Genomic DNA, 142,875 nt, shown 5'->3' with positions numbered 1-142,875 from the left:
TCTATGTTCCCTGTGACGTCTGTAACACATCATTAATGCGTTAATTTTTTTTCTATTGTCAATAGCTATCAACATGTTAAGTTCTTAAATTCTTCATAGGTTAAATATGAAAGTATGGTTTAATACAAACATAATGATTTTCAAGGTCACATTTCAAGTACTTCCTAAATATTATTGCTGCTGTCATTGACTGGACTCATGAATAATAAGCTATGTAACATACCTACTTATCATGTTATACTTATAAGAACGCCTCACAAAAAGCAAATACGCAAGCAAAGTAAGCTTTCCTGTACTGGGCTGTACATTCACGTGACACGTCATGAATGGTTTACCCAAAGTATACCTCCGCACTTTACATATTCCCCGGCATTATTCTGTGTCTCAAATTGATGCGTTCAATTGGTGGACAATTAGTGATTATTAAGTGTTACTCAAAAGTTTTTTTGTATATCAACACTTGTTTTCGTACAGTGTAGTTTTCTAAATGCAATAAAAATGGGAGAGGACTTGGTGTGATATTTTCTTGTTATAGAGACATGTGATTTGTTGATGACTTTCTCAACATTGACCCAAAAAGAGTACAATTATTTCGCTGAAACTGAACCTCTAAGTTTCTAGCTTTACTCTGTTGTTGATATGAGGATTAAAAGGTTTAAAAATGATGCCAATCTCCGCTATAGGAATGTAGACAAGTCGGTCGGTATGCATGGTAGGTGGACTAACAACGTTTTTGACATTAACAATTACATGATACATTATGCCTATTGTTGTAGTTATCTATGTGCCCTATGGCGTCTGTAATACATCATTAATGCCTTGCTTTTTGTTGTTGTTGTCAATGTTATTCGACTATTATAGTGCGAGAGGTTGTGGGTTCAAGCCCTGGCGGTGGTAAAGTACGCTCTCGTGGAAAGATTGAGTTAGCTTGAAATTCCCCTGGACAATGAAGTTACTGCTAATTGTCTCGTTGTAACCCGTATGAAACTCGGGGCGCTGATCCTGGTTGCGATTGATATTTGTGGAATGTCTAGGGTGTGCACTCTGGAAGTCCCTGTATTGTTCTTAAATGGTTTATGGAATGATGTGGGCCGATGGTGATGGTCCCAGGCTTGGTGTGATGTTTTCTTCTGATAGCTGTGATTTGTTGATGACCTTCTAAATATTGAACCAAAAGAGAATAATAATTGCTATTATTTCGCTGAAACTGTATCTGTAAGCTTCCTAAAGTTGCTTTTGTAGACTCTTGCTACGAAAGGTTTAAAAAAATGATGCCGATTACCGCGCTAAGAAAGTAGACAAGTAGTTCGGTAGGTGGACTAACAACATTTTTGACATTAACAATTACATGATACATATTGTTGTAGTTATCTATCTTCCCTGTGACGTCTGTAACACATCATTAATGCGTTAATTTTTTTTCTATTGTCAATAGCTATCAACATATTAAGTTCTTAAATTCTTCATAGGTTAAATATGAAAGTATGGTTTAATACAAACATAATGATTTTCAAGGTCACATTTCAAGTACTTCCTAAATATGATTGATGCTCATTGACTGGACTCATGAATAATAACATACCTACTTATCATGTTATACTTATAAGAACGTCTCACAAAAAGCAATCAAAGCAAGCAAAGTATGCTTTCCTGTACTGGGCTGCACATTCACGTGACACGTCATGAATGGTTTATCCAAAGTATATGCCTCCGTCCGCACTTTACATATTCTCCGGCATTATTCTGTGCCTCAAATTGATGCGTTCAATGGTGTACCTTTAGTGTTTATTAAGTGTTACTCAAAAGTGTTTTTTTTGTTTTTTGTATATCAACACTTGTTTTACAGTGCAGTTTTCTAAATGCAATAAATATGGGAGAGGACTTGGTGTGATATTTTCTTGTTATAGCTGTGATTTGTTGATGACTTTCTCAACATGGACCCAAAAAGAGTACAATTATTTCGCTGAAACTGAATCTGTAAGTTTTAGTTTTTATTCTGTTGTTGCTATGAAAAGGTTAAAAAATGATGCCAATCTCAGCTGGGAAGGTAGACAAGTAGGTCGGTAGGTGGACTAACAACATTTTCGACATTAACAATCACATGATACATATTGTTGTAATTATCTTTATTCCCTATTTGACGTCTGTAACACATCATTAAGAACTATTAAGAAATATTAGCACCTGTTTTTGAAGTGTAGTTTTTCTAAATGCAATAAAAATGTAAGAAAGGGCTTCGTCCCGGATTTTGGTGTGATGTTTTCTTGTGATACCGGTAGCTGTGATCTATTGATAACTTTCTCAACATAGACCCACAAGAAAAGGTGTACAATTGCTATATTTCGCTGAAAATCTGAATCTGTAATCCTCCTTAAGTTTCTTGCTTTTATAGGCTGTTGCTATAAAAAGGTTTAAAACAAATGATGCCGATGACCGCTGGGAAGGTAGACAAGTAGGTCGGCAGGTGGACTAATAACATTTTTGACATTAATCATTACATGATACATATTGTTGTAGTATCTATATATTCCCTATGACGTCTGTAAGGCATCATTAAAAAAAAATTTCTTATTGTCATTAACATGTTAATTTCTTAAATTCTGCATAGGTTCAACATGGAAGTATAGGACTTCCATGGTTTAATACAAACGTAATGATTTTTCAAGGTCACCTTTAAAGTACTTAATATTATTGCTGCTGTCATTGACGGGACTTAAACTCATGAATAGTAAGCTACGTAACATGATAACTACTTATCATGTCATGTTTAAAAGAACGCCTCACTCAAAGCAAATAAAGCAAGCAAAGTAAACTTTCCTGTACCGGGCTGGACGCATATAATTAACATGACCACACCATGAATGGAAGTATATTGCACTGTTAGGCCTTCGTTCTTGACATGTTTTTCACCGGTATTATTCTGAGTGTTAGAATTGGTGCGTTGGTGCATACATTTGATGTACAATTAGCGTTTATTAAGTGTTACTCAAACGTTTTTGTATGTTGTGAATACTCTCAATCATCTGGGAATCATACAATGAGAGAATGATTTCAATCTATTCAACCAGATTAATCCACATACCTTGGAGCAACCAAGGTATGCAACCAAGGTATGCTCTAAGGTATGTGGATTAATCTGGTTGAATAGATTGAAATCATTCTCTCATCGTTTTTGTTTGTTACCACTTGCTTTTGCAGTGTAATTAAAATTGCTATTAATTCTGGGATTTGAGACACGTAATTTGTTTCAATTCACATGCATCACGGATTACGGAGAACGTGGAGACCTATTTCTGGAAGATCGTCACCAATTAGCCTAGTCTGGGTTGTACATGATGCTTCTAGGGCGAAAATAATAATTATTATTTTTCAGAAAGTAATTTGAAAGCATCAGTGAGTTAATTCAAATGATTCTCTATTTTGATAAATACAATAATGTGACGTTTATTTTGTAGTGGGCACCCTTCGCTTTTTTATTATTCTTTGTTTGTTTGCTTGTTTGTTTGTTTGTTTGTTTGTTTGTTTATTTATTGGATGTGATTGTTATTTTTGTGACTAATATTAGGCCCCATGTCACATGGGGGGAAATGGTAAATCGCACATAATTAGCAGCATTTTCATGATTTTTGCTCATTTATCATCATTTTGTAGAATTCAGCACAGATTTGCTGTTTCTTGACACAGATTTTGTGGCGATTTCTGCCGATCTTAGTGATCGGTCGCAATTTAGCAAGATTTGCCGTGATCGGTTACAAATATTTAGCATAATTTTAGGCAATTTACAGCCTGAGCAATTTTTCACAATGTACCACAACTAGCAATCTGGTCGATTTTGTGCGATCTTCTATATCCATGTGACATGGGGCCTAATATTGGCACTGGCTGTAATGTTTCCTTCTGTGGGCATGGTGTTTTTCTCCTTGCAATCAATGTGGCGCTGATTTGATTGACAATGTCATGGAAAAATTGAGCTAATACCCCTGGACAAGGAACTTACTGCTAATTGTCTCGTTGTAACCCGTACGAAGCTCGGGGAGCTGATCCTGGTTGCGAAGGTTATTTGTGGAATGTATAGGGTGTGCGCTCTTGAAGCAGCAAAGTCCCTGATTTGTTGTTAAATGGTTTATGGAATGATATGGGGCCGTGGTGGTCAGTGACAACCTGTAAAGTGTGCTGAGGCTTGTGGATCAACGTCTTGGCGTTGTGCATGTGCGTAGCGCACTATAAATCACTGTTTTGTTTGGTTTTTGGTTTTTTTTTAAATGTTGGCGCCATCTTTACAAAATTGATATCCCCCCCTATTTACTGATCATCTAAACACTGCATAATTTCTTTCAAGGTAATTTTCTGGTCATAGTTTGCAATTATCAGGGCAATGCTGTCAATTATATAGCAGTCAGTGTTTATGATATAGGCCTACATGTTATTATGATGTCGTGATATTTAGGCCTAGTGATAAGTGACATGTGTAATCTATTTGATTGCGACGAGGAACAGATCCAAGCTTAGATTCATTCTATCAGCTTCCATCTACACCACACCGCTAGCTCCTGATAACAAGATATCCAAACAAATACTCTCTACGCACAATGTAAACTTTCCTGTATTTGCCTCCACTCGTATGATGCACTTGACCACTCGGAATGAATATCACAAAATCAAAGTAAAGTTGCTTGCTTACTTACTTGCTTATTTTGGGTGGTTTTCCCGAACCACGACAGCTTTCCATATCATCTTGTCCTGCATCGCCGTTCCCAGGTCAGATGCTTCTAGTCCAGCGTCCTGCTTGAGTACATCTACATAATGTAAGGGGTGGTCTACCAGGGTATCTTCATTCCATTTTGGGTGTCCAGGATATCATATTGGCGACAGGTTCGCACAAAATCAAAGTACCATGCTTAGTGAAACAGAGGCGTACCGGGACAAAATATTCAAATCGACACGCGACTAAAACGAATCCGGCCAAAGAAATATATGCACAGTAGGCCTATGCTATAACGTTTGGTCAATTATTTGGTCTCAGTATTTTGAGCCAGGGGAGCAAATTGCGCCTGCCCTCCGTCGGGTATCCTCCGGGGTATCCTCCGATAAAATAAAAAAGAAGAAGGAAATAAAAACTGGGACAAAAACAAGAAACCAAAAAATAACAACAAAAAAACCCCCATTATTGGGTAAGTTTATTAAATATTACCCAATAGAAAAGTGTTATTTCACCCAACAAAATGGTTTATCATAGCGCACCTAGTGTTAGGTAAAATTGTACTCAATCTTCTTAACAGTGTAGGCCTACAAAAAACAAACTCAGTCAATTGAACCGGCCCGTTTTAGTTTGATTTATCCATAACAGTCCCATTTTCTATTTCCTCATGGTTGATAGCCGTCATATCTGTCTTTTTAATTGAGTCTGTCATTAGTCCAGCATTCAGTTTTTAATGCCTGATATTTTTTCTTCTCCCAACGGTAACGTTTCTCGCACAATAACTAGGGCAATAATAAAGCGCACTCATTTTATTCAGTGCTGTAATACCTGTATAAATGTCACCTATGTGCAAAAAACAAGACAAAACAAACAAGTAAACAAGCAAACAAACAAAGATAACAATCAAGCAATGAGAATCCAAAAATGATTCATCAAAAAGTAAATGATTAAAGGGGTATTTCGTGATCCTAGCATCCTCTTTTTATGACATTTTTCAGTACATATCCACGAAAAAGCATATTTTTAAAATTTCAGTTGATTCCGATTTTGCGTTTGCGAGTTATGCATGATTATGTGTATTACACTGCTCCATAGACAATACGTTGTAATTTCGTTCTGGTGCACCAGAACGAAATTCAAATTTCGCGATATCTTTGCAAAACGAATTAATCTGCAAGAAATATTTTGTACATAAACATTATGTAGCCAGAGTATTCCAGTGATATAAAAATGTCAACTTTTTTTGAGAAAAGTGGGGGGATGAGGCTGTGGATTACGAAGTGCCCTTTAAGTTCAATTTATTTTAATGGAGAGATGTGTTTAAAAAAAAACTTAATCCCATTCTCTCCCCCATCCAGTGCCTGTCACCGCTGTTCTGTGTCAACTCAACTATACTGAATTGACAATCGCTTCCTGTCACTGAGTTGACAAACGCTTCCTGTTGTCCTTCTTCGATCAGCTTATATCAATATTTTATTCTTTACTCGTACCCATCCTTATCTTCTGCCTTTATTTTTCAAAATAGTGATTGCATCCGTTATCTGGTCAACGACATCTCACATCTGGACCTTTGACATTGTACATCATGCACAGTCTACATTTTGCTCAACAACTTTTTTTTATTGTGCAACTCACGATAGGCATTTCTTGAAGTTTCTTCAACGTATTTACATTTTTGACATTAAACAGTCCTCGAAGTATTATATAAATCTAATAATATGTACTTAAAGTGTATGTAGCTGGGAAGAAAAGCCGACCATCATATAAAAATTTTGACATTTCGTATTTTGAATACTTTTAAGTATTCAAAATACGAAAAACTTGTGCCAAGTCTTTGAATTTTGTGACTGCAACTGTTAGAAATCATGCAAAATTGCCACTCAAATTGCAAAACTATTACAATTTGACTTTTATTGCCAAGTACAACTAAAGGATCAAGATTAGCTATTACGTAGCGGCGATTTTTTTTTCCTTTTCGAAAGCGGTGAATTTTTTTCTTTCTAGTACATCAGTTCCGATCAAAAAATTTTCAACTAAATTATAGAGTCATCACGTTTCGGACCTACATGTCGTTCTGTTTTACTTTCTTTTAATAGCTCAGCATTAGGTTGAATGCTGAATGCGGACAATGCGCGTGTTAGGAAAGTCTTAGGGTATGTTTTGATCGTTCTTTTTTCTTCTTTTTTTTTGCTATCTAGGCCTACTGAAGATAGCATTTATCATCTCATCCCGATTCATCATCTTTTTCTACTGTAGAAGTCACGTTTTACCTTATTTCCTCTGTATTTTTATTTCATCATGCAACGGCGAGTTTGTTATTTCTAATACATTAGTCCCGGTCAGAAATTTTAAAACTATATTATATTAAATTTCACGATATCTTTGCTAAACGGATTAATCTGCAAACAATTTTCTGAACATAAACATTATGTAGCCAGAGGTTTCCAATGGCATAAAAATCTCAACTTTTTTATAGAAAAGTGGGGGATGATGTTGTGGATCACGAAATGCCCTTTTAAGGCATTTTGATTGTTTCATGTTTTTTGTTGTTGTTGTTTTTTGCTATCTACTAAATCTTTCTTAAAGCCATATTATAACATTTGCTGAGGAGGACGCCCTCACTGAATTTTTCAAATTCATTTTTTACACGATTAAATTGTACTTTATTAAACCAATATACCCTGCAAAAATCAAGACTCTAGGTGCTGTAGTTTTGTCAAAATCAGAGATTTTGAATAAAAGGCTGATTCAGCCATTTATTATTACGATGGAATCGTTAGTCGAACGCATACACGATGTTCATAACACACACATGTACGCGGCGTGGGCGATGGTGATATACACAACAAAGGGTCGTACCACAACATGACCGAAGGAGTGGTATGTATTGGCGACACGTGCGCTGGTAGTAAATTCTAATTTTCTTTGCTTTGCCGTAGTTGTTCGGCTCAAAAATAAAAGGGGATATATCTGACAGTAAAAGCTAACATTTTATGGCAAAGAATTGCTAATCTATTTTGTATGATAATGTTATAATATTGCTTTAATAGCTCATGCAGCATTAGGCCGAATGTCGTTTTTTAATGCGCGCATGAGCGTGTGTTTTGAAAGTCTTATGGTATAATTATTTTGATTGTTTCATCTATTTTTTGCTATCCTATAAGATAGCAATTAATTTTTAATTTAGCGATTTTTTTTTCTTTCTGCATGTCCACGTCCCGATCAGAAATATTTCAGCTAAATTAATAAACTCATCACGTTTCGGTTTCGGTCCTACATGTCTTTCTGTTTTAACTTTCTTACATGTTTATTAGCTTAGCATTGTCCAAATATAAATGCTGATTTTAATGCGGGCAGAGCGCGTGTCACAGTAGAAAGTCTCAGGGGATGTTTTGATTGTTTCATGGTTTGTTTTTCGCTTTCTACTGAAGATAGCATTTAACATCTCATCCCGGTTCATCATTTCTTTCTACTGTAGAAGTCATGTTTTCATTATTTTCTGAATATTTTCATTTCATCACGTGCGGCTAATTTTTTCTTTCTAATAGGCCCTATAGGCCCTATTAGGGGCAGTGCAATAATTATGAGCCCTGGGGGAAGGTAAAATGGGGGGGGGGGAAGCCATTTTGGGCAAGGGGGCAAGTGATTTTTGGCACACTTTCTTGGGGCGCCTTTTAAATAAAACGCTCTAAAAAGGCTTGGGAAAACCGTATGGAAACGCTTAAATATGCAAATTTTCCTGCTCGGTTTGCAAATTGGGATCCCAAAAATTGGACATGTGCAAGGGAGGGGGCAAAGTTTTTTGGCAGGCCGAGAGGGGAGGGGGTAAGCGATTTTTGGCGGGCCGTTTGAAAATTTTAACCCCCAGGGGTCTCATAATTATTGCACAGCCCCTTAGTGCCAATCAGAAATGTTAAAATTTTTCAGGTTGGGTTTTTTTTTCGCTATCTAGGGGCCTACTGAAGATAGCATTTAGCCATTTAGCATCTCATTCCGATTCAGACAATATTTTATATTTGGCAAAGAATAACCAAATTAGAATTTGACCGAAATCGTATAGAGATCTACCGGGGAGATCTAGCTATCTCAGTTCGCGGAAACTGCCTGCAAAACTGAAATCGAGAGAAATCTTGTTGGTCTCATTGGTTAGAAACATAAGGCATATTGCATGAGAGCCGAGTTGGTAAGGGCCGAGTTGTGTCGCGTCACGGCCCACTTTTTCAATAAATCGATCACGTAACTTTAATTTTATCGATTCATCAGACGTAAACAAAGATGGCCACCGCCTTGACGGCAAAAATTTAGTCCACAGAAAGTCTGAAGGAATTTCAAAGAAACAGGTAATAAAATCTTTAACTAAATGATTTGTTATTTTTATAACTTTACATAATATTTCATTGACATTTTTAGATGTTCATATGAGCTGCTTGGCCTGGTGGGAGTTTTGCTCTTCATCCTGGGGGGTCTCTCAGCCCTTTTTGTTGTTTTGTGTTTGTAGAGAGCCATACGGTTAGCCACTTTGAAAGTTGACTTTTTGTCACTGTTTGGCTTTCCCTGCCAGGGTTCTCTTGTTTTCCGTCCTGTTTTGTTAATTTGTTGCTCCGACCCACCCTCCGGGGTTGGTGCTATCTGCCCAACAGGCCATGTTGCTCAATTCCCATATGTGTACATCCATATCGGGCGGTGCGCTTGTCGGTTGCTGCATGTGTCTCGTTTCGCATGATAGCTGGGGGTGGGTGCGGGCTTGTCTCGGGTGGGGGTCGCTTCGAATCGTCCACGGGTCGCATGGTTTGGGAATACGTTTCTGTATTCCTGAATCAGGTGACTTCGGTATGGCTTAGGGCGGCTTAGGCTTGGGACAGGTCTGGTATTCGTCCCTGGCTTTTTATGTGGAATGGATAGTGTATGGCGGCCGACGGGTGCTTCGTTTTTGATGTGGATGTACACATATGTAGTGCTTATATACATGTAGTACTATTGGTGAATTTTGTTTTGGGGGTTCGGTAGTTTGCTCGCGTTTTGGGCGTCTCATCTTCCGGTCGGAGGACGTCATTGGTGATGCTGGGCTGGCGGCAGTCCTACTCTCGTTCCGGGGTGTGCGGACTTTGCGGTGGTTGGTCATATGCAGGATTTGGTGAGTGTGTCCCTTCATCACCGTTATTGGCGTTAGCATCCATTCGATGCTTTGGTTTTGATGTGACGCGTGATCTGTCATGGCGGACTTGTTTATGAGGGGACGTGACCACTAAGTCATGTGTGTGGCTGGCTGCTGTGGGGAGCTGTGCGCTCAGGAGATGGGGGTGGGGGTGTTGCTGGTTCGTCGTGTTGCTGAGGGGGTCCTCCGATCGGGGGGTGGGGCGTCTGGAGAGGGAGTGAATTGTTGTACTTGTGAAGCGGTTTACCATTGGTATGTCGTCTAACAGTCCTGATGAACTTATTCAAGGGCTCATATTTAATCGTTTTAAATATCTAATTGTTTTTGATGTAGTACTTATAAATGTGCAATATATGTATTTTATAATGTTTTTCTGGCGAATAAAATGAAATGAAATGAAAAAAAAAAAAAGCCATGCTCAATGCAGGTATCTTTGTATGTAGCAAGTTCATGCAGATGTTCGTGATAGATTTTTTGTGGCAACAAAAACTAAATTGCAGTCAAGAGAACATCATTCAATAATTTTCAATTATGCAGTACCAGTGGCAGTGCAGTGTTTGCATGTTTGTGCATTCAGGGGTGTGGTGCAATAATTATGCAATGTGTGTACCCACTACCCTGGGTGTTGATTCATAGGGGGGGTGAATTTTTGGCAGGCCAAAAGGGGCAAGCATTGTTTTGGCAGGTAGAAAGGGGGATAGATACAGACTTTAAGGTACATATTTCGAGGTGCATAACAGACACAAAATTTGTGTCATAACAAACACCAAATTGGTGTCGATGACCTGACATGCATGCATTCTTTTGTGATGGTCTTTCAATTTGTGCGAGTGTCCTTGGGAGACTTGACTATGCTTCAGTGGTCATGAAAGGATTCAATAGATAACCTCTGCCCCACTAATCCCCAGCTATTGTCTGAAATTGCACCTCGGAAGATATATTATAACAACTCAGTCCCTCAAATGATAGTCATATAACGACCAAAAGATAAATGACTGACTATCATTGAGGACTGAGTTCCGCAGTCTAAAAGGGGGACAAGTTATTCGAGAAGTCTAGCCATAAATTAAAATTTGATCACCGATGAGCTTGAACAGCACGTTCGAGGCTAGAGACCGTTCTATTCGAAAACGAGTCAGATTCGCGGAAGCATAATTAGGGGTTCATTCATATATTTTCATGACTAAACGGTTGTTTATGCCCGAGGGGCCGCTTGCCCGAGGGCATAAACAACCGCTTAGTCATGAAAATATATGAATGAACCCTGCTCATACATACCAGAACATTTTGTGATTCTTATTTCATCAAAATAATAACAAAAAATAACAATTAACATCATTAAAAACCACGAATTTCCTTCGTTTTTCCTACCCGTGATCGCACATCCGGGCCACCGGGCATAAACGTTGTTTATGCCCGGCTCTCGACCAATCACGCGCGCCGTTATATAGCGCGTATGTATGAACAATGTGTAACACAATGGAAGTTCTGATGTAAACACATCCGATCAGGACGGGTGATTGTATCAAAAGTGTTGCTAAAATTGCACTTCAACAAAACAGGCAATCTTTTAATATTTATTGAAAAGATACAAGTCATGCAAGTTGCTCATCAAAATTTAACTTTCACCCAATTGTCAACATTTAATAACATCCATTGCAAAAAATGTCACTGCTAACCGACCGAAACGATAGGAACATACTCTAGCATCGAATGCATATTAACTAATTGTCGGGCAAATTCGAAGTTAAGTTCTTGAGTAAGGGACATAGAAATTTGGATGAAAGTTATTTTGATGAGTCAACTGTATGATCGTTTGAGTAAAGATATTTTGAACCCGGGTTTTGAACAGTCCAAAATTTTGTTGAAGTTCAATTTTAGCAATATTTTTGATGCAACCGGCCAATCGCCTGTCGTGATCGGCTGTGTTTACTTCTGAACTTCTTGCTTTGCACAGTAACGAGGCCAACGGCACCTTTGACATAATGTCAAAGTTGTCGGTCCAGCCTTGTTTTGTGTTTGACGAAATGTGTATGACCTGAATGTTTAAAAGGGCATTTTGTGATCCACAGCCTCATCCCCCCACTTTTCTCAAAAAAGTTGAGATTTTTATTTCACTGAAACCTCTGGCTACATAATGTTTATGTACAAAATATTTCTTGCAGATTAATTCGTTTAGCAAAGATATCGTGAAATTTGAATTTCGTTCTGGTATACCAGAACGAAATTACAACGCATTGTCTATGGAGCAGTGTAATACACATAATCATGCATAACTCTAACGAGCATAAAATCGGAATCAACTGAAATTTTGGGCATAGGTTTTTTTCGTGGATATCTAATGAAAAATGACATAAATAGAGGATGCTAGGATCACGAAATACTCCTTTAACAATAATTATTATTTATTTATACCTATGATCTCAACACCAAATTAAGACATACATGTACCTTTTTGGTCACAACTTTGACCTTCATTAGCAGACTAGCATCCCCAGTTCAGGATCAATGACCTTTTGAACACTTGACCCCACTTGTTCGTACACTCAGCCCCTGTGATGGTTGGTTGACTCTGATGTACCGTAAGTTGATCTTTCAGACCCATTTACCCATTTCAAAGTATCTTAATACCGGTCAAGGATTTTGACTTTGTCCAATGGTGGTCGTATACTTTATGCTACTAATAGTATACAAAATTTCAAAGTAAAGTAAACTAGAGCAAACTGTGGAAGGGTATGTTGTTGATGTAATGAAGTACATGTATGTTGTACATCTGGATTAAGATTGCCTCTGTGTCTTCTGTCTTGTAGTGTCATCAGTTTACATTTCTTGATTCTGATATTGATCATTATGGTTGATTTCTTAACCCCATGAGAACTACCTGCCGATTGGCCAGAATGAATATTGTGTCCAATTTTGACCAATCAAGGAGGGTATTAATAAGATCATCTGCAATCTATGCCAGTTTGAAAAGCCTAGTCATAATTCGCAATTGAAATGAGCATTTCACGTTATCAACCAATCAGAAGTGCTGTTATATGACTAGGGGTTAAACTTGGTATAGAAGTTAAAAATCATGTGTTTTTTCCCCATTTTCATTCAGATGTATCAAACTTTGCCTACATTCAAAGATATTGATTTCACACTGTGGAGGAACTGTAAACAGATGCAATGGACGGAATAATGCGAAAGCAGTCAAATGGCAGAAGAATAACAAGAAGGGAGTCGCTGCGGCAACATGTCAAAGACCGTATCGACAGAGAAGTCAGACGTGCTGTGGCAGTAGGCAATGTGGATAGCGTACAGAAATATCTAGATCTGGGGATTTCCCCTAATGAAACAGACTGCAATGGGTGGACTCTGTTACATTTAGCATCTTCTAGAGGAAGAGAAAGAGTTCTTAGGATTCTTCTTCAACAAGGAGGTAAGGACTGTACACCATGTGCTAACAGGTTGTGCCAAAAAAACAAAGCCTATTACCCCTCACCCTCCGGGTGACAGGCCATAGCCAGTACACTGTGTTTGTAAAACTACAGCAATGTTGCACTTACACTTGCAGTCAGTGGAAGCTTTCTATGCAGTGTTCTCTTGTGTCAATTTACTGCTATGCACCATAATGGTGTTTCTGGTATAGAAAATTAGTCCGAAGGGTCATTAGTCCTAAAATGGTTTAAGTTAGGGGTTAGGTCATAGGTTAGGGTTAAGATCAGGGTTTACATGTAGTCATGTAGTGTTATGATAGGGATAGACAAGGGTTATGGTCAGATAATCAGATTTAGGTTTAGGGTTAGGATTAGGGCTTAGATTATATGTTATGGTGAAGTTTAGGTTTATGGTTTAAAGACTTACATGTATGGTTTACAATACTTTTATTGGATTTCAAACTAATGCCCTTCAGATTATCAACCTGTCTGAAAATGTGCTTACGATTTATGTTAACTAATTCATGTCCGATGTGTTTCAAACTCATTGTTTGAAAGTACAGATTCTGTAAGTTCAACAATCTGCAGCTTTTTTGTTTTTAAAGTATCTGTTGCTTTATATTTCATCCAAACAGGGAGACTAGATGTCAGAGATTACATAGGTGGTTTCACATGCCTTCATTACGCCGCAATGCACGGTAGAACACGCCTAGCCCGCCTACTTCTAGAGTACGACACCAAATGCGAACTTGTCAACATTCCCAGCAACGACGGATGGATGGCTATGCACGTTGCAGCCCACTACGGCCGAGAATCGTTCATCAGACTTCTACTGCAGTACCAAGGCAACATTGATCCATTAAGCACAAAGAATACGACCCCGCTACAACTTGCAATTATACGAGAAAAAGTCAGCTGCGTGAAGCTACTGTTAGACCATCAAGCTGATATTGATGTGCAAATGGGATTTCCCTTAAGATATGCAGTAATCAAAGGCAATAATCCTCTGTGCAAATTACTGCTAATTCGCGGGGCGAGTGCAAATCTCGGTCGTAAAGATGACGGACAGGCTCCATTGCATCTAGCGGCTTTGAAGAACGATTTGGAGAGTTGCAGATTACTATGTACATTTGGTGCTAATGTGTATGGGGTTAATGATGAAGGTAAAACAGCCTTAGAAACGTATCAAGAGCTTATACCGGAGAAAGGAGTATGTCAAGAATATCTTACAGAAATGTCAAGTAAGTTGAATACGTCCAATGAATCTGAAATCATTTTAGCTCTCTTGTGACATATGTGAAAATCACTCCACCTGCACCCAACCCAGTATGATAGGTGTTGCATAATCAACCTCTTCATTATCAATCAACACATTTGAAGGCCATATATAATTAATGTTTTGGTTTTCATGCAGAGGATTTTCATGAATTGATGAGGGAAGTTTTTTCCCCCATTGTAAACAGTGCTCAAGGAAAGGAGGAGGTATTTTTTTTAAACTTGAGATTCTGAGGGATAAACCCCCTAGAGTACCACAAAAAGTCTTGGAAGTGATCCATGTTCTCTAATAAACTTATTTATATGTATAAAGCTTTCCTAAAGTCTAAAAAAAAATTAAAATCTGACAAATCCCAGAAATTGAGAAGGGTATGGACGAGAAACAAAACATTAATTTTATATGGTCCAACAATTACCTATTACACGCATAGAATACAAACAAGCATGTGAGCTTGTTTTAAGGCCAATGGACATATACACTTTGTGCCTCCCTGAGTGACATGCAAACATGGAATTGTGTTGACTCTTCAAAGGCTTCACTTTGAACTCAATAGATTTTAGTTAAAATTTAAATTGATTTTGGTGATATTTTAGAAATATGTACACCTCATTTCTGTGGGAAATGAAAGTATGTGTGTGTTTTGTTGTTTAAAATGTTAAATTGTCAGATTTGGGACAAAATTGTACCTAACCATCTCAATTTTGATTATTTTTTTCTCAATACAGAGCATCCCCGATCTCTACAAGACACATGTAGACATGTTATCAGACAGGCAATGGGCAGAAGTAGACTACAACATATAGATAGACTTCCTTTTTCTACCGTCATGAAGAACTATATCAGTCACAAGTATAGCTAGCTTGAAAGGTTTACTAGTTATGTAATTTAATAATGGAAGATAGAAAGCGAAAAAGAGCGAGAGGGCAAGCAGCAACAGGCAGAGGTCAACTGCAGCGTATAAAAAGTTTCCTCTTCTACTGTCATGAAGAACTGAACTGAACCGAACTGAACTGAAGAACAGCATCAGTGACAATGGGCTATTCCAGTTGAAATCCATACACCCCCTATGGAAGATATGACCTTAAATCTTCCACACAGGGAGTGAGCATTCCAAATGGGGTTTACCTTAATGGGATACTCCGTTTGAAATCTTCACCCATCGTGTGGGAGATTTAGGTCATGTCTTCCATAGGGGGTATATGGATTTCAAATGGAATAGCCCAGTATCGCTGGTTGTACTGGTACTAGGTTTGTGACTCTGTAATTGATTGTAGACAAAAGAGAGAAAGAGGGAATTTCACTTGTGGTGCATATAGCAGGGCTGGACATTTACACAGGCCCGCAAGCCAACGCCAAGCTTGTACTTTGGCTGTTAGGCCTGTAATATATTTTTGTAAGTACTAGCCTGGCTGGCATGTGGTATTTTGACTTTCATAGTATTGTATAGCATAAATCAACTGCTCTGTGCCAGAAGTTGGTAAGTGCAATAGCTGCCATGTGTAGATGAATACAATATACTGTGTATAAATTGCCAAATGTTCATAGAGCAGCTATTGCACTTACCAACTTTTGGCACTGAGCAGTCGAAATGGCCCCCGAGCATGTAAAATGTCTTCGCTAGTGCCACAAGAAGTTATGGTCCAGACCTGGTGTAGGGTTTCATGCACTTTCATCAAAATCTATGGTGTAGCTTGGCTTCAGGACTAGTAAGTAACCAACACAGGGTCCGAGACTGTTAATCAAAACTAACAATTTACAGGAAATTACTGAGATTACAACATAATATGCCTGTAAATAAGTTCATCAGGGTTGTCAATAAATTATAATTTGTAAAGGTTCTTGTAAACAAATCCAAAGATTTGGTAAAATGATGTTTTTACATACCTCAATAACATTTTGTGCTACATCGTAGCACTTTCTGAAATTGAAATTCTGAAATTAACAATCAGTGTTAATGGCTGGGAAGACACAAGTATCAAAGACAGAACAAAACAAAAATGGGAGACGCATTAAAGAAGCAATTTGGATCCGGAGGCTAACACTCTACACAAGATGAATGAAATCACTATCTACAGGGTGTCCCAAAAAAAAGAGGCCCCTCATTGCGCCCTCTTTTTCTCCTATTTCTGAAAAGTTGATCAAATATATGTTGGTATGTTAAAAAACCTTGAGTCGTTAGCTTTAATAAACCAAAACAATTATATCAATCAGCTCACAACTTTTGAAGATATGCTCTTTTAAAGAAATGTACCCGTTTTCACTCTGTCCACGGAGAAGGTTTCGCTACTTCAAAGATTGAAAAGAGTACACATACCATGCATGAATATCAAACATTCCTCAATGATAACTTTATAAAATAACTTTATTTATGGAGTGGGCTATTTACCCATGGGTTTATGGGCAATGGATTTTGTTAATAATTTGTTGGTAAAATGGATGCCGAATGGGACTTCTTTTGCTTTACTTGCAATTACTTATTTTTTCTTGGTTATTTATGCCTTTTTGTTTTATTATGTTTCTTACTTTCTTACTTTGTTGTTTCTTGCTTTCTTTTTTCATTTCTCTTTTAAGGATAAAAGGTAGCTCTAAAAGGCTGTTTGGTTTGTCTTTAGTTCTTCTGAAGTGAGTTTACTGTGCTGCTCTGTCCTCTACCTGGTTGCCTCCTTGGCGAATACATGCTTCAGCCCTGGTCCTCATTGCATCAATTGCGTTGCGTACCATCCTTGTGCGCCGGATACTTGTGAATGCATTCAGTAATACGTTTGCGAAAATCTTGGATTTGCCACAAAGGAAAAAAATCAAGTGGTGTGAGGTCTGGTGATCGTGCAGGCCACTCCATAGCATGAGCCATCCCAACCACTCTGTTTGCTATCCGTGGACAGAGTGAAAAACGGGTACTTTTATTCAAAAGGGCATATCTTCAAAAATTTTGAGCCGATTGAAATAATTGTTTTGGTTTATTAAAGCTAACGATTAAAGGTTTCTTTACATACCAAAATATATTTAATCAACTTTTCAGAAATAGGAGAAAAAGAGGGCGCAATGAGGGGCCTCTTTTTTTTGGGACACCCTGTACCACATATTTATGACCAGCTTCTAAAGCCCAAAACAGTGCCATAAAATAGGATTGAAACCATGGCAGGTATGAGGTATGGCTGCTACCTGGCTTGAACCACATCAACATTTTTTAAGGACATGTGCAGTCTTGATGGTGTTTTAATTATCAAGCCCAGGTTATACTACACCCTGTTGTCAGTTCTCTAAGTCTACTGCTACTGCCCCAGACTTGGGGGAGGGTGGCAATAGGTTAAGCGCTTTGGTTCTGGGAACCCACCTTCTCCAGCTGCAGATACTGTCATGATATCAAAAGGATTGTTCTGCTTTTGTTACTTTTATTTTTAGAGAAAGTAAAAATTTAACCAAGTTCTCACAACTTACATTGTTGGAGGTTGGTGGCCTGCGACCAGCATCATCTGGTCTTCAATGCCGACTGATATTGGTTTTATTTTATTTTTTTGTTAGAGAATTGTTTCTACATGTATTTTGTAAAAGATACTTATGCTCTAATATCTCTGGCACTTTACTTTTAACACACAAAGTATTCGCATAGAAGTGATGATGTAACAGGATTAACTACCATAGCAATAGGTTAAAACAATTTTTGAATATATCACTGTGCACTACAAGCAGGTTGCACTCATCACCTGCGTGTTTCTGCAATCATAAATTAAATACAATACTGCTATTTTCAAAGATACTAATCTTACAGGTGCAAGTGATCAGCATGGTATGAATATTCTAAAGAATCAATTACGATCCAGGTCTTTTATCCCTGTTCATTGACTACTATGGTTCAATGCAGAGGTACCACGTGAACGTACTAGTGCAGTGCGATATATTCAACAACAAAAAATTCACCTATTGCTATGGTAGTTAATCCTGTTACATCATCACTCCTACAGCAAATAGATAATTTTTCTTATTTCAGTTTATTGTACAGAAATTGTTTTATTTTATTTTTACCTTGTTATGATTGTTTTGTTTGTACAAGTTAATTTCAGGCTTGTTATATGAGCATAAATTATCAGTATTTTGTTTACATTGGGCAAAAGTCATAATGTATTCCATCTGTTATCCATATAGCAATTCTATTAGGCCTTAAAAAAATTGTTTGATTGGCGTAACATAAAAAAAAATTAGGGTAGGTCGGTCAGCAATTAAAAAAAAAAATTTTACACACATTTTAAGCTGTAAATTGTGTAAATTGGAACTTAAAAAAAAAAAATTTTACATTTTTTGGCAAAAATATAAGAAAAAAAGTCTAGGGTCGGGCCTATTTTTAGGGTCGGTCGGGTTACGCCAATCAAACAATTTTTTAGGCCTTATGAGCATATCATGATATGATCATCATTCTGATTTGAAGTGAATTCAAATAAGTTTGTCATCAGGCATCTGATTACAGATGATTTTTTTTAAATTAATTTAATTATTTTTTATTTTTTTGTAAATCAATTTGTTTAAGTTATGAAATAATTATGCAGTTTGAAGACATTTTGTTAAATTAGTTGAGAAAGTGAAAATTTTCTTGGACCTTGATATGATTTCATCAGGGTGTATTCAAAGTATTTAATATATTATAAATTATAATAAAGAAAAGTAAATGTAGTTATAGTACTAATAACTTTTTAAATGCCCACCTCTTCCAAACGCACAGTTGGATCCACTTGAAATGGCCAGTCTTTTAAATACAAAGTATAGCATATAACATCTGGAGCTATCTGGTTATATCAAGTGGATCTACATGTAGTGCTTTTGGTAGAGACAGCTAATTCAAAAACATAGGAATACCAATGGAGAACAACAATAATCAAGGGATTGTGCCTCCAATAACTGGTTTAGAGCCCAGAAAATGTATGTACTTCACTTGTTTAGGGTATAAGATATGGTTACATGTTTAGGGTGTAGAAATAACACTTGCCATACTTGTTTTAGTGTTGGCAGAATAATTTGTGTGAAGTGTGCTCACTGTGCTGAGACCATTTACGTGTAGTGGCCTTTTAAAATCATCAACATTGAACATTAATTTTATTTCCTTTTATTAATGTTAATTCTAAAGTGCATTTTGCATGCAGTTAATAATGGGGTCTTGATTACTTATTATAAGGGACCGTTCACAAACACTTGTAAGGGGGGGGCCTGATGCAAAAAAACAACATTTTTGGCCCCCCCCCCCCTTTACAGACCTAAACAATTTCAGGGCCCCTTTTTGACATGAAAATTATGGGTCAACCCCATAGAAAAACATATAAACTCTTGGCAAATTTGTGGTCATTTTTTTCAGGGCCCCCCCTTAGGAGGGTGACGAGGGTCAAAAATTTTCAGGCCCCCCCCCTTTTTGCATCAGGCCTCCCTTACATGTGTTTGTGAACGGTCCCTAAGTATTTTTATTTGGACATTTGCCCACAAATGGCTCAAAAAAAATTCCATTTCAGACAGTTGTAGCCCAAATTGCTATTTGATGGGCCATTGCATACAAAGTGCACAAAGTTTTACAATTATACCCTAATTTGACCCAAAGCACTGTTTTGGGGGCTAAAAGGAAAGATAAACAGGGCAATTATTTGATTATATTTTCTTCTATTAGGAATTTTAGGAGACATCCACCCCCCTCCCACTGGCTTCCACTGCCTATGACATAGACTATGGGTTAAAAGTGAAACATGTTCTTAAGAAACACTCTGCTAAACTTTGTTTCGTTTATCATTAGCCAAAAAAATGAAACTCTGATTGCATGAACATAGTTGGGTACAGAACCTAGGCTAGTTTGCATTGCATATTGTGTGATTGTTGCGTATTTATGTGAATTTACGCAAACATATTAAGTTGGGACTTTATTGACTTGCGCATTAAAAAAAAAATTCCCCAATTATAAGCCAAACAAAGTATACTGGTATATGTATTTGTGTGAAATAACAAATTGGTGAAAAGTGTCATGAAAATATATGTGTATAGTTCTTATAGGAGAAGAAAAAGTGTGTTTGATTAAAAGGGATATTAAAATTGAAGGTTTTGAGATTAAAGTGGAATCTGATGGGCTTTTTCTTCAGGTTTATTTGCACCCATAAGGTAACTAAAGTGTGCAGGATCTTTGAGTAAAAACATTATAAAGTTTACATCTATGTCCCTCTCCCAACATTATAGAGAAGCCATAAATTTTGAGAGTATCATGGGTCATCTGATGGCTTGAATGAAGTGCGGATGGGCACTTCATTGTTTTCAGCCTCATCCCCAACATGATCCACAGCTTCACCCCCTCAACTTCCTTGAGATTTTTAAACCATCAGAAAGAAACCTAGGATTACATAATGTTTGTGTGCATATATTTTCTTGTAAACTCATTCGTTTGAGAAAGGTATCAGCCAATTTTTATTTCTGGCTGTCAACAGCCCAAAATTACGGGGTGCTGTTATGCATGCAACTTGCAAATTCATTTGTTAATGATTTTGATTATGTTCCAAAAATATACATTTGTTTACATTTAACAACTTAAGCCATAATGTATGATAGTATAATATGAAATTGGTTTATTTTTTTAAACCCGATTTCCGGCATATTTGTAATGTTTACACATGTCCCAACTTACACCAAAATGGAATCAGCCAAATTTGTTGTGTTTTTCAGTCATTTTACAATATGAGCGCTGTAAGGGGATGTGCAATAATTATGAGCCCTGGGGAGGGTAACATTTTTTGGAGGGGGGTAGCAATCAGTTTTTGGCAAGTTGAAGGGGGAGGGGAAGCCAATTTATGGCACACATCTAGACCATCGAGACTTTTGATTTTAAGGTTTGGAAATTGAAAACCCAGATATTTGGCATGTGTAAAGGAGAGGGGGGGCAAAGATTTTTGGCAGGCTGAGAAAGGGGAAAGTAATTTATTTGTATGCCGTTTGGAAATGTTATCCCCTACCCCCACCCCAGCTCATAATTATTCCACAGACCATAATGTTTTTAATCTTACATTTTGTTACTTGTTAATACCATAGGTTGGTAAATAATAAATTAAGAAACAATCAATGTTGTTTTAATGTTATTGAGTGATTACATAGTTTTGCTGGACATTAAAACAAAATAATTGGTTTATTTATATTGATTATGTAAATGGTTTCCAGCAAACACTGGATATAGACCTATATCCTGATTGTAATGCCCAGTGGTAAAAGTAAAAAAAGATGATTCAGGTGCAGTTTTCTGCAATTAAAAAACTTCTTTTTTTTTTCAAAAATCAAAAACCTGACCCAACCAGGTATATTATAATAATCAACCAGGTATAATATAATAACCAATCTATAATTAATCCACGTATACCTTTAAAAAAAAAAAGGCTGTCAAAATCACAAAATGCTCCTTGAATACGATTTTGGCGCATTGTGTTATTGCCATAGGTGAGGGCGAAAAAGAAAGTGGACGACATAGGAGTTGGGCTAGCCTACTGCAGTTTAAAGAGCTTGGGTCATCAGATGTCATTCCCAGGTGACAGGTCACCAGAGATGACGGCATGCAAGCAAGCTTCTGTCGCGGGAACTTTATAAGCTTACTATAAAAGTTAATTTTGTAGAGTGAATTTTACTCATTTTATTTACAAGCATAACAATAAAAGGGAGCTCTACATTTTGTAGATTTCCGAGCCATGCCACGACCAAATTTTAGTAAGCTAAAGGCAAGTTCAAGTCGCGAGAATGGTAGCACTTCATCGGCCAAGAAAAAACAGGCAACAATTTCTCGCTTCTTTAGCAGTACTGCAAAGCCTCAGAAGAATGATTCAAATGCTGATGTGCTTGAAGATGCACCGATGTCTGTGAAAGAGAAGCAGTCAAGTCCAGTAAAAGTGGTAAGAAGATGACTATTAAAGGCCCATTCAGTGATTTGCTCATCCGGACGATCGTAAAAATCATCAAAATTCAGATTTTGGTACCTTTGAGTAATTGGCATAGATGTGCTAACATAGCCTGCTAGTGGTTCGGTCGAAAGCCGTGTATTTTAGACAAAATAAAGCATTTGCATGATTCTGGACTTTTGATACTGACAGTACAAAAAGTCCGACTCGAGATCGAAAGAAGCTCACTCTCCACGTACCAACACGCGTTGCGTATTGTTTCTACTACTTATTACATCAGTAGCTACTATTTTAATCAAAATACACAATTTTAACTGTTTTTCATATTTGAATTGACCGTTAGTTTGCCTCGGTGATCTTTAATTGCTTATTTTGTTTTCTACTACAAAATTGTAGCTTAAAAGCGTCTGTTTTAAATCAATTTAGACTCTTCCCCCGTGTTAGAAACACTGGACTAGGAAGTTTTTCCAGTCGATTGGTGGCGCACTGTACGAAAATCTCGATTTTCTCAGAGTTGAAGTAGAAAACCTTTCTAAAACTTCTGTTTTTTTGACTAATTTGTCGATGTATTCAGGGGAAAAGTGGTTTAATGAAATTCTGTAGACTTATTCTTTATTTCTAAGCAACTCTGACAAATTTCCATTTTTTTTATTGTTCCTGTGAAATCACTGAAAGGGCCTTTAAAGTAAAAAGTATTAGGCCAATTACAATTGATTCTTAGTTTCCCGTTTCCCGCCCGCGTCCAAAGTAGAGAATTGCAAAATATTTAATTATTTTATTTATATTTTGGATTTTCTCTTTAAAAATAACTTTTTATGACTACCATTTGCTAGTTGCTACTTTCTGACTTTGATCATATCATCTATATGGATAAACATAGGCCCCCCCCCTAGAACCTAATTGTACCATTACTTATGTATAAAATCAAACATAGAAGTAAAATAATTAAATGCATGCTCCTTGTCAAAATGGCTTGATGTAGGTTGCGACCACTTATTTTAAAATAAAGAAAATAAAAGATAATTAATAATTAATAATTAAAAGTCGCCAGCTCATCCCTGGTTTTCAACCATGAAACGGGAAACTAAGAATTAATTGTGAGGGGCCTTAAGGGGGTACTACACCCTTGCCAAATTTTGTGCCTATTTTTGCATTTTTCTCAAAAATTATAGCGTATTGGTGACAAGTAAGATATGTATATTATAGGGGCAAGGACTACAACTACTGCACTGGAAATTTTATTTCAGCACAGACAACAGTTGTGGAGTTACAGTCAAAAAATGAGGGAAAACCAATATTTGATCAATAAATCAATAACTACTTGACTTGAGTTGCTGAATTTTCAGTGCAGTAGTTGTAGTCCTTGCCCCTATAATATTCATATCTTACTTGTCACCAATGCGCTATAATTTTTGAGAAAAATGCAAAAATAGGCACAAAATTGGCCAGGGGTGTAGTACCCCCTTAACAGCATTTTTGCAAACCAATGCCAATGGTAAAGATCTTTTTTCGCACTACCTGATTTTTATTTAATTTGGGCATAGTTTATGGCGAGCCGCGAGGCGTATGTACCCTGAGTAAGGATAAACACTTGTGCTGAACGTCAAATTGGTCACTTATCGCTCACTGTTCAAAATGTGACATCTACACCAATTACAGTCCCCGAAACGGTCTACTTTTTAGCCGACCTCAATTCCGAAACATTTAGTGATACCGGGTAGTTAAAAATGCGATCCCCAATTGGTTACCTTTGGACAAATTTGTAGAAATCTCCGCGGAGTCTCCGTGTCTGAAATTCCCCGGTACAAACATCGAAAATGTCACATTTCTCAGTCCCGGTGATGATACTATATCCGCATCGCTGTTTTCATATACATGATATGCATATCTCTGACCCCTGTAAGGTCAACAACGTGGCGTTGATTTCAACCAATCCGATCCACCGATTGTGATACTGACGTCATATCTGAGGTGACCAGGAGGCAGGAGATACCATTTTGATCAACTGAACTCGACTCGTGCGTTCTTTTGGTTGACATAAATCGAACAAAATTTTCACTAACGGGTAATAGTAGGATTTCAATTTTTTATTAATGAAGTTTACTTGTAGTTTTGAGGAATGACAAAGTTGTTTTTGGAAACTTAGATGTAGGATTGCAAGGTGAGTGAATTCGTGAAGAGATTCGCTTGTTTGAGTGATAGTAGGATCTACGGGATGTAGGCTAGTCCTCTGTGTTTGACCTGCTCCGATGTCTCAATTCACGCGGAATTATTCGTACCTGCCAACCAGACGGCAATACTGCGTATTGCTGTATGGAACCAGATATAAGGCGTATACATGCATGAAACATCGTGTTTGGATTGAAGCCAGTGGTGGCACCAGGAATTGCAATTAAAATCTACAAATTTTGCAAAAATTGCCGCAAAAAGTGGACATTTACATTATTTTGAGGTTTTTGCCTCAAAAGTGGGGGGGGGGGGCAAGACAAATATTTGGAGGGGCAAATGCCCCCTTGCCCCCTGTAGCGCTGCCACTGATTGGCGCATGGCTAAAGTTGATTTTTTTATTACTTCCCTTGTCTTGTGTTAGTACGCGACATGGTGATCGACGATCACATAGAAGTCTACCCTTTTGCGCCGACAACCAAATGGGCCAACCATCTTGTTGTCAAAAGTGTTGATCAGCTAATCGGCGTGATTGTTTGTGTTTATGCTCGGTGCACAGCTCACTGAGCTCAGACCACGGAAGCAAGGTCTTAGCCAGCCATGCGTCCACCCGTCTTTAAGACGCCCTAATCTAATTTTAGACGGGTGGATTTAATGGATTTTACAGATGTGATAGCTCTAAAACAGATGATTTTAAGGTTATATGAACTTGAGACTAATTCAGAGTGACATGTAAAGGCCAAATCAGGACATATTTGACCCTAGTGACCCTTCCATGGGTATAGACAAGTTGCTTTATATTTGAGGGTCAAATTTTGGTGTCTGCTTGGACGGGTGGTTTCTGATTTCTGGCTAAGACTCTGCACGGAAGTAATAAAACATTTACTGTAAGTGTGCAATAATTAATCATTTAATGAGCCCTGGAGTGAGGGAAAATGCGGGGGCAAGAATTTTTTTGCCAGCAGAGCATGAGAGAGGAGGGCAAGCAATTTTTTGCAAGACGAGATGGGGAGGGGAAAGTGATTTTTGGCACATATTCATGGGGCGTATTTTATATCACTCTAAGGCTTTATAGGGACAGTACGGAAATGTTTAAATCCATATGCAAATTTTCCTGCTTGCTGCGCTCGCAATATAATTATGTTGGCACTCCTCGGTTTTAGGGGTCTTAAAATTATTGGGCCCAAAACGCTAACCCTAGCCGAGGGCCTCACCCCGACCCTAACCCTAACCCTAACCCAAAAACTTAGCACTAACCCTAATTCCAAAGCTTTGCCCTAACCCAAAACCCTAAGCTAACTAACCCCTAACCCTAAAATATGACAAATGTTTGGATCCCCTAAAACCGAGGATTACCATTATGACTTAACACATTGGGATCTGCAAAATTTGTCATTTTGGGGACAAAGTTTGTTTGGCAGGTCGAGAGGGAGGGGGCAAGCAATCTTTGGCACGCTGTTTGGAAATTTTGCCCCCCCCCCCGGCTCATAATTACAGTACAGCCCCTAATTGTATCATTTCACAATTCCAACCTGTGCCCTAACCCTAAACCCTAATCTACATGTAAGCTAATCTCTAGGTTTCATACTTTCTGCTGCTTGCCGCTTCAGCGGCATGACACTTTACATCATGCCGCTTGCAGACAAGTGCAAGAGCAACACACTGCTGAGTGGCAGCGGCATGACTCTGAAAGCCACTCTTGCCGCTCAGCACTGCTCCAAAATCGTATTTTGTTCTCATACATCAGAGCGGCACCGCTCCGAGTTGATTTGAATTCCCAGCTGATTTGAACTCCCAGCGGTGCTGCCGCTGCGGCAAAGAGTTGGCAGATCGATATATCGGCTTGCCGCTGGTCACCGTTTCTGGTGTGACTGCACAGTGAAGTAAAATCATCTTCAAGTCCAGTCCTTTTCCGCGGGATCCGCCATCTTGTGGGTACTGCCGTTCTGCATCTCATGCGTTACTAGCATTAGGCATTACGCCCCCGATTACGCGGAAGTCGCAGCATGTGACGCACCTCTTCAGTCAAGCGTCAAGGCGGTGATCTTAGCAACAAGGCACTCCGTACCCACAAGATGGCGGCATTGACATCACAATGACTACCTCTATTAATATTACCAAAGTTACAGCAATTTTCTCATCACTCTTTCGAGACTTTTGCAGCTCAGAACTCGGGATCACAAAATTTAAGTAAATTGTCAAACTTTAAACATGTATTGCTTCATATCATTTAAAAAAAAAATTCACCAATTGTTAAGTTTTTAGTTTAAAGTTCAGTAATATTTTATTTTTTGGTTCCGAGTTCAGCAGACAGCACTGCCAAAGTTGTCACAATTGATATGCATGGGCCAAATCTTTGCTGTGATACGATATTGTTTTTAACTTCTATAATTGAAGACAAAGATAAAAAGACAAGTTTGCGTCTGACGTCACTGTCAATCAAATTCCCTACGATCTTTGATTGGTTAATAGCGCGTAAACGGAATGTCGATTTATCTGGTGCCGATCGGAGAAAAGGAATAACAGAAAATGGCGAAATATTATGTACTTTTACAAGGCAAAAAGCAACTTTTCTAGGCATTGTTGACATGGTGCCTTCGTGAAAGAAAGTTTCCTACTATCCAACTTTTGAGATGGTTTGTATGTTTGAAGGCAAGTGCAAAATTAACAATAAGGTGGTTTTACCGCCGCGTTCAGCAACTCATATCCTCACGACACTTGTAAACAAACCGTGCTCGAGTTTGATCGACAGATGACGTCTTTTTATCTTTGTCTTCTATTATAGTAGGGTTGATGAATTGTATCTCCTCTGATTTATTGTTCTAAGTTTTGTGTAAGTATACAGATGGAAGAAAATGTTATTGTTAACAGAGGCTCTGGAAGATTTGAAATATTTATGGGGCCCAATGGCACCTGGCCCAAGTTATTGGGGGCCCAATGGTACTATACTATATAGCCACCAAAATTATGCCCCCTCCCCCCACAGTCCTGGAGCCATTGATAAACATGTGAATGACATCTGTGGATGGATGCCCTCATTTACTCTTGAGTGTGCATAATAATTAACATTATTTTAATTTCATTATAATATTAATTTATAATGATTTATTTATTTAATTTTCATCTTTTACATCTGAAGGTAAAAGTACAGAGCTCATTTCGAAAGAGAAATGCCAGCTCATCACCAGAAGGGCAGAATCCTGTGCAAGACCCCAGCAAGAGACTCAAATTGAATTCAAGCGATACGTGTACTTCTTCATCAGCAGGGCAGTGTGTGGAACAGGGAGAGAGCAGTAAAACAATAGGTATATCAATAATATGAGGTTTACATACCTGCCAACTGTCCCTATTTAATAGGGACTGTCCCTATTTTTACTGAAACAAAAAGAGAGCGATTTTGCCATGTGTCCCTATTTTTGCAAAAATATGACTATAGTAATGTATAGGAAATTCTGGAATGTCCCTATTTTCAGATTTTTTCTACCATTTGTCCCTATTTGTGAGGTTTTAGGTTTGGCAGGTCTGGGTTTATGTTTTAAAATGTTTTTTTTTAATGGTCTGATGAGCAAGGGTAAGATTAAGCTGGAAACAAGAGCCATGTGGCTCTGGTGAATCCTAAAACAACTCTTGGTGTCTGCCAGGAGACCATTTCCCCCTGTCTGTTGACCTCCACAAGTTGCAGCCATGGTTTCAACACCTTGAAATTATTAAACAGTGCCCATTTAGAACTAAACATCACTAAGTTGATAAATTCTAAGTTAGCTTAGTTTGATCAGTGTTTTGGTTCTAAGTAAGGAAAAATGTATGGTGTTTGCCACTTTTGGTAACTAATAATAGAAGTTTGAATCTGACTGGCTCCTTGTGGGCTAGAAGTGGCTCCTGGTTCATATGAAATGCATGTGAGCCAGGAGCCACTTTGGATGAAATGCTCCTGGTTGAGACGTCCTTATTCTGAAAATTAAAAATTGATTCAAAGCGAGTATAGTGTCAAGTAAAGGTCCACACGGGTCAAATTTCAATCTTGCTGAAACCCCCACCAAAGTATTCCTCTCATCTCTAGGATTAAAAAAATATATAGTTTGACCTACCTGCAACATACCATGCATGAGTTATAAGCAAAAAGTTACAGGTGGGAGTGGTCAGGGTTTTTTTGCCACACATGTGTCAAAATTGCAAAAATGCTCTGATTTTAACAAAAATGGTCTCAAATTGTGTTGTGTAATGGGCAGGGTCATTTTTAGACCCTGCCTCGGGTCCATGGAGAACGACTGGTAATGTAGATTATATAACATTAAATAAACCCGATACATGGACCCTTCCAATCTGTAGGCAAATTGACTTCCAGTTCCCAGCATTTTGTGGGAATTCACTTTTACATCCTGGGTCAGACGAGTTTTCTATATATATCATGTCCGTGGTCTCACTGTCTTGCCGTTTGTGTAAGACTTGTGTAAGCGGCTACTCAGCCGGACCAATCAATGTAGAGCTCAGCAAGCAAGGCGATATTTGAAATGAGTTTTCATTGATAGTCTGTTGATCATAACCAACGCGCGTGCAAAATGACAATAGAACTGGGTCATGCATGTTATGTGCCTACCATATTTGAATTAACAATGGGGCGGGGCTATCATAATTGACGCCACAGTCACGTTACATATAACTCTTGATAATTATTTGGAAGTCAGTTTACTATCAAAGCGGAACAGTCTCGGATTAGGAGAGCTATTATAAAAAAATAAACAAGTTGGTTTGTAGATTAATTGAGTTTTAAATCGATGCACAGTGCTCCAGGAGCACTATAACTTTGTTGCCATTAGTTAGGGCTTAGTGGTGTGTTGGTTTTAATCTTTGGAGTGAAGGAGAAGGTGGTTTTAGCTCTAATTAATAATAAATAATAATAAATAATTAAAATAATAATTATTTACCCAGAGATGGAACCGAGACTGTGGGACAGTCTAGGACATTTTGAATTTCTTAGATTCAATAATGGTTTTTTTTTTTTTTACACTTGGTTTGTTTTTGCTGTCATAAGCCATGCAAAAGTCTGACCCTTAGACTAAAGTAAGCAAGTAATTGACCTGAAAGAAGGGTCATAGCCCATTTTTATACCTTGCTAAGTTGCTAATGATCTGCTTCCATTAGCCTTACTCATTATTCCATCCCCACAGACTCATCAGGAAGTCAAAGTCACTTGTCCGTGGAAACCAGAACAAGGCTGAACACCTTTCAAGCAACTCCTAACAGAACTAGATCCACAACATCATCTGATGTCCAATCTAATCGGAAAATAGAAAACTCATCCAACTTATCATCTTCTAAAAGCTCAACTGATGGATCAAACACTAGTGGATCTTCAAAAGATCCATGTTCACAAGATTCCGGAATCGGAAGTACTTCCTCACCACGGTCATCCGGAGAGTCATCGTCAAGAACAATATCTTCCATCAAAGATGCATTCAGTTACAAAGGAAAGAGTACCTCTACTGGTATCAAAGATAAACCAGTCAGCAAAGCAACGTCGAGCAAGTTGGATTACATGTACACCCCACTGGAGAAGCAGTATATGGAGATCAAGGAGCAGTATGCGGATGCTCTGCTCTTTGTGGAGTGTGGATACAGGTATAGATTCTTTGGAGAAGATGCTGAGGTAGGTCCAAAGTAATTTAGTTTTATTCTTAATACAGTCCAACCTCTTCTTTTATCTGGCCATGATGGGACCAAGCACTGCCCGGGCCATGATGGGACCAAGCACTACCCGGATAAAAAAAAAATCCGGATTTGTGAATAATGTACGTAATTCTGTATTCAAAGTGCCATAATTGGTACAACACACAAATTGACTCAGTGTAGGGTAATAACACTGAGATATGTGACCCGGCAGCACAAACGAGCCGTAAATTCCCTAAATTGTATTCTGAGTTATGGTGTAAAATGTGTACGAAGGTTGTATTCATCGGTCACTAAAGCTGGCGGCGACATCTGTCTTATTTTGATAGTCACAACACCAATCAATAATCCTATTATTGAAGTGGATAATAAGCTTCTACCTTAGATGGCTATAGATTAGTATAGAACTTTTAATAACTCTGGTCTTTGTTTGCTTTTGCTAAATCCTTTTCAAGTGGTGGGTTATTTGTATAGGTATGCATAACCAACAATTAACAATGAGAGAACCTTCTTAAACCTCGTTGACTTGGGGATGATTTGAAATGACCGCCAATTATGACTGTTTGATATTTATTGCCAGCAATGTGGAAAAAGAGACACACATAGAAACGAAAAAAGCTATAATTTTGTTGAAGGAGCAAAGTTTAATCAACCATAACTCCGCTTCTGGATATCGTTTGAAGTCAAATGATATACCATTTTTAAGTTTATGATGTTTATTTTTAAACACGAAATAAAACAAAATTGACGGGAGGAATTTACGGCTCATTCGGGCCGTGGACGGTCACATATGGTATTTTAGTGTGGATAAATGTGTCCTTCTGAATATCATAGTTAGCATTAAATTAATGGGTCAGATCATTGAAAACAAGTTTTCCTTTCAAGATCTCACAGCCGGAAAACACAGAGATCCGGATGAAAGAGGTTCTGATAAGGGAGTTTGGACTGTACAGCAAAACTACTGAAAAGAAATTTTGTAAACGGGATTTTTAGTCAACCATTTTCAATGTTTGTGCAGTTGCAATAAAAATTCAATATCAATGGTGCTATTTATTGTTTTCATACCAGCCGACTTATATTTTGCCACATACACATGTATGTATCATTATGAGTTTGTATGGAAGGAAGAAAACTAAATTGTAGACTTACATTCATATTATGATGAGAGGAAGCTTTGGAGGTAAGAAACGGTGTAGAATAATACAAGTATTACCAGGGTCCCACCATTCATGGATTTTTGTCAAACTACTGCTAGATAAAAATGAAAATACTAGAATGACATTTTTTTTCTATTTTGGAAATAACAGATTGCAGCAAAGGAACTCAACATCTACTGTCATCTAGACCATAACTTCATGGTTGCAAGCATACCAGTCCACCGGTTATTTGTCCATGCCCGTAGGCTGGTTGCCAAGGGGTACAAAGTAGGTGTGGTTAAGCAAACTGAGACGGCAGCCTTAAAGAAAGCTGGGGATAACAGGAATGCACCGTTCAAACGCAAGCTGACAGCATTGTATACAAAATCAACTATGATTGGAGAAGATATCCTTTGTTTGTCTTATTATAATTACAGTCCAACCTCTTTTATCCAGCCATTGATGGGGCCAAGCATTGGCTGGATAAGTGTAAAATCTGGATAAGTGAATTATGTGCAATTCTGCAATGAGTATTTTGCGATTCTATCAACTAGCATCCTCTTTTTATGATATTTTTCATACAGTAGATATCCACGAGAAAAGCTTATTCCAAAAATAGCCACTGTGTTGTAATTCCATTCTGTTAACCAGAACGTAATACAAATTTGATGATATTTTTGCCAAGCGAATCAATCTGTGTACGTAATTGTTTGGACATCCAAACAAAAAGATTTGTCTCAAAGGTCACGAGTAGTTTGAAAACAAATGCGAAATGCAACTTTTTTTTTTTATTCCCGACTTGGTATTTTTATGGTATTTTGAGAAAAAAAACCGAATTTTTCCAGAAAAATTGAAAAAAAAAAAAAAAATTTGAAATAAAAAAAATTGTCACATTTCTTTTTTTTTTTAAATCGGCGATTTTACAAACACGCAGCAAGCTTTGAGACAAACCTTTTTTTTTTGCCTTATGTTTTGGTCTAATGTACATGATGCAAACGCAAAATCAAAATCAACTGCAATTTCCGCAAAAACCTTTTTTCGTGGATATCTATCTACTGAAAAATGTCCACTCCCCCATTTTTTTCCTGCTGCTGTTAACATTTTCCTTAAATTAGCAATACATCTTGACCCATCAAATAATGCATCAGATGCTTCAGAGGGGGAAGTGGAATTGTCTTCATCATCCTACTCATCAAGTAATTACCTCCTCTGTGTGTCAGAGTTTCTCAAGAAGGGCACTAAGACGGAGAAACCAGAGAATGTACAATTTGGACTTGTGGTAAGTTAAGTGGTAGTGTGGGAGGGGTTAAGTGGTACTGTGGGAGGGGAACTTTATCAAGTAAAGAAGTTGCAAGTTGGCAAATTACATGTGGTGGTGTAAAATGTTGAATTGGAGTCATGTGTACAGTATGTATATGTACACTGTTAGTAGGTATGTCACAATGGCTGCACAATAATTCTGTCATACTGTGCACGATACATAACAGTGAATCAAAAAGCGCATGGATCAAAGTTGGCCAATTTTTGAAAACATACATGTCAAAAAACGATTTCCTCGTTATGTTTCATTGATCACAATAATTTGTCTTTTTAATATATGGTAGGTGAAACATTTCCTAAATCACTATCAACTCCGCCGAAATTAAACACTGCATAGTTTAAGAGTTAAGACCTGTTTTATGAATTTTTTTAGATCGTCCATAAATCAATAAATATAGGTCTCTCGAAATAGAGGACCTAGTACCACCGGTCTGAAATACCAGTGTTTGTTATCATGTATTTTTTTCCTTGGACAATGAGTGAAACACTTCCCTATACCAATTGAAAACTCGGTGCACTTAGGCAATTAACTGCAGTTTCTTTATTCAACATCACAGCAGGTTCATATTTGACAAAATCATGCTGTATGAATAAAACATAAATAAAACATTGAAAAATTAAAAATTACATATGCCTAATTAACATAAGAATGGCATAAATATATAATTAGATGTAATTAGCTAATTTGCATAATTAATGACTTTTTGTGTATTTTTGTTACCAAATGAAAGAACTTTGGGTACTTATGTGTGCAAAAAAACGCATCCTCATATCATGTACGGTTCTCTGTTGGCATTATTTTTGCATATTAATTAGCTGGACTTAGTCATTTTTTAAGCTTTTATTTGTCTGCAGATTGGTCAAAATGGCTAAAACTGTATATTTGGTGGATTTATTACATTTATTCGAGGAGAGATTTTTTAATCTTGTTTTCTTTAACGAAGTCCGGAAAGATATGCAATTAATCTGTGATACTTAAATCAATGCTACCTTTTCAAGTAAGTGTCCGAATAAGCATTACAAATCCCAAAATTACCATTTTGCCATTTATAGCAATTTGTGGCAGGTTTTCACCCGATTTCGGTATCTTCAAGTTGACGTTACATCACTTTGCATTATCCGATTTCAATTCTGTTTTTTTGTTTTTTTGAAGCATTCATAACGATGATTCAATTAAAAGCGTCAAATAACATGTTTCTGCTGCGCTTATTTTTGGGGTGATATACCTACTGTTAGTATCTTTTGAATTGGGCCAAAAAAAAAAGGTTTGTCTCAAAGCTTGCGCGTGCATGTGTAAAATCGCGAGATTTAAAAAAAAAAGAAATGAGAATTTTTTTTTTATTTAAAAAAAAAAAAAAACATTGTAATTATATTGGAAAAATTTGGCGAAAATCAGATTTTTTTCTCAAAATACCATAAAAATACCAAGTAAAAAAAAAAAAATCACATTTTGCATTTTTTTTTTTTTTTAAATGTATTTAAATTTTATTTCGTATCATATCAGCAAATGAAAATCCAAACAATGTCTTCAATTACAAGATGTCAGATTGTGACGTATAAATATTGAACATTTTACATTCTTAACAGAGGAGCGATATATATACACTTCTAAAATTAACGGACATTTCGCATTTGTTTTCAAAACACTCGTGAGCTTTGAGACAAACCCTTTTTTTTTTGGCCTTATCAGAATTTAAAAAAAAAGTTTATTCTAGTCATTAGAGTGTTCTTCCCCAGAATAATTTTGGGTGATTTGTTTGGCTGGATCTAGTCAAAAGTGCCCAAATGTGTGGTTGTGGGTACTTTTAAGGACTCTCTAAAAACCTACCTGCTTGAGAGTTATTTCCATGGCCTGTCTGAAACGATATACCTCGCCTTGATGCAGATTACTGAAGAATTTTGGCAACACTGTTTAGTTGTTTATTATGATCATATTGCATGTATACTACCAGATTCTTATTGCTGCCACCCTAGAGGCACACTGCCACTTCATTGATCCTCCATAGTACCTGTGTGGGTACTCTGGAGTACACACATCGGAATCACAGGTACAGTAAACACTGGTGCTGCACTGGTACTGTACTGGTACTCTAGCCCACAAAGTAGTTGGGCAGCACTGTACCGCTGGGGGCAGTAGCAATAGGAGTCTGGTAGTTTTTATTGCAATTAATTTTAAATGATCTTTTTGGTAAATCCCATAAGCCTTTGCAGGTAGGGGTGAGATGACGTCAAATACCGATGCGCACATCGTATAGTGAATATCATTACTGCTCATTGCAAGTCAACATGACATTAAATAATGATATCTCAGGAGGTCTAACCGCAATGAATTATGGGATTTACCGAAAAGGTCAATGCATTTGTCCATCCATCTCAATGTATCTTGCAGGCAGTGCAACCAGCTACAGGTGATATTGTATACGACTGTTTCCATGACAACAGTCAACTGAGTGAGTTAGACACCAGACTTCATCACATTCAACCTGTAGAACTCCTTGTAGCTATGGATATATCGGACAAGGCTGACAAATTATTGAGGGATTTCTCCACTAGCAGGTAAAAGCGGGTTTTGTAGTGATCTGCCCTACCAAGTAAAAAGGCAGTACCTGTGAACAAATTACAAAACAGATATTACCTTTTCACTTGAGAGACAGGTGTTTTTACTTGGGAAGTTGCTCACAAATTCAAAATGATGTATCTGCATAGTGAACAACATTACAGATACTGTCTTTTTCTCCGGGAGAGAAATGTTTTCAAAGCCTGCCCAAAATAAGTACAAGGCAGTATCTCTTAGAACCATGGAATTACTCAGGAGAACCAGGACTCCCTATACCGCCATGTGCAATAGCACGAGATCAGTTAATTTGGAAAAAATTGGGGGTATTTGGATCCTTGGCGATGGTACTCGGAAACGAACAAAAACAATTCTGCATGATAATCACACTAGTTATAGAAAAATTATCAAATTTGTGTACATCGTGGAATATACTCTTTGCGTGGCTGTGCGTAGTAAGCATTTGTACGCAGATAGCCTTGCTAATATGGACGCGTAGAGTAGCATTGTATGCGCGTGTAGTTAGCATGATTAGTCGCGGAGTAACAAGCGTAGTTGAATGTTCCACGATGTACATGAATTTAATATTTTTTCTATAGTATAACGCATTGCATCGCTCCTTAGATGCAGTCAATGCGTCACGTTATGAAGCGTATCTAGTATTACGTTTAATAAGCACCGGTTAGTTTTGGGTGGATTTCGAGGAAAACTCTGAACACCCCAAAATTTTGCCCATGTGTGTATCAAGATGGCGGTCGAGTACTGGTGCAAATACTGCATTTTTACTGGGGGCAGCTATATAGAGTAACCAGGGTTGCAATTCGTAATAATAAAACACATTATATTTGTTGCAGTCCCAGAGATGATGACAGGGTTCGTATTGAAAGGATGGCCAGTGATAACTTTGAACATTCTGCTGCTTTTGAAGAAGTATCAGCCTTCTATAAAAGCTGTGCTGATGAAACATCACAAGAAGTTAAAGAGCAGTCACAGAAAGGTAAGAAAATGAGTTAAGTTCATGTGTTAAGAAATTTATTACAAAACAACCTGTTATACTATTTATATGCTTTCTTTTGCACTCTTTGTCAATTTTAGCATGCATGCAGTGTAATCACAAAAGTGGGGTTCTGATTGGCTAATTGAATCATGTCATAGAATATTGGCGCCTCATTCACTGAACAAACTGCCCGGCATTGTGTGACCCAGGTGTGAGCAAGTTCTTTTTACATGATAATTGGGAAGAGTGTGTTGACCAGTGCAACCTTGCTGAGAGCTGAGAACTATACGTTCTTGATTATTAACTGAGTAAGCTTGGATTTCTATGTAATCAAACTGCATAATATCAGTGTAGTTTCTTTTTCTGGTTACTCCGCAATGCTTCATATGCAACCAAGCACAGAGGTTTGGGGTGCACATGCAAAAATGCATTAATGCTATTTCTTGCTTTGCTTCTTCAGTAAGGCATCACTGCATTGTATTTTATAAGGGTGCCACTTTTCCTCAAGCCATCCTTGTGGTCTTTTGCAAAGTTGTCATCAAATTCTTTGTTACCGCTCATAATGTACAACTCTTTAAGGTATGAATATGTTAAACTTTATATTAGAAGGGTGCCACTTTAAGTCAAGATGGACGATGCAATTGGGGCACAGTGTCGACGCCCTATACGATAAATATAAATTTAATACTCCGTTGGTGAGCGACGGCGAGTGGTATTTCACCGAACGCAAGAAAAGGAGTTCTATCTTTACTGAACAGGAGTTCTATCTGATTGGCTAGCAATCGATCGCTTAGGTCGCTTAGTAGTCAACTACAAACTCAAAACTGAGTTTGTATTCAATTCGATTGAAATCGATATTCTATTATTGGCGAGATAAAGAGAGTGATAGTGTGTCAATAATGTACATTGTATTGCAGCTGGATTTTACATACCGTACATTCCTTTATATTATCATTTTCTCAAAGAGTTGAATATGATCACAATTTTTACCCAGGAGTTCAAATTTTTTACCCGCAAATTGCAGTTAAACATATCCACAGCAAAATACCGGTCCTCACTAATTAGTGTATTTAATTTCCATTTAGTGTATTTAAGATAAAACCTGACAACAAATAAAATTTTCTTGCAATAGAAATATCACATGGGATACTGATATGGTAGGCGCAACCGCGCATAACGTGGAGCTGCTACTGGCAGAAGCTGACTTTTTTGCTCCGTGGAGCCAAATTGACCAATCATGATCATGTTAGAGTTTTTCATTACTCGGAGGTAAAACTGACCAATTAAGTACGACTTACTCATTACGTGAAGCGAATTTATTCATTAAGAATTTGCCAGACGAAAGCGTCACGTAGTTGCAAGATATCCTCGGTCACGAAAGTTATGATTCAAAAAGTAGTTTATAAAAAGTACTGAACTGACTTATTATTAAGATGGACATGCACTCATAAGAAACTCATACAGTATTGTACATAACTATATAGCTAGGCAGAGTGGTGGTAAACTATGCACACAGTTCTGCGATCTGCAGTGTATCGTCGGGAGCTAATTCAGTATAACTTGCGGTGTCCCAATGAATTCGACCTTCAGCAAACTGCAAACCAGTTCGGATTTACTTTATATACTAGTAGTAGGCCATACATACTGTAGTTACTGTCCGTTTTCCTATACACAATACTCAGTGCGCTCACCATTGACGCGTGACCTCTACAAATAGTGTATGTTAGAAGTATAGGCCATTGCCTAGTTGGCGTCACTGTGTAAAAAGATAACCGCCAATATTTAAAGTATTCTCTGAAATTCTAGAAAATATAGTTTTGTAACATGTCCTAAATTTTTAGCTAATTTAGGTGTTTGGAAATATTGGTACTTTAGTGTTTTAGGAAGGATATGTAAACGTGGGTGTCAGTGATCCTGGCCTGACACAGTAGACAAACAAACAAACAAACACGACACACACATGACACATGCATGCAAGGTAACATTGACTATACACTAATCAAACAATGGTATTGATCCTGTACAACTGGTCGTGGTTTATTTACAATCGATTCATTTAAAATCCCCATAGTAAACATTAATTTTGGCAAGAGTTTTCTCTCTCTGAACGAGGATGCATCCACTGGCTCCAGCGTAATGAAAAGATCTAACATGATTGGTCAATTTAGCTCCAGCGAAGCTTAAAAAGTAAGCTACGCGTAGCAGCTCCACGCCAGGCGGTTACGGCCAGCCATATACTGATCATGCGAAAATCGTAAAACATAGAATAGAAACAGCGTGGCAGGCTCTCAAAATCTCAAATTGTATGCTTAGCCTGAGTCGCTCGGCCTATCTCGAATAAAATCACCATGCGTAGTTCTTGAAAAACGTGAGGATTCAATATTATCACGGCAATTTTTAACACGAAGATATAGGGATGATGACGGTGTGTGAGTCTTGCTTTAATGGTTGATGAATAGTTGCCATGTTCATGCTGATTCTTGCTATTTTCTGTGTGCCAGATGCCTTATCATGGTGATTCCTCAAGCCAATCTTGAGGTCTGTTGGGAAGTCAACTTCAAATTCTTTGCTGCCTCCCGTAATGTACAACTCAAGGCATGACTATGTTGAACTTTACATACTGTATATTATAAGGTTGCCACTTTAAGTCAAGATGGACTATGCAATTGGGGTCGTACTTTAATGGTTGACGGACAGTTGCCATGTTGACGCTAATTCTTGTTCTTTCCTGTGCGCCAGATGCCTCATCATGGTGATTTTTAACCGTCCCATATCTGTTGAATATCTTCACATTATAATATATGACACATTTTGATGGAATCTTTGCTTAAGGTTACACAAAAAGACGTATAAAAAACGTATAAAAGACGTATAAAGTTGTTCTCTAAAACAGAGTTTTCTCAGTAATCAAATATCGCAGCGAGTGAAATGTTGGTGCATTGGATGTAGCTTAACATTTTTGTGTGTGTTATATACAAATTATTAGAATAAATTTTAAAATCCTTCGTTTAAAGCATTTTTACCCACCATGTTCACAAGATCAAAAACACGTTCCATGAGGTTTTTTTCAAATGTGCGCTCCGTATAAATCCACACCGAGCGATTGTTTTCTTCTTTTTCGTATTGTATTACAAATCGATCAAAGAAATAATGTTGCCATGGGGAAGAACCAAATACAGTACCGATTAAATTTTAAAAGCCCGTTTTGGGGAAAATTTTGGAGAATTTGCTTGAGAAAAAGCTGGTTTGTGAAATTATCGATATCTTGATTACGAGACGTTAATTTAGACATCTGAATACCTACATTATTTCTCAACATTCTGCCAATTGCTATTCCATTTGATTTTCACTCCAAATTGAAGCTAGTTTTGCAAAAAGCGAGGTTTTCCTCCATCAGTTCGTTCAAAATTTCAGCGCCGACATGCGTGTTTATTCTAAGAGCCATAATGCGGACGCGATTGTAATCATATGTAATTGCATCCAATTATAGTTATATCATCCGCTTTGAGAACAGTCAATTTGTGTAAGTTGATCTGTGGCGAGTGGATAGAGCGTTGGACTGGGAATCTAATATGAACTATTTTTGTGGGTTCGAGTCTCCGTGTGGCTGAATTTTCTTTTTTTTTCTCTTTTCTCATTTTTACTTCCTTTCTTTCCTCTTTTCTTTCCCCTTTCTTTTATCATTTCTTTTTTTTTTTTCATTTCTTTCATTTCTTTCTTTCTTTCTTTTTCGTTCATTTTCTTTCTCTCTCTTTCTTTCTCTTTTTTTCTTTTTCTTTATTCTTTCTTGCTCCTTTCTTTTTAGTTTTATTTGATTGATTCGCTGAGTGCAGTGAATCGTGATTGATTGTTTTTCACTTTGTAGGCCTGCTAAGTCTGTCTTGTTGATTTTCATCCCAAATTCGATTTACAAATAATTGCTTTTTGATATTGTTGTTGTTGCCTACCCTTACATTGTAATCAGGGAATAGCAGCATTGATTTCATCAAAGATATCAAGGCTATAAATTCAAAATCAACACATTTTCCAGGGCGTAGCTTGACGAAGTGCCCCAATCAATTTTAAAATTTATAAAATCCTTGTGAAAATTGCGAAAATGGCTTGTGCCACCCCGCATCCGAGCTCCGGGCACGAGCTAAGCCAAGTTTCATAGCCTTTTCATGTCTTGACCGTGGATCGATATTCTATTGTAAGTAGCCCTACGTCCCGATGCACGCTTGTTCATTTTCTGCATGGCTGTTTCTGTTACGAACTTACGCCCCTCTGAAATCAAGCGCATGAAAAACTCTCGGCTAACCTTAACCCTAACCCTCCTGAATACTACAAAATACTACTTGATATATGCGCTGTTCGTGCATGCATCCCACGTGGTGTGATGACGCAATCGCCCTAAGTGATATATAGGCCCGCTTTCGCTGGCCAGCGAAGCCCAAGACCCGTGGCAAAGTGTCGCCGACCGAGTGCTTGGCATGCGAGGGGTCTCGGTTCGAATCCCATCCAGAGCAAACAACTTCTTTCCTTCTTTTCTCTCTTTATTCTTTCCTTCTTTCCCTTCCCGTCGCCAAAAAGCCCTTAGGCGGTTAGGGTTAGGTTACCACTATCGAAACTCAGTATGGGCTTCCTTAACCCTAACCCTCCTGAATACTACAAAATACTACTTGATATATGCGCTGTTAGTGCATGCATCCCACGTGGTGTGATGACGCAATCGCCCTAAGTGATATATAGGCACGGTTTCGCTGGCCAGCGAAGCCCAAGACCCGTGGCAAAGTGTCGCCGACCGAGTGCTTGGCAGGCTAGGGGGCTCGGGTTCGAATCCCACCCAGAGCAAACAACTTTTTTCTCTCTTTATTCTTTCCTTCTTTCCCTTCCCGTCGTAAAAAGCCCTTAGGCGGTTAGGGTTAAGGAAACCTTACTGCAAATCTCGCTTTCACCACACATTGCTGTGGGTTCCCCAATATACTTACAAAACTACAAACACATGCAGTGGCAAAGTTAAAATGAAGTAAAAGGACAAACCATCTTCTCTATACCACTACCAGATCAACCTCTTGCTTGAGATGCTCCACATGCTCTCCTATGTCCAAATGATGTTATAGTTTTGCTACACTGTCAAATGAACCAACACAGTCTGCAAGGAATACAAGAAAACAGCTCATTATTTCCTGGTGCTTTAAAAATTATATGTGCTGCTGGCATTGGCGCATGTCTTCAATGATTATGAGACCTGTGTCTCAGACTGTCATTTCACCTTATGAGGATACACTTGACTCTTGCCCATCTCAAATGCTTTTCTGACACGGATTCCTTACTTTTCAAACTGGGAAGTTATTTGGTGAGGCTAATCCATCTCATTTATTTTTTTGTGTCAACTTCTGCAACTGATACTCTCACCTCAGAAACTCTGTTAATGGGACTCTATTGCCTTTTTCATATCCAACGCAATGACATTGTGCTTCTTATTTAATTATTTTGGATATTCATTGGTGCTATTTTGCTGTTGCAAACAACCTTGCTAGATTGTGGGTTGCTGAAGTCATATTGAACCACGCTAACATGTGACCTTTCACCGATTCCAGAAAGGGCTTTGTCAAGTCAAGACGGAGGATGTGATTGAATGAAGAACGAGTGATGTTTGGCACTGGATTTTTGACAAACACTGATATTGGGGTCACACCTTCATGCATGACAAACAGCTGCCACATGTATGTTTGCTCTACTTCTTGCTGTTTATGAGTGCCAGATGGAAAATGTTGCCAATCAATATTCATGAAGTTGTACGATCGACACCTACAGCTGTTCAATTGAGCTACTTTATTGTAAGGTGCTTTTATTCATACATTGGGCGTATCGAGCTGCATCGGTTGGCTTTCAAAATTCGGACAAGTTTGGTCCGCAATTATATTTAATATAGTATTATAGGCCTACAAGTATGATTTGCTTTGCTTTATTGATTGATCGACTGACTGGCGGCTGACTGAATGATTGATTGATATGATAATTATGTTAATAGATCGATTGATTTATGCATATTTACCGTTAGGTATTCATTTAGCATTTTATTTCTTTATTTTGTACCATTTTTGACCACTCTCCATTCATTTCTTTATTTATTGATAATTAATTTCTTAACCCAACTATTATAGCAAACTTAGAAGGGACAACACCCTCGCGTAATCTTCTTTTACCAACATAATCACTATCTTCAAAATGGGCAGAGCACACGAAATTTGCATTATTCAAAGCCCATGGTTGAATTGCTTGAACCCATTTCTGTCTATCTTCTTCCGATTTTGGAAACCTGAGGAAAACAAAGTTAAAAAATAGTGTTAAATTTTTTCAACCATTTCTTTAATTGCCAGTTTGTCTGACCTCCATTTTCACTGTCCACTGTCCACTGTCCACAAACCCACAGCCAAGCCGTGTGGCAAGATCTTTGAGTCCGGTGTTATGTTCATCAATCGCTGCAGGTTTCTTAATACGAGGACAAACGGCCGAAATATGCACTTTGGTGGTTGGCGCTTTAACCATGAGGGAAGTGACAATTGCCTCCATGGCAGCTGATGATTCTTCAACACTCATTCCTCGAGACACGTCGTTGGTTCCGGCGTGAACAACAACATCAGTATAAGTTGTGATGTTGTCCAAGGAGTCAATTTCTTTGAATATATCTGAAATTGTTGCACCACTCAAACTTCTTACTCCGAGTCCTTGATATTACGGAGGATTGAATCACCGATTATCAGTGTCTTATGTGGACTCTTTGGTTCCGCAGTTTGTTTTGTTTGGGTGGTCTGTATTTCTTTCATTAGCTTTTTTAGTTCACCGTTTTCTTTGGTAAGTGAAGTTTGAGTCTTCTTAAGCTCCGCATTTTCCCTTTGCAGCACATTCTGAGTTTCCAAAAGGGATTGCTGATTGGATTGCAACTTGGAAACCGCGTGCTGTAGGGTGTTGACAGTCTGGTTAAGCTTTTTTAAGATGACATTAATGTTACTTTTACATTCAGGGCATGTCCATTTGGTTGATTTTGCCGGCTGTTTTTTCAAACCTACACAACTTGTGTGGAAGTTTTTGCAACAAGCAATGCAGGTACACTTTGGTTGTGATGTTTCTGAGGCTGATGTTACTTTGCACGCGGAGCTTGAACACATTGCGGATGTTTCTGTATCGGAAATAACATCGTAAGTGGCCGCACCAGCAGATTGTTTTGGAACAGTTTGTGTATCGGGGATGCAACATATTTTGATAGGCCGTTGGGACTAGCTTGAACCATTTTGGTTGGGGCGATTGTTTTTGGTGGGTTTCGTTTCAGTTCACAACCATTGCATAACATATAGTCACTTTGACGACTACTAACATCGTTTGATGTGGTGTGACAGTCGTGACACGAACTGGCTTTTCCTTTAGTGGGCATCTTTGCGAGAACTGCTTGGTCTTCGCTTGACTAATTTGACATAAAAGTGTTGATCACACCTTTTCAGACAAGGATCTTGGGAGACGAGATGGTAGCACTTGAGTGTTCAAACTCACAAAGTCAAAAATCAATCACCAATCAATCACTTCAAAAATCAATTAACTCACTGAGTGCGTAGAGTACATGCGTTAATATGGAGTATATCATAATTACTTAAAATCCTTATATGTAGGCCTGTTGGCAAACAATATAGACAACTTACTTGTGTAGATTCTTATATCCGCCACACAGAGCGCACACTTTGCCCATGCTGCTGAACTGTCCGTAACGAAATGGTAGAGCAAAGCGTGTTCACTGATTATAATCAAATGAGCGCCCAAACCAATTTGGGCGCTGCAATAGGTTTGTATTGTAGGCGAACCTCTGTTTTGTGTGCATGTGATAACTCAAGCACACCCTTGCAGGTTGGATTAGAACAAAGGGTACCTCGCTCGTGCAGGCGCTTTCACATGACTTTCGTTTTAATTTCCATACAAACTTGGGAAAATTCTGTTTCAGTTGAGTATTTTTCATGCCAGAATGATTTCGTATGATTATGGTAACATGTTTTGAATGGGCTTCCAGACAGGTCTACATATACCTTTTTGGTGTTATCTGCCATGACGCGGTAGCTTTCTATATTATGGAGTTGTCCGTATACATCATCATTTTAAATGATGAGCTGCACAGTCACACCACAATAATTATATAAAAAATTCCTGCTAAAGAAAAGATAGCAGTGGGTCACACAAGTAGTGCAAATCCTTAAAATCTACACAAGGAATCAGAATTACTTTGTAAGTATCACCAACAATCCATATATATCAATATTCTTAATGGCAGTTAGAAAGCAACACTCTGAAAAAACCATTTTGTGTTACACATAATCACTGCTCTCTAAACACATTAATTTTTCATTTTAAAGATATCAAGTATTGTCAATAACAAAATTCAAATTTGTAAAACCTAAAAAATTCCTGAGAAAGCTGCAAATATGTAGAAGTTATATTTAAAATTAGTATGACCAATAGATATGATATCTATAGTTTAAAAAAAAAGGGATAATAATCGATATTTGCCTGGTACTAAGATGGATAGGATCAAGTGTTTAGAACTTGTAAAGTAAAGCTGCAGTGCAGCAAGTTATGTGAATTCTATGCACAAGTTCTCATGTTTTTTATTTGTTCAGTCAAGACACGAGAGTGGGCAAGTCTTGTGCACATGTGTTTATTTATGTGACGTTCTTCTATTATGATTATTCCATACAGTTTCTGATAGGCTTCAGCAGATAATCAACCTTCCAGTCCCAGTCATATGCTGTCTTGCAGCATTGCTGAAATACCTCAAGGAATTTAAACTTCATCGAGTGCTCAAAGAAGCAAGGTGGGTTATTTGTTGATGTATTTGTCATTTTAAAGTAACTGTACATAGTGGCAGAGCCAGAAGCAAGCAAGAATACAGTATGTAATCAATGAAAATACATCCAATCAATGAGAATAAATCCAATCACACTGAAATCTCAGAGAAACACAAAAGTGCTGTTACAGTGTAATTGCTGTGTTCTTTTGTTTCACGTTAGTTTTCAGTGTTCTTTCAGTGGCTTGTATGCTACATGTATGAGCATTGATCCAGGGAAGCAATTTCAATAAAAAATAAAATAGCATTGGTCAACAACTTTCATTGTCAAACACACTATATTAATTATTGGATTGATTGGTTGGTTGGTTGGTTGATTGATTATCATATTATATCTGAGAAGCAAAACTGGTTTTATTTTCAATTTCAATACAGCTTTCTATTGTGTAATTTTTCAGTACTCTAAGATATTAAGTGTGATTTCAGTGTTGTAGTTTTATAGTGATTTCAGGAAATTACATGACTATAAAATTGTAAGGACTTTAACAATTAGCTAGTTGCTTCATTATAGTTCACAGGGCAGTAATACTTATTCCATCTACTTATTCCTTCCTCTTGCAGTAACTTCACACCATTTTCTGCTGCTACCCAAGTAATGAAGTTGAATGCTTGTGCCTTGAGAAACTTGGAAATTTTCAAGAATCAGGTAGTTAAGAAACATTTGTTCTGATGATGCTTTGATTAAGTATTGTTCTCCTTATTTTTTGTTTTTTTAATGTAGTATAAATTTGTCAATTCTTGTGATTCAGAATATGATGTGCCGGCAGCGGTTGCTCTTGCCAGTCCAGTTTTTGACCTCTAGGGTTGACATTGCCAGTCTATCCACCATTGGATTTTCATGCAAGTGTGATAATATTAATGTTGAACAGCTCCACAAAGGATTCCATATGTGACCAATAGAAAGAAAATGGATCTACTATAATTTGTAATTTGATTTTTTAGTGTCATTTGCGTGTAACATCATTATATTGACATTTAAACATACAATGATATAATGTTCCTGTGTTGTATTGGTATTACGCAGACTTTGAATGTCAACATTTTCCCATGATGCACTGCATATTTTGGCCTCTCCCCAGCAACCGCATTGTGAATCAACTGAATTAAGGAAGAAACCTTATAATCATTTTGTTTGTGTCCTTCCATCTGTCTATCTGTCCTTCTGTCCATCCTCTGTCCATCCACAACTACCTTGAGATCCGCTAGTCCCATGCTGATGAAATGTGGGGAACGAAGAAATCCAGTTGAATTATGCACAAATTTGCGCGATGAGATTTTCAGTGGAAAAAACTTTAATAGGTAATAAAATCTCGAAAAATTAACATGAAATCCACCTGTTCTACTCTAGTTAGTTTTTCAAGCGGTATATGGGTAAATTGGCACTCAAATGTAATGATTAATGTCATCTTTGTACATTATAAACAGACTGATGGAAGTTCACAAGGGAGTCTTTTCTGGGTGCTGAATCATACCTCAACAAAGTTTGGCTCAAGAATGCTGCATAAGTGGCTGTCCCAACCACTCATGGACGCGGGGTAAGAGCAACAGATGCATTCGGGAAAATTAGGTTGGATGAATTTGGGTGGAAAGAATGAAAAATGGGATAAATTGGTCCTTTGGGCTATTCCAGTTAAAATCCATATCCCCTACATGTATGGAAGACATGACCTTAATCTTCCCACCAGAGGAAAAAGATCCAGAAAGGGCTATTCCATTTGAAATCCATGCACCTCCTATGGAAGACATGACCTTGATCTCCCACCCGGGGTGAAGATTTCAAATGGAGTCACTCATTCAGATAGCCCATTTGAAATTCACACTCCCTGTGGGAACAATGTGGCTGGTTGCATATACCTGACTGAACTGTCACTTAATTTACCTTTTTTCTCATTTTTATCAGCTTAATCCATAATCGTCAAGAAGCAATCAGTGAAATTTTGGAGAGTGATAGTCAGGCTCTTGCTACAGCCAAAGATTTACTAATAAAAGCACCAGATATTGAGAAAGGGCTCTGTTCTATCTATCACAAGAAAGTAAGTATTTACTGTAATTTGTAAAGCAAAGAACTGATTTGAATTAATAGAAATTAAGTTACTCTTAAAATTGAAGCTGAGTTCTGGCATTGAGGCTATTCATACATTAACATTACATAATTTAAGCTGTACTTATACTGAAATTGTATAGAAGACACAAATGGATTGGGGGAGGGGATTCGAAGCGGGAATTAAGCCATGCTAATATAATAATTGTTCCAACTTGATTTAATTTTTACGGTGTGTGTTGACTTATGATCGCATTAGTCCAATCATAACTGTGATTTTATAACAGGGACAAAGTTAGGAGCAACTGCTTTGGGTACCCCATGCCTTGTATTGGTGTCCTGCAAATGAATAACATTGGACACATTCTGTCTCATGTGTTGACTTAGTGCCCTAGCATGGTTGAGTTGATTCCCTAGCAAAGCTAACTAACTTTTCACCTTGGTTTAAATTTAATTTACTGTAAATGGGACTCCAACCTTCCTTTTTGTAATTGAGAGATTTAACAACTTTTGTTTCTATTCCAGCTTTCTAGCTGTAAGTTTGAACTTATTATATGGTCATTTTCACAGTAAAGGGTGTAACTTTTGATTTTTAGGGTCAAAATTTCAAACCACTTAAATATGTTTCTGTTTACTGTAATCATGCATAGAAGCAACTTAAATTCCAGTAAAATAATGTTTCAAGGCTTAAACCTTTTGATTTCTGATAAAAATTTTTACATTTCCATAACATTTTGGTTAAAATCTAAGAAAAAATGTATTTTACATAAGCTCAGAAAATTATGACATGAAAGCTGGAATACATGTGAAATCCCATTTCAAAGTAAGTCAACAGTTAAATTTTATACCATGTTTTGCTATGTTTGTAATAGCAATTTTGAAAATTTTTAACATCAAGGGTCATTTGCAATGGAAATTTCCCAACCTTAAATATATTTTTATGCCTCCACCGGAGGTATTATGTTTCCTGGTTGTCTGTCTGTCTGTCTGTCTGTCTCTCTGTCCGTCCGAGCTTGCGAGTGCAATTTCTCAGAACTGGTAAGACGTACAGTGATGCAAGTTGGTGGAGGGATGGTTATTGGGGGTCTTCAAATTATAGGAGATTTTCGTCGCAAAGTATGGTAATTAAGTACCTAATTTGCATAATTTATGCGTAATATGCGTAATAAGCAAAATACCTTGTGAACAGATTATCTGGAGATCCGTATGGGGTACAGTGACGTAACTTGGTGGGAAGTAGCGTGGCCAGATGTTCTTGACCTGATTAGATTTTCAGTGCAAAATATGCTAATTAAGTACCTAATTTGCATAATTTATGCGTATTTGATGCGAATCAAGCCAAAAAACATTGTGAACAGATTATCTGGAGATCCGTATGGGTTACAGTGACGTAACTTGGTGGGGAGTAGCAGGGCCAGAGGTTCTTGACCTGATTAGATTTTCAGCACAAAATATGGTAATTAAGTACCTAATTTGCATAATTTATGCGTAACAAGCAAAATACCATTTTCTCTGAGACCAAGGGGTCGCACGAACCTCAAACTTGGTGGGTGGGTGCATCTTGACCCTAGACAGAACAAGTTTGTATTGGTCAGTGGGTCAAGGTCACCCGAGGTCATGCAGGGGTCATCTGAGGTCAAATTAGCAAAAACTGCCGTATGGACATGAAACTGGGTGAGTACAGTCAACATTTAGAGCCAAAATTTTGGAAGGTCATTTTGGGGTCATCTGAGGTCAAGTTACTAAAACTGTCGTATGGGCATGAAACTTGGTGGGTACAGTCAACATTTAGAGTCAAATTTTGGAAGATCATTCCAGGGTCATCCAAGGTCACCCAGAGGTCATCACTGGTTAAAATGATATGCCTCAAGGTGGAGGCATTGTGGCCGACGCTTTGCGTCGAGAACCGCGCAAGTCGAGAACCGCTCTAGTTTAAGTTTCCATTGGGTTCCTAAAATAATTTGAATGTCTAACTTCATGTACAAATACTACTTGATGAAAGGAACCTCCCAGCCAAGTTTCACAGAAATTGGAGTTATTTTTAGAATCGACAATTCAAGCGATTTGGTGTTTCAGAGGCTTCAGTTAACTACACAGGTGATCATAAAAGTAAAATATTTGGCTAACTTCTACAAGTTGACATGAAAAAATAGGTAAACAATATCACAATTACCAATTTTCATGCTTTGCTTCTAAGTATTGAATTTCAGTTGTGACAAAATTAAATTATCACAGCAAGTCACTTTTTTTTGTTTCGAGGCTTCATGTTAACAATGGTTAAACATTGCAGAAGTAGTTTTTTTGAAAACAACACTGTTGGGATCATCTAAGCTGTTATTTTCTTGTGCGTATTGAATCAATGATTCTATGCGGCAGATATTGTAGATTTATAACATGATAATTTTTTCACCCATTTGTTAAGTATGGTGTTATTTGCATGTGAAGCCTCCGAAACAGGCTTTCTTGGGTATCAGTATATTTTTCAAAAATTAACCATAATATCAAATTTTTTTTAAATTTATGACATTCTGCACATATCATGTAACAATTACAATGCAGATATCAATATGGAACACACCAATTTAGATATGCATAGATGATAATTAACCTTATTGTTGTTTCAGAGGCTTCATTTGTTTCGGAGGCTTCAATTGTTAACGGAAAGTTTGTATTGGGTCCCATTTTCAAACGGTGATATATATCTCCACTATTTAAAAACAAGTGACTTGAGGATCTACTTTGCTACATTTTGATAAATAGATTGGATGAGCTCTTTTATTTATATTTGCCCAAGCTTGCTGAACAGTTTGTTTCGGAGGCTTCAAAAAAGTCAACGGAAAAAAGTCAAGATTTTATAAAAATTTTAAAAGCTTGCAAATCGACTAATTTTTGTTACCCATTTCAAGTTAAGGGATCTAGAATGAGCGTTTATGGCGTTTCGACAGTATTTTTTGTGGGACATGAGAGCACCTCAGACGTATCGAATTGCATTCTGAATACGAAGCATGTTTTTCTGATATCAAATAATTTTCATTTTTTGAAATTCACGATATAATACAAATTTTATGACAAATTATTAAAATTTGATATTTTTCAAATTTTTGATATATAACAGTCCTTGAAATAAATTTTATAAATCTAATGATATATTCTTAAAGTGTATGTATCTGGGAGGAAAAGCCGACGATCAATTGAAAATTTTAACCTTTTATATTGGAAGATATGGATTTTTTCCCAAAAAGACTTTTTTTTTTGGTGTTTTGGGGAAAAAATCCATATCTTCAATCTGAAAAGGTCAAAATTTTCAATTGATCGTCGGTTTTTCATCCCACCTACATACACTTTAAGTATAAATCATCAGATTTATAAAGTTTACTTCAAGTACTGTTAAATATCAAAAATATCAATTTTAATGATTTGCCATAAAATGTGTATTACATTGCGAATTTCAAAAATCAAAATTATTTGATATCAGAAGGACATTCTTCGTATTCAGAATGCAATTGATATGTCTGATGTGCTCTAATGTCCCACAATAAATACTGTCCAAACGCTCATACCCCATACCTTAAGATATCAACTGTTATGAATCAAGAAGAAGTGAAGAAATAACCAAGAATTATGAACCAAAGCTATAGCCACGAAGTTTGTTAACAATTGTTAACGGAAAATGAAGCCTCGAAGCGACAAATCTCAAGTCCGGTTCTCAAAAATACAGGGCTGTTCACAATTAAATCTAATGTGGCAGTGTTTACTGAACATATGACCGTACTTTCAGGATAAGAAAAATTATCCATGAACTAACTGAAGAAAACACAGGGTTTTACAAAAATGTTACTGTTTTTTATAGTTTTTCAAAATGGCAATATTAGGTACATTTAAGCCTGCTAAAACTGAACGCAGTAACTCCCGAAGATGATTATGCTACCCAAGGTAGCTGCTAACTAGATGACTTATGTGGCCAAAAATCATGGAATTCTGTGGCTTTATTAGAACACTACGGATCAAAATGTTAAAAATCCAAAGTTACACCCTTTACCGTGAAAATGACCATATATCTTTGCAGTAGGCATTAATTATTTAAAACGTTTGATCATGTAATCCACAAGAGTATCAGAGAGTTTAGGATGGTTAAAATGCTGTTTGGCCACAGCTGTTAACTACCACAACTTGTCCCATAATGGTCCATCATGGGCCAAGGGACAAGTTGGTACAAAAAAGTCAATCACAAGCCATGCTTATCAATGAAATCAAATTGATTTCTTTGTTACAGTGTTCAACAGCAGAATTTGTGACTGTAGTGAAATGCCTGCATCGGATATCTACATCTTTGGTTACAGTACAGAGTATGGCTGAATCGCAGCTGAAGTCAGATCTACTGAAAACTGTTTTCACCCAAGTACCGGCACTCCTTGAGGGCATGAAGTCGTATCTTGATGCTGTTGATGAAAAGGCTGCAAAGTAAGCTGTTTTTATTTGGCATTTTTGAATGAATTTAAATTTATTTCAGAGGAAAAAACATTCAAATAACAAAAGTAATGTGTTCGGATACATAGCACAATTAAAACAAAATACTATAAGGCCAATGGAACTCGATTATTAGTTTCCGATTGGATGTTTGAAAGAAAGGACGAGGTCACTATTTCATTATTCATTATTCGGTCTCTTTTCATTATTCATTATGTCAACAAAATCAATGATTTTATGAACAGCTTTCTCCAAATTTAGGTACCCCACCAGTACCAAAGTATATTGTTGATGAAAGACCATCTCAAAACAGGTATTAATGCTTAGATCATCTTTACAGACATTTTGCAACAGATTGAGAAAAGATTTGAATTTGTTTTTATTAAAATGAAAAGAAATGGGCAATTTTTGTAATGACTAGAAACATGATGAGGTAATCCTTAAATTTCCATTATTTACTACATCCTCTACCCCTACAACTAAGAAAAACTGCTCATTATGATCAGCAGGGGATGTCAGCCATTTTGAAAGTATCAATTTTGATTATTTCCATCTCAATTTTCAGATAATTGACTTTTTAATGAAAATAATGAAAGTTTTGCTCAAATTGAAAAGATGACGCGGGCGGTCAATAGGAAACTAACAATCGAGTTCCATTAGCCTAATGCAGGGGCATCAGCTAGTAAGGTATAAAAAGAAGCTGTTGCTGTAACAGGCTGAAAAATTTGCAAGATATGAACATTGAGAATTATATTTTTCAAAATTACACTTGGAGGAAGGCAAAATTCTCTGGCCTCCTGATATTGGGGAAATATATGGGTTTGGCCAGTTTTGTTAGTCTATCTGGTAAAAGCAAACAAACAGTTTGTTTTGTAGAGCATTATTAAAATCCAGTGAACTGTCCAATTTGATGTATTTTCACCAGTATCACAATGTTGCAGATCAAAATTGCAAATGTTTCAATCAATCTCATTAAGTCATGTTCAGATTCTCATAAAATTTTTGTATGTGAGAAGAATCAAAAGATTCTTATAAATATTTTGCGAGAATCTAAAACGACTGCAGACGACAAGTTTCAATTTTTTTTAAATACAAATTTCAGAATTGTAAATTTTCATAACCATATTTGGAATTAGCATGAAAAATGCATTAAAATGAGTACAAACAAGCCTAATATTGGTTCAGTGGTTCTTAAGATAGCTCTTGATATTTAACTCATTACATATGTTGAAGCCTATGGTAGCATGCAGAGCATAAATGACAGCTCTTACTTTGATGTAATAATTGTTTTCCATCTTACAGAGATGGTGACAAAACCAAGCTGTTTGTAGACACATCTTCCTTCCCAGCTGTAAAACAGTGCCAAGAAGACATAGAGGGTGTGATTGGTGAGCTGAGAGATCATCGCAGGGAAGTCCGCAAAGTTCTCAGGCAACCTTCATTGGATTACATTACTGTTTCAGGGCTTGAGGTAAGTAAGAAAACTAGAGATTAAATTTCAGGAAAATGGAATAATGTTTCAGGAAATGGAACTTTAGGGGAAAATATTAAAGAATAACAGAAAAACAAATAACAAGAAAAGAGCAGTTTAATCAATTTAAAAGATAAGTGTGATTAGTAAGTGCCAGTGCAAAAAAGATAAAAAGTTGGATAATGACCTAGCATAGGAATGGAACCTGCGACATTCTATATGTGCTTTGGGAATCCTTATGATAAAATGCCTGCATTCTTTGCAGGTTATTTCCTTTTTTACCACTTTAAAGGAGGATGGTTAATTTAATGACATACTATTTTCACCTTGGTTGAATGACCATAACCCACATATCCCACCTGGGGAGCTTCATGTCAATCCCTTTTGATATGGAAGGCCCCATCCTGTGTAAACAATGAGTGGGTTAACCTATTTCAAACACATTTTGGCTTCCAAAATTTAATAAGCCATCTTTCATCCCTAATATGTTAGTATCAATGAGAAACATAAGCCAAATCAGCCTTAAAATTCCTGACAGTTCTTGCAGTTTGGGGACAATTTGAACTCTGACCTTTTTTGTGCGTTCAAAATATTGTTTAAAATGTTTTGCTAGAAAAAAAAAAGATGAATAAACATAGTAATTTCACAAATTAATTACCGTGATTCGTCCGAGTATAGTCCCATGTTCGAGTATAGTCTCACCCCCCATTTTTGAAAAATTCCAGAAATTGTAAAAAGTTATTTTAAGTTATTTATTTTTTCGGTTTTGGAGTGTCCCTGGACCTAGACCTAAATGCTAGGATCATTAATGGTTGAAATAAAAAAATAAATTAAAAAAATTAAAAATTAAAAAGTGCTGATGATGTTCTTTGTTGGACCATCCTCCTCCAATCAAATATAACATAATTATTTAGTTGGTTCGTTGGTATTTTGATTGTTTCTTGCAGTTTCTTGTTGAAGTGAAAAATAAGCTTCTGAAAGAAGTACCCAATGATTGGACTAAAATCAGCTCGTAAGTATTTGTCTATTTGTGTGATATTTCTACACTTATAGGTGTTCTTATATGTAACTTGATCAATGGAAATGAGTCGGATGTCGCTAATATTGATTTTGAGATATTGGCAAAGAAAGTGTTAGAATTCTTTTGTTTTATATTGTTTTCAGCGATTGATAAATGGACGTAACTTTGCAAAGAAAGGTTGTATCAACATGGGGTTTTCAGTTCCTGAATGCTCTAAGTGTCCTCTTTAGAAACACATGTAAAACTCATTTTCGTCCAGGGTCGACATGTGACTTCTTCCCCTTGATCATGTCACATATAGTATTTCTACTCTCTGCAAGTTAGTGTGCATTTCATTGAGCGCAGCTTCAAATCGTGTGTCCACTTAAAAGTGCTGTCATATGCATACACATTTAAAGGCATAAAACCACAAGCATCAGCACACTTTACAGGAATTTCGCTGACGACTGTGGCCTAAGACACACTTTAACAAGTGAGGGTATTTGTTTTGGGCCATTAATAAGGGATTTTGTGTTGATAGTTATAAGCTTTTGAAAAGGCAGTTGAAACATAATTTTATGACATTTTTCAATAGGGGTACAGACTGAATCTGATTTTGTTCACATTCATGACAAATACCAATCATTTGACATTCTTTTTTGTCATCACAATGCAAGGTCATGCATTGATATTTGTGAACTGTGGGGTATCTCAGAATGATAAATATGGACCTTGTGTGGTGCACATGTAGGGTCACATTTCAATCTCCTGAAAAGACTCCACTACTATATTTTCAGTTGAACTATTAATTTAGTATCTGTATTTGTGGGGATACTATACAACACTCCCAAAGCTGGATATTGGGTACTGTGTTAATGTGGTATGTTGCATAGTATTGACATAGATGTTGTAGAACTACTGCTTTGAAGCTAGCTGGGTTCTCCTATCCTATTATTTTTTACAGTATGATGCTATTTTTAGAGTAAATCGCTAGTTTTAACACACAGGGGTCAATTAAGACAAGCCATCTGCTTGGGCCTCACACTTTGGCAATGATTCAAGTGTATCCTTTTCTACGTTTGCGTCAGAAAAATACACTCCTTTGTACTCATACATATGAATTTCAATCTCCTTGTCAACATCTTTCATACTTTCTATTATAACTTTTGCTGTAATCAAAATAAGTCATGAACATGATACATGAATACCTGTTGTAATCCTCATTTTATGTGCTTTGAGAACAGTGGAGCAGGTCTACCTTATACTATCAGTATTCTTTCGTACTCTTCACCAATTTTAACATTTGTACAGCGTGAACAACGAAGTGTGGTTCTGATATAGGCTAATTTGGATGACAGATTACAGTCTGTTACAGTCTTTGGTAGGAAAGAGTATTTGTGACATTTTTTATTGCTGGTAATATTTTGGTGCGATTCAGGTATACCGCAATTGATGCAGGTTTGGTTTAATAAGCATTCCACCAGCAGAGCAAAGAGACCCTGCCTGCTGCTGGAGGATGACCAATCCATTTGCTGTGCATCTTATTTTGTAGAGTGACCCATTCAAGATTCTTTACGAGATTTGTAATGTATTGTTGTAAGTGTTGTAAGTCTTGTTGCCCTGTTTTGGATCTTTTCCAGTTTATTTATGAGCTCTATTAGGCGAGGGTCCCACACCAAGTTTAATTATATAAATACTGCAGTATAATGGTCTGACAAATGACATATAAGCTGTTTGTTCCAAAGGTTTGAGACGTGTAAAGATTGTGTCGAATGAAGCCAAGTGACCTTTTCGCAGCTGATGTTGCATTGTTATATGTGTTGATTGTCTCCTCCAGTATGCATGCTCCGATTTGGGGTTTCTGACATGGTTTAATCTTGTGGTAAAACAATTGTTAACATTGAAGGCCACATGCCACTCATTTTGCCACTTCTCCAGAATGTTAAGGTGTTCTTGTACATGTAGGACTGTATGGTCAATGTTATTCTCATTTGGCATCTCAGATGACTGTCTTCGAAAAGCCTAACTTAAGAATATAACAAGTGGCCAAGCACCGTGCCCTGAGCAGAATTATTGTTCATCCTCTGGGGAGTCACAACTTTCTGTGATAATAATTTTAGAACCTTTGAGTTTTTTCTTAGAAGATTTCTTTGTGCTTGGAGTATAAGATGAATTTTGTGATGATTGTACGGCAGTTTGTTTAAATTTCCCTTGGGATCTCCCGTTGTACAGGACTTGCCTCCAAGGTGGTGTGGTCTGTGTATGTCATTTGTATAGATGGGTTAATGTCAAGCTTCTGGTTTACCATGTTAATGCCTGGTAAGGTGGTGCCTGGTGATAGTCTAAATATGGTTGTAATCTTGTCTTCCTCAAGCTTGGCTTAGAGGTGTCCTTAGCTTTATCGCCCATCTCAAAATGATGTAATGGAGATCAAAAGTTTTTGTCTCAGGAAAGATGCGAGAAGTGGTAAATTTTGTGGATTTAGCTGTGCTTTTTATGGAGGATTAGGTTGATATATCCTGCCTCATCAATGTCCATATTGATGTTTGTAATAAGGCCTATAATTGAATGTTATAATTTGGACCCAATTCTTTTCCTATTTTTAGAACAAAACAAGTGAGCAGGTTCCACTCTCCATTCATAGTAGAAGCTTACAAGCGACTATCACAGCTGAGAGAACAACTAGTGATAGAATGTCAACATGCCTGGCTCAAATTTCTTGAGTAAGTAAAACAAAGAGACAAAATAAACAGATTCCACTGTTTGTACAATCTGCCATGGGTATCATTAAGAGAAAAGTGTTTAAACATTAGGGTTTAAGGTTGGTAACCTGAATGACAGAGTCATACCCCACTTTTCACCATCGAAATTAAAATATGAAGAAAACTCATATATATGAAGAGCTCTGTTGCAAAAGCCCTTACATCCACCGCTGGGTGAAATTTGAGTTATTGGCATGGCATTATAGTGTGGTAAAAATGCACATTGTGGTGGTTGTTTGACCTAAAGCCAAGAATTCTCCGCGTTGCGGAAATTCCGCGAAAATCGCGGAATTCAGAGGTAAAGCGGAAAACGCATTTCTGAGAAAAAATAAGCAAAAATGACCTAAAAAAAGAAATAAAATGCAATTGAAAAAGAAATAAATAAAATACTAAATGAAATAGGTCTTCAAAATTCATCAAAATAAAGTAAAATCCGTCATAGATTTACCGTACCACGCCTGTCCTACCTCCCATTGCAGCCATGATACCCAATCACCCATCCCAACTTTGCAACATCGCAATGATTCTTGTGAAATTTTATTATGTCAGAAATGTGCTAACATTACAAAGCGGAGAAAAGCGGAATTTAGCATTTGTAAAGCAGAAAATTCTTGGCTTTAGTTTGACCGTCATACCATCTACCCTTCCAGAGATATCGGAAATCTGAACTTTAAATGAATATCAAATAGTTTTGTTTTAATTTTTTGATGTATAATAGTAGCCTTGAATGTTCTTTTTCAACTATTAAAACCAAAAGGAACTGTTTTTGGGTCACTATGTTTGAAAAAAAAATCATTTTAAGTAACAAAAGTTGTGGCTTCGGAAATACTCAAAAAATGGCATTTTTCCCGAATTTAATTAAAAATTCATAATTAAAAAAGTGAATGAGATATTTTAATTTTTCTTTTTGATTTTGGCAGATTCAGTTACATAAAGTAGTGCAAAAAAATGGGCTCAAATTTAATTGCAAAGGTGGTTTTTATAAAAGGAGTGAATTTATTTAGTTGCAAAAGCCCTTACATCCACAAAAGGCATGATATAAAATAAATAATAAAATAAATAGGAAGGCTCAAAAATTGTACCAAACCTTTTCCTTTAGTTACTATTCATCAACACTTTATTCAAAACCTAATGAATCAAATCGAATAAGTAATAATTGCACAATTAAAAAAAAGCTGGTTTTCTCAAAAAGTCAAAACGTGGATGTAAGTGTTTTTGTAACAAACTCTTCATATGTTTTACATAATCCCAGCAAAAAAAAGTTATGGCAGAGATATGTTTCCTTTAGATGGTATCCAAGCTGCTGAAACTGATTTGGTTACATCTACCTCCATGTAAGGCAAAAAACACCAACAAAAATAATACAAATCTGATTCGCATACAAAACTGAAAATATAACCAGTTTATATGTTCCTTTTACTTCTGTCAGCTTATTTGGTGAGCAGTATTTTGCATATCGTCAGGCCATCCAACATCTAGCATCACTTGACTGCCTGTTTTCATTAGCCAAGGTTGCAGCACAGGAAGGCTATACCAAGTAAGTAACTTTCTGGATGTTTGAAAGGATGGGTTGGTGTCAGAGAAGATTTATAGGCGATCCCATGATACTAGTGAAACATCCGGGTACTTGAGAACCAGTCTACTAGAAATTTCAATTGAATGAACACAGCTGTCAACAGAGTGGTGATTCTTTGCGTACACTGTGTGATGAACGCCCGCGTGTGGGTAACGCGGAAGTGAATCAAACCTTGCCAACTCACTCATGATTGGTTAGTATTTTCATTATTGTATCCATGGTCGTGCGTTCGCGTTGTACTTTAAAATATGCGACGCACGAAATCTGTCGTATGGCATACACCTGCTGGCAGCTGTGTCCATTAAATTGAATTTTTTACTTTTAGTATACCGATTTCTTGTACTTTCAGACTTTTATTCCTCATTCAAATGTGGGTCGATAGTAACAAAAAAGAGCTCATTTGAACAGGATACCGATGTTCTTTTCAGGGATCATCTCAAAATGCTTATCGACCCAAGTTTTTGACATATTTTGAGTGTTTGAAAATCGCGTCTTTGGAATGGGAATCAACAGTGAAGAATTGTGTGAAACTCTGTGATTACTAGACTGGTTCTCAAGTACCTGGATGTTTCAGTAGTATCATGGGACTGCTTATAAATCTTCTCTGGGTTGGTGTGGTGTGATGGTGTGATCATTGCACTCGGCTCTAGCCACTGTGTGCTGGGATCAGTTCCCAGTAGTGATGTAAGTGAGCGTGGTTGCAGACACATGACAGTCCTTGCAGGTTATTTGATAGTGTAACAGCGACCCAATGACCCCGTATTTTTGTTACGCTTTTCTATTTCGTATTTTTATATTTTTGTTCACATCTTCTATATATTATATTACACAGCATTTATTGAGCACTATATCAAAATATTACCACAGCGCTGTACAATAGCAAATAACATGGTTAAAAAACACAATAATATAAAATTACACAACATATAAAATAAGTATCACTTACATGTACAACAATAATTATTAAAAAGCAATATGATATATCATCGAAAGACCCTATTAACATGATTAAAATACATAAAGTACAATTTAAAAAAACCCAAAACATTTATAATGATAAAATAAATGTAATACCAAGGATGCATTGACTGAGGGTGAAAGGCGGATATTAGGGTGCATCAAACGCCCCTGATGTCACAGAATTTGTTGTCCCTAGTCTTAAAATGTGCCAATGATCATAAAAGTAAGCTGTGCAAAATTTGAAGTGAATCTGAAATTGTCAAGTGGGGCCTCCGAGAGCCTAAAGTTCTTGCAATTGAAATTGTACAGGGGTCAACGAACTTTTATACATAGACCCAATACAATAACTTAAGGCTCTCGGAGGCCCCACTAGACAACTTCTGATTCACTTCAAATTTTGAACAGCTTATTTTTATGATCATTGGCACATTTTAAGACTAGGGACAGAATGATCTATTGAAATTAACCAAATTGAGGGGCGTTTGATGCACCCTAGCGGATATGGAGGGGGAGCAAGTTCCAAAGGCGTGGGCCAGCAACATTGAAAGCGTAGTCCCCTATAGACGGTCGAGTGCAAGAAACTTGAAGTTGAAAATTACTACCAGAGCGCAAATTTTCCCTGCTTGGTTTGTACTGAATGAGGAACTCGGACAGGTAACCAGGCGTGAGATTGTTCATTATACCTTTGAAAGTCAAAAGCAGCACCTTGAAGATAACCCCCTCATTAACAGGCAACCAATGTAATTCTCTCCGCAGGGGTGCTGAGGACTGAAGTCTATTGCATCTAAAAATGACTTGAGCTGCCCTGTTTTGCAGTACTTGCAGCTTTTTTCTGTCCTTTGCTGAAATTCCAAACAGCAGCGAGTTCGCATAATCCAGGCGGGATAGAATAAGTGAACGAACCATGGTGGCAGCTTTCAACCGTGATATATCTCCTGATTCTATAGATGTTCCTCAGATGAAAGTTAACTGTTTTAATAACAGATTTCATGTGGTCCTTCATTGACATAGTTTGGTCAAATACTACACCCAAATTTCTGATTGTAGAAGATGGAGTGATGTTTATATCACCAGGTAAAGCTGAATGTCATCAGTTTGTATATAACACAAAAAACAGCGGTCCGAGAACCAATCCTTGAGGTACTCCAAATTCCAGAGTATATTTGCTCGATGCTGTGCATGCAGCATCACCGGATTCCTCAGCCTCCTCCGACACGGAGAGATCACCACCGATGGAAACACAAAAACTGCGCCCCTGGAGGTAATATAACCATCATACATGAATCAGTGTTACCTGCTGTAAGCATGGTATTTTTTATCATGGGTCATCTGCCCCGCCTTTACCAGATGAGTCACGGATACAGGCAAACATAGGGAGCAATTAGCAATAAAGTACATCAGAAAATTGGTAATGTAAAAGCTGATAATTTGCAATCAAGTATGTTCAGGATGTAAGGATTGCAACAATATGCATGGTCACTGGACTAGTTCAGTTGATGATGATGATGACAATAACTAAAATTTCAAAATTGCCTTTTTTTTTTGGCCTGGCCTGATGAGAGTGTGACATCAATTGCTTACTTACTTGCTTAAGATGAGTGGTGTCCTCGAACTACAACAGCACGCCAAACCCTTCTGTCCTGCATGGCCGTTCCCAAATCCATAACATCCAGTCCAGTGTTCTGTTTCAATACATTCACATAAGTTAGAGGGGGTCTACCAGGTTTTCTGTTTCCATGTTTTGGTGGCCAATGGATCAGCTTAGCTACAGGCTCATTTTTGCTTCTGTACGCGTGCCCAGCGAAACGTGTCCTCCTCTCTCTGATCTTCTGTGAAAGTTTCGGTAGGTCACCATACAGTTCTTTGTTCGTGATGACATCACACCTTGTTATTACATACAGCATTCATTTATAAAGACATGTTGTGCCTCATTATTTCATGGCTATATAAGAGTATATAATTATGTTATATCCATTATGCAATGTGTCATATTAATAGTTACTTGGTGCACATCATATAAATATTTCATCAATTCATAATGCACCAGTTTGGTAAGTCAAAATGAAATACCTGTGTTAAACTTGAATGCGTCTGTCTAATGGCACTGGCCTTTTGAGTTCTTCTCTAATGCTACGCCAGAATAGGTATTGTCCATGTCCATCTGCAGGCCATCTAAAGCACTGAACTCTGCAAAATAATTGTCTTAGCAGTAGAGTTAATCTCCTTTCCGGAAGGTCTTCCAAGAGTACAAAGATCAGGACATTAGGATTCTCTTCTAGAACCCTGCGATGTGCCATGTTTAGTTCAAAGTGACACCAATTGTCATTAACAAAATGAGGCGAGAGTATTGAAATAACTTTGCGACTTCTTTGTATGTGAAGTGACAATTCATTGAAGATGAGTCTGCCTGCACGAATGTCTCTGGTCTTAAGACAAAGTCTGAATGGTTCTTCGCCTTCTTCAATGTTGGCTAGAAGTTCACCATCTACCCAGTCTTCATCTTGTCCATGGTATATTACATAAGCATCATATCGAGGTACACCATCCTCGTCTTCATCATCACCAAGAACATCATCATTGTTGTTATTGATTAGGTAGTTTTGATATGGTCTTCTGTTGAATAGGAGGAAGCGTATGTATTGAATATGCCATCGATACCGAACCACTATTATAGTTGTAATGGCTACAACAATTAAACATGCTATGCCTGTAGAAATGTACATCCACAATTTCAGTTTGCAGTCCAAGTTGATTTCTGTTACACCCAATCCATATTTTGAGTCTGGTGAATGGCAAATGTAATCATAGGCATCAATAGGGAGGGAATGAATAGGACTATCATAAAGACTAACAACTTGATCAGTTAGTAACCACTTCCTCAAGGCCATAACACTGCAATCACACAAGAGTGGATTATTTTGAAGCTCTAATGTTTGAAGTTCTTGGTGGCTTGATTGAGATAGAAATGACTCTGGTACAACTGCAATTTTGTTCCCACCCAAAAGTAATGTGTGCATATCATTCAGATTTTGTAGATTACTAAGTGATACAAGTTGATTGTTACTTAAATCCAGCCATGCCAAGTTGCCCAATAACATAGCTTCTTCTTTGTCAATAGCAGATATTGGATTTGAATGCAAGTCAAGAAATTGCAGATTGTGTGATTTGAATGTATTCAGGACTGCTTTTATCATGTTTTGAGTATACTGTGGGTAAACGTTGGCCATATGAAGTCTTTGTAAATTAGGTACAATAACTTAAGGAGTTTCATCATAATAAGTCATTTCATTAAGATTAAGAGTCATAAGTTTTGGACATGTACATTTACCAAGATAAATGTCCCAAGATGAGGCGTCTAACATTTTCAGATTAGGTGCATTATGACAAATCTCTGCTAGATCTATGTTTGATGAGAACCATGCTGGTAATGCCTTATTAATCAGTAATGTTTTCAAAAATTGGTTACAAGGAAAGCTATGTGGCAAAGAATAAATGTTATTACTTGATAAATCCAAGATCTCAAGTGATGTGATCACACAAAGCTGATCATATGTGATTTCATCCTGTATATCATTGCCAGCCAGGTTCAGAACCTTGAGAGAATTGTATGTGCCAAATATGTGTAGTGCACCTGATGCAAAAATGTTGAAATGTAAATTGGCTAATTGTAATTCCCTTAAGTTTTCTAAGCCAACAAAGGCATTTGCCGAGAACATCTTAACAGTTTGAGGATTTCCATTCCCAGTTATGCGTAGTACATGTAGATTAGGAAACCACTTGAAAGGAGAACCTTCAATCCAAAATTCATCAGCAGAGATTTCAAGCACATTCAAAGTAGCATTCCATTTTGCTAAGCCTTCAAATGTTGTGGAATTAAGTAGGTTGACATCATCCAAATCGAATGACTCAAGAGATAAGCTACAAAGTGGTGAATTTAGTGAGTTTAAATCTGTGATGATTTCATTGACATCTCTGATTGTTATAATATAAAGACTTGTGAGGTGATACAGGTACACATATAGAGAGTACAGTTCAACTGAGAAAGCTTTAACATGTTTCAAAGGAATTTCTGTAAAGCATTCATTTGTTATGTTAAAGGTGGTATATGAGGATATTTCTGGAAATCAGGAAATGCTCTGAGCATGTTTTCAATAGATTAATTGAATAGGGCTGATCAATATGCCTTTTGTTTGAAGCAAATCGGACATACGGTTTTCAAAATATATCTATTTATATTTTCTTTATATCCTATTGTTTTTATCAACAATCAGTGTAGTTATTTACAAGGTTCTAAAACAAATCCAATAAAATAGGTGATGTTGACATACCTCAATGATGTTTCATGTTGTAGCACAGCACTTTCTCAAATTGAATGACCAGCTTTGACCTTTCTCGTCTGTTGCTTCCTATTGGTAGCTGACGTAGTTGGCAGCTTGGTGCTGTTAGTAACTGGTCATATATGTGCAGAAGGAAGTATAGTTGCCACAATCCCTGTTGAGTGTGTTAGCCTGCCCCCTCTTTCGTATCCAAATTGATTCCTTTATGTGTCTTCTTTTCCTGTATCAATTTGGATACGAAAGAGGGAATATGATCGTAAGATTATCCACTCCGTTCGTTGCAAAATGGTGATGAAATATTCACGACTGAATGATGTCATTGTCTTGGCTAATTTCAGTATGTTTTCGCCAACTGTATATGCAGTGCACTTTTATGAATGAAGTTTGTAGTTTACTACGTCCGGATTTTGTCGAAGATTAGCGAGTTAACCTTCGGTGGGTATTTTCCTGTGACGTGACCCTTGACCGATTCTAGCAAAAGTATCCGTGCCCAGGGTCCTTTCCAAATAATATTTCAACGTTCAGTTGCTGTTAAGCAATGAGTGAGATTCCCTTTTGCGCATACTGCACTATAATGGGCACAAGGTTTGTTAGCTTTTTGTTGACATCCACCAACAGCACGATATATTCTAATAACATAATTTTGACATGTGCTTTTGTTGTGGGCTATTGCGTGAGCACTGAGAGGCGGAGCAAATAAATAAATTATTCATTGAAAGTTTGCACATTGTCGTTATACTCTTTAAATAGCAGTTTTTCTCTGGTTCCAACCTTGAATAACAAGAAATCTAGGGTCTATAACTTTAAAAAAATTAAAACAAAAAACAAACAAAACTGGTTAGTGATTTTCCTAAACAGATAGTGCATTTTACGGTCATTTAAACATGAAATGTGTAAACGTAGACACCCCTAGTCCTTAGGCCAAAACTTCAAGATCCTCTCGCTTTCTATTTATATTATTAGTGAGTGTAACGTCTTCCTTGCAATAGTATAGGTTTCTCCTGCATTCTAAAATTGTACATCTTCCCATACATGTAAATCATGTCCCTTCATAACCGGTTGGTTCTCCTTGTGCCATAGCTGCATTAAATTGTGTTCTACAACAGAAGTTGTGCATTACAAAACCCTATATTTATGCTGATCTAAACCAAACTTATGATATCAACTTGGTTGAAGGTGGCACACACAAACTCAAAGCTTATTGGTCCAAATGTTATAGAGATTCCTTATTTGAGAATATCAATTTACCATCTATTTTAGCATGTGTCATTATTTATGTTTGTGTACTTTTACTTCCAAAGGCCAGAGATGTTTGAGGATACAATGTGCATTGATATAGAGAATGGACGACATCCAATAGTCAGTGCATTGCTGTCTGGAGAAGTACAGTTTGTACCAAATAGTACACATATGGAGGTAGGTAATATTTCAGATATTCAAGAGGGATTCAGAAACTGAGAGTAACACATCCCACAAGTTAAAGAAGCAATGGAGATTGAATATTTCTTCCAGAGGATCCTAGAAACATACATACATACATACGAAACACAAAATTATTCTTTCCATGATGGTTTTGATTGGGATTTTAGCCTAAGACTTCTGTTTACTAGTATTTTGCATTTGTAGTATAAAAGACAAAGTTGAACTACTTGATGTTTTTAAAGTATAATTGCTTATTTTCTCAAGAAGGTTTTATTGCATATTTTCCATGGTACAACAAAGCATGTCAAAAAGACCAAAGTAAATATATATGCTGTGCTTCGAACATATACGAGCATAAACACAGAAATGATAAACATTAGGCCGATTGGCTGATCAACAACCATGACAAGACGGTTGACCCATTAGTCATCGTGCATGTAGAGGGAGCAGGGACTTTGCCTCTTCTACATGTTCTATGATCACCATCGTACACCTGGTACTCTGAACAATAAGGAAATCTATGTCATTAAGTAATTCTGGCAAATAAACCGGTGTTCCATTCTTAATTGAATGTCCTTTACCCATACACAGGCTGACAAGCAGCGTTGTATGATTATTACTGGACCCAACATGGGTGGTAAAAGCTCCTACATCAAGCAGGTTGCATTAATCTGTATCATGACACAGATAGGAAGTTATGTACCAGCAGACTCTGCCAAGATGGGGATACTGGATGCAGTTTATACTAGGTAAGTAAATCTGGTGTCAGTCTTATGTATGATAATTACTGGACCCAACATGGGTGGTAAAAGCTCCTACATCAAGCAGGTTGCGTTAATCTGTATTATGGCACAGATAGGAAGTTATGTACCAGCAGACTCTGCCAAGATGGGAATACTGGATGCAGTTTATACTAGGTAAGTAAATCAGGTGTCAATCTTATGTATGATACTGGACCCAACATGTACCAGCAGACTCTGCCAAGATGGGGATACTGGATGCAGTTTATACTAGGTAAGTAAATCAGGTGTCAATCTTATGTATGATACTGGACCCAACATGGGTGGTAAAATTTCCTACATCAAGCAGGTTGCATTAATCTGTATCATGGCACAGATTGGAAGTTATGTACCAGCAGAATCTGCCAAGATGGGGATACTGGATGCAGTTTATACCAGGTAAGTAAATCATGTGTCAATCTTATGTATGATACTGGACCCAACATGGGTGGTAAAATTGCCTACATCAAGCAGGTTGCATTAATCTGTATCATGGCACAGATTGGAAGTTATGTACCAGCAGAATCTGCCAAGATGGGGATACTGGATGCAGTTTATACCAGGTAAGTAAATCATGTGTCAATCTTATGTATGATACTGGACCCAACATGGGTGGTAAAATTTCCTACATCAAGCAGGTTGCATTAATCTGTATCATGACACAGATTGGAAGTTATGTACCAGCAGAATCTGCAAAGATGGGGATACTGGATGCAGTTTATACTAGGTAAGTAAATCAGGTGTCAATCTTATGTATGATACTGGACCCAACATGGGTGGTAAAATTTCCTACATCAAGCAGGTTGCATTAATCTGTATCATGACACAGATTGGAAGTTATGTACCAGCAGAATCTGCCAAGATGGGGATACTGGATGCAGTTTATACTAGGTAAGTAAATCAGGTGTCAATCTTATGTATGATACTGGACCCAACATGGGAGGTAAAAGCTCCTACATCAAGCAGGTTGCATTAATCTGTATCATGGCACAGATTGGAAGTTATGTACCAGCAGACTCTGCCAAGATGGGGATACTGGATGCAGTTTATACTAGGTAAGTAAATCAGGTGTCAATCTTATGTATGATACTGGACCCAACATGGGTGGTAAAATTTCCTACATCAAGCAGGTTGCGTTAATCTGTATCATGGCACAGATTGGAAGTTATGTACCAGTAGAATCTGCCAAGATGGGGATACTGGATGCAGTTTATACTAGGTAAGTAAATCTGATGTCAGTCTTATGTGTGATAATTACTGGACCCAACATGGGAGGTAACATTTCCTACATCAAGCAGGTTGCATTAATCTGTATCATGGCACAGATTGGAAGTTATGTACCAGCAGAATCTGCCAAGATGGGGATACTGGATGCAGTTTATACTAGGTAAGTAAATCAGGTGTCAATCTTATGTATGATACTGGACCCAACATGGGAGGTAAAAGCTCCTACATCAAGCAGGTTGCGTTAATCTGTATCATGGCACAGATTGGAAGTTATGTACCAGCAGACTCTGCCAAGATGGGGATACTGGATGCAGTTTATAGTAGGTAAGTAAATCAGGTGTCAATCTTATGTATGATACTGGACCCAACATGGGAGGTAAAATTTCCTACATCAAGCAGGTTGCATTAATCTGTATCATGGCACAGATTGGAAGTTATGTACCAGCAGAATCTGCCAAGATGGGGATACTGGATGCAGTTTATAGTAGGTAAGTAAATCAGGTGTCAGTCTTATGTATGATACTGGACCCAACATGGGAGGTAAAAGCTCCTACATCAAGCAGGTTGCGTTAATCTGTATCATGGCACAGATTGGAAGTTATGTACCAGCAGACTCTGCCAAGATGGGGATACTGGATGCAGTTTATAGTAGGTAAGTAAATCAGGTGTCAATCTTATGTATGATACTGGACCCAACATGGGAGGTAAAATTTCCTACATCAAGCAGGTTGCATTAATCTGTATCATGACACAGATTGGAAGTTATGTACCAGCAGAATCTGCCAAGATGGGGATACTGGATGCAGTTTATACTAGGTAAGTAAATCAGGTGTCAATCTTATGTATGGTAATTACTGGACCCAACATGGGTGGCAAATGTTTAATTAAGTTTTAACCGTAACCACTTCGTGGATCACTAACCATGCTCTCTTGTGTGCCCTACTTTTGAGTAGCATGTGTCATCAAAACTTGTAGCAATGTTTGCCACTCATGTAACCTAATCATTATTGCTATATTTATCATTTACTTTGTAGGTTCTAAAAATAGTCTTTTCACAATTTCTCATGTAAATGTTGGATTTAGGCCTCTGATTTGCTCATGCATGCATGTTTTGTTTTCATAGTTGTATATCCAACACTGTTATGTTTGCAATATAATCTATTTCATGTAATATTTTGGAAATTGTTTAAAATGACTTAATATCCTAGATATGCCTACTGGTTACAAAATTGTTTCTTATTTATGCATTGTATACTTTTATCGACTTTTGCATTGATAAATCTTGTAATTTCTCTTGTTTGTCTTTGTTCGTTTTTTTCTAATGTATTAAATTTGTTTTGCTTTATTTAGTATTGTATAATTGAAACATTATGTATAGGGTGCCACAACATCACGCTGTGCATTTAGTGGCATCCTCATCCACTGCTTCTCATACTTTTGTCATATAATTTAAAACGTTCCACAATGTAAAAAGAAATTATTATTCTGTTTTGTTTACATGTATAATTGAATGGATGAAATAAAACTGAAACTGAACTGAAACCTACAATCTACGAAAAAAGTCCTTGGAACGCTTGGTACACTCTGTCGAAATTCCGTGCAGAATTTCATATGATCATGGAAATGACGTATATTTTGCCTGGGAACAAGCATGCCATCTACAACAATGATTTACCCTTCCCCTCTCCCCATCAATCAATGTTGGAACACATTGGGAAACCGCTGAAGACTTTGGTATTTCTCAACATTGCACGGGGAGAGGGGTGACAGTTTTCCGTTATTTACATAAGCGTTTCAAGACTTTTTTCGTTGATTGTCTCTACCGAATGCAAAATATTTCATCTAAATTTCGTTTTTGTGTCATAACTCAAAAACGGAATGTCGTATGAGCTTCATATTGCACACGATTTGAGAGTGGATTATATGCTTTGAAATCATAACAAAATTGTTAATAAAGAAATTGGTTTATTTAGGGAGTGGTCACTGAAACCATCCCCTATGCTAAACAACACACGTTTAAGTAATTATGGCTCTAAACTGCTCTAAAATGTCATTTTTGTCCCATAACTTAAAAACAAAATATTGTATGAGCGTCATATTGCACACGATTTGGGAGTATATAATATCCCTTTGAATCACAATCAAATTGTTGATAAAGATGTTGGATTATTTAGGAATGGTCACTGAAAACACCTCCTATGCTAAAGTACACACATTTCGTAATTATTACTAAAATCTCGTGTTTGTCTCATAATTCAAAAACACTACAAATATAGTTTTAAAAAAATATTACAATGTTTTGCAGCATGTTTTCCAAAATGTTTTTTGAATTTTATTAAAACGTTCTGTACCCTTTATAATATAATCCAACATGTAAATGTTTTCTGTAAAACTTTGCGTTTGCTGAGTATAGGCTTATCCGAGCGAATCAGAAAGATTGTGATGTAACAATTTGAAACAACTCATTTCTGAATATTATTTATAATAAGATACGCTTTTGCGGTGAGAAAAAAAAAAGAAAAAAGAAAACAACAATTGAATACACTTAAAGAAAAAACATCGACCACCACGGGACTCGAACCATTCGCATCAATGAATAGTCAAAAGTTTACCAGTCGAAGGACTAAGCCGTTGCGCCACGCTGCCATTTCGCAATCAAGTAATCAGTTTTGGTCTTTTATAGTAGTCAGGTATTGGGGAAAGTGTAAAGCTGCATAGTGCAAATGGCAAAGTGGATCAGTTTACCATAATGACAAAATGATCCAAAATCCACATTTTATGGTTTTTAGGTCGTATCTCATGGAGCCTGACGTTCGTTTACCTTGGCTACAGCAATTGAGAATGTTTGAATACAAAAGGAATGACAAATTGATCGCATTTATGACATTTGTTAACAGTTTGCCATTTTGAATTGAAATAAATATCTATACGTATATATTAATATCAATGCAGGGCAAACTGCTCAGTATGCACGCTATTCAATGCAGCAGTTTACCATTACAGATTACCATTATGGGTTTACACTTTACACCCTTTGACTATTCGTGTTTTAATTGCGTGAATCATCGCTAAATTATGCATTCATTATTTTCAATGCTTCTTTTTTTTTCTTTCTTTGTATTAAAAATAAAGAAAGAAAGAAAGAAAGAAAGAAAGAATAAAGGAAAGAAAGAAAAAAGAAAGAAAGAAGGACAGAAAAATGAATGAATGAATGAATGAATGAATGAATGAATGAATGAATGAATGAATGAATGAATGAACGAAAAGACATTTGACATAAATAAAAACATGAGCGTGGAAAAAGGTTGAAGTGACCGCTTATATGTTCAAATTGCAAGCAGCTTAATCACGAAGCTCACGTGGCCGAGCGGTTAAGGCATAGGTCTTGTAAACATGAGGTCCTGGGTTCGATTCCCAGGCGGTATTACTTTTTCTGTTTCATTTATTATTTGCGACGGTGAACCCGGTGAAAATATTTGTTTATTATAAATACATGAAGTATACATTTTTGATTTATTTTTTCTGTCTTTCTTTCTTCCTTTCTTTCTCTATGTTTGATTAATTAATTAAATTATTTCTTTCTTTCTTTCCCAAAAGCCCCCAAATGAAATACTTTTCGATTTAAATGTGATCTTATAATAGTCCTACAAACTCCCTCTTCCCTACCTCACATACATCCCACGCCCAACACCTCGCACGCACACCCCCCACATTATACACACACCTCATACACAAAAATGTGAAGCACAGATCTGCTGAAGATTGGCCTAGTTGTTACATCATGTCAAAAACAAGTTAATGCTATCTACTGAAGATAGTCGTAGTTTATTATTGACTTCCTTACAATCTTAACGCGTACATGCGGTTTTAATATTTAATTAAAACTCATTTTCTGTTTTGTAACGTTAGTTCACCTATCTGACAAGTGCTATGAAGGTGAACTTTAAATATTAATTTCAAAAATAAATTAAACAACTCGGAATCATGCACCTTAGAGCCGCGATACGATTTCTCGGTTTTGAGATATAGCATAAAAATGTCATTAAATGCGTGTATGTTAGGGTATGGGGTGTTTCAGTGTCCACTCCCTGAACCAACCAATTTCTTTATCAACAATTGTATTATGATTCCTAAGTACATGGTCTACCTCCAAATCCTGTGAAATATGAAGATCATACAACATTCTGTTTTTGAGTTCTGGGACAAAAGCGACATTTTAGAAACAGTTTAGAGCTATAATTGCGAAATGTGTGTATTTTAGCATAGGGGTGATTCAGTGACCACTTCCTAAAGAAACCAATTTCTTTATCAACAATTTTGTTATGATTCCAAAGCATATAATCCACTCTCAAATCGTGTGCAATGAGAAGCTCATACGACATTCCATTTTTGAGTTATGAGACAAAAAACAAAATTTAGATGAAATATTTTGCATTCGGCAGAGACAATCTATGAAAAAAGTCCTTGGAACGCTTGGTACACTCTGTCGAAATTCCGTGCAGAATTTCATATGATCATGGAAATGACGTATATTTTGCCTGGGAACAAGCATGCCATCTACAACAATGATTTACCCTTCCCCTCTCCCCATCAATCAATGTTGGAACACATTGGGAAACCGCTGAAGACTTTGGTATTTCTCAACATTGCACGGGGAGAGGGGTGACAGTTTTCCGTTATTTACACGCAAGCGTTTCAAGACTTTTTTCGTTGATTGTCTCTACCGAATGCAAAATATTTCATCTAAATTTCGTTTTTGTGTCATAACTCAAAAACGGAATGTCGTATGAGCTTCATATTGCACACGATTTGAGAGTGGATTATATGCTTTGAAATCATAACAAAATTGTTAATAAAGAAATTGGTTTATTTAGGGAGTGGTCACTGAAACCATCCCCTATGCTAAACAACACCCGCTTCGTAATTATGGCTCTAAACTGCTCTAAAATGTCATTTTGTCCCATAACTTAAAAACAAAATATTGTATGAGCGACATATTGCACACGATTTGGGAGTATATAATATCCCTTTGAATCACAATCAAATTGTTGATAAAGATGTTGGATTATTTAGGGAATGGTCACTGAAAACACCTCCTATGCTAAATTACACACATTTCGTAATTATTACTAAAATCTCGTGTTTGTCTCATAATTCAAAAACACTACAAATATAGTTTTAAAAAAATATTACAATGTTTTGCAGCATGTTTTCCAAAATGTTTTTGAATTTTATTAAAACGTTCTGTACCCTTTATAATATAATCCAACATGTAAATGTTTTCTGTAAAACTTGCGTTTGCTGAGTATAGGCTTATCCGAGCGAATCAGAAAGATTGTGATGTAACAATTTGAAACAACTCATTTCTGAATATTATTTATAATAAGATACGCTTTTGCGGTGAGAAAAAAAAAAAAAAAAAACAACAATTGAATACACTTAAAGAAAAAACATCGACCACCACGGGGACTCGAACCATTCGCATCAATGAATAGTCAAAAGTTTACCAGTCGAAGGACTAAGCCGTTGCGCCACGCTGCCATTTCGCAATCGAAGTAATCAGTTTTGGTCTTTTATAGTAGTCAGGTATTGGGGAAAGTGTAAAGCTGCATAGTGCAAATGGCAAAGTGGATCAGTTTACCATAATGACAAAATGATCCAAAATCCACATTTTATGGTTTTTAGTCCGTATCTCATGGAGCCTGACGTTCGTTTACCTTGGCTACAGCAATTGAGAATGTTTGAATACAAAAGGAATGACAAATTGATCGCATTTATGACATTTGTTAACAGTTTGCCATTTTGAATTGAAATAAATATCTATACGTATATATTAATATCAATGCAGGGCAAACTGCTCAGTATGCACGCTATTCAATGCAGCAGTTTACCATTACAGATTACCATTATGGGTTTACACTTTACACCCTTTGACTATTCGTGTTTTAATTGCGTGAATCATCGCTAAATTATGCATTCATTATTTTCAATGCTTTTTTTTTTCTTTCTTTGTATTAAAAATAAAGAAAGAAAGAAAGAAAGAAAGAAGAAGAATAAAGGAAAGAAAGAAAAAAGAAAGAAAGAAGGACAGAAAAATGAATGAATGAATGAATGAATGAATGAATGAATGAATGAATGAATGAATGAATGAACGAAAAGACATTTGACATAAATAAAAACATGAGCGTGGAAAAAGGTTGAAGTGACCGCTTATATGTTCAAATTGCAAGCAGCTTAATCACGAAGCTCACGTGGCCGAGTGGTTAAGGCATAGGTCTTGTAAACATGAGGTCCTGGGTTCGATTCCCAGGCGGTATTACTTTTTCTGTTTCATTTATTATTTGCGACGGTGAACCCGGTGAAAATATTTGTTTATTATAAATACATGAAGTATACATTTTGATTTATTTTTCTGTCTTTCTTTCTTCCTTTCTTTCTCTATGTTTGATTAATTAATTAAATTATTTCTTTCTTTCTTTCCCAAAAGCCCCCAAATGAAATACTTTTCGATTTAAATGTGATCTTATAATAGTCCTACAAACTCCCTCTTCCCTACCTCACATACATCCCACGCCCAACACCTCGCACGCACACCCCCCACATTATACACACACCTCATACACAAAAATGTGAAGCACAGATCTGCTGAAGATTGGCCTAGTTGTTACATCATGTCAAAAACAAGTTAATGCTATCTACTGAAGATAGTCGTAGTTTATTATTGACTTCCTTACAATCTTAACGTACATGCGGTTTTAATATTTAATTAAAACTCATTTTTCTGTTTTGTAACGTTAGTTCACCTATCTGACAAGTGCTATGAAGGTGAACTTTAAATATTAATTTCAAAAATAAATTAAACAACTCGGAATCATGCACCTTAGAGCCGCGATACGATTTCTCGGTTTTGAGATATAGCATAAAAATGTCATTAAATGCGTGTATGTTAGGGTATGGGGTGTTTCAGTGTCCACTCCCTGAACCAACCAATTTCTTTATCAACAATTGTATTATGATTCCTAAGTACATGGTCTACCTCCAAATCCTGTGAAATATGAAGATCATACAACATTCTGTTTTTGAGTTCTGGGACAAAAACGACATTTTAGAGCAGTTTAGAGCTATAATTGCGAAATGTGTGTATTTTAGCATAGGGGGTGATTCCAGTGACCACTTCCTAAAGAAACCAATTTCTTTATCAACAATTTTGTTATGATTCCAAAGCATATAATCCACTCTCAAATCGTGTGCAATGAGAAGCTCATACGACATTCCATTTTTGAGTTATGAGACAAAAACGAAATTTAGATGAAATATTTTGCATTCGGCAGAGACAATCTCTGAAAAAAGTCCTTGGGCGCTTGGTACACTCTGTCGAAATTCGTGCAGAATTTCATATGATCATGGAAATGATGTATATTTTACCTGGGAACAAGCATGCCATCTACAACAATGATTTACCCTTCCCCTCTCCCCATCAATCAATGTTGGAACACATTGGGAAACCGCTGAAGACTTTGGTATTTCTCAACATTGCACGGGGAGAGGGGGTGACAGTTTTCCGTTATTTACACGCAAGCGTTTCAAGACTTTTTTCGTTGATTGTAGATGTGATATAACATGATACTTCTTGGGTTGAGCATACCCAATCACAGCTATACAGTTGGACATATCAGAAAACGTCCTATGAAGAGACGTAATCTAAACAACAAGACATAGTACACGATACTTGCTTAAGCTACCATAGCATAGAGTTTTCTGAGTATCTTCATGTCTTACTTCACTCATCTGTCCTTTGGTAATTGGCCAGCATAATTCTCGCGATTCCAAATACAGCGCGCCACCAACGACGGCAGTGAAAATTGGCATTTCCCGTGTCTAGGGTTGACATCCTTTTTCATCAACCATACTGAGCTGACCATGTTTGTGATTATTACTCTAAAAACACAATGTTTTATAGTACTTTTTGAAATTTTTGAGATTTTCTGTGTTGAAGTGAAATATTGCAGTTTGATATTCACAGATGTCCTTTTCTAAAACCCCGAAACCGCAAACTTGATGTTGATATTCCTTTTTGTTATACATTTTCTAAAACCGCCCTTTTTTGTTTTTAAACTTTACGATGCTTTTCAGCCCGATCTGCGCGAGCCTAGTCAATGCAGTAGGCCTAGGCCTGTCCTTTTTTAAATGGAAACGCATAGGTTTTATTTTGGTTATTAGAATAAATTATTTCATTCTGAATTTATTGTTTGTTCAATACGATAATAACAATAACACCAGCATACTTAACAACATCCATACTATAGGTGTTGCGTTTTTGTAATCGGCCTACATTTTCTAAAAGCGGGTTTTTTTTTTGCACGAAAGCGCTTATAGCGGCCCCCGCCGACAGGATAGGCCTACAGCAAAGAAATTCAAGTAAACTTTAAAAAGATTCTTAATGTCTCATTACTTATAAACATGCATCACATTGGTTTGCCGTTTTTGTTATTATTATTGTAATTGTTTGATTTGTCCTTATTTTATTTTTAGCCTAAATTTGTATTTTTAATTATATTACTATCAAACATTAAAAAATTACGATCATAATAAAAACACTTTGTAGGCATAGCCTACCGCATAAAAATAACATTTATTTTTTTTGTTAATATTTCAATTTGAGACTTAAATGCATAAGTTCAACAATACCTCATAGAGTTCTAGCATTATAATAAAGATGAAGATAGTTTCAAACTGCAAAAGAGTACATGAATTTTAAAAGATCATTATTTTAAGGCATATCAAGAAAATATGCATGACAAAACTTCATAACTTTAGAACCAAGTATGCTAGACCCTTGGTGTTTTCAGTTTAAAATGATAGACTATAGTACGTGTAATGTATAATAATTACAGTAACACAATTTTCAAAAATGCCTCCTTTGGCCCCCATGAACCAGATCGTGTCACAAATTAAGGTTTAAATTTGAAATTGTCATGCCCAATTTTAATATTAATTCATGTTTCTTTTTCATATTTTATTTTTACTTCCGCTTTCTTGCATGTCATACCATCTTTATTTCATCTTTCCCCTTTAATAATTCATAACCCAAGGAAATTTACTCTTAATGTAGGCCTAGGCAAATAGCACACGTTGGTTGGAATGAGTTTCTTTTTAGTCATATTATCGGTCGGCACAACATTGAAAAATCAAAAACTTTTTCGACTAAATATTCAATTGGACAATTTTAAACACCTAGGCCTAGGCCTATACATGTTTTTTAAAAAGAAAAAGAAAATGGGAAAGATTGAAATCTTTCCCATTTTCTTTTTCTTTCTCGTGAAATTTACAAGTCAACACTGTGAAAAGAACTGAACTGTAGTGTAGCCCAACCTTTACGGCATTGTGGACTTTGGCCAAATTGGAAAGGTTTAAATTCGCAGGGTCGACATTTCTTGCATATTAAATAATGGATCAGGCCCATGGATCAAGGACTTAACCTACAAAGAGGTCAAATCTAGGGATGGACTTTATTGGAGGGGTGAACGCATTGTTTAGGCCTGCATGCTTCATATGAGACTGAAGGGGCGAACCGGGACCCCCCCCCCCCAAACACACACAGCGATTTCGGGTATACTGTACAATAAGGGACAATTTGCAGTTGATGTTTTTGACAAAAACAAGATAACTTAACATGCTTAACAATGTAGTTTGGAGGCCATTATAGGCCTAGATGAAAATAAAAACGTGCCTATTCATACAGAAGGGTAGGCCTATTCGAGCCCCCGCACCAAATTTATTGAGGGGGCTGAGCCCCCAGCAACCGGTTCATAAGCCTATGTATAATTTTGTTGACAGAATTTCACCACGAGTTTATTTTAAAAATTAACAGATTTATTTGTTTAGTGCAAGTATATATTTTCTCCCGACATTGTACATTGATGCCGAAGTGTTTTATTTAGGGCCTATAGGGCTATATAGAAGGAAATTTAAGACCTTTTGTGACATACAGTAGGCCTACATCATACTATATACAAAGAGCGTTTCAAAACGTCACACGAAAAATGCTTAAAATAATTAATTCATATCTATTCAAGTTTGTAAAAAGGTTATAAACGTAAAACATCTATAGGCCTAGGTTAGGAAAAAAATAATAAAAATAAAAATAAGACAAGCGTTCAAAACATTTATGAAAACCAAAAGCTTTTATCTTAATCATGTATCACGCATGGTAATAATTATGGGAAAAGTTATCCAAACAAAAAAGGCACGAATTTGCGTTTAGATTAAATTTCCTGTTTGAAATAATGTCTTGCATCAAAAGCATTTGCTATTATAGGCCTACCCAAACTCGAAAATTGACATTTTGACATCGGGTTTATAGGCCTAGATGGTCGATCAGAGACATCAACATTTTTGACATCGAGTTTTAACCGTAGATGGTTGAATAGGAATAGAGCACATTTCAAATTCGAAAACGTTTTAATCGTATTAAAAAAATAAATGCTTTACACTGTTTATGCTGTTAAAATATGTATTGGATATTTCGTTATTCTAAATATTGAGAATTAGGCCTACTTTACTTAAAACAAACATGGTTTAAAAATTGGGATTTTTAAGGATATATGCATGAGGGTCTAAGTAGGCCTATCCCCAATCATATTTTTTTAATCTTAAGTTTATTATAGGCCTACTTACAACAAAGCTTAAAGACCTGAAAGTGTTTTCTTTTCTTGTAAACGAGAGCCTAAAGTATTTTCCCAAGCGCCTCGGAAAGTTCGGAAAAGTTTGAAAATAAGGGTTTAATTGATGCCCATTATTTTGTGGGAATAGGCCTAACAATCTGAACATTCACAGAGGTAGGCCTAAACCATGACTGTCGAAATTAACTTTAAAAAGGAGGCAGAAATGAAAAAAAAAATCCGTCGGAGCGTTGAATCAAGAGCTGATCATCATCAACGTAAATAAACGAAAGTGGTTGAGTAATCGACAGCAACACTCGTTTCCGTTTCCAGAGTCGATGGTTCATCGTCGACGCGTCATGGATGTCGACTTTTACCCATGATGCTCTGCGCGAAGTAGGTCAGCCAGGCGTGATCGTAGGTGGCGCGCTGTATTTGGAATCGCGAGAATTAGGCATGTAATGTAAGTAAGCAAAACAATAAGCTTTTGTGGATGTAATCTAGCCAAAATAACTATGGGCTCATACCCAAGTACGCACTTATCTTGTTTCAAGAATATTATGAAAAGTAGGTGGACTTGGATCATTAGGTATCCTTACACCCTCATGATTACTGTATTTTCCTTGTTTCTTTTTCAGAATGGGTGCATCAGATAACATTTACCAGAATCGCAGTACTTTCATGGTGGAGTTATCAGAGGCATCAGATATCATTAGTCATGCTACGAGACACAGCCTTATCATTCTAGATGAGTTAGGTAGAGGGACTAGCACACACGATGGGGTGGCTATAGCTTATGCTACAGCTAGACACTTCATATCAGAGGTAAGGCTAGTTCGGGTGTACAGATTAAATGTTGTTTTTGTCTTGATTATATAAAACTAGATTTCTCGGTTCTCGGGTTGATTCCCCTAAATTAGTATCTGGATGTAGGCCTTTACAAAACATGCTTAAGTAATAAAATCAATCGGGATAAATGTGAACGCAATTAGGCCTAATATAACGGGTAATAGGTTAGGGTTTACGTTTCTCCTATTCAAATTTTAACTACGGAAAAAATATTGCACCCCGGAAATAGTTACATGTTCTGCTGTAATAGGCCTCTGCATGTGTGCCGTATTGAAATATGTGTTGAAAATAGGCCTATTGATCCTATGAGATGCACCTGCACGATTAGCCACACTTTAATGCTTTCCGATGCTCGCACTGCGCCCGTCGGTACTCCGTGCACTACGCGATAGCGCGCGCACAGACGCTGAGCTTTTCATGAGCACGCTGCGATTAGCGAAGCCACGCAGACGCCGAGAGCGCCAGCGGACAGAGGGACGGACGGACACGCCATGATTAGTATTATGATGCTGTTGCATGGAGGTCGGAGAAGTCCAGTGGGCTCTTCCGCTGTAAATCCATACACCCCTTGTGCAAGACATGACTGTGATCTTCCACTCAGGGAGTGTGGATTTCAAATTGGGGTTACCTGAATGAGTGACTACATTTGAAATCTTCACCCCTGTTTGGAAGATTAAGGTCATGTCTACCATAGGGGGTGTATGGATTTCAACTGGAATGGCCCAGTGTTAATCTGTTGATGAGTGTCTCTACCGACAAGAGAACAGAGCGCAAGCGCCACAGCCTCTGCATATGAGCTGCAGAAGTTAAAAGAGCCAAAAAAAAAAAAAAGAGATTGGAAGCAGGGACAAAGAAATGGTGCATTGAGGTTGGCTAATGTTTGCTATTATTCACTATACAGGTGCAGTGCTTGATGTTGTTTGTGACTCACTACCCTCCTTTAGCAGATTTAGAGAGGCTCTTCCCATCTCATGTTGCCAACTACCATATGTCATTTTTGCTTCATGACAAGGAAGAAGGTAAGTCTTGTTATTACTAAACAATCTTGTGGCAACTTTTCAAGTATTGTGTTCTTTCATTGAGAGTTGTTAGGAATCACATTATTTGGTTATGAGATTGACAAGACAGCCAAATCTGGATTCGTCTTTTGTTAAACTCATAACAATATGAATGACTTTGAATTGATGCCTCAAATGGTAAAAAGCAGTGATCAGTGATGTAATACTGCACCAAAAGCTTTTTAGCACATCTATCATGGTCAAACATGTTTCCTCAGGAGATCAAAAAATCATTTCTGAACAGTTTCTCTATGTGGAAAAAAAATTGTTGTTTCCTTATACAGTCCTATAACTATGCCTTGAAATTTTACCTTTGTATATTCATTTACTTTTCTATATTATTTTCAGATGGTTCAGATGATGGTGTAGATGTGATAACTTTTCTTTACCAACTTGTACGAGGTATGGCTGCCAAGAGTTACGGTCTGAATGTGGCTAAACTTGCCACTATACCATCGTCTATTATCAAGGTGGCTGATGGGAAGGCACATGAACTGGAGACCACTGTCATGGCAACAAGGTAGCAAGTTTGTTTAGTTTTTGAAAAATTTTTGTCCAATATAATATAGAGCTGCAGGAAAAAATCTTAAAGTCAGATGAGATGAAGATGCAGAGAAAAGAGAGAGAGGAGGAGGGAGTTGAAGAGAAAACCTCTACAGTAAATTTGTTATTTCTTTCGAGTTCGGGTAAGCACTGGTGGTCATTGGTCGTGTAGAAGAGGTGAAGTCTCCACCCCTTCTACTCATCAATGACCAATGGGTCAACCATGTTGTTGTCATGACTGGATCAGCCAATGATCGCGATTGTTTATCGTTATTCCATTCACGCCGGTATAAACTTGGCGCACAGTACATAATTTGGAGGAATTAAAAAATTTACTGTAGTATGCCATAGTAACCATGTATGTTGTATATATGACTGCCAAGAGTTCTAATTATGGTCTAAAAGTGGCAAACCCTGTTACCAAGATGGCTACTGCAAAATAACAAGAACAGAACATGGCTGTCATGGCAACATTTGGTTTGTCTGTTAATTGTTGAAAACTTGAGCTCATAAGAATTTTAAGATTAATCCCCTTTAGCCCCGCTGACTTTTCCTACCACTTCTCCAATTGGCTTAATACATGATATATCTGTATTTATAACTGATCAAAATAATCCTTAGAGGCCAGTAGTGCCCATGGTTAAAATAATTAAAATCCCAATACCAAAATCTCTCTATTTGAACTTAAACCCCTTTGATCATAATTTCAATGGTAATCCTATGCCAACCTTTGCACTCAAACCATACAACCAGTTTTAGAAACCCTGACCTGAGATGCCTTCTTTGTGTATTTTTCCTCAATTTGCAGAGGTCGGAATGTTGCACTAAGGCAGTTATGGAAGGCACCAGCAGCTGAGATAGCCAGCACAGTAAACAACTTGACAAGAGGCAGTGGACACCACCAGGTGATACCATAGGAACGATTGCAGACAGGTTTGAGATCTAGTTTGATCAGTGGCCCAATGCATCACAGATAAATTTGTATCGATCTGAAGTCACTTGTTACAAGGTTTCCAAATGCTATGAACACAGTTTGATTAATTACAGGTTATTGGTTCTCTAAAATAATCCTGTAAGAGTTCTGGCTAGAAGTATTGGAGATATGGTCTAGGTGTATAAAAGAGTGTATGGAAGGGTTTCAAATTCAGTAGATTTATGATGTAATATTGATACAACAGATTATTCAATGTGATGAGCAGCAAGTCGATCATGTTCAAATGGTGGAGATGTTTCGAAAGAGTATATTTTTGTAGTATATTTTCCCATGCTATTTTCATACATGCTTTCTCATAAAACAAAGTTGTGAGAGTTTTACAGGTCTTGCCGCCTCAAATCATGAACATTAACAAATCTGTCAACCAGTTATATTAGACCAAAACCATTCCACTTGAAAGAGAAGATAAATGTGGAAGAACTTTTTAAAAATCATGTATGATTCATAGACAACGTAAACCCTAAATGAACTTGCAAAGTGCCTGTGATTTCTGGAAGGTCTGATTGCTATGATTGCGATTTAATGTTGCATCGCCAGCTTGTTGACAAACCACCATTCTATGTACACCATGTGGAATTGGTTAGCGCGCACAATTTAAAACTGCCACTGCAAAATACACGCATGGAAATACACAAAGGTAACATGTAGTATAGAAAGCAGGATTCCTTTTCAAAAATTGTCTTAAGCACAAAGAAAATACGACAAATTACCGTTTTAAACAGTTTATTTAGTTTCAATATAACTTTCAACAAGTTTAACAAATTCTTCATTTTGTAAATTATCAAAATTACTGTTTAACATTTTACAAATCATTGCAAAATTAGTCTGTTAAATGGTAGAGATGCAGCAATACACTGAGTTTATTTCACCTAATTCTTTTGTCATTGTTTTTGTATACAATGTATGGATGAGCTAAGAGCTCAAAAGTGGTACCAGTTCCTTCAGAAAACTTGTCCAAATTTGACTTGGATATCCAATTCTTTTTCTGTCAACTATGCAGGATATAAAATGGGGGGAACATTGGCATCTCAGAAAATAAACTGCACTTCCCATTTATTTACACAGCTTATATGCAGAAGTGTAAAGACCATTCCTATAATTGGCACTTCCTTGGGGTGAACACGATATCAGGTATAATGGAATAAGCGAAGTCAAGAAGGGTATCACCCTTGACTTTGCTTTCATTATTTTATGAAATACAGGATTGAGCAAAATTTTTAAATCTCCGGCATGCTTTCACAGTGCAATTTAATTACATTCTGAGATTACAATGGTTTTTCCCCTTCACATTTGCATATCGATGAGAGAACATATCGGCGGCGACTGAAATTGAGAGAATAGAGCCAAATTGTCCCAAGCTTTTGCTGCATACCTCGTGAGTTACAAGGGATCAACGCTTTAGCTGTAGACCGCAGCATATCAATTTTTTAATGGTGTTAAGCATGAGAAGTAAGCAAACAAGGTTGGCATACAGGGTTAGCTAACAGTGCAGCGTGGCACAGTCAATGCTGATCAGTATTTAAAAAAATTGATATGCTGCCCTCAAGAGCTAAAGCGTTGATCTTACTAATGACAAATCAGATTTGGCCGTCTGCCAAACTCATAACGGTGTTTATGTAACTTATTTTACAAACTGATAAGTGTTGCAACCATTAAACTGACAAACTGCTTGGTCAGGAAGACGAGTATGCATTTAAAGAGTTATATATAGGTTGTCTTATGGTACCATAAAGCTGATAAAACCAATCATCGGAGACATGTTACTTTGTGAGCATGATTTTGATGTGTAATGTACATTCACCATTAAAATAGTCTCATTATTACATAGTCAAAATGTTTTGTGTGAATTCAATGCAACTCAATTTGCTATACTGGCCTGGCAGCTTTATGCATGTCAGTCTTATGCATGTCAGTCTTGATTAACAGGAACAATACGCTAACTTTCAAGTTGAGCTTTTAAATATATATTCAATCTTCTTTAACATGACAAACCTGTTCCACTTTTTGGACACAAGTGGTTTAATTTTACATGAAATTAGGCTAGTAAAAACATTGTTCAATTCCTTCAGATTTTTGAGGGTCATTTGACCGAAATGTATGTGGGCATGTAGAACAGGGTGTTGTTTTTTGTCACTATAAATAAGATAGCTTGTAAAATAGCTTGTAATCTCTAGTGCTTTACTCTGATTTTGTGTACAGCATTGGTTAAATTTCATTGTAAAGATGAAAAGAACATTTTAATTTATTCACAAACATATTCGAATCACTTTAAACAAATCAGCTGTACTGGTCAAATACAATGTAATTTTGTTGTAAATGTGTCAATTCTAATGACACAAATTGTTTAACGGTATGGGAGTTAAAAAGTGAACACTTTTTGATAAAGAATAGTCACAATACCCTTTAAATTTTAATAGACTTCCATGATGAATCTGTAAAACCATTATTCAAATGGTAAGACTGGACAAAATTATTAATTTGTTTCTGAACCCTGCTAAAGGAGAACTTTTTTCTAATTGATTATATGGCCAAAAAAAAAATTGTGTTGCCCTCCCAAGCCTAAAATCTGGTAGTACAGCCGGCGGATTTTTTTTTTTTTTTTTACCAACTCAACCATTTGATACCTACTATTTCACAGTAACATGAGTGATCAATGAAGAGAGGCGTATGTATAATATTGGCTGTATTTTCTACCCAATGTTGAATATTTTAAATATTAATATTAAGACCCTTCACAATTAATTCTTAGTTTACTATTTAAAGATTTTAAAAAAGGCATGAGGTAACTTAATTATTAGTTATTTATTACTTATTATTTTCTTCATTTTGAAACAAGTTATTTGTTTGTTCAGGATTCATGATCAAAGTAAGAAAGTAGCAAATTAATGTAACAAAAATGTCATTTAACAGAGAAAATGACAGATAAAAATCAAATAATTAAATATTTTGCAATTCTCAATTTTTGATGCGGGCAGGAAATAGGACACTCAAAATCAATTGTGAAGGGCCTAACATCCATGTTGTTGGGATTGAATGAGTAAGTCCTACTATCCAATTCAAGTGCTGGCTTGGGGCACAATCTTTTTAGTGAACGTCAGGGATCCGTGAATAGGCTTTGGGGTACATGTATGATATAAAAAACATTTGTTAAAAAATTATTTAAAAAAAAAAAAACGGGCCCAGATTTTCACGATTTTGACCCGGCCGCGTAGGGCAACACAACATTTTTTTTTTTTTTTGGCCTAGTTTTTTTTAGCATAGTTTGCCTTGGAAAACTTTGAAATGTTCCATTGGGATTTGTTCAGTCTCGGCAGGAACCTTTAAGAATTGAATACCTGAGTGGAAGAAGGGCCCAACTCCAATTTTTTACAAAAATGAGTTAGATCCAGCATTTTATTGCCAGCAGATTGTTCTTCCTTGTGTGTGAAAGATGAGCCAAAATCCACTCTCTAAATAGTCTTCCACGTACACTTAATCGTGGTTTTCATGGAAGAAAGGCCCGACTCCATGGAGTTGGGCCCTTCTTCCACAAATATTGGGTTAAAGTGGAATTTTGCTCATCCATGAAATCTGCTTTTCACTACAATAAACTTTCTTGTTAACATGCTTCTATTTGTGTAATTAATGGATATTTACCAAATTTCCGTAGCTATTTATAACACATCTGCGTACGAAACTGGTAGTTGCAGTATATTAGTGGAAGAAGGGCCCAACTCCAGCTCGTATTAAGACCTGTACCGTTGCCATGGAAACATCTTTTATAATTTCGAATGTATGTAATATTGTATGTTCATGTATTAAAGGTCCTCTGAAGATGAAAACATTCTGCCTATAAAACTTGTCCAAATATTAAGTTTTTTCTTAATATCTCGAAAACAGTTTTGATGGAGTTGGGCCCTTCTTCCACTCAGGTATTCAATTGTTTTTAGATATTGGTATAGCTATGTTGTTCTTTAAAAACAGTAGTACAAAATTTACACAAAATATGCCTTACTTGAGACACTGGTTATGTAATGTGAGATGTATTATGATCAATTGACAAAGTGTTATTAGTAAAATTGCAGCACTGCTGTAATCTTCAATTTCAATTTGAGAACATATATACATAAAGATAAACACATGATTGGCTTTAGGTGTAACAATAAATCATTCTCAAAAAAACACTTTCAAATATTTTTATATAGTCATGAATTTTCATAAAAATGTCTCTTAACATATTTCAGAGCAATATATATTCATATCAGGAATCAACACTAATTACTTTTTTCCAAACTGAAGGCAAGAGGAATCTAACGAGGCAGTTTTAAAACATTTGCCATTGAGGTAACACTAAGTTGGCTGCAACATACACATCTTTCCTTATGGTCAGCCAAAATTACTTTGCTAAGTACTATGCTCTGTTGGTAGGACCAAGAACTGAGGTACACTGCAGTTCCAATAGCAGAACCTTATCTAGAATGTAATTACTCTTAACTCACTGCATATGAGAACAGACCCACTATCGAATCATAGCTGCATGAAATGGGTAAAGGCTTTTGAATTTGGTGGGTTTTACCCATATTGAATACTGCTCTCCTATTGTGTACGCCATGCTTCAAAAAGGCTGATTGGCCTGGAAGCAAAATTTGTTTTTCGTACATCATATTTGTAGCACTTGTGGCAAAATCAGTTGATTTTTCAGAAAAAAACAGAAACTATAAAAATTTACAAATATGATGTACAAAAAAAATTGCATCCTGGAACCTTTAAATTCAAAACAATCCAAGTAAAAAGTAACCCTTCCCCCTATTAAGATGTTGGTGTTGTCCAGGGAATCAGAAAATGACATTTACCCTTAGAATTTGAAATGGTGCTTATTATTTCGTATGAACTGATAACTGAACATCCCCTCATACAATGTACTAGTAGAACTGGTGTGTACATCAAGTGAATAGATAATCACAAAATGCTCAATGTAACATTCGATTCCTCTTGCCTGGAGTTGTAATAAATCTTGTTATAATACAATGATTGAGAATTGTTCTTATTTACTATTTGTGAATTAGTTTCAATAATAATAATAATGGTATATGAGGCTCAGGCTGCAACAAGGTCAAAGGTCATAATTGAGGGTGCTACAAACTAAAATGCAAAAAGACAAACTTTAAATGGATACAGATTAACAGACTTTGGTGCGAAATAAAACAATGATAAACAAATAGCACCCCCAATAAATGACCTTGTTGCAGTGAGCCAAAATTTACATACACATATCACTCAAAACAAAGAATTTCTTAACTTTCAAAAAAAAAGTTGTTCAGATCAAAGTGTGGCAATAATTGTTATTGTTTAACTATCAATATTTATCATAGTTCACATACATGTTTAGATACGGAGCATTTTTTTCAAACATAGTTCAATAAAAAGCAAGCCCAGCTGCTGAAGCAAAAAATTAATTCCAATGAAAAAGGAATTCTCTGTTTTGAGTGACATACATCAGAAAATAATATTTGCACCATCTAAGATCAAAATATCTTTAGGAAACCAAACAATAGACATGATAAATACATAAAATAATAAAACAGAAGTGTTACGTGCCGATATAAGATGCTAAATCCTATGCACATACTGTATACTTCCCATCTACAAACAACAGTAATGGAATAAATAAATATCATTATAGCAAACTAAAGCAAAAAAATAAAAATTATTCTCTCATCTATACAGATGTTGGTCAATTATATGCTGCTATAGCAACTTCCATCAAATAAATTAGTTGAATTAATCAATTTGCACTAAGATACTAAACTCAAAATGCAAAGAGAACTATGATAATAATATTAATATATCTTCAACAAATTTCAAAATATTACTGATTTTCTTTGGTACTTTTAAAAAACATCATACTAAAAGCACCAGATTTAGCAACAAACCACCTTCAGCATGCTTACACCCCCACTAGTATTCCATTACAAAAAACTCATTTCTAATGCAAAGCTAGTACTTTATGGGCCATAAGCTATTGCCATCCTTTTGTGGTTCTCTGTGTTTGCACAGCCTAATTTCATTATACAGTTTCTGCATACAAGTAAATTGTATCAAAGTAGAAATAAACCACTAAAACAGACAAAGATAGCCATCTCAAATAGGTTAAATTGATTTTTTTGGCAACAATAATCCAAATGACCTGTCCTGAGCCCTATGTGACTGAAAGACACAAAACAATGTGATAAATGCCACTGTAAAAAATTGACAGCGCTGACTACATATCCCATGCACAATGGATACTGGAGTTTCTATGCAAAACATGATGAACAGTATCCCGTTTAGTGATCTTAATTAACCCTTCATACGATCATGTAGAGTTTATTCTCAGCTCATTACCTACAAAAATTGAACAAAAATACTCAGTACTACTTGAAGATTATATAATAAGAGTATATGGACTCCGTAATTCAGCATGCACTTTGCCAATTAATACGGAGGTACATGTACATGTACACTACTTTGCCTGCATGAGCAACATATAAACACACATATACATGCGGTGTACAGACTCGGTAATAACCTCTTTTGATAAGTCTATTATAGATGTACATGTGGTTATCAGTAGCTGATATGTTTGATTCAAGCCCTTCTTGTGCACACCCTTCTTTCTGAAAGTTGATATACCCTTTCACTACCCTGTCTTTGGTCAATATGTGTATATATTTTTGTTAATATACATCACACACACTAAACAAATTAAGCTGCACTTGAGAAAATATGTACAACCAATATACAAATTATGATACACTATACAGTCGTGTAATAACATTGTGAATTATGCAAATTGTAACTGATACTTAATTGTATACTTAAGACTACATTAATTTACATTGAACTTATTGATATGTAATTTATACTTCAATTAACTCAAATTACTTCAAGAAAATCAATTCTGTATCTTGTCGAAATTTTCAGTAGCCTTATTGTTATATACTCTTGCAGTAATTACTTATATATACCACTGAAGTTTTTCAGACATTTCAGTATCAATTTTCGTTATTCCCAATTACAGTCATGAATGTAAGCATAATAACTATGAAATAGACAATTACTGATAAGATCCCATCAAGAGATGGGGATAGGAGCTGTAACATTTCAGTTGAATTATAGATGGCACCTGCAGTTTTATATGTGGTGTCTAATTTCGGGTCTCCAAAATGGCTTCATCACAGGTAAATGAACAGCAGATTCCAGTTGACATCCTTCCCTATGGAAGACATGGCCTTTAAGATTAAAATCTGACAATGGAGTGTAGACTTCAAATGGAGTCACCCATCCAGGTAATCCATGTGAAATTCACACTCCCTGTGTGAAAAATTAAGGTCATGTCTTCCATAGGGGCTGCATGGATTTCACTGCAATAACTCATTGTACTAGGCGGTTGTTGATGAGAGGCAGTTGTTACATGACATTGCTACACTCACTTTGCGTCTGTCAAAGCATATTATTTTGTCAAAGCGCAGTCATTATCCTTTCCAATAAATGCAAAGGCACACAATGTGTTTGATGCAAGTGATAGACCTGATGAATAGAGGCCCCGCATGAAATTATCGATTGGCTTCAAACAAAGGATTTGAGCCGGTGTCCTTCACCGTAGTTATGGCGGAGTGCAGTCCATTCAATCAAATGTTGTCATCAACCTATTTGATCGTAGTGCAGGGTTATGTGTGTGAGACGAACTGTCACGGTAGATTGCAATCATGCTTTTGTTGAATGCATTTGAGTAGTCCGCCATATTTACGGGATGATACGTCACATGCAAGGCCTCTATATGCAAGACATGTCACTCCATACAAACCACTGATACTGTCCCATCGGTTCTGATCAGCTTTTCATTAATCTGTGGACCCCATGAAACATTTCAAATGGCGCTCATCACTGGATTCACTGTAATTGTAATAAAGCCTGTGCTGCCAAGTTTTAAGATGTGCTCTCAAGCCTCTTATCATCTCCCAGGATCAATTAGCGCTAATAGTAATCCAAGTAAACTGCAATGTACCATAAGAATAAAACTGAATCTTGCAAGCCCTTAGCATGTGATACCTGATCATACACCAGGTTTTTCATTCAACTTGCAAAGTCTACCACACGGCTTGAAAACTAATTCTTACACTACTCAATGTGGATATCGGTGGACGGTCACAAAATGTACAGCAAATAGAATTGACTTTTGTCAAAATATTGTGTTATTAGATAACAATTACAATATGAGACATTTTAAGAAAATATTTACATAGATCTTTGGTGTTGACTTTAAAAAACATCAAAGTATAATAACTACCTTCTATTTTCACAAGATAGAAGTAAACAATTTGTTTAGAGTCAACAAGCAACACATATTACATGTAGTCAATACAATTACTGCTATGTACATAGTCAAGGTGTTACAGGAAAAACATAATTAACCCTAACCTAAAAAAAAAAACCAAAGAAATTCTACACCCTGGGTGCTTTTCTGGACCACTATTAGTACTGGAAAGCGGCAATCCCTCCTAGTAGTATTTTGTACCTGCATCTCCATTCCATTTAAAATTCTTACTCCCCCTGTAGAAACTATTTCCAAAATCTTCCACAGGGGCGTGTAGACTTTTAATGGATTGGCCCTATAGTCTGCAACAGTATTACGCCCCTCGACCTGTTGATGGCAAGTGTGTACTACTTACTTGTAAAAGGAACGATGATCCCAATTTTTAGTAATTCCTAATCCTGAAACGGATCAGAATATCAGCATTTTCTCCATCAACTTCTTACAGAAAGAAGGCACAATTTAAATTTCTTTAATTCAGTGAATTTTCGTAACCCCATGAGAACTACCTGCCTATTGGTCAAAAAGAAGTTTTCATTATCAATTGGACCAATCAACAACACTGTTAAAATAATTTCACCACACACAAATATTGGGGTGAATTATTTGCAAAGCTCCAATCTGATTGGTGATTAAAATGAATATATCATGTAATTGACCAATCAGAGGCAATGTTAGATCGGCAGGTAGTGCTCAACATTTGAGTTTATAATTTGATTATTTCACTGATCTGAGCTACTAGTTTATGTTTCATAATCATATATGCAACCTGTTTGTGTTTTATCTTGGTCACAAACAAACACCTTTACTCTCGCTGTTAATTACCAGATGTTTACCAACTATCCGCAATGCTCTTGGTCTGACCAGCAGCTTCATATCCCCCTGACCAGTGCCTTCTTACCGACGGCATCATCTGTCCCGAATCACCACCGGGAAAATACATTGCTCCAGACGGCCCATAATCCAATTCAGAATTACTGCTGGTGTTGGACTTCTGTCCCTGGCCAAACATGGAACCTGGTCCTTGCAGATATGCTGGGGAGGAATGTGCCAGTGGATGGAATATGCCCTCTGTAGGCCACTGCATAGAAGGACTGTCAAGCTTCTGTGGTTGAGGTTTAGGACTGGATGGTGGTGTGACCTCTGACCTTTGACTCCACTGCACACCGGATGATGATGTTATTGCTGCTGCTGCCGGTAGCTGGTTGGATGCAAAATCACCAGCTCCGCCTGGATTTAGAAAGGGGAAAGAAATCAAGAATTTCAATAATCACACAGGTGGGCAACTTATCCAGCAATTGAATTACCAGCTAGAAACCGAGATTTGCCGGCCACTTGCATAAAGTCTGACCAAAAACATTACAAGACTTCAGCAGCCCACTCATGGTTCAATCAGTTCAAATGTGTTCCTATTTCGACTGCTCAGTGCCAGATGTGGGTAAGCCCAGTAGCTGCCCTGTGACCATTTGGCAATTTACACACAGTATATTATAATACTCGTCTACACATGGCAGCTACACATGGCAGCTTTTGCACTTATCCACTTCTGGCACTGAGCAGTCTCTATGTTCTTCATTTAGGAATTTTTCTATTTAGTAATATTGACAACAGCTATAATTATAAACTGAAGTGAAAAATAACTTTGAAAATGTTTGTTCATGAGTATTTTTCAGTAATGTTTATGAGTATTTTTCAGTAAATATAACATTTTCGAACTGTGACATTGCTCGGAGGCGGCAAATCTAGTATAAAATAATGAAGACGGCTATGCAGACTCGACCAGTGAAGTTTTGCTTGTACAGCCCACTGAGCCGACTTTAGGCTTAAACACATGCAGTCTTCCGACACATATTTTGTACCTGACTTTTAAAATGAACTCCGCTTAATACGAGCTAAACATGCTGACCCCGGCGATCTCGTATTAACGAGTTTCCACTGTACATGGACCTGTATTTTACCAACCAACCCTGGCAAGACTAATATAAATGTGAGTGGTCCTACTGGGCTATTCCATTTAAAATCCACACACTCCCTCCCACACAGGGGGTGCAGACTCCAAATAGGAGTCACCATTAAGGTAACTCAATTTGAAATACACCCCCCCTGTGTAAAAGATTACGCTCAAGTCTTCCATAGGGAGTGTGTTGATTTTAAATGGATTACCCCAATGTCAGACATAGTGTTTTCTATCTCACATTTAGGACCATAAAAGTTCTTGACCTGTGTCACTCCTCATGGGCACTCTACATTACATTACTGCTGCATTTTCCAGCAATTAACAGAACACATAGCATACCTCCATTAAGTCAACATTGCAATATTGTTGCACATCCATTCCACAGGTAATTAGTGAGCTAAACAAATCAACAAAAACACATTTCATAAAAATGTAAGTATTAGTAAACAATTCAATCAAAGTTAAGTGAGTATAAACTTTTTGTAACAAAGCTTGCCACTGTTAGTTTTAGTCAATATGTTTAATCGAACTTTTCATAGAAACAAAATGTAGGGAAGAAAACTAAATATAAAAACTTGAATGAATGGAAGAGTTAGAAATAACTAAGATAACTCAACTCTTTTTTAGTAAGGAACACTCTGAATCACAATTCATGTGCCCTGTCAACAACAACAACAACAACAACAACAACAACAACAACAACAACAACAACAACAACAAATACATTGGTCTTCTTACAAAGAGTGTACTGTTAGTGCGAACCCTTTCATATGCACGCTTTCATTATTATATAAACAGACACATTTAATAATGATCATTCTGTTGCGTAAAAGCATGCAAGAAAAACACACATATGCGTTATTCCGAATATGTTTGTATGGAAAACCTTGTTCTGGTAGCAAATATGGCAGACCCAATAGGGTCAATAATACTGGAAAGTAGAAAAATTCCTTTGCCTGTTCCTTCTTGTTACTTACCATTGTTAACAGGACATGTTGGTGCTCTGAACCACAGCTGTGTCACTTTATCACCAATAGATGGTTCCAACTCCTATGAAAACGCAAGTTATAAATAATACACATTTTTACAACGACAAAGACACAAACCATTTTCAGTGATATCATTAGCAGTGATTACAACCAACTTTGGTAAGGCTCAAAGAAAGTATTTCTCAGAAGATCGGGTTCATAGATTTTAAAATGAGGAAGTTACCAATTCAACATAGAAAAGTACTGACCTGGCCATCACGGCTGGCTTGGATTCGCTGGTTTCCATTCCATGGATTCAGTAGGTGTCTAGTCTGATGGAAGCTGACATTAGCCCTGTGAGTAAAATAAAACACATGGAACATATATAAAACATTATTAAAAGCACATAATTATGCATGCTGAAGATACTTGCCAATATGTCTTTAACACAGGGCATCCTGCAATAATCAACAGTTTTTAAAGCATTAAACAAATTTCCTACAAACTCTCACTAAAGAATTGGTATGCACATCCTACAGAATGCTTGCCCTGAATCTGAAAATAATGTTTCTGGGTTGGTTTCTTTTCCTTCTTCTTTATTTTTTTATATTCCATATTTTTGGGGATATTGAGGCCCAAAATCATTGAAAATAAAAACTTGCAAATTTTGATGTCTATTTTTGACCAGTATCTCAGTTTCTTATAACCCTCAATACGATCATTGCTTTACATGATAATGCTAGAGACATGGAAGAAAAAGCCTTATAATTTCAACAGATATACAAACAATGCTATCTGCATTAAAAATACATATTACTGTACTATCTGCCATCGTAGTGTGATGTCAAAATTGATCGTTGTCAGGTCGATTAGTTCAAGCTATCTGTATTCGGAACCATGATCAAAATAATCACAACATAAAGTCAATGGGTTGCTAACAGGTGTGCAAACCAAGCGTGAACCAGTAACTAAGGTATGATGTATTCACTACATATTACTCTACTATATTTAGCAAAAGATATGTCCTACTTTTTAATCCATTGTACACCAAATTCTCCACCGAGTCGGCCGCTGTTATCTCTCCACTCCGCTGAACGTGGATAACAGATGTCAGAGTTCATCTTGGCGTATCCTTGGAACTGACCGCTGCCTTGTAAGGTGATGACCAGAAATACATTGCTCACAGTCTGCACAAGGGAAAAATAAGGCAAGTCTTAATGTAGACAAATTCAAGACTTATTCACACAAGCAAAAAGAATTTCAACTCACAAGTTATTTAACTTTTGTGACTCATCTTCAACACTGATGTTGAATTGCAATACTGGACGACGTACCACTACTTGGGTCACATGATCTGGATGTTGATCCCAAGAGACTTGACCCAATTAAGTAACTTTATGTAGGCTGCAGGAAAGGGGTGGTGCCCCTGGTCTTTGTTTCAAATGGACTATATAACTTTCCCGTTTCCTATGATTTTTTCTGGGCAAAATTTGCCGGTTAAAATAACATACGGCAGCTATAGCACATGTACTTGAATACTTTCTCCACTCTGCTATTCAACAAGATCCTTTCACACTCTACCAATTTGGGGCTATTTGTAACATAAACACAGAAGTGGGGTTCCGATTGGCTATTAAATCACATCATCATCACATCAGCACCTCATTCGCTGAACAAGCTGCGTAGCATCACATGACCCAGGCATGACCTAGTTCTTTTTGCGATAATCAGGAAGAGCGGTCACACAGTGCATCAAGACCTTGTTGAATAGCATAGGCTTCAATTTGTTCCTAACCTTGAACGCCTGGCCGAGAATCTTCTCATTGCCAGGTGTAGTACACCACACTCCTTGATTATAAGACATCTCAATATTCCTAGGGTCACTGCACTTTAGGATGAAATACCGACACGAGTCCGTGCTCCTGCTTCCTCCTCCTCCTTGAGCTCCAACGCTACCCGGCCGTGGTTGGTTAAATCCTTGCTGATTTACGGATCCCGGTGAGAAGTTAGCCCTGCCTCTTCCGGGTGATGACCGTTGACCGCCTGATGTCCAGCCTCCGCTGGGACTGCGGTTAGCAGGTTGGTAGAACTGCTGATGACCTTGGGGTGACCGGTTCTTATTACCAGGACTGGCACCGGGACCATTCATCCGACTGTTTGAAAACTGTACGGACTGCTGGTTCTGAAACATTACATAAGGGTTAGAAATGTTAATATCTATCTAAGAAATTATAAAGCATTGGAGAGTTCAACAAATTGTCAAGTATGTGGTGATATGAAATAATTACAAGCCACCAATCATTTTTCTCTTTTCTATTTGCATAATTTTAAAACCAAGTCTAGCAGTTTTAATATGCGCAAATTATCTCAAACTAGGCAGTTACCCGTATTTCGCGGTTTTCGGCTATCACGGTTATTGGCTTTTGCAGATCTCAAAATCAGGATGTGTCCTTTGGCTGGGATCACTTTCCTCACAGCTGAGCTAAATTGCAGCTTTTTGTTTTTTAACCTCACTTTCGCCCTCAATTTGAAATTTGACCTGACCTTTGACCACGGATGACCTAACAAACGCAGACCTGAGCTTCCTTGGCCAAAGTTACACCCACCCACAAAGTTTGAGCTCCATTATATGAGCAATTTGAAATTTTTACGTTTTTTGACCTATGACCTCTTAACCGTACGTCTGACAAAAAGGTCACCATGGAAACTTTTGTATGTTAGTCTAAGATCCACCCACCTACCAAGTTTGAGCTCCATAGGGCAATTTGAAATGTCTCGAGAAGAAAGGCGGACAGACAAACAAACAGATTCTGGTGAATTATAGTAAGAATCGTTCTCATCGCTGGAATAATAAAAAAAAGTCAAGAAAGGATCCAGTGGGAGGAATAAAAGCTACAACAGCAACATAATATTCTATATGCTTAAATGCACACACATCATGTTATCAACTTTTCAAATACCATCCAAAATATTACAAATCATTATTCTAATTTTATTCAGCTAAGAGAAGATCCCAAGAGTGGATCATGATTCACTGAGTCCAAGAAATTGCAAATAATTTGCTAGCGTATGAACACAGCATGATGCCCAGCAGGTATCACTTACTAACTGAACTCAACTCTGGATATTGTTATGTGTGGTAAGGCAGAATCTTGATTTCAGTTTTTCAGTACTTTTTTTGTTATTTGAATAACTCTGATCGCCTGTTTATGTTTTGAATTGTGGATCAATAGTCAGAAAATGACCAAAGAGATAGAAAACAACTTACTAAAATCATCTTGAAAGTTGAATCCCCATTGATTCAGGTACTAGTATAACACCTCTTTTATCAGCTCAAAGATACAGTTTTGTGAAAGGAACACACACAAGAAGACAGGGATGTAATTTGATATAAACACTAAATGCAGCTTTTTGTGCTGTATACTGGGATTCTAACAGTATCATCTCTATTAATGGTTAACCTACCTGCTGACTAAATCTGCCACCAATGTTGGACCTTGGTGGACTATTGAAATGTTCCACAGCTGAAAAGACAAAAAACATTCATTAGAAATATTATCTTAGATATGACTAAACACTATCTTTATAACTGAATTACTACTTCCTACTTTTTATCCCCCTGCCCAGCTCAATCTTATGTGAGCCACCTATGAAGGTTATTTCAGCTTGAATATATGCCACAACTTATCATTTTAAAGAATGTCATAATATTCAACTGCAACACAAATTGGATGCAAAATTTTCTTCAGATATCCAGAGTGCATTAGATTAAAAACACGGGTTGTGGTTTCTATTGCTTTGTTTTTTTAAACTCTATTGCTAGCAATCAATCATGTCACAAATATGCAAATTTTTAGTTGATTTGTTTTTCTCACCCAATTGAAGCCATTCCTTACCTACAGGTCTTGGTCTCTGTCCCACACCCACAGGCTGCTGAAGGCCTACTGCCTGCTCCTCATTACTTAACACCTTCAAGATGGCATTGAGTACACCCTAAATAGATACAAATTCAATATATAGAATGAAAGAAAAATGCTTTAACATTTACAAATAAGCTATGGCATAGAAGATGCAATCATGACTCATTTTACAAACCTTTTATGATTTTATACAAATATACTGTAACTTTTGAAGAAAATTGCAAGGAAAATAGCAACATTATCTACTATCCTTTCAAAATGCAAGTTGAAGTCAATTTCTCAAAGCCCTAACCCTGAAGAACACCACTAAATGTGACCTAAAAACATATCTGCAGTCAACTAGGGGGTCCACATTTAAATAGTAATGCTGTAGCAATGTTTTATTACTTGATCTGTGTTTTTAATGACTTCAAATAAAATTTATATCACCATTTGTTTATAACATTCAATATTGCCAGTCCCCAAGAGCATATTACTGTCCCAAATGAAAAGTCCAAATCACCCCTTCACCTTGTAATATCACACTTGAGTCAACTGCATCCCTTAGGGGTAGTGTTAATACACAGTTTTGTTTTTAATTAAAAAGCACCTGGTAAAGTATACAGTTTATTCCATTGTAAATTTTAAAAAGACTTGACTACCATTACAAGTTGCATCCTACTCTCACCTCGTCTGCTTGAGACCATGGTTTGGCTGGTGTACGCATTCTTCTCAGGAACAATGTGTGCCACTTTTGTCTCAGCTGTAAGGCTATGCTAGCAATCTGTGCAAGAAAACATGAAGGCAGAAACAAGAGAGTAATATATGTGGGTTTGTCTGTCTGTCGGTCTTACACGTGAATGATGAGTTTGGCAAAAACAATTTCCCAGCTGCATGCAAATAATGGTACAATTCTGGCTTACCCTGTGCACCCTGTATTTTAGGTACAATTCTGGTTTACCCTGTGCACCCTGCGTTTTAGGTACAATTCTGGTTTACCCTGCACACCCTGTGTTTTAGGGTTAGGATTAGGGTTGTACTTGTGCACAGGGTATACCAGAATTATTCCCAAATAAAACTGAAAGCCTTATTAAGAATGCACTGTGGTCTATACAGCATTATCCTCTGCATTGATTTTACTAAATTTGGATAGTGGGAATCAAAGTCTGATATGATGGAACATTTTAAAATACAGTCAGTAAGTCAATCTTAGATTGACTTGCAAGAAGTTGGAAGCACCTCTGCTGCATTTCTGTTTCTAACCTCCAAAACCATTGGGGTCATTCCCTTTGGAACATATAACCTGAATATCCCACACAGGGAGTGTATATTTCAAATGGAGTCACCCATTCAGGTAACCCCATTTGAGATTCACACTCCCTGTGTGGACGACATGAAAGGACCACTGTTCTGTACTCACTGCAGGATCAGCCTTGAGAACCAACCACTCATCCAGTTTAAGTATCGCCTTCTGTGTCATTTCCTCCTCTTCCTCTTCACTACTGCTATCCTTATCCTTGAAAACCATGGTTGGGTTGGAGGGTTGTGTCAGCGCATCAAGAGCTAGGCGTGATGGACCAGCAAACAGCGCCACCGTTATGGGAGTGATGACGGTCACGCATCGCACACTTGTGTAATGGTTCGACCTGAAAAATATATGGTTTAATGAACATTTTATTTAAAAATACAGCTGTTCACAATATGATATAGAGGTTTACAATAAGCTGAAACCTCTTATAATGAATAAATGTGAGTAAATCTATAATGAATAAATGTGAGTAAATCTAAGAAGCTCCATCCTGACCCTCGTCTTCCCTGCTCAGTTAGATCCGGAGATCTTTTGGTATAGCAAGATGCAAACTAAACACATCAAAAGAAATAAGTCCCCCTCTGAAAATTTTGTCATAACATCGTAAAGTAAAACTTTGTACCAATAAAACTTACTTAGAAATAATTATTTGATTGTTTACTAAGTGTTTTGTGAAAATGAAAGATGTCCATGACTTCATGGCTGAATGAACCCAAATTGAAGACAAAAACTGCCCTTTCCAAAAGTCACGAAGTAGGCCTATAAGGAATGGAACTGGCCATCTTACAACTCACTGTGCTGAACTCTGCACCAAGGGGATTTGCATGGCTGAATGATCAAGAATTGATACACATTACAGTAAATGTTCACTTGGTGAGGATTTTAAACTGCACTCAAACACACAGGGTTTTCATTAGTAACAAGCCATGAATCAACTTTTGTGACCAGCATAGGCCTACTTTGTGACTTTTGAAAAGGGCAGTTTTTGCCTTCAATTTAGGCTCATTCAGCCCTGAAGTCATAGAAATCTCTCATTTTCACAAAGCACTTCGTAAACAGTCATTTAATTATTTCAAAGTTAGTTTTATTGGTACAAAATGAAACCTTACAATGTTATGACGACATGTTCAGAGGGGGACTTATTTCTTTTGATGTGTTTACTATATGTACATAATCACATTGCAGTTATGCATCAGTATATGTATCACCACTTCCAGATGTTATATAATTTCCTTGGTCTCCCAACCTCGCAGTTCAAATTCCAAGATCTAGTCTTGTTAGTCATGAATAGTCCTTCATTCCATCAACAACCCGCACATGAAATGCACTCCCATCTCACATCCCAGGAATTGTGAAACGGGCCCGCTTCAAAAAGGCTGGTCAACACTTAACAGCTATCTAGGTGCCAACCTGTCAGCTTTACCATAATGACAAAAGATGTTAATCTCTTTATATGCCTTGACATAAAAAAATTAATTAATAAAAAAAATGGTCATCTTACCTTGTCATTTCCTCATAGAGGAGCCAGTCAGTAGGCAAACTCTGTACTGTTTGGAAGTGATTCTCTCCTACGGTAAGCTTGTTGGTAGCATTCTCATGCATCACTGAGTTGGGGTGGAACCTCACTTTCTTCTCAGTCCTATCATACAGATAGATTCATATCAATAATGAGGTGAAAATGAGTTCAGACATATGACAATAGAAAAACTAAGAACAACAACAACATCAACACATACATCAAGAGGGTACAATAATTAATGCATCATCAGAGCTCATCAGGGCACACTGTTAAAAGCTACATAAAGTGGTCCTATTTCAATTATTATGAACCCTCCCAGTTCACACTGGGCATGGTGGCCTAGCAGTAAAGACTCCAACTCATAATCAGAGAGTTAAGAGTCCCAGCGGTGGTTCTATATCGTGCTGTGCCCTTAGACAAGGCTTGTAACTGGTATTGTCTCTCTCTGTATAAATGGGTACTGGCTTAATGCTGTGTAGGTAAACAAACTTGTTGTGCTGGACCCCCCCTCCCCACCAGCATTATACAGTGCAATCTGGTCCCAAGTTGCTTGAAGAGAGATGGTCTCTCTGTCCTTTACCCCTACCAACTACCCACCCTTACTTACTGTGTAGTGAGTTGATTCCTATTCCTGTCAACTTTGATGATATTTGGATACATGCCAGCACACATTGCAGCCTTTACTACAGCCCAGTTCTCAGAGTTGGTATTCAGGTCTCGGATATCACCAGGTCCTCTGGCTCGCACAAAACCGGAAGCTCTCAGCTGACCTAATAATTGGGTTCTAGAAAATAAAAAAAAAAAAAAATTCTTTTAACTTGGCAAAATGATAAATAAACAAACTATACTTCCATGATTTCCTTGAGCAATTCACCCAATATATAAAGGGTATGGAATGCAACAATATATAATTTTAACGAGGTTAGGACTATTTGACAGCTTGATATCAAATGACCTCGTTATCGCAATGTGTGCCCTCTGACATCATCATGAGGTTCTTATGATACACCTTTCGTTCAAGTTTAATTGATATAAAAACTTTTCATATAAGACAAAACAGTAAGCTACTCCTGCTTTCCTTTTTGTACAAATTCTGCACAAGAAACACAATTTTATGTTTACTGAACCAAACACTCTCTCTGTAAAACAGTATTAAACTCACTTTTTCAGAAAACAAAACTTATTTAAAGGCAGTATCAGTGATTTTGTAAATCAGACAATCAAATAAAAAAATTGTTTTAAACACAGATATTTGAATCTTTGTAAAGTGCATGTGCCATAGAAGTAGTGATGCAACAGGATTAATCACCATAGCAATAAATAAAAAATAAATTCAGACCCTACCCCTACCTCATGCCAACTATCATCTCCAAGGTAGCCTGCGAGAGAAAATTGCGTTGACAGAACACCTTCTCCCAGCCATCACTCCGTGCTCGTTGCCATGCCTGGAATGCTCTGAGCAACGCCATGTGATCACTGAAGGTATTGGAAGAATACTTCTTGCGCACACCTAGTGAGACTCTCTTCTGAGATGGATGGTTTGGAAGAATAACTGAAACATAATTTTTAAGGTATGGTAAAGTATTATTTTCTATTATGTCATAAATTATGATGCAGTATTCAGCATATGCAGTATATTTAATACATCCCTCCAAGTATTGAGTTCAATTGCTTCAGCGGTTTGGATATTCCCACCTGTAATACTCCCCTATTGTTATTGAAACATGTTTCCATAAATTTCTTCAGTGCAAAATTCATTAGGACTTAGAGCAACTTACATGGATCTCTGTATGCTAGGCCACACACTATTGTCAGCACTGGATCAAGGCACTTGAGTACGATAGAGTAGAGTACCATCTTCCCTAGACGAGGTTCTACAGGCAAGTCAGCTAAATGTTGTCCCAATTCTGTCAGATCTTCCCATTGGTCCATGCAATCAATGGCCTGAAACATGACAAAAGTCAAATAACATTTACATTATAATACGTTTCAATTTCGTTTGTAGTAACCTTTATTTTTGTACAGGTATTGAATGTCGTACATTGACAGGTTCACCTACTGCACACTATGCAGTTATTAGGTTAATACTCAATTCTGTTACCTATTTCGGACAATGGTCAAGGCCAATGCTCTTTGACCTTTTCCCTACACTTAGGTGTAATATGAAATCTATTTTAAAATAACTTTGCAAAAGCATTTTTAGCCAATATTTTCAAGTACCTTAAGTTTAAGGAACATTGAGCCGAGAGATAATCCACCATTTATATGTTTCTATTTGTATTGGGCAACGGTTCAATTCATGGTGTGAAATGCATTGATCAATTACCGACTTGTGAACTAGTGAAATTATCAGATTGTGTAAGTGGTAAGTAAAAATTGGACAAAACACTTGGCTGTTTCAGCATTGTTCCTGAAGGATGTGTTTCTCACCTTGAGGAGTTGCACTGCATTCCTGACAACAAGAAATGCTGGCGGGTCTGGTGCCTTAGCTAGGAAGTCTGCAATGGGTGAGTCTGGTGGTGCTAATAGCTTACTGTGTAAGCACAGCTCCTACAAAAGTCAAAACATATGTGTTATTCTTAGCAAAGATTTAAACTGTGCAATACTGTCTATGAGATTAAATTTGTAGCAAACCATTATTATGAAACAATTTTAAGGATTCAGTTTTTTCTTCATATTATATTAGGGTCACTGTAATGCATATCAAATTCCTTTCACCAGGGGTACGGTAAGGATCTAGACTTTTGCATGATCGTGTTATTCGTTGCCAGAAATGCATTTGTTTTGACATACAGGCCTATTGGCCTTTTTTTTTTTGCGTTTTGGCTAAAAATCAGCTGAAAATTGTACAAAATATGTTTCACTTTCAGGTTCAAATTCAATATTACAGTAGAACTGTTATTTAACAAATAAGTTTGTTATATTCTTGCATCAAAATGTTTTTACAGATACAATATCGTCCTATATTTACCGATAAATCATTACACCATATTGTGACATGGGCTCCGCCATTTTGAGAATTGAATAGACCACGACTGTATCTTGGCCTATTCAGTTGAAATTCATACACCCCTATGGAAGGTATGACCTTAGTCTTCTACACAGAGAGCCTGAATTTCAAATGGGACTACCTGAATGGGTGACTCCATGTGAAATTTACACTCCCTGTTTGGGAGATTAAGATCATGTCTTCCATAGGTGGGTGTATATATTTCAAATGGAATAATCTAATACTTGCATTTATGATTTTTGCAAATTTCTATGTTGCCTAACAATTCATATCTCCGTACCTGTAACGGAACCCTGAGGATTTCAGGCGTCTGGAACGGAGGTAAACTGTTGAAGCGTATGCGACTCATCATGTGGAAGCACATCCCTGGTCGACAACGCCCAGCCCTGGCCAGGAGAGAATAAAGTCATTATTAAACAAGATGATATTTTCATCAAAAATACAGGTACACAGTTAAAGCAAATGCTTTTAAAACCCCTTGATTGTTCCACCAAAACAAACTAGCAAACCTGCAGGGGCTTGAAGTTAATAATAGCTCTTGAAGTTTATAATGTCTAGCTCTTTACGTGAACTATAAGGCACCCCACAACAAGTAATATCCTGCACTACATGCTACGCCTTGTCTACTACTGTATATACTTAATATAGTTTAAGTTGAATAAATAAATGTTAGGAGAGAATAAAGTCATTATTAAACAAGATGATATTTTCATCAAAAATACAGGTACACAGTTAAAGCAAATGCTTTTAAAACCCCTTGATTGTATTCCACCAAAACAAACTAGCAAACCTGCAGGGGCTTGAAGTTAATAATAGCTCTTGAAGTCTACAATGTCTAGCTCTTTACGTGAACTATAAGGCACCCCACAACAAGTAATATCCTGCACTACATGCTACGCCTTGTCTACTACTGTATATACTTAATATAGTTTAAGTTGAATAAATAAATGTGTGCAAAGAGCAGGGCAAGTAAAATATCAAGTTGGGCAAGTAGGTTTCTAATTGGACTCTCCCAACGGGCAAGTGGAAATGGTCAAATTCTGCATAGCCTGTTTTAAGTACAGATGAGAAGCTTTGGCTAAACCAGGAATACTTTTGGTTTATTATACCATATTTACCTTCCTTTCCTTTGCTTTGCACTGGCTTTACTGATCCATGTGCTTTTAAGCATTGAAATAGAAGCCAAGGCATCAAATGTTTTCTGTAAAAAAAGAATCAAAGAATGTGATTTTGTCATACCTTGAAGGAAACATGTGTTGCTTCATCCAGTGACTCATTACACTTGGTTTCAAAGAAGAACGGCAGTCCCTTGCTCAGATTGATGTGAGCACCCTGTTAATGAGCGATATACTGGCGAGCTTTGTGTTCCCTTCAAAGCGCCGCTCTTGATATGTATTCGCCAATCAGATTATCGGTTTCTTGTTGTGATTGACAATTGAATCAGCCAATCAGAACCTTACTTTCGTGTTTACGCTGTGCACGCTCTCAAAATGTACACAACTGGCGCTCTTCTCTGCCAGTTACTGTAACTGAGTCATTTCAAATATATCTAAATAATCATCTGATAAACTGATGCAGCCGACAACACTTTTCAGCTATTTACGCAAACAATTAACATTGACTGTAATCATGTAATTTGACCATTGATGAATATCCAAAAAATACTTTCCAATAGAGTAAACATAGTACCCACACAAATCACATTCAACAAGATTAGTCCAATAGTCAATGTTATATCCACTGCTTCCTCATTACAGATTTTGGTAACAAGGGAAAGATTGATTTTTTACATGACCCATGTGAAATATTAGGGCTGCAAATTGTTTGGATTTTGTAGGCTAAGGTTTACCCATTTCATATTCTATATTAACTTCCAATTACTTCAAAATGTGCATGTTTTACCATGAGACAAAAATCAATTATTGATGACTACATTCGAAATCTACACCCCTGTGTGGGAGATTAAGATCATGTCTTCCATAGGGGGCAGGGTTCACAGATTGCTCTCAAATAACCGGGTCCACTTTTTAAGCTGGACCCTGGTCCACTTTTTAAGCTGGACCCATTCAGATCCCATTTAGTTGAAATTTGCGGGTCCCAAGCTGATTTTTGTGGCTCCAAATTGCACTTATGCATCAGATGTACGGAAGGCGGAACACCCGGAAATGCCATCTTCACTCACTCATTACTATACTGGCGCGCATGAAGTATGTCGAATTCGGCAACCAAAACCTATCCAAGTCGAGCCGAATTATTGGATAAAAGACGACTTACCGCGATCGGCTACTATTCTCAATAAAACTACAATTACTACCAAATAATATTGCACTACTTTAATCATCCAAATTATTTGTTATTTTGCTATATTTGCTCAGTTGAAAATACATCTACCGCAAAAACGTGTTTTCGTAATTGTCACCAGGAAATGTACCACCTACTCAGCTCAGTCGGTTCACAGCATATTTTTTAACAACTTTTCATTCATAAATTACATACAATTACTAAAATCGCTGCTACATGATACACAGTGCTATTTTTATATTTTTAATATATATTTGCTATTTGTACCTAAGTGTCTTTTAGTTCCAGAGTTTGTAATTTTGAATGTATTTTAATATATAATATTTATTATTTTTGTAAATTGTTAACCATTTTGATGTATTTTGTTTGACCCTGGGCACCCATGAAAAACAGTGTTCACACTGATTGGGTTTCCCAGGCAAAATAAGATCTAATAAATAAATAAATAAATAAATAAACAGTGTGGGCTCACTCATCGCTATTTCATGCACAGATGTTTGATTAGTGATACAAGGGAAACTGTAGAAGAAGATCGTGCAAATATTACGTTACAATAATGTCGCCAATGCTATTTACCAAGTTTACAATATTTCTTGGATGGGATTTTTACCGGGTCCAAGCACAGCCTGCTGGACCCATTCAGGTTATGTAATCTTACTTTTTCCGGGTCCAGTGAGTACAAAAAGCGTCCTGGACGCGAAAACACGAAAAAATGTGAACCCTGATAGGGGGTGTATGGATTTCAACTGGAATAACCTGTATCCTTACCTCCTTGACTTTGCCTGAGTCAATGACAAACACCACATCATTGATGGTCACACTTGTCTCAGCAATGTTGGTAGACAGGATCTGAACAGAGGTAATGGAATTAAATAGGGGTGTGATTCAGTGTGAAATTGGGCTAAAATACCCCAAAAATGGGCTGAAAATCAATAACTGCATAAATTTTGGACACAAAAAATCCTGAAATCAGGACAAATCCTGAAGAATCACACCCCTGAATTAAAATATTGTCAGTAAAAAGTACTTGTAATATCATATATTTTAACTCTCGCCACACAGGTGTCGACTGCAGACAACAAGTTTCATTTTTGTTTAAATTCAAAAAATTCAGAATTGTAAACTCTCATGACCATATTTAGAATCAGCATGAAAACTGCATTAAAATGAGTACAAACAAGCCTAGTATTGTTTCATTGGTTGTGTGTATTACCACAAAAATCACATGACCTATTCACAAACCTTCACCCACATGCTATGCTATGGTTGATTTCTCGAACTGCTACAAATGCTAGCTTGATAGAGTCGGAGTTCTCCATGGCATACTCTTTGAAGTAAACACACCAGCTAAATACATTTACTGCAAATATTTTTTACTTATCACTCACAACTTTTCTACTCCCTCTTGGTGTAGTTTGGAAGACTTTCTTTTGGTCAGAGCTTTGCATAGCTGAGTGTAAGGTATAGATCCTGTAAGTGTTGCTATCACTGAATTTCCTCTCGTCATTCAGTAACTTGTCGCGTAATGTCACTATGTCATCATAGCCTGGCAGAAACACTAATATTGCACCTGTTGGATCAAAATATTTATAAAAAAAATATATTGAAGGCAAGATTTAAAAAAAATATAAACAGCATTATTGTGATGTGTAATTAATGTGTGGAAGATTACGGACATGTCTTTTGATGGGAGTGTATGGATTTTAACTGAAATAGCCCAATTCTGTAGCTAACTTTTCAGCTTTAACCCCATGAGATTTGCCGATTGGCCGAAATGAATATTGTGTCCAATTTTGAACCAATCAAAGAGGGTATTAATAAGATCATCTGCAAATGCAAGTTTGGCCATAAATAGTTTAAACCCTAGTCATAATTGGTAATTGAAATGAGCATTTCAAGTTATCAACCAATCTGAAATGCTGTAAGATGACCAGTAGTGTGGTGGTGGGTGGTGGTGGTGGGGGTGGGGGGGGGGGGTTAAAGGAAAACACATGTGGGACCTCAATTTTCTTGCAAGATGTCACAAATATAAGTTGAAGAGCTAATATCAGCTCCAGAACTACCCTCTTATCTTTAATAAATCAAACATGATGGCAAGATGGTGGCATGGTAGGGAAAAAAGTACGAAATCCAGGAAGCTCATTCCCGAAAAATATTAGCATTCGGACGGAAATTTCGCTTTCCAAAACAACAAAATGTGTACCGTAAGAAATTATAGGAAATGTGGGCAAATGTGACTCATCTTCGTGTTAAAAGGATATTTTCCCCTAGTCAATAAGTCTTTCTTGCTGATATCTGAGTAATAACTTGCCTTCTTGTGAGTTGTCACAGATGTATGTCAATAGAGCTAAAACCAAGTCTAGATCTACTCTCTCATCATCAAAGCTATGATGGTAGGCCTGTAGCAATTCCTTATCTTCCTCACTGATCTCATTACTGTGTTGCTTCACCAAATCATTCATTTCTGCTTATTTTACATACCTTCTTGTGAGTTGTCACAGATGTACGTCAAGAGAGCTAAAACCAAGTCTAGATCCACTCTCTCATCATCAAAGCTATGATGGTAGGCCTGTAGCAATTCCTTATCTTCCTCACTGATCTCATTACTGTGTTGCTTCACCAAATCATTCATTTCTGCTTATTTTACATACCTTCTTGTGAGTTGTCACAGATGTACGTCAAGAGAGCTAAAACCAAGTCTAGATCTACTCTCTCATCATCAAAGCTATGATGGTAGGCCTGTAGCAATTCCTTATCTTCCTCACTGATCTCATTACTGTGTTGTTTCACCAAATCAGCATCATCTGTTGGATTGCTCTGAATCGCAGCACTGCAGTTTTATATGGAGTGGTATAAGAAATCAGGGATGAGCACAATTAAGAACCAAATTTGTGTTAACTTCAAATCTCATCAAAGATATACTTTTGTCATAAACACTAGTTATTGCTGGTATAAACCAGCCTACCTGCCTGCCCATATGTGGTAATCTACTGAAACATCCTCTAAAATTGAAAAGAAACCACCAATGCAGAGATGCCAACATTTACATTCAGCAATTAGGGAGGTTTTACACAACAATCAATGAGGTTTTCAAAATTACATGCAACCTAGAGGGTACAGAACCTTCCTAAATCAAGGAGGTTATCAAATTTGTTTGTAGGAATGTACAAAAAAAAATTAATTTCAGGGAGCCTCTGTGAGATTCAGGGAGGGTTGACTTCTCTGCTAATGACACAAGAGGAAACAAAGGATAAATATACAGCAATATACTACTACGTCTGATGAAGATATTTAATCCATTCCATCCAAATATTATGTAAGTACTTATTCCAAATTATCTCATGGGGATATAATAACTTCTTCAGAGCAACATTATACTTCTACTTACATGTGAGCTTCTAAGAGTTCAACCGCTTCTGTTTGTTGGAACTTCCTGGCCATGTCCAGTGCAGTCCTGTGAATATATATATTTATCCTTTAGTTGATAACAATTCTGTAATCTCATTGGTCAAACACCACTTGGATAAAAATCTGTATTACCTGCATACTCCTCATTAATATACAGGTAGGTAATATTTACCTGCATAGTCATAACATGAGCGCGTCTGCGTTTTATGACTCACGCGATATCATAAGCCTCGCGCGCATACTTCACGAGTGGAATGGCTGCACCGTTCAAGCACTGTGTCAATAAGTCAACATTGGATTAGATAACAATCACCAATGATTTCTGGATCTGGATTGGTTAATATAGGCAGGTACCTGCCTCTAAACAGTCCATAATTTATCAAATTTAAATGGCCTTTTTTCCTTTTCCTCTATCAAAATAAATACATATTCAGGGTTGGCCAATCAAATAATTTTTTTTAAAGTTTTGAACAAGTTCATCTGGATTATTGTAAAAATGGTTTTCAAAGTTCTTTATCTAATCCAGTAGTGAAAGATGGTATATTTACTCATGTTTTTCTGTGACGTTTGATGATAATATCAACTTCTTCAGACTGGCAACCCATACCACTGCCCTCAATAAAGACGAGGGGGCCTACAAGTTACATAACATCTTTGACCAACTCATCATCACAGGACCACGTCCCCTATGGGGTTTGCCAAAAGGACAGTGAGTAGACTCTCTATAATCTCATCTTTGCCTTATTTGGCCACCATTGTCACCCACATATGTTACAAATTGAATGGGAGGTGAATGTATACTCACATATCATTAGACATTCTTGCATTGACATTGGCTCCTAGACTAAGTAACCTCTCCATCACCTCAACTTTGCCTCGTCCAGCAGCTATGGTCAGTGGCGTTGCACTAGTATCAGAATGTGCATAGTCAACTACAAAATAAGGACAAAAATTTGAAAGTACATCCATGACAAATCTCAACAGCTGTCACAATAATAGGTACTAGACAATTACAAACTTCACCCTCACTCTCCAAGTGCTCTTTGGCAAATGGAAGGGAAGGAAGGAATAAAGAGAGAAGATAAACAAAGAAGTTTTTGTTTGGGGTGGGATTCGAACCTGAGACCCCTCGCATTCGCTGGCCCAGCCAATGAAACTGTGCGTATATATGACTTAGGTGATTGCTTGACCGTCATCATACCATGTGGGATGCATGCATGCGTAGTGGCTTTCAGCTGTAGTATTTTGTAGCACATAGTGTAGTTAGGGTTAATAAGAAGATGGTCCAATTTCATCACATGCTACTTCCCCCATGGTTTAATGATCCTGACCCCACTCCCTATCTATGTGAATTAACCAATTTACTATTCACACAGCATTCTATAAGACTTTCAAATACACATTTTTGACTCTCATATCAAAAGGGAATAAAATGGGCTATTCCATTTACAATCACTACCCACATAGAAGAGAAATATATATCTTCCACGGGGGAGTATCAATTTCAAATGGAATTAGGCAGCTGTTTGAATTTCATACACCCTCCGATAAAGGTTCAACCTGAATCTTCCACAGATGGAGGGTGGGGTCCAAATAGAGTTAGTTAATGTACTAGTCTAATTGCATTTGAAATTCTGACTCCCTGGTGGAAGATATTTCAAAAAACTTCCACAAGTGGAGTGTGAACTTTAACTGTATTAGCCCAATTTTGGATTTCAAACATATGCATGTCGCATAGGACACATTCATTTTCCTTGAAGGTGGTTGCTCTAATATTGCACTAGTTTTCCCGACATTTTTAGTGACAATTATGTCATAAAAATAGCAAAAAAACAATATAACAAAGGTTATTTCATGAGAACTTACCACTGACATTCTCATTTAAGACCAAGACCATGAGTTGTGCGAATGCTTCATCTGATCCCGTCAGCCAACAATTAGTCAGAGTACTATCCATGTCTTTCTGTAACCAATCTGGCATGTCTCTCACATCAATTGAGTTCTGTCCGAAAAATTAAATTACAAAAGGTAATTCTTGTGCATTGTTTGGGTTGAGGAGGGAATTGCCAATTTCAGAAAATCCCTAAAGCCTTTGCAATTTGTGATGTGATGAACCAAAATAAGTGGATGTCGGGAATACCGTAAAAGCTCGATAGTTAGCATATGTGCTTACTATCAAGTTTTTACAGTATTGCTTTTGAGATATTGCCAATAATAGCATGCAACTTCCTTTGTATTGTATTGTGCTGAGCAACACTAAAATGGTCATATCTCTAGAACCGTAAGGCTAACTATGACAGGGTTTTCAGTGGCATATGTAATGAAAATGAAAACTGAATTTTGATTTTGATCTACATCAGACTCATTTAGCTTGATCCCATCACAATTAAACCTAAATAAGTTGTGCTGATGTGTGCACATCATTATTTCAAAGGCTTTATACCAAAGGCTTTACGGATTTACTGAAAAGCTCTTATATTGCAGGATATCATAAAGAGAAAATCAGCATTGACGAGATAGGAGAACAAGATAATCTAAACAAAATTGAACAGACTTACACATACAAATCCCCCCCACCTTGGCAAAAGCCAGGGAGTTCAAAATTTCACAAAGGTACAATGTCAGGTTAGTTTTCAAATGAAATTGTATTGGAATCATTGCTCCGTCCATACACTAAATTTGAAGAGATATAGACTGCTCACCAACAGTCAAAATTTCCTGTGCTTTGTATGCTGTGAATTCTCACTTATTCATGAGGGCTGTTCGTTCAATCGTGCATATCGAATAATCACGCCAGCGTTGCGTGCCTTCGCGTATATGTGATGGAGCATTGCATATCTTCGCGCTTACATGAAAGACCGTACACATATGTGGTATGTGCGTAGCAGTTTCGAATGATCGGCTCTTATTATTGGGTGATGCTAGTACTTTGGCTCATTGTGGTTAGTCTGTTTTTCTTTACTTTATGGTTCCATCACCAAGTTGTAAAAAACATTTGCCAAATGGAAAAGTTTCATACTGTTGCCGACTATTTGACACAACATGTGTGCAGCTGCATTGCATATTCCTTGCAAATGATATTCCGTAAATTTGAAGCTGTCATCCTTTTGAAGCAGAGTACGGCCCTGGTTTGGTAAAACGATCTAACTTGAAATTTGGATATTTTGAGATAAATCCATATCTTGGGTAATGTGAGGGCGCTCTTTCCATTGGTGACATCCTCAAATAACCACCGTGCTTCATTTTGAAGATAGCAAATCCTATCTTGACACTTTTTTGTCACTTTTCGTGTATTTAATGTGGTTAATCATTAGATCATTTTACCACATTAGCCAAGACCCTCTAGAGAGTGTCAGATAAACCCTAACGCATTGATGATAACACGGCAAAACAACCTATCTCAAGATAGATCATTTTACCAAATTAATGAGTCTCGCTATGTTTGTTTTTGTTACGAGGTAAAACAATGTAAAACAATCTAACTTCTTAAAAATGGTTTGTCATTTCAAAATTACTCAACCAAATAAAAAGATTTTTATATTTTCTAAGATATTAGATGTGTTTAGTAATTTATTTTATTCCAAAAGAAAAACGTCAAGTATTCAAACTTAAAAGCTCTTTTTCTCGAAACAGCGATTTTCAAATTAGATCATTTTACCAAATCAGGGACGCGTGGTCAGGCATACTCTGACATAGAATGCTACATATTACAATCACTTACGTCTAAAACTGGTTGAGCACTGGCCCCCATACTCATGTTAGCAGCTGCATGGCTCAGTTGGTCAAGTGCATTTGATTCTGTTGATGCTTTGGCTCCATCTAACTCCTTGGTCTCATTCTGTAGCCACTGGTCAAGTTGAACTTGTTGTTGTACAACTGCAATGAACAGAAAAGAAATAATGTAATGGGTGACGTAATTGACAACATCATCTCCCAACGTACACCATTATTGATGAGATTTTAATAGATCCTAATATCTCATTTAGCAGGCACGTAGTAAGGTGACAAACAGTAGGGCGCACAAAGTTACGCAACACTGCAAAAAAGTTCAAAACAGTGCAAAAATTGCACAAAAATGGGACGCCCGCTTGCAACACGCCTGCTCATTAGCATCTTGATTTTTAAATATAAATATAGACATTCATAATAGCACATGAGACTGGAAATTAAACGAATATCAAATCGCTTTATATTTATTCCACTGCTACTATTTATAGTCTGTCTCGTCTCAAGTTGAGTAACGCCATGTAGGATTTTTCAGTAGCAGATTAGAACAGCTCCCCATTTTACACCTGGGTAGAGTGGGACAAGTGAGATAAAAGTGTCTTGCCCAAGGACACAACAGATTGGCCCTGACTATTGCCAACATGGTACACATTTGAGCCACAAACAGGCCAGCAATTTAGGATACTGTTCAATCTCACCTTTGACCTTCTCTTTCTTGTACTCAACCATCTTTTTGTTTGTATAGCCGGTGCTTAAAGGAGACAAAAAGAAAAAATAGAGATACAATTTAATGACATGTTTGCTTGATATACAATTTATACATAACCAGAGTGACACTCAGATCAACAAATCACAGAAAAGGTTAAGTAGGAAGGACATGAAATACAAGGAGACAATAATATTAAACAATTTGGACTATTCAAATTGCAGAATTGGAAGAATTTTCAGCAAAGGGAAGGGAAAGAAGGAATAATTGTTGGCCTCGTTAAGAACAATTGATAGCCATGAGTGTATATCAAGGCCTGGATAAATGCGCAATAGCATCACTTGGGATGCTTGCGCTTGCAGTCACTTTGTGATGTACAGTTTTGTCGTCAGGTCAAATTGTGTTGGGGTTAATTGTATAATTTTTTTTGGAATTATACAAAATGTGACTTACCATTTTAAGGCATCTTCAAGGAATAGCTCCTCTACATCAAAAAGCTTTCCTGGAACTAAAAAGACAGCAGTAAAACTTATGTACATTCCCAACTAACAAAAAGCTTTTTTATTGTTATTATTCTCATGTTGTTGTTTTTATGACAAGGAATGTAAAATAAAGTTGATCTTATTTTGCCCTTCTGTAAAATCAATATCATCTGTTTTTATGTTCATTTAAGGGATGAGGTATGAACGTTTGGATAGTATTTATTGTGGGACATTAGAGCACATCAGACATATCGAATTGCATTCTGAATACGAAGAATGTCCTGATGATATCAAATAATTTTGATTTTTTGAAATTCGCAATGTAATACACATTTTATGGCAAATGATTCAAAATTGATATTTTTGATATTTAACAGTACTCGAAGTAGGAGTGTATGTAGGTGGGATGAAAAGTGACGATCAATTGAAAATGTTGACCTTTCGTATTGAAGATATGGATTTTTCCCCAAAACACACACAAAAAAATAGGTCTTTTGGGGAAAAAAATCCATATCTTCAATATGAAAGGTCAAAATTTTCAATTGATTGTCGGCTTTTCCTCCCAGCTACATACACTTTAAAATATATCATTAGATTTATAAAATTTACTTCAAGGACTGTTATATATCAAAAATGTGAAAAATATCAAATTTTAATAATTTGTCATAAAATTTGTATTACATCGTGAATTTCAAAAAATGAAAATTATTTGATATCAGAAAGACATTCTTCGTATTCAGAATGCAATTCGATATGTCTGATGTGTTCTCATGTCCCACAAAAAATACTGTCGAAATGCTCATTCCAGATCCCTTAAAGACTTGCATAAACTTTAGGTAAAAATGCACAAATCAACACCTTTAACTTACCAGACACTACAGGGCAGCTGTTGAAATATCGTACAAAGAGTTCGGTGTCAAGTGCTGCGCTCATCAGAATTACTTTGAGATGTTTGTGGCGACTTAGAATATCCCTCAGCTGGATGACAAGGAAGTCACTGAACCTATCCCTTTCATGGATCTCATCCTAAGGAGAAAAGAAATATATCAATATTATGTGGAAAAGAAACTCAGAACATGTTGCTGTGATTAAGGAACCTGCCTTAATTATAGGTTAATAAACGCATATCACTTGTTGGGAGTGAAATTGTTGGGAGTGAAATTGTACAAAATAACGCACACATCTCAGTACAAGTGCATTATTTTGCACAATTTCTCGAGCAACAAGTGATACGCATTTATTAACCTATCTCATACATGACTAAAAAATCCCATAACGCTTGCTCTGATTGGGTCTCACTATCTAGGAGTGTATGAATTCCAAATAATTTGCTCTTTCTTCATTACAGCATATGAACCTGAAGCTAGCCCAAAAGCGTGACCAGGATGATAGCCTTGTGCCCTCACCCACCATCATTGTAGACCAGCATCTTCCTAGAAAACATTTTGCAATGGTTAATTTTTTTCAAACCTGATTTTTTTTGCATACTTGTGCACCTGAATGAAATCAGCAAAATTTGTTGTGTTTGTAGGTCAACAGAGCAAAGAGCAAAGAATTATGACATCATGGCCAAAATAACCAGCAGGGTTTCTTTCACTTTACCTTGTTATTTCAGCTCAAAATGGACAGTAACCCTTCCCGATAATTATTACTAGCATTATTTCAGCATTTTGAGTATATAATAACAAATTTAAAATTTGAAGGAATCGTACATTAAGGCTTTAATCAGGGCACCCACCTTAATTAAGAAATTGATTATAACTTACCACAATGACATGAGTTATGGTGGAGAGAGCATGCTCCCCAGACATCAAGGTACGCAAAAGAACTCCATTGGTGCAGAAAGTTAGCAAAGTCTTGGGTGAAACCCTGGAAACAAAATATGCATATTTATACATCATTCGTCATTCCATCTAACAAAGGATCAATTGGCATACATCATTGAGAAAGGCAACAGATAGGATTGCCGAAACTGTATGTAAAACAATTTTATCTTGGAATTCTACTATGAAAACTTTTAAATCAATCAATATCCTAGATTGCAACTTGCCTGCTTTCTAGCCTGATCTGATAGCCTACTGTCTGTCCGATACTTTCTCCTCTTTCAGCTGCCACTCTCTCTGCTACTGATAATGCAGACAGTCTTCGTGGTTGGGTGCAGATGATACGACATGGCCTGCTCAACTGGTGAGCCTCGTCAAGTATGAATTGTGGAACCTAATGAAAAGAAGAAAATTTATTTATAGAAATATTAAAACTGAAAATAAATGCAAATGTTATCAACAAGAACAACAAAAGCATACTTCCTAAATTCCTCAAACAATCAATTAATCAATCATATCAGGATGTATGTTCACACATACATGTTATCTAACAATGCCTGTGATTGGTCCAAAACTGGTCCTGGAAAGAATGATACATCTATTTTGATGAAAAAGTTCTGGTATGTGTGAACAGGGTCTCTGCCTTGGGCATAAACAATTGACCATGCCCTAAAAAAATTGTTTGGTTGCCCTTCCAAGACAAAAATTTGCGAGGGTTGGTAGGTTGATCCTTTTATCATCATCCATTTGACAAAAAACATCTTACAGCATAACTAAATATATTGAGCATTATTATTGCAGTTTTAAATAACAAATATAAAATGTCCTTGATACTACCTAAATTTCAGGTTTCTTTAAAAAAAAAGTGAATGAAAAAAAATAAATAAAAAACCTGACGCAAGATTTCTAATTTATTTTGGTCGGGTGCAGGGGCAACCAAACATTTTTTTAGCCTTATTTCAAAAAATACTTGGTCTGTTTGTTTGGATTGCTTGATTATATAACTCTGGAGAAGCAAAGTCTTTGACAATTTCCAATATATATCAGGCTCAAATTTATTTCTAAGCCATGCTTTCACAATGAAGTCCTAACAAATTGAGATAAACATAACTTCAAAATGACAACCACATCCTTGCCTCAAAAACATACATCATAAACTTCCTATTATACCTGTGTAGTCTTCCCTGAGCCTGTTTCACCGCATATAAGCAGGACTCTGTTTCCACCTATTGCTGTTAGTATATCTCTCTGCATATCATACACTGGTAGTGTTGCCCTGAAGGTTTCCAGATCGGAGGGAGATCGCTTGTTGGGTACTTGGGGTAACCCATTGTTCAGACGTCCTGTTGTCTTTGGTATCTCTCTTGGTTGACTCCCTGTAATAAAACAATACATCAAACAATAGTGGTCACCATCCCAACCACAAACCTAATATATTAATCCTAACCTTAATCCTAATCCTAAAACCAAACTCTAAAACCTAACCCTGACCATAATCTAATGAGGTGGCAGCAGATGTTCTAAAGTTTTGCCCAATAATTGTGATACCAGTGGTGTAGATTTCTTTTTGACATTGGGGGGCATGGGGTTGGAATAATTTCTTGAAGCATAGTGAATCCAGCACCTTTTGGCAATAGAGTAAGTTAATGGTACGAATGCGCACGAAGCGTGCAACAAAAATTGCCAAAAATTTGAAATATGGTGCAAAAACATAACAAATTTGCATGAAGAGTGCAAAAATGGGCACTTTTTGGGCTAAAATGGCCAGATATGAGGTTAATTTGGTCAGTAACCCACATACAGGCATCAACATTGAAGATGATTTACGTTTATGTGTGATACAACCTTCCACGTACTTACACCTGTGAAAGATTTCCTAAAAGCTGACATCCTGATTGGATTAGAATTAGGAATATTACATTGATATGGTATGGATTAGGATCAAAATATATGTACAATATTGTATTATTTTTAGGTGTATGCCCCCCCCCCCCACATACACACACCCACTTTTAAGGGATCTTGGCATTTCATCCCACCTACATACACGTTAAGTATAAATCATCAGATTTATAAAGTTTACTTTGAGTACTGTTAAATATCAAAAATATCAATTTTAATGATTTGCCATAAAATGTGTATTAAATTGCGAATTTCAAAAACCAAAATTATTTGATATCAGAATGACATTCTTCAGTATTCAGAATGCAATTCGATATGTCTGATGTGCTCTAATGTCCCAAAATAAATACTGTCCAAACGTTCATACCCCAGCCCTTAACCACATCAAAATGCAAATTTTGATACCAGGTGAAACCTCATATTCTCATAACCCCCAGTGAAATTTTAGATCTAAAATATGTTTTATTTAAGCTGTATGAACACACTGGACCAATTTAACTCTAAACTTAGAATCAGAGTGTTTGGTGATGGGCAAAAAAAGGAAGAAAAAATCAATGGGTACAATAATTGGACCACCCACTGTTAATACTTTGGGAGGGCGGGTTAGTGTAGTGGTCTTCTCACTCGCTTCTCACCACTGTGGCCCGGGTTCAATTCTCTGGCGCCACATGTGAGTTTGGTTGCCGATCCATGCTCGTCCTCGCAGGTTTTTCTTCGGGTGCTCCGGTTTTCCTCCTGCATCTAAAATCGGACCTCTTCCCATATCCCTGTCCCATCATATCCGGATGGCGTCCCTTAAATTTAGTAGCCTCTGAGCACTATTGGGATTAGCCTGGCTTCGGCCAAATGTTATAAATAAATAAATTAATCCATTGTCTTCTTGCATTTATTTATCAAATTACTCACTCAATGACTCATGACAGATGCATTGTCAACTTACCAGGTCCTGTATAGCGTCTTCTTTCTTGACGAGGTTGTAACTCCTGTCTCTCCTTCACATTCAAAGGAAAACGCTGCAACATAGTGTACGATTCACTGCACGATGCCGGTGTCATGGTAAAAGTAGCCATGCTACCAAGCATGGTGGTGGCTTTCTTGGACAGTGTCAGGTAGCGATTGATACCTTTTCTATATGGTTACAAAAGATGAACAACAAAGGTATAATTTTGGGTAAGTTGGGCATATTTTAGCACTTATCACAGGCCTCAAAATTCCTGGGAGCACAGAACAGTTGCTCCCAGAAAGGAATTGAGGATGTAGAAAAAAAATTAGCAAAAAAAGAAACCCCAAAATATTTTGTTACAAATACATTGTTCTTGTTTCGCATGGACGTATTGTGCATTTATATCCTGCAGTCATGATCAGCAGAGTATACCGGAGCAATTATAATACTGGCTTTAATGCTCTGCGCGCTAGTCATAGACTTCAAAATAAAAGTCCCAGTTTTTAGATATTTTCTTAAAATATCAAGAGCTATCTTAAGAACCACTGAACCAATACTAGACATGTTTGTAGTATGTACTCATTTTAGTGAATTTTTAATGCTGATTCCAAATATGGTTATGAAAATTTACAATTCTGAAATTTTGGAACTAAAAAAAATTGAAACTTTGAACTTATCTGCAGTGGACACCCATGTGGAGAGAGTTAACACTTGATTCAACTCAGGAACAACATCAGTAGCAGCATGTAATCCTGAAACAATCTCTGGCTGTATCTTTGCATAGCTCTCAGCATACCTGCCAACCCCAGAAACCCCAAAAGTGGAACACATATTGCGAGGGAGCACTTGTGCGACCGAGCATATACCAGCGGGGGTTCAGGGGCAAAGCCATGGTGGGGGTCGAGTGGATAAGCCCCCAAGCCAGAGGGTTTTACACCATTTTGACCTGTTTTAGACTTTTTGAAAAAATGCTTCCTTCATCCTAAAAAAGGGGTTTTAAATTTTCAGTTTCCTATACTATTGTACATGAGAGACATTTTTGCTGAACCATGAAATGGTATCAGCCTATATGAGTGAATGTTACTAGCTTACTTACTTACTAGCTTACTAGCTTACTTACTTACTAGCTTACTTACTTACTAGCTTACTAACTGACTAACCATTTGGTCTGAAATGGACATATCTCTAAATGCCACGAAGGTATGACCCCATGAGTGGTGTCATATGAAAGAGGAAAACATAAAGAATATAATAAAAATATTTCCAAACGTCAGAGGTCATCCTGGGGTCACAGGGGTCAAAAAAGGTCATTTTAACCGAAAATGCTCCGATTGAGCTCAAATTTAAATGCAATGATCCTTATGACATTCTAAGCATGTTTAAAACATTTAAACATTTATTTCATTTCATTAAGGGGTCATAAAGGGGTCAAAGGTCAAGGTTTTCAAAATGCTCCAATTGAGCTGAAATTTAAATGCAATGATCCTTATGACATTGTAAACATTTAAAAAATATTTTAAAATTCATTTAAGGTCATTAAGGGGTCATAAAGGGGTCAAAGGTCAAGTTTTTCAAAATGCTCCAATCGAGCTGAAATTTATATGCAATGATCCTTATGACATTCAAACATTTTAAAAACATTTTAAGATTCATTTAAGGTCATTAAGGGGTCATAAAGGGGTCAAAGGTCAAGTTTTCCAAAATGCTCCGATTGAGCTGAAATTTAAACATAATGATCCTTATGACATTCTAAACATGTTTAAAATATTTTAAAATTCATTTAAGGTCATTAAGGGCAATAAAGGGGTCAAATGTCAAGTTTTCAAAATGCTTCAATTGAGCTGAAATTTAAATGCAATGATGACAGTGGTATAGGCCTACCACAATATACTGCCGAAGCCACATGGTTCAGCTATGGTGCGGTTATCGCTTTTTTTTTTTTGCCTGTATAACATGGCCTACATGACCGAAATTGATATATATATAATGCGCAATATGAAAACGATGATTCGTTAAATTTTTTCCCCCACCCCCCTCCTTCGGGTATGTGGGAGGGGGCCCACATGGGGAGGGGGGTACTAATGTGTATTTCAAAGCTCCTGGCTTGTTTTACACTTTTAATAAAAAGTGCTTCCTTCTTCCAGAAAACAAATAAAGTTTTCAGTTTCCTATACTTTTGTACATGAGAGACATTCTTCAAGTTTTTTTTTGCCTAATAACATGGCCTACATGACTGAAATTGATATATATAATGCGCAATATAAAAACAATGATTAATCAAATTTTTGACCCCCCCCCCACACCTTCGGGTATGTGGGAGGGGGCCCACATGGGGGTACTAATGTGCATGAAGAATACATTGTATGATAAAAGTAATTTGTATAATTCAGTATGTTAAACATACAGAGTGATGTCACTACAAATTGGGACTAAAATAGTAGGCCTATCCCAAGGGAAATACATACACACACTTACCCACCCCCACCCAACCTCCCCCACCACCACCCCAAGTCCACCCCGACTGACGGCCACACAAAGCCAAAGGATACAGCTAAAAGGTTCATATCAAACCTTTGACCCAAGTTTGCTTCAATTTAATTTAGACTTAAACATGACTTGATATTAGAGTATGCATATATAGGCCTACACGACATCAGTCCAGCATCATCTCAAACGTCATCGTTCATTAATACACATTACATACTTCTTACTAAGGTAATATTCATTGAGGAAACAGAGATGAGTTTTTGAACGCAAAACCCGATAACATGCAGGTCCGATAATCGACCAAAATGCATCAATTTTGGGAGTCTTTTGGGCATGAAAAGGTGACCACATGCATGTGAAATAAAGTACCATTATCTAGCCTAGTCATCCAGTCAGGGTTCTAAGGAATTTTCATTTTAAAATTGGAAATATATGTGTCCAGAAAGAATCATCATTAATATTTCTTTTTTCGTAGTAAAATCGGGAAAAGCGTAACGTTCCGCTTTTTACCGACTTTGAGGTTTAAAAAGTGTAACAGTTCCGCCAAAAGCGGAAAGGTTGGCAGGTATGTCTCAGGCATTGGCTACCAGAGTTTGTCGGATCTTCATACTTGTGACTGCTGATTTGATGCAATCATGACTAAATTGTGCCATTTTTCATCAATAAAACTATGATTTTCAAAATGACAGCCAAACTCACCCTTTGCTCTTTGAGTTGAGTCCCATTGACTGTGCCAGACGATGGACGAACGCCCTCTGTGTTGATGTGAATGAGGGAGGGAATTCAATCTCTGCAAAGAAACAAAATATTGCAACAACAAAAACCCAGTCAAATTGCAGTGTTTACTAGTGTTTCTATTTGATGTTATCAAGAACCTAATTTGGAAACAGTTTTTCCAAGATAATGTGAAGTCAGGTTCCAAATACTTGATAATGCCACATGTACAATGTAAGTCAAAAGGAATACGCTACACATCTGAGACCATAATACCTATGGTCTCAGCTACACATAGTCACATACCATAATTTTTGCTTCATTCATGACTCGAGAAAAAGACCTTAACCTGGCATTAGGCTATTCCAGATAAACTCAACACACCCCTGTGGAAGACATTCAAAGAACTTATCTTCCGATCAAAGAGTGTGACTTTCAAATAGCATTACCTGAATGGGCAATTCCATTTGAAATATACACACTCCTGTGTGAAATGTCATGTCTTCCACAGGGGTGATGGATTTAAGCTGGAATAGCTCATGGTGATGACGATTGGTAGCAGTTTACTCTAATGGCTGTATGCATATATAAGATCTCTCACAGTTACAGAATGGGCTATTCCATTTAAAATTCACACTCCCCTGTGGAAGATTTTGGAAATATCTTCCACAGGGGAAGTATGAATTTCAAATGGAATGAACACATTCAGCAGCTCAATTTAAATTTTATACACCCTCTGAGAATGATTCAACCTTAATCTTTCACAGAGGGAGGGCGAGTTTCAATTTGAGTTAGTTAAGGGGGTACTACACCCCTGTGGTAAATTTGTGACTATTTTCGCATTTTTCTCACAAAATAATAACACACTGGTAACAAAAGTTATGTATATTATTGGGGCAAGGAATCCAATTACTACGCTGAAATTTCAGTGACTCAAGACAAGCGGTTCAGTATATATGATAGGAAATGAGGTATTTCTTATCATAAATAACGAACCGCTTGTCTTAGGTCACTGAAATTCCAGTGTAATAATTGGATTTCTTGCCCCTATAATATACATAACTTTTGTAACCACTGTGTTATTAGTTTTTGGGAAAATGCAAAAATAGACACAAATTTATCAAGGGGTGTAGTAGCCCCTTAATGTGCTAATTCCATTTCTAACTCATAACTTCCCCTTGTGGAAGATATCTCCAAAATCTTGTGGATGGTAACTGCAACTAACGAGTATGTGTAAATTCAACATTGCTAGATTGTTTATGCACCTGTACTATCCACAATATGCATGCATGTATAATTTTTTCGTAATAGGCGAGAACTATTTGTTTTTGTTACTGCGCGAGTCTATAAAGTCGACTGCGTAAGTTCACAAAAGCACGCCATCAGTCACGCAATACACAAAGTACACTTTGCGTAGGTGTTGTGCCCTGATGTAATGTTATGAGCCCCACCTATTACAAAAACTGATCAGAGTATAGTGCAATTTTATACATGCATGACTACCTAAATCAATTTATCTTGGAATAGGAAAGTCACAAATTTTGTCACAAGTATTTCATGTTTACCTCTTTTGGATTCATCATGCCGGAACTCCTTGATGGCAGCATTGATAGATATCTTGAAATCCTCTCCAACACATATTTCATAATCATTCTTCTTTCCACGGCCCTTACGACCGGCCATGATTCTGTCCTCTTCCTGCAACAAAAGTAAACACCGAGTATAAGTTATCTAGAAAATGACATGCAATATGTGTACTGTAGATGCATTGGTTTTTCATGCATTTATAAATGTGACACGATCTGGTCCATGGGGGCCAAAGGCGGCAAATTTGAAACTGAGATAAAGGTAAAAATATGAAGTAAAAAACAATGAAATACATAAGAAAATAGACATCAAAAAACTTCATAACTATAGAACCAAGTATGCTAGACCTTTGGTGTTTTCAGTAAATGATAGCCTATTATATGTGTAATATAATAATTACAGTAACTCAATTTTCAAAAATGCCTCCTTTGGCCCCCCATGGACCAGATCGTGTCACATATGTGAAAGATGAAGAGGTAAACATTAGTTAATGGTTTGCATATTAAGATTTCACACCACCAAATAGAATTATATGATTGTGCACCCTTAATTTCACTTCTCAGAAACTTTAAGCATTAAAATGAGCAGAAATTTGCATAATTTTAGCCAAATTTGGATTGGTGATGATTAGTAATATTAATTCCTGCAAGTGTACCACAGATTGGAGAGATCGAATAACTTTTAATGATTTTAAGCAGCCTTTTCTTTACAGAAACACTGGCATGGTTTTGCCTGTAAAATAGGCAATTCCTGGACATCGTAGACTTCGAGGGCCAGTCGTAAAAAAAATAATGACGGTCAACCTATATTTTTTCCCAGCCAGAGGGATCAGGCAAGGGCTGATTTCAACCATCATAGCTGTCGTTTAAAATTGAGTCGCTCCTGGGAAGAAAAAATGATGTTTTCTTAACACAAATTTAGCACATATCTCTATGGGACTCTGATTTGGTGGTGTGAGATCTGAAGGATTATTACATGGTAAAAGAAGACCTGGAAGGCAAAGAACATCTACATGTCTTATGTGCAAAAACTGTTGGGGGACTTTGACAACTTTTTACTGCCAGATGCCATTACCACTTTGGCTTCAAATCGTAGTACATGGAGAAACTTTGTAGTCGCCTGCTTCGCAGCCAAATGAAATGAATGAAATGAAATGAATGAAATGGATTTAAGAAAAACAAACTGTAATTTTTTTCCAATTTTTTTTTTCAAGTTAGCTGTGAATGATCGTAACACTTCAGAATAGGTCCAGTGGTTCTCCAAAGTCACCAAAAACTTTTTTCTTTTCTTTTTAAATCATTATTTTTTTACCGATATCTATTGAAAATATCGGGCTGATACGATATCCGATCTGAGAATTGGTTGAGACCTAGTTTTCATAGAGAAAAGTGGAGGATGAGGCTGTCATTTGAGTCACACCTCTGTAAGCAATGGAACTAAAAATAAAAAATAAAGCAATAATTGCTCTGTGCATCTTCCCGTTTTGTCCTAAAAATATGGTGTTATGGGCCAAAATAGGGTTAAATTGAACAATTTAGAGCGCTTTGTGTCCCATCAAATAGCAAAATTTGCATTCATTTTGGGCTAAAACAGTCTCAAATATCAAATATTAAGAAATTCTATGAACAAATTCCATCACACTTGAGCTACCTTAACTTCTCAAATACAAACTGGAGTGGAAAATATAACTAGAAATATATTCCAAAGTTTATTTTATTTTAGTTTGATTGCATACAAAAACTTTCCTAGGTAAAGAGTGAGACAAGAAATGTGTGCATAATCTGCACAAAACTATTTAAAATACAAAACAACAGCAGCACTAACAACATTAAAATTGGGAATGTCTGGGGGAAGTACCCTTATATGCTCAGACCAGGATGTCCAGCATATTCTGAGAAAACAGGCTAGTAGTAGCAACATCAAGGAAAAGTTTTTCCCAGGGGGAGGTCACTGGTCATTGACCACTGTGAGTGACTATACAGTCTCAAATAGCGCCACAAACATGTATTTGGTAGGTCTGAACACAGATCTGTGGTCTGAACAAGTGACATTTCCTACCCTAAATAAGTATTGGCATTATTTTACCCCTACAGAACCCTGGTTTTTATGGGGGATACTCAAGTTTGGTTTGGGTGGAAATTTGCAAGTGGACCCATAAGGTACAATGTATATTGCAGAAAGTGATCGATAGGCAAATGTAATGCATGCTGGGAACGAAAAGGACTCAAAAGCTATCAAATTTGTCTCCCCTGTCGGCTTATTTGAGCCCTTTTCGTTCCCAGCATACATCACTTTTGCTTATCGATCGCTATCAGCAATATACCTTATCCATATACCAATTTTCCAAGAAATACCAAAAGTCAAAATTTTTAGCCAAATGTGACATGATCTGATCCATGGGGGCCAAAGGAGGCATTTATAAAAATTGAGTTACTGTAATTATTACATTATACATACAATAGGCTATCATTTACTGAAAACACCAAAGGTCTAGCTTACTTGGTTCTAAAGTTATTAGGGGTCTGATTTTCGGGTAATTTTGTGCCCGGGTACCGGCGCATTTTTCGGGCGGGAAACCGGGTACCCGAAATTGCCAAAAAAAACCAACAAAAATTTTTTTTTTTTTTTCAAAGTTTTTTTAGGTTTGTAGTGTCTCTGGACCTAGACCTAAATGCTAGGATCATGGTTGACCTAAAAAAAAAAAAAAAAATAAAAAATTGAATTTTGCACATTGTTTTGTGTTTTTAATCTGAAAATTGATACATAGTTTTATGTCATACTCTATTAATGATATCAAAATGCATTCAAATTCAATGCATTTTGATATCATTAATAGAGTATGACATATAAACTATGTATCAATTTTCATATTAAAACACAAAACAATGTGCAAAATTCAATTTTTTAAATTTTTTTTATTTTAATCATGATCCTAGCATTTAGGTCTAGGTCCAGAGACACTACAAAACCGAACTTTGAAAAAAAAAAAATTTAATTTTTTTTTTTTTTTTTTTTTTTTTTTTAAATTTCGGGTACCCGGGCAGGGAATTTCCTGCCCGGATAATAGGATTATCAGGCGGGACTCGAATTCCCGGGACTCACTCACACCCTTAAAAGTTATGAAGTTTTTTGATGTCTATTTTCTTATGTATTTTATTGTTTTTTGCTCCATATTTTGACCTTTATCTCAGTTTCAAATTTGCCACCTTTGGCCCCCATGGACCAGATCGTGTCACAAATTTCATGCAAATTGACAATTTTATTGGCAAATTATTTGGCTACAGCAAGGCAAAAATTGGGCTACTTTTCGGAAAAAAATGGGCCTGGGTATTGATATAATATCCAAATTATCTAAAATATCCAAGTTATCTTAAAAATCAAAATATCGGGGGGGGGGGGGAATCCATTATATATTTAGCCTTGATAATATTCAAGTTATCTAAAATATCCAAGTTATCCTAAATATAAAAATATCGGGGGAAAATCCATTATATATTTAGCCTTGATAATATTCAAGTTATCTAAAATATCCTAGTTATCCTAAATATCAAAATATCGGGGGAAAAATCCATTATATATTTAGCCTTGAATTGATAATATTCAAGTTATCTAAAATATCCAATTATCTAAAATATCAATATTGTGCAGCTATTAATTAACTTAATTATCCAAATATGCTTTATCCAAATATTTGAAATATCTAAATAGCTCTTAAAAGAGTATTTTGTGATCTTAGCATCCTCTTTAGACATTTTTCAGTAAATATCCACAAAAAAGCTTATTCCCAAAATTTCAGTTGATTCTGATTTTGCGTTTGCGAATTATGCATGATTATGTGCATTACACTGCTCTATAGGCCACTTGCTAAACAAATTAATCTGCAATTTTAATCAAGAAATATATACTTCTATATCTGATACGATCTGGTCAATGGGGGCCAAAGGTGGCAAATTTGAAACTGAGATAAAGGTAAAAATATGGAGTAAAAAACAATAAAATACATAAGAAAATAGACATAAAAAACTTCATAACTTTAGAACCAAGTATGCTAGACCTTTGGTGTTTTCAGTAAATGATAGCCTCAGTATGTTAATGTAATAATTACAGTAACTCAAAAATGCCTCCTTTGGCTCCCATGGACCAGATCATGTCACATGACCAAAAAAACAAGTGAGAAAGGCCCAGGAGAAAGAGTGTGTTTTAGCCCCTATATGGCACTCCCATATACTGGTACGTGTCATGTGCCTGTCAATAGACCCCCTTTTTTGAGGCAAATCTCAAATCTGCCAACCAATGACCCCCTTTTTTCATCAGCTTACACCCAATGACCCCTTTTTTTTCAAATATGCCACCAATGACCCCTTTTTCATCAGCTTTACACCAAAAAATCTACAATTTGTTGCGCGCTTCGCACACATTTTTAACAAATTAAAATTTTTGTAGCCATTTAACTGCAAAATTGCTCATTTTTAGCAAATTTTTGCCCAGTAAGTAATAAGTTTTCATGGTCAATGTCGCCCAATTTTTAGCATTTCGCCACTGAATGACCCCCTTATTTCGGCAAAAATCGCCACCAAATAGACCCCTAGATTTGTACTCCGGCAGGCACAGGTATGTCACTTTCATATTCCAGTGCAGTCCCCCCCCTGGGTTTTAGCAAGAAATGCCCTTTAAGGAATTTAGATATTTCAAATATCTATGCTAAAGTAGAGATTTGCCAGGATAATTTGGGTAACTATAGAACCAGCCCGTTCACAAACCACAACGCCTCGCGAATAGCGGTTGGAAGATACTACCCTGCACACTACATGTATCTGAGATGAGAGTCTGTGCTAGCTACAATCCTGCACCTTGATGGGAAAGTGGAGCTGTGCTGTGCACCATCTGACCCATAGACTTGCACAGTGCAACACACACACAAGTTTTCAGCATGTCATTACTGTTGACCTATTGACCACTGACTCACAAGTGGTTGGCCAATAGGTGGTTGTCAAGTCTAAATCACTGGGTCCGTTGACTTGGAATAAGGAGAAAAGTACAATTAGAGCTAGACTCAATCCTGGTGGTTGTCAAGTCTAAATCACTGGGTCCGGTTGACTTGGAATAAGGAGAAAAGTACAATTAGAGCTAGACTCAATCCTGGCCCTGAATACTATGAAATGACCAATAACCCCAGGTTTCCCCAAAAATCTGACAGATCCTGGCCAGGATCCTGGTCTACATCCTTGCTGTTATGTTTCAAAAGTATATATAAATGCAACTATGAATAGCGAACAAATCAGTATTGTAGGAACAACCACTTGGACAGTTCACACTCAACTTCATTCTGAGGCTACAATAACAGTCAAACTTTGGGTACATCTCCTCGGTTTGAAGCCACTTCAATTTTGCGCATTTCAAGCCGGACTCCTGTCTGCAGTCAACTTGATTACAGTGAGGTATGTTAGTTTACATTATTTTAATTTAAGGAACCTCTTCACAGTACTTCTTTACATAGAAAAGTTCCGATGCAAAAGCAGATAAATGCAATGGGCTGTTCCATTTAAAATCCACACTCCCCATGTGAAAGATTTTGAAAATATCTTCCACAGGGGGAGTATGAATTTCAAATGGAATGAACACATTAGCAGCTCCATTTGACATGTTTGAAACTCACCCTCCCTCAGTGGAAGATTCAGATTGAATCTTTCTCAGAGGGTGTATGGAATTCAAATGGAGGTGTCTAATGTGTGCATTCCATTTGAAATTCATACTCCCCCTGTTGAAGATATTTCCAATATCTTCCACAGGTAAGTGTGGATTTTAAATGGAACAGCCCAATTTTCAAACTTTTTGAGTCAGGGCCACTAGCATCTGCCCTATAATAGCTTTAAACATTTTGTCATGATCAAAATCATTTTTATCACATATATTTATTTTTTATATAAATTTGACAATGTTATGTTTGCCTTACATCTCAACTCAAATTGAGGGAAAGAAATCAGTTTTTGCTTCTTACTTTCTTCATTTGCAAAACAAGACTGTTCTCTAACTCTTTGGTCATATGGCCAAAAAAAATTATTGTTGTGTTGCCCTCAAGTGGGAAAATGGGAAATTTGGGTCGGACGGTCGAATTTCTTTTTCTTTTCTTTCTTTTTGTTTTTTAAACCTTCATTTTTAAAAAATCCCTAAAATATTAAATAATGCTTCTTCAATTGGGGGACATTTGTCAATTTTGACTTCTGGGTACCTGTTAGACATCAATTAAAGACTAGTCTTTTAATAAAATATTAATTTTAAGTGAAGAACATTGAGTTTTTGAACAAATCTGTAAAAATCATCATTAAAAAATATAAATAAATAAATTGCACCCCTGATTTTTCAGGATTTAGGGTCGGATGGTTGAGGGCAACACAACAATTTTTTTGGGGGCCTAATGGACAGTACTAGCATCACCCTTGTGATGGATGTTATAGGCAATTCAAATAGGTCCAATGCAAAAGTAAAAAATACAAGTTATTTCAAATTTGCTTATTTTTAGTGTTTTTGGAATTCAAATTTTGGATCAATAAAGGTTTTTGTCAACAATATAAGTCACTCACTTGTACTGTAGACCAAGTTTATTTATTTTCATGTCAATTCACTAACAATCATGATCAACTTCAAATCTGTTGTGTTCCGATAGCAAAAAACTATGGTCTGTGTTACGGTGTTAGGGTTAATCAAATTTAGCCAATGTGTGTGATTGACCATTGATAATCAGGGCTACTAGCATCTGCCCTATAATAGCTTTAAACATTTTGACATGTTTTTAAAAAATTCCACAGTAAATACTTTGAACCCCACCAAACAATGATCAAAACCATTTTTATCACATATATTTTTTTTTATATTTGACAATGTTATATTTGCCTTACATCTCAACTCAAATTGATGGGAAAAAAAATCAGTTTTTGCTTCTTACTTTCTTCATTTGCAAAACAAGACTGTTCTCTAGCATCACCTTTATGATGGATGTTATAGGCAATTCTATGACAGAGAGGTCCAATCCAAAAGTAAAAAATACAAGTTATTTCAAATTTGCTTATTTTTAGTGTTTTTGGAATTCAGATTTTGGATCAATAAAGGTTTTCGTCAACAATATAAGTCACTTACTTGTACTATAGACCAAGTTTATTTATTTTCATGTCAATTCACTAACAATAGCTAACAATCATGATCAACTTCAAATCTGTTGTGTTCTGATAGCAAAAAACTATGGTCTGTGTTACGGTGTTAGGGTTAATCAAATTTAGCCAATGTGTGTGATTGACCATTGATATTATGGGTCAGCTGAAATGCTGGTGTGCCAGCTGAAAGTTATAACTGACCCTTGTCTTGGGCCACAGTGGTCAGCAAATTCCTGTCAAGTCTGCTGAGGCTTGTTGGTTATTGAAGGGAGTGCGCACCATCTGATTTTCAGAGGGGCATGGGAGTTTAAGTCAAGTGGATTTTTTTTTTTTTTTTGCCAAATTTTTTTATCTTCAATTTAAGTGTATACATGTACCTTTATGCAGAGTTGGGTGAGGAAATTGTTTTTGGTGGACCGAAGGTACACTCTATAAAAGTGTATGTTACTTGCTTACTAACTTACTTACTTACTGACTAACCATTTGGTCTTAAATGGGCATATCTCGAAATGCCACAAAGGTATAACCCCTCCGAGTAGTGTCATTTAATGAAGGAAAAAAAAGCAAGAAATACAATTAAAAAAAACCCTGGGGGTTCTACTCCTCTAATACTTTTAAAGTTCCGTCCCCTCCCATACCAAAAAATGTAAGTGACTCATATATATGGGGGAAGTTAAGTCCATCTGGTCTATATGCTTTGTATTTGAACTAGTGCCAACTACACATTGTAACTGGTCTGTACTTGTTGTTGACCAGTCTTTGAATCTGACATCCACAACCCTTTAATGCATACTGCCATAATTTGATACCCAACTCTGGTTGGCAATAATAGTTCAACGCTAGTTGCTGTTACCATGGTTACTGTTAGTTTGAACATTTCTTTTTTTTACAGTCTATGGTTTGAAGAATATTAGAAAAATAATGCCTGTGCACAGTGCACTAAAAACATTGTAAATGCACTTTTTTCTTGTTTTTTACTGATGCTAGATAATATAATAAGTGATGCTAGATTAGGCCAAGTAAAATAAAAAAACATGTTTCACGTCCGGATTTTTTAAAAAAAGGAGGAGGAGGAGGGGGCTTTTTATTTTTTATCTCAAAATCGGTGTAAATACCCATAATTAGAGCTGTTTTAGCATACACAATAATTCCTGGAAAAAGGAGGAGGCCTCTTTTTATTTGTTGTTCTGAGAGGTATGCCCCCGGTATTGATCTCAAAACCTTCCAAAAGTGTTTCTTGTATATTAGTAAGGCTATAGAAAGCATCTCTACTTCCTACATGTAGACATAATTTATGAAAAGTTATAACTTAATTTCAAAAAATGAAAAAATAATTGAAGAAACCTCAAAAAAGGAAGCGGGAGGGGACGTGAAACATGTTTATTTTTTTATTTGGCCTTATAATAATTAATTAATATAACCTACAACTTCACTTATTTTGTACATTTTACATTTAGGAAGTGAACTTTACGAAGAGTGACAACTTTCAATTGTGAAGCAATGGAACTGCTGTTGAAGATATGCCTATTTGCCTTCATGGTACCATTTGTGCTGTGTGGTACATGTGATAACTATTGGACATCATATGAAGGGCACTGTTACAGGTAAGGCTATTTTCCAATATTGACTGTATATCTCAAAGCTGCTGTGTGTGTTCGTTCTGCGGTGCGCGGACTGCGCGGTTGCCTCATAGTAATTGGTTAATTTAATTTGTTCCCAAATTTTTTTCTAAAACAAAAAATCAGTAAAAATAAATGTTTTAAGCAACTTGTTGCCAGTTGTTGGAAGAGTTATGTGATAAAACGTTTTAAATTGGCGAAAATATTTAATTATATCGTATAAAAATGTAATTTTAAAAGTTTCAAGCATCTCAAGATTATTTTGACTGAGTTGAGTCAGGGTAGAGGGAAGAAAATGCACTCCCCCGGTCCCCGCACTCCGTGCATCTGCGGGTATTCATGCTCGTCGAAAATTTCGCGAAATAAGGGGTGTTTTCAGATGAAGAAAGCGATTCATGAAACACACAAAAAGGGTGTTTTTCAAACCATGTGTTCGTGAAATTGGAAAAAAAAGGGTATTTTCATCGAGCAGCCTGTAATGCGTTTTTGCCAGAAAAGGGCATATTAGAAATATTGTTTGTGTTTTAGCAAAAATAGGGTATTTTGAAGGGCAAATAATTCAGCGAAATCGCTAAAAAAGGGGTGATTTCCCCTAAAAACTTCGCGAAATGAGATGCAAAAGGGGTGTTTTAAAGTTCACCGACAAGCATGAATACCCAAGGATGCACGGAGTGCGGGGACCGGGTGCACTTCACATTGGATTTTTTAATTTTTGCAAACTTTTGAGACATATGCCATTTTCTTTTAAACTGGGCAAATGAGGCATTTAATTCAGTTGTGGTTTGAATTACGTTAAAAAGGATTAGGGGCTGGGGGTCGACCCCCCTGAAGCTGGTGGGTTTTGAGGCTCTTTAGAACTAAAAATCATCAATTTTGGACACTTATTTTGGGACATAATCAAGGGCAACAGGTATAATATTGACCCTTGTAAGGTTCCTCCTGAAAATCATATCATGTCAAAGCAGATGGTGCAAGGATTATTCAAAAAATTTAAAAAAAAATGATATTGGCATTTTTAATAGTGTTGCTCAAAACAATAAAATGCAAAGAAAGATGAAAGCGATTATTGGCTATATCTCAAAATCAATATTCCTGAGAAACAACTTTTTTTTTAAAGTTGCTAGGATCACGAAATCCCCCTTTATAAGATAGTTTTCTAAATATTTATAAATTGAGTATAAAGGGGTAAAGTTTTGGTTGAACACTTGCTTAGGGTGCAACATTTCTTGGTTAGGTGTTATTTTTGAAAACATTTGGGTTATATGCATGTGTACCATACTTGCATAAGGCATTAATCTGAAGTTGATCGTTGATTGTGAGTAGGAACAGAAAATATGTGAAAATTTTCAATTAATTCAATTTGACCATAAAGATGCCAGCGCAATGGGGGGGTGGCATCTGAGGGGGATTGTGTTTGCTGGGACTCCTGCAATTTATGTGTGATGAGGTTTGATTAATGACCACCTGCATTCTAAAAGCAGATTTGTCTCTAATAGTTCACTATGTACCACAATAGCCTCATCCTAATGGCATAGTCCAATAACCTCAATTACATAATCCTAGTGCAAAATTTGACCTCAAGTTGCAGAGTATGAGTTTTTGACCCAAATCTTCAAAGGTCATTCAATGAATGTACAAATGTGTTGGTGTTTAAGAACTGTGCCCCTGATAGATGAGCATGTTGTGGATCCTAACATGTTTTTTTCATGTGGATCTTTCATTTCAGATTGTATAGGAATCAAGCTTCATGGACAAGGGCCCGCGCCCTTTGCACACAAAATTCTGCGTATTTGGTTAGCATAAACTCCGCTTCTGAAAACAACTTCGTTTCCTACGTATCTGCATTATCAAGTTCTTCTGGCAGAGGGGACAACACATGGATTGGACTGGGGCCTAACTATCATCAGCAGACACCACGGCGTTGGACCGATGGCAATACCATGTCCTACCAACGATGGAATAGTGGGGAACCAAACAATGCTGATGAAGGATGCATTGAAACAAATTATAAAGCAAGAGGCGAATGGAATGACAGCTCATGCAGTGAAAGGCGACAGTACATTTGTGAAAAAAATCAAAGCCAGTGAAAGACTGTAGCAACCAGGGCTCAAATTTCAGGGAGGCCACCGAGGCCATTGCCTGCCCTTTTTCAGTTTTGGCCTTGGTGCCCTTGATCTTTTGTAACTTCAAGGCATTCTTTATCACAAGTTTGTATACCTCAGTTCCCTTCTTTATCTTTGCCCAGTGGCCTTGAAAATGAGTGCCCCACTTCAGGGTTGTCCAGCATTTTTCAACATTTTTACTGTATACCTACATTATATCAACCACCTTGTCCAATGTCCATTTAAATAATCTCAAATACTAATTCACACTATTGAAAGTTAAAAGATTTTTTATTCTTATTCTGTTTTATTCATAATGACAATATATGTAAAATCAATTGCATTCGATGAGTTTTGAGAAAATACAGACCTAAATAGTATTCAAGGTACCCTTCCGCAACAAAATATTGCACAGAAAGTGATGACAATGGTTTCCAAGAAAAACAAAATGCGACAGCCATGCATTGCAAGAAAATTATCATAAGCTGTCATCTATTACAGTACCGTATTTGTCCGAGTAAAGTCCCACTCCTTTTTTAGGTTGAAATTTTTTTAAATTGAGGGGTGGGATTGTTATACTTGAATTTCAACAAAAAAAATGTTTGGTTATTTATTTTTTCGGTTTTGGAGTGTCCCTGGACCTAGAGCTAAATGCTAGGACCATTCATGGTTGGCTTATTTTAAAAAAAATTAAAAATAAAGCACCCAAATTATTTGTGTTTTTAATATGCAAAGTGATAATTTGTGTTCATGTCATGCTCTATTAATGATTTCAAAATGGGTACAAACTTTCAATGCATTTTGAAATTATTAATAGAGTATGACATGAATACAAATTATCACTTTGCATTTTTTTTTTTTTAAATAAGTCAACCATGAATGATCCTAGCATTTAGCTCTAGGTCCAGGGACACTCCAAAACCGAAAAAATAACTAACTTTTTTTTTTAATTCAAGTATAATAATTCCACCCCTCAATTTTTAAACTTTTTAAACTTAAAAAAAAGGTTTTTCTTTCTTTTTTACCAATTTCAGGAATTTTTCGAAAAATGGGGGGCTATACTCGAACGTGGGGCTATACTTGGACAAATATGGTATTATTAAGGATCATGATAATAATTTGCCAAAAAAGCCTCTAGAGAGTTTTTCTGATATTTCATTTATTACTAATCAATGACACACTACCTGACAGCTTGAAAACAATATTTAATCCAACAATCGTATGCCTATACCATGTAATTTTCTAATTTTCTTTGCTGTTTTTAGTCTACTTTATATCTCCCTGTTTTTCCATGTTTCTGTATATTATGTTCTTTTCTATTTTTCTCATTTACATGTTTCTTTTATATTTTACTGTGGATAAAATTGATTTACTGTTTATACCATGTAAGTGGTTATTTTTGTATACATGTACAGAATTTTTTGTGACTTCTAACAAAGTGGACTTTTGTGTGTATTGGTATTGTCCTGAAATAAAACAATGTTACATGTATTATATAAGTTCACAGATCTACCTCTATATTTGCGATCACTCGTAAAAATGACCACTTAGGCCTCAAAAAAAAATTGTTTGATTGACTTAACCCAACCAACCCTAAAAATAGGCCCGACCCTAGACTTTTTTTTTTTGCCAAAAAAATATCTAAAAAATAAAGAAATTCAAAAAATTCAAATAAATTAAAAAAATAAAATAAAAAAAAGTTCCAATACCTTTATCGAATGCAATTTACAGCTTAAAAAGTAAAAAAAAAAATCCCGACCTACCTACCCTAATGTTACGCCAATCAAACAATTTTATTTTTTGAGGGCTTATCTGTAGCCGACTAGGGACAAGTAAATTAAGTCTATTACTGTAAAAGTTGAAATTTCCGTGCTACATTTATTTTTGCGCTTTTCACATTCCAAGCTGCTACTAGAAAAATAACAATGTGTGAATGTATAAATGTATTACAAAATAATTTTTAAAAGATGCTGGCATTGTGAGGGGAATGCGGACTGAGTCATGCCAGTAGTGTAGAAGGGTAAATAACCTGTATCTAACATCTGATTCCTGTAGAAGCTGTTGGACTGATTTATTCAGTCATGCTCACAAATATTCATGATTTGTTTCCTCAAAAAAATACCAAAACTTGAATTTTAACATTTTTGAACAAAATGATACTTAATTTAATATGTTATACAGAAGTAACCGAATCACTGAAAAGTTATAGACAATTCTAAATTGAAAGTTGGAACAGGTCAGCTACTTACCCCTGCACACTTAAGTTCCCCCATTTTGCATAAATGTGCTTAAAGGGCTCAGATAGCAAAGTTTGCACAGTATTTTTTGTGGGACATGAATGAGAACACATCATACATACCAGGAGTCGAATTACATTTTGAATGCGAAGAATGTCCTTTGATATCAAATAATTTTGATTTTTTGAAATTCACGATATAATACAAATTTTAAGGCAAATTATTAAAAATGGATATTTTTGACATTTAACATTCGGAAAGATTCGAGCCAGGTATACCAACTAACATTCCTTGAAGTAATAAAATTATAAATCTAATGATATCAGGAAAAGCAGATGATTATTTAAAAATTTTGACTTTTCATATTAAAGGTAAACATTTTTTACCTACAAAATTTAGGTCTTTTTGGGAAAAAAATGTGTACCGGGTATATCTTCAATATATCATACGAAAGGTCAAAATTTTCAAATGATCGTCGGCTTTTCCTCCCAGCTACATACACTTTAAGTACATATCACGGGCATATCATTAGATTTATAAATTTTACTTTGAGGACTGTTAAATATGGAAAATAAAAAATAAATTTTTAATAATTTGCCATAAAATGTGTATTTATATCGCCAATTTCAAATAAGGACATTCCTCGTATTCAGAATGCAATTTGATGTCTGTCTGATGTGGTCTCATGTCCTACAAAATACTATGCAAGCGTTGCTATCCGATCCCTTCAAAAAGTTTTTCAACTCCAAATTTATTCTAACTGATTCAGTCAATATGCTTTTGCAATGGGAATTTATAATAATTAATAGTATTTCTAAGAGTACGCCATGCACCGGTACTGTGATAACTGACCACATAACATAGAAATACTATTACGTACAATGAAATAATACTTGAGGTATATATCCAGTGTTATCCAGTCTGCATGCTTAAATACATATTTTATAAACAGACACAAAGTAGGTAATGATGTAATTTAGTTACATGTAATACAGACATGTAAGTTTATAAGCCTATAGAGGATGATATAATAAAGGAAGCTCCTACCTGTAAAAGGCAATTTGATATCTTGCTGCATTTCATGAATAAAGTTATTTCATATCGTTATAAATTCGGCAGAGTACGAATGTGCAAAATCGCTGATTCTGAGTGAACAGCGTTTGAACATTTTGGTACCATTCCATCACTTTTAGCTTTTGCTCAAATCACAAGAGCAAAAATACAACTTTCTAAACTATCGTACAGTGTCAGCAAGTTTGCATTCAAGCAATGTGTTATAAATTGACAATAATGTTTACTGGTAGGCCTATATCTTTTAAATTCTCATCAGGAAAATGGAAGGAAATAGTAAAATATCAAACTGCAGTGTGATACGATGCAATACTCAGAGCCCTGTCTGTTGCCCAACACATTATGTATGGATGCACACAAATTTTGTGGGACATGCATTTCCCAACCAGTTTTACAGTTATGTGTTCGTTCGAACGCAGAGCTTTTGAAGGCTACCGGAAGCCCTGTGCGCAAATGTCCTTGACTACAGGGTGGTCCAAAAACAACTGTACATGTAAAAGGATAGGAAAATGAAAATTTCGTCTGCGTGTATTTCATTTTATTAATCAAGCAGCATTTCCAAACCCTAAATAAGATTCAAATGAAATAAAACCATTCGATAGCTATAGGGCCTAAAGACATTTTTAAATTATTAAAAACCTCAAAATGTAATTTTGACCTCTACTAGATAGAGCCATACCCGTATGCTTAAATTATTTAAATATAAGCACCATATGCCAGTATTCATGACAACACACATTCATTGAACATTTGGTGTTGATTTAAATTTAAATTTGCAATATAGTTTACCAAGTTTATGCTGAATCTGACATGCTTTGACATTTGTCCCCATTATGACATTTGACATCGAATGATTCCACTCACCAAGTTTAAGCCCAATCAGACAAAGTTGAAAATTTGACCTTTGATTTCAACCAAATGTAGTTTATAACACTTCTCATATTTTTCTCGACCTCCCGTATGAATTTGGGCAAGTTTAAGGCCAATCGGTCAAAGTTTAAAATTTGACCTTTGACCTCAGCATTCTCCTCTTATCAAGGATTCTACTCACCAAGTTTAAGCGTAAAATTTAACCTTTGACCTTCGATTTCAACTAAATGTACTTCTCGTAAAGTGTGTTGAGGCTTGTGGATCAACGTCAACGTTGTGCCTGTGTGTAGCGCACTGCGCTTTTTTTTCGTATTTTTCACAATCTCCCGTATGAATTTGGGCAAGTTTAAGGCCAATGCCAATGGGAAAAAGTTTAAAAATTTGACCTTTGACCTCCGACCTCTTATTTCATCCGTATGTCGCTTAGAACACATGTCGTATTTTTCTCGATCTCCCGTATGAATTTGACCAAGATCAAGACCAATCGGTCAAAGTTTAAAATTTGACCTTTGACCTTCGCATTCCCCTCACATCAAGGATACCACCCACCACGTTTAAGCCCAATCCAAGGCTCCCGCTGGATGCGAATTCTTGCGTCCAGACACAGTTTTGTATTGCTGGACGCAATGTTCAACAAATTTCATCAACCCGTTGCGTCCAGTCGGATGCAAGTTGATTCAGCCCAAAAATGAGTGATTATAAGCTTACCAAATTGGTGTTTGCAATGATCCTATTTCGTAAGTTCATCATCATGAAAATTTTCTAAACCTCCATCGTGCATAAATATATTAGCAGCATATCGACCAATGGACCAATCAGCACACAAGTTATTGACCTTTCACATTTAACCACTCCCATTTTGCAACACTTCGGGGTCGCCGGTCAACCAGTCAATGAATGAAAATTCTTACGGCAGCGAGACGTGATAAGCTTTTGCTCAAACACAAGACCAAAAATACAACTTTCTAAACTATCGTACATTGTCAGCAAGTTTACATTCACGTAATTTGTTATTGACAATAATATTTACGACAGCGTTCAAGCTTTGACTTACGTTTGGTGGCTAGAATGGTGGGAACTTAAAGTGAAAGATATCCTACTTATAGGAACATTTTCTAGGGTGAAATTTTGTGAAGAAACTGAATCTGACATAAAAAATGCATAATTGTCAACTTGAAAATTTTCCCCATAGCACAGTACAGGCATATTTCTGCCCGAAGGCCTCAAATTTGAGCGAAAATTGGCGCAAAAAAAATAAGTCCTTAAAAACTGGGACTCTCAGGGCTTAACAAATATAAACTTGCTCTAGAGGGAGGTCTTGGCTATAGCAAGTTTATATTTGTTTAGCCTTAAACCTCACAGTTTTGAAGGACTTATTTTTTTGGCTAAGGCCTTTATATTTTTTTCACACCACTTGAAATGTTAGGGGTAGGGTAACATATTACTACTTCAATTTTTGTCAGTACATTTAACTGAGTCAAGTTTTATAGCACTATTTAGCTATTGAAATACTGAACAAAAGGACACAAAAGGCATCTCAATAGCTCATACCATTGAGGAGTTATGGCTTTTTCAAGCTCAAAATTAGGCGAAAATTGCATTTTTTCCCAAACCAATTGTCACCCTGACCCCCAACTTTCTAACCCTGTTACAAAAATATAGAAATAGATTTATCCCATTTAACGCGGCTGTGTACTCTAGACATGGTTTCTTTCGCAAAATTGAGTTTTTTTGATAAGTTTGTACTTTGTTATGTTTTTTAGAAATACAAGGAATGAAAATCCAGATTTGTAAACTCCAACTGCAATATTTTAAGGATTTTATTTCACTATTCCACTCGTATTTGAAATTGAAAAGGAAAGTAAATCTTTGTTGTACCAGCAGGGTACATGTGGCGCAACCAGCGCATCAGCGTTCGCTTGATCGCGCAATTTGTTAACGCACAAACACGCTACGCACACGCAACGCGTATCTACATCTTGTGGCGCATCTTATGGAAGCACCACGGAAGCACTGATTTCACAAAAACCTAGCGGTCAAATGGCTCCGTTTTAGCTGATAAAATGTGGGTTTTTCAAGTTCTTTCCCGATTTAAATATCAAGTTATGAATGGATTTCGCTCAAACTTCTCAAGGGGCTGTGGATTTACCCGATGTTCACGTTATATAAGGTAGAAAAACGAAAACTGCCGCATTCTCCTGTAAGATTCGATGAAAGTGCATAATGTGACCACTTTAAACTTCAACGGCCATTCTTTCAATGTTCATTTTCTCGGTAAAATGATGATTTAGGTACACGATAACTCAATAAATACAGCATCTATAGGTAAGCAAATATGATCATCGTAAAAAGCATGATCGACTCAAGAAACGGTTTTCTCATTTTTTTATATTTTGATCTATTTATGATTTTAGGCATCGTTTTGTGCAAATAGGCATTTGTGAATTTTAAAAAGTTCAATTTGATGCCTTATATGGTCAATATCTCAAAAAATAAGGCCAATATCAAAAAAATAAAAATAAACCTTTTTGGAATGGAGCCTCAAGATTGAGCTAAAAACAAAATAAAATATTTTGGAAAGAGTGTTTTTTTGTTATGATGTACCTAACAAATATTGCCAAAAACTCACTTTTTGTGATTTTCTTCATAATTGTTGTTTTTACCCCAAATCTGTATTTATATTAAGATTTATTGATGTCTTGCCTTCATAAAAATGTATACTTTTATATATCTTGCGCGAATAATTACAAAGTTATTGCACTTTTACTACATGCATATCTGAGAGTACACAGCCACCTTAATGATTTGAATATCACAAATGTACCCTTGTCAGTTGTCACATAATTAGCATAAAAAATTAGGCACTACTCAGTAGTTTTCATGTTCATACACTCACAGGAAATTAGCAAGTCAAAATTTTTGTCACCCCAAAACGGCCAATTTTGGCCATTATTATGCTTTGAGAATCTGCCATCCTATACTTTATACACATTTTTAAAAAACAATTATTCTGGATATTGGTGACCAATTTCACCTGAACACGGAGGTCTCTGCATCAGCTTGCAGTCCACGATCACCATACATGTAGTGTATAGATATCGTACCACCGTTTAGGCGGTTACAGAATATAATCGAGAAAATTTAAATTTTGACCAAAAATCACATTTTGACCAAAAATCACATTTTTGACCAAAAATCACATTTTTGACCAAAAATCACTCTTTTGACCAAAAATCACTCTTTTGACCAAATATCACATTTTGCCAAAAAAAAATCGTATTTTTGACCAAAAATCACATTTTTGACCAAAGCATAATAATGATAAAATTGAATGGATCCTTCCGCACGATACACAAAGATATTGGTCTCGCTGTGAGTTTAAAAGATATCGTGCTCAGCTATCGCCTCGCACGATATCTTTTAAAACTCACAGCTCGACCAATATCTTTGTTTATCATACCACTAAGGTAAACATCAAAGAACACCGCTAACCTAATATATTTTCGTATCTTGTCAGTGAGTGCGTATTTTACGCTTTATATCTAGTCAGTGAGGCGTATTTCGCGAAGGCCGATCTGGCGTGTGTCGGCGAGGTAAGCGTATAAAGGCGAATCAGCGTAAACCGGTAGCGTAAAATGCACGCAACCTGTAATCACGCGGAACAGTCATCTATTTTTTGTAATATTTTTCCAATTTAGCAGGAATTAAAATGTTTAAAAACGTAATTATTTCAATATTTAGAATGACTTGGTGGTATGATAAATTCGTTATTAGGTTCAGCGTCGGTTTGATGCAGGGAAATTATCGTGCGCTCAGTGTCATACTGGGTTCAGCCTTGGCTTCACCCAGTATGACACATCGCATGCGATAATTTCCGCACCATACCTCCGCTTCACCTAATAACTAATAGTATCATGCTCAATCCATCCAATTTTATATCAAAATTGGACCAAAAAATGAATTTGTCTCAAAATCAGTGAAAAATAAGGGGTTTTAAGTGCCAAAATCTGAAAATATGTGACATTTTACCCCTAGAAACATTTAAGTAATCAAGAATTTTGACTGTTTTCACCCCTAAATATTTTTTTCACACGCGTGTCCGCCAAACGTAAGTCAAGGCTTGAATGCTGTCTTACATAAATCTTTAAAATCTCCTCAGGAATCTGAAAGGAAATAGTCAAATATTTGCATCAAAGTGCGATGTAATGCAACGCAATACCGACAATCGGGGGCTTTGTAAAATTGTATTCCCTGTTGCCTAACACATTAACATGTACGGACGCACAAAAATTTTGTGGGACGCACATTTCCCGACCAGGTTTTACAGTTGTGTGTCTGATCATACGCAGAGTTTTTGAAGGCTAGTGGGAGCCTTGGCCCAATCGGACCAAGTTTAAAAATTTGGCCTTTTGACCTTCGACCTCCGATTTCGACCAAAGGTAATAGAACACTCCTCATATTTTTCTCGATCTCCCGTGTGAATTTAGCGAGGCTCGGATAAAAACTGATGGAGCTTTTTACACACACACATACCCACATACAGATCGAATGCTCTTCTTATCAAGGATTCCACTCACCAAGTTTAAGCCCAATCAGACAAAGTATACAATTTGACCTTTGACCTTCGATTTCAACCAAATGAACTTTACAACACTTCTCATATTTTTCATGATCTCCCGTATGAATTTGAGCAAGTTTAAGGCCAATGAGACAAAGTTTAAAAATTTGACCTTTGACCTTCAACCTCTGCATTCACCTCATATCAAGGATTCCACTCACCAAGTTTAAGCCCAAATGGACCAAGTTTAAACATTTGACCTCCTACCTCTGATTTCATCCGAATGTCGCTTAGAACACTCCTCGTATTTTTCTCGATCTCCCGTATGAATTTGACCAAGATTTAGGCCAATAGGTCAAAGTTTAAAATATGACCTTCGACCTTCGCATTCCCCTCATATCAAGGATTCCACTTACCAAGTTTAAGCCCAAACGGACCAAGTTTAAAAATCCCGTGTGAATTTGGCGAGGCTCGCATCAAAACTGATGGAGCCTTTTACACACACACATACACCCCCCCCCTACACACAACATTAGGCAAATTATAGTAAGATTTCCTGTTTTCACCCCCTTGCAAGCTTTACCAAACTGTTATTTTTTGTATTTTTTTCCAACTGTGAATGATCCTAGCACTTCAGAATAGGTCCAGTGGTTCTACAAAATCACCAAATACTTCGAAGGAAATTTTGTTTTTAATTATAATTTTTTTATCGATATCCGATACCATTATCGAAAATATTGGGCCGATACGATATCCGATAATCGGTTGGCCCTAGTTTTCATGGAGAAAACTGGAGGATGAGGCTGTCGATTGGGTCACACCTCTTTAAGCAACATTTCAATATTTATTCCATAGAAGCCGGCATAGGCGGATTAAAGCTTTAATGTACGATTT

At 36.7% G+C, this 142,875-nt stretch overlaps 3 protein-coding genes across 4 annotated transcripts; 2 read left to right on the top strand and 1 right to left on the bottom strand.

The window, feature by feature from the left end:
• Nucleotides 1-8,946: 8,946 nt before the first annotated feature.
• On the top strand, nt 8,947-16,624 carry LOC140159094 (ankyrin repeat and SOCS box protein 7-like). Of its 2 annotated transcripts, none has more exons than XM_072182438.1 (4): nt 8,947-9,039; nt 12,986-13,278; nt 13,912-14,517; nt 15,278-16,624. In XM_072182438.1, the coding sequence occupies exons 2-4, from the start codon at nt 13,026-13,028 to the stop codon at nt 15,409-15,411; spliced, it is 993 nt and encodes a 330-aa protein (XP_072038539.1). In that variant the 5' UTR covers nt 8,947-9,039; nt 12,986-13,025; the 3' UTR covers nt 15,412-16,624. The 2 variants fall into 2 exon arrangements, with proteins under 2 accessions (XP_072038539.1, XP_072038540.1); XM_072182439.1 differs by having other exon boundaries at nt 8,955-9,039; nt 12,958-13,278.
• A 5,471-nt stretch (nt 16,625-22,095) lies between these two features.
• LOC140159093 (DNA mismatch repair protein Msh3-like) lies at nt 22,096-81,907 on the top strand. Its single transcript, XM_072182437.1, has 22 exons — nt 22,096-22,441; nt 27,753-27,918; nt 29,782-30,260; nt 31,588-31,822; nt 32,538-32,695; nt 35,126-35,292; nt 36,145-36,287; nt 45,009-45,123; nt 45,718-45,802; nt 46,582-46,691; nt 47,057-47,189; nt 51,471-51,658; nt 52,967-53,135; nt 54,083-54,147; nt 56,742-56,858; nt 58,327-58,434; nt 65,072-65,186; nt 65,784-65,941; nt 78,498-78,684; nt 79,610-79,727; nt 80,115-80,286; nt 81,118-81,907. Exons 1-22 carry the CDS (start codon nt 22,241-22,243, stop codon nt 81,224-81,226), a joined length of 3,498 nt encoding a protein of 1,165 aa, XP_072038538.1. The 5' UTR covers nt 22,096-22,240; the 3' UTR covers nt 81,227-81,907.
• A 4,723-nt stretch (nt 81,908-86,630) lies between these two features.
• LOC140159092 (3'-5' RNA helicase YTHDC2-like) lies at nt 86,631-122,482 on the bottom strand. Its single transcript, XM_072182436.1, has 32 exons — nt 122,355-122,482; nt 120,775-120,865; nt 117,586-117,773; nt 115,914-116,119; nt 114,971-115,137; nt 114,687-114,789; nt 113,790-113,946; nt 112,892-112,946; nt 112,431-112,483; nt 111,728-111,882; nt 109,873-110,008; nt 108,812-108,938; nt 107,987-108,052; nt 107,250-107,428; nt 105,987-106,168; nt 105,367-105,447; nt 103,416-103,498; nt 102,578-102,683; nt 101,718-101,837; nt 101,066-101,231; nt 100,638-100,839; nt 99,895-100,071; nt 99,270-99,407; nt 97,880-98,105; nt 97,148-97,243; nt 96,457-96,553; nt 96,026-96,084; nt 94,356-94,742; nt 93,590-93,747; nt 92,830-92,914; nt 92,570-92,642; nt 86,631-90,865 (listed from the first exon to the last, which is right to left on the bottom strand). The coding sequence occupies exons 1-32, from the start codon at nt 122,470-122,472 to the stop codon at nt 90,468-90,470; spliced, it is 4,635 nt and encodes a 1,544-aa protein (XP_072038537.1). The 5' UTR covers nt 122,473-122,482; the 3' UTR covers nt 86,631-90,467.
• Nucleotides 122,483-142,875: the final 20,393 nt, after the last annotated feature.

The sequence above is a fragment of the Amphiura filiformis genome, chromosome 8 (assembly GCF_039555335.1).
Source record: "Amphiura filiformis chromosome 8, Afil_fr2py, whole genome shotgun sequence".
Lineage (NCBI taxonomy): Eukaryota > Metazoa > Echinodermata > Ophiuroidea > Amphilepidida > Amphiuridae > Amphiura > Amphiura filiformis.
Note: the sequence above shows the minus strand (reverse complement) of the source record. Positions and strands in the feature narration are given on the sequence as shown.

Coding starts and splice junctions, on each gene's coding strand:
- LOC140159092 (XM_072182436.1), bottom strand. CDS start 122,472: ATGGCCGGTCGTAAGGGCCGTGGAAAGAAGAATGATTATGAAATATGT. Junction 100,840..101,065: donor CCTAGCATACAGAGATCCAT/GTAAGTTGCTCT, acceptor ATTATGTTTCAG/TTATTCTTCCAAACCATCCA. Junction 93,748..94,355: donor TTCTCGGCCAGGCGTTCAAG/GTTAGGAACAAA, acceptor TCCCTTGTGCAG/ACTGTGAGCAATGTATTTCT.
- LOC140159093 (XM_072182437.1), top strand. CDS start 22,241: ATGCCACGACCAAATTTTAGTAAGCTAAAGGCAAGTTCAAGTCGCGAG. Junction 53,136..54,082: donor TTACTGTTTCAGGGCTTGAG/GTAAGTAAGAAA, acceptor TGTTTCTTGCAG/TTTCTTGTTGAAGTGAAAAA. Junction 54,148..56,741: donor GATTGGACTAAAATCAGCTC/GTAAGTATTTGT, acceptor TCCTATTTTTAG/AACAAAACAAGTGAGCAGGT.
- LOC140159094 (XM_072182438.1), top strand. CDS start 13,026: ATGGACGGAATAATGCGAAAGCAGTCAAATGGCAGAAGAATAACAAGA. Junction 13,279..13,911: donor GATTCTTCTTCAACAAGGAG/GTAAGGACTGTA, acceptor TCATCCAAACAG/GGAGACTAGATGTCAGAGAT. Junction 14,518..15,277: donor ATATCTTACAGAAATGTCAA/GTAAGTTGAATA, acceptor TTCTCAATACAG/AGCATCCCCGATCTCTACAA.